Source organism: Saccopteryx bilineata, chromosome 4 (assembly GCF_036850765.1).
Source record: "Saccopteryx bilineata isolate mSacBil1 chromosome 4, mSacBil1_pri_phased_curated, whole genome shotgun sequence".
NCBI classification, from domain to species: domain Eukaryota; kingdom Metazoa; phylum Chordata; class Mammalia; order Chiroptera; family Emballonuridae; genus Saccopteryx; species Saccopteryx bilineata.
The window spans coordinates 122,855,958-123,000,136 of NC_089493.1; positions in this window are offsets into that span (position 1 = coordinate 122,855,958).

The window sequence follows — 144,179 nt, forward strand, 5'->3', positions numbered from 1 at the left end:
AAGACCTAAATATAAGACCTGAAACAATAAAGTACATAGAAGAAGACATAGGTACTAAAATCATGGACCTGGGTTTTAAAGAACATTTTATGAACTTGACTCCAATGGCAAGAGAAGTGAAGGCAAAGATAAATGAATGGGACTACATCAGAATTAAAAGTTTTTGCTCAGCAAGAGAAACTGATATCAAAATAAACAGACAGCCAACTATATGGGAACTGATATTTTCAAACGACAGCTCAGATAAGGGCCTAATATCCAAAATTTACAAAGAACTCATAAAACTCAACAACAAACAAACAAACAATCCAATAAAAAAATGGGAAGAGGACATGAACAGACACTTCTCCCAGGAAGAGATACAAATGACCAACAGATATATGAAAAGATGCTCAGCTTCATTAGTTATTAGAGAAATGCAAATCAAAACTACAATGAGATACCACCTCACTCCTGTTAGATTAGCTATTATCAACAAGACGGGTAATAGCAAATGTTGGAGAGGCTGTGGAGAAAAAGGAACCCTCATTCACTGTTGGTGGGACTGTAAAGTAGTACAACCATTATGGAGGAAAGTATGGTGGTTCCTCAAAAAACTGCAAATAGAACTACGTTATGACCCAACAATCCCTCTACTGGGTATATACCCCAAAACCTCAGAAACATTGATACCTGAAGACACATGTAGCCCCATGTTCATTGCAGCACTGTTCACAGTGGCCAAGACATGGAAACAACCAAAAAGCCCTTCAATAGAAGACTGGATAAAGAAGATGTGGCACATATACACTATGGAATACTACTCAGCCATAAGAAATGATGACATCAGATCATTTACAGCAAAATGGTGGGATCTTGATAACATTATAAGGAGTGAAATAAGCAAATCAGAAAAAAACAAGAACTACATGATTCCATACATTGGTGGAACATAAAAATGAGACTAAGAGACATGGACAAGAGTGTGGTGGTTACCATGGGTGGGGGGGAGGGAGGACATGGGAGGAAGGGAGGGAGAGATTTAGGGGGAGGGGGAGGGGCACAGAGAACTAGATAGAGGGTGGCGGAGGACAATCTGACTTTGGGCGAGGGGTTTGCAACATAATTTGATGACAAAATAACCTAGACATGTTTTCTTTGAATATATGTACCCTGATTTATTAATGTCATCCCATTACCATTAATAAAAATTTATTTAAAAAATTTTTATATAAAACAACACAAACAAAAACTGTGGACAAAAATTTTTATAACTATGCTTCAGTGTAATAAAGATTACCATTTATTCATAAATTAAGGAGGTGAGCTCTAATTTTAAAATCCTTCTTTCATGTTGGCTGGTAGATATTAAGTCTTTCATCAATTTGTATTGAGTAAATGCTGAAAAAAATTACATCTCTTTTTACCATTTATTTACAAAAGAAATATTAAATGTAGAAATAATACAAAAGAAGAAACAGAGCAGCTTAGGACAAAGTGTTACAATAAGATTTTTGGCTGTGGCTGAGTTAAAAAATGTATAAAAATAATATCAAAGCATAGCATCATCATTTTAACAAGATTTTATTTGTTTAATAGTTTGATAAAATTTTGCATTAAAATTAGTGTCATAAATCTAGAAGCAAGAAGAATTATACAGAACCTTGACCCTTCCTCACACTACCTCAGGTTATAAAGCAATAAAATCATATTATACCTCACTTTTTTACACCTGTAGTCAGTGTACCTATGTTTTAGGACAAAAAAGACTTAGAAAATGTAATTAATAAAGTCATGACATGCCAAAATTTATATTACAAATGTAACAAGTTAGAGAAAGTACACATTTTTTTAAATATAAAGAAGCTGTTTAGTCAGGACACACTACATTCTTTTTTAAAAATAACCAACCTAAAATCTCAGTGAATTAAAGAAAAATGTATTGTATGTCCCATGTATGTAAAGTATAGTATGGATGGTTTTAGGTCACTGGCTTGCTTCTTAGCAGTAATTCAGTAATCAAGCATCCTTAAGTCTTTTGTTGCTAGTGTACCATATGGCTAGAGAGTCTGATACTGAATCTTTGTGTCCAGTTGGGAGATAAAACTAAAAAAGAGAAAGTAGAATTTCTGGGAGATGTAGGACTGCAAATGGTGTTCATCACTTTGGCCAATATTTCATTGGCCTTTAGTCACTATCTTTTCCTACAAATGCATAGAAGTGAAAGTAGTTATGGTGATCATATGGACAAATTTTGCCACAGAAAAATTTATAAAGTTTGGCAATAAATAAAAGGTTGCTTCAAAAAGCTAAAAAATGTTACAGTGAAAAGAAAATGCAGGGTTTGAAAAGAACACACAGTAAAAATGAACCAATAGGTATGGCTGTGAGCTAATAATTATTATTTGTATTTCAAAGTTTTCTATATGAACATTCCTTTAAAGAATAGCATTATTCCAAGATGCTATATTTAAGTCCATAAATAAAGCTTCTTATCAGAATTTGTATATCTGTATTCAAAGAGAAAAAGCAGTAGAATAACAATATGTTTTAAACATGCAGCTTACCAACAACTTTAAGTGGATTCATTTTAAGATCAAATACTTTGATCCCAAAAGGTTATATAAACATAATTGTCAACCACATTGAGACTCTGAATCCATTACATTGTTTGGATCATCTACTCATTCATACATCAAGGTCACAGCTATCACTTTCAATTTCTGTAGTAATGAAATATTTAACCATGTTGAGTTATTAGTGCTTCAAGGATTATTGAGCATTATTGATCAATGATGACATGACTGCCTTAAAATTTATCTTAAGAATTCTACAGCTGTGAAAAAATTATCTAATTAATTCAACACATTTGTATTTCTAGGAAGTATTTTTTCTAGACTTTGTGGGTAAATTAAAAAAAATAATTTACTTTTAATCTAAAAGAAGCTTTTAAAATATATTTTAAAATATATTTGACAATTAGAGATATAGAAGTTATAGTGAAATATAATTCCATGCTGCTATTTAAGAAAAATAAAAAAATAGATAAAAAAATAATACAGCATGAACTTAAAAGCTTATATGACAGCAGAAGTTAAGATGTGATCAAACTATAGCCAAATCATCTCATAATAATAATAATCTGATTTGTATCCTATTATTCTAAAAGTTTTTGATTATTGTATAGATTTTTCAAAAGAATAGGAAAAAATGATAACTTAGAGAAGTTAGAAATTTATTACAGCAGGTTATATTTGAAAATATATCACTTATTTTTTCTAATTAAATATTATAAAAAGTAAAGTTCATCAACCAGAGACAGAAAAGTCTATCCTTGGAGCATCCAAGAGTTCCACACCCTGAAGGCAAAGGTAGATCAAGCAAAAAATTGACTAAATATATAATCAACCCTGAGAAAAATAAGTCAGACAAAGAAAATCTCTGCCTTCCTCACTAGCCTGAGCAAAGGCTGCTTTCACTTGGAACTGAAAGTCAGGAGGAGCTAGGGGTGTGGAGGTAGTTAGGCTGCAGTGCGGATGTTTGTTCAAGCCGAGGAAACAGTGTGCCGGTGGTGAATCAGCCCATGCAAGCAAACACTAGTGCACCATGCCCCGAGCATCCCAGCCGTGGGCCCGAACTGTGAGTGACCGTCCAATGCCCCACGCCATGGGCAGCCCAGCCTCCCACGCACTGCACCCGGAGCAACCCAGCCTCTCGTAACCCAGGCCATGAGCAGCCAAGCCTCCTGCACCCCGAGCAGTCCAACAGCCTGCACATGACGAGAGCAACCAGCTGCGTGCGAGTAATCGCCTGCTCCATGAGCAGCAGCTGCCAGCGGCGCACAGGGAGTGTGCCAAAGTGAACTTCCCTACACCCGAGCCTTTCTAGGTGAGCATGCGGGCGCCTCACCCAGCCATTGAAGCTAACAATCAAGCATTGGGGGAGGGGCATGCGCGCAGCTTGCAGTTCATTTTGGAGAAATTCCGAGGATCCAATCACTGAAATTAGTTTAACCCACAGGCTGCTCACCTCCCAACTGACCTACATGGCTATAATTGACAAGATCTCTCTCAGTCCAGCTATCCAAGACAAGAGGCATGATATTTTTTTAGTACCTCTTGCTAAAGGGGTGGGGGCAACTTCTGATTTGCAGAGCTTTCATAATCAGGGATATATGCTAAAAAGAGGGACTTGGCAGTGTTAAGACCTCCTGTACTGCAGGCAATGACTAGTGCATCTTCTTCCGAGCCAAAACAGGCTAAAAAGTGCAAAAAGCCTTGGGACAGTGGTCCCACAGAGTGCTAGGTGTGCCAAACAGGCCTGGAAGCTGAGAGAAAGTTACCTTGAGAGCAATTGGCTCCCAGCTCCACTTGATTACACTGGCTACTCTGACTGCCAGAGCCTTACCCAGAGCCCTGCATTAAGTGGGGATAGTGTGGGAATTTACCAGCTCTCTAAGCCTCTTACTCTTCAGGCAGAGGCAGTGGCAGCCTCATAGCTAGATCATCAGGCTGCTAATCCAGGAAGGAGAGATTAGGAGAGATGCTCCGGGAAAATGGACTCTCTCATTGTTGGAGCCTGCAAATGCTAACAAGCCTTGACTACCAACAAGATTGAAGCCAAATATATGACATTGCCGTAGTCTCATCAACTGTAAATCCATACCTAAGCATGCCACAGGGAACGAGCCTGGGGTACAGAGTCACTGACCAGGAAGAGGGAGAGGAAAGAAAAGGGAAGAAGAACTTAACCTCTCAAATTCAAGAAAAATCCACAGACTTTATAATTTGTTCCACCATTTTTTTTGTTTCTTTCTTTCTTTCATCTTCTTGCCTTTATTAGTATTATTTCTATTTCCTCCACCTTGGTCCTTTTATTCTCTGCCTGTCTTACTCTCCTTTTCTTGAACTACACTACCCATAAGTGTTTCATTTTATTCTTCCTTACTCTCCATGAGGGTTACACTCCAAAACCCTTAACTCTCTCTCTTTTTTGTTTTTTTCTTCCTTTCCTTTTCCCCTTTTCCTTGTTTCTCCCTTTATATTAGTTTCTTCTTTTCTCTTTTTAATTTTCCTGTCATTCAACCCTCAATCATGAATAAATTATTTAATTTGGGACTCAAGTTTTTTTGTAGCATTTTGGGTGCTTTTTACTTCTCTTTTTAACTCATTAGCATTGCTCTCAACCCAGGATCTCCATTCTATTCAGTCTTTGCTAAACTTAATACAATAGTTTGGTTTTTTCCCCCTTTTTCTGGTTTCTCTTTTATTCCTCTCATTATATCTATTAGTCAGCCATCACTTACAAGCAAATTATTTTATACTTGGCCCAAATTTTTTTTCCGTTTTTGCATTTTGTGGGTCCCTACTTCCTTTTTTGCACCTTGAACAGTTCCCCCCAATGTAAGCCCTTTGTTATAGGCAGTATTCATTCCATTTAGCATAATATAATTCACAGTTTATCATGATATTTTCCTAAGGAGGAGAGAAGAGGACAGAAGAGAAGAAAGAAAAGGGGAGGAAAATAATAAATTATTATTGGGGGATTTTTTCCAAATTATTTTTTATTTTTTTTTCCTGTACTTTCTATTCTTTATTAATTCTCATTAGTGCTATCAACAAGACCACCCTCAAATGCCATTAAGAGAAAAAAAATCGAATATCATGGATACAAAAGAAAGAGAGGTAACACAGATAGATGTGGAAAAATGTATGGAGAAAAAATTTAATATATTGGAAACCTTGGAACTAAATGACAGAGAATTTAAAATAGAAATCTTAAAAATACTCAGAGAGATACAAAAAAAAAACACAGAAAGGCAATTTAGAAGCTCAGAAAACAACTCAACGAACACAAAAAAATATATTACCAAAGAAATTGAAACTACAAAAACAAATCAAACAGAGATGAAAAACTCAATTCATGAACTGAAAAATGAGCTAAAAGCTTAGCTAATAGAACAGGCCAGATAGAAGGTAGGATTAGTGACATAGAAGACAAGCAACTTGAGGCACAATAGAGAGAAGAAGAGATTCAAAAATTAAAATAAATGAGAAAGCCCTACAGGAATTGTCTGACTCCATCAAAAAGAATAACATAAGAATAACAGGTATATCAGAGGGAGAAGAGAGAGAAAATGGAATGGAGAATTTATTCAAACAAATAATAGACGAGAACTTCCCAAGCCTGTGGAAAGAACTAAAGCCTCAAATTCAAGAAGCAAACAGAACACTGAGTTTTCTTAACAATAACAAACCTACTCCAAGGCACATCATAATAAAAATGGCACAAAACAGCAACAAAGAAAAAATTCTCAAGGCAGACAGGGAAAAGAAGAATAAAACATATAAAGGAAGGCCTATTAGATTATCATCAGATGTATCAGCAGAAACTCTACAAGCTAGAAGAGAGTGTACCCTAATATTTAAAGTCCTGAAAGAGAGGAACTTTCAGCCAAGAATACTGTACTCATCAAAGTTATCTTTCAAGTACGAAGGAGAAATAAAAACATTCACAAATACAGAAAAGATGAGGGAATTTATCATCAGAAAATCCCCACTCCAGGAAATACTAAAGGGCGTTTTCCAACCAGATCCAAAGAACAAAACAAAACAAAACCACAAGTTAAAGCTCCACCAAAAACACAATAAAACCAAATTTAAACTGTGACAACAAAAGCAAAAAAAACGGGGGAGAAAACAGAGATTAACAGTAGCAAAATACGAAATGCAGAAACACTCACAAGATAGGGTACTACAATGAATATGGTAGGTACCCTTTTCATTACTTAATAGTAACCACCCTTAAAAAAACCACCACAAAAGCACATGACTTAAAAAAGGTAGCAACAGGAAAAAAGTATGGAATACCAACAAACAAAAACAAATAATAGAAAAACAAAAGAGAGGAATCAAAAAAGATACAAAACTAACAGAAAGCAATTTATAAAATGGCAATAAGGAATCCACCAGTGTCAATAATTACACTAAATGTAAATGGATTAAACTCACCAATAAAAAGACACAGAGTAGCAGAATGGATTAAAAAAGAAAATCCAACTGTATGCTGCCTACAAGAAACACATCTATGCAACAAGGATAAAAACATATTCAAAGTGAAAGGCTGGAAAAAAATACTCCAAGCAAATAACATCCAAAAAAAAGCAGGTGTAGCAATACTTATATCTAATAATGCTGACTACAAGACAGCAAAAGTACTCAGAGACAAAAATGGTCATTTCATAATGATTAAGGGGAAGTTGAATCAAGAAGACATAACAATCCTTAATATATATGCACCAAACCAAGGAGCACCAAAATAGATAAGACAGGTACTTATTGACCTTAAAACAAAAACTGACAAAAAAAAAAAAAACCTGACAAAAATACAATCACACTTGGAGACCTCAATACACCACTGATGGCTCTCGATCGGTCAGTCAAACAGAAAATCAATACAGATAGAGTGGCCTTAAATGAAACACTAGAGCACCTGGATATGATAGACATCTACAGGACACTTCATCCCAAAGCGACAGAGTATACATTTTTCTCTAGTGTACATGAATCATTCTCAAGAACTGACCATATGTTGGGCCATAAAAATAACATCAGCAAATTCAAAAAAATTGAAATTGTACCAAGCATATTTTCTGATCATAAAGCCTTGAAACTAGAATTCAACTGCAAAAAAGCAAAAAAAAAAAACCCCAAAAATGTGGAAACTAAACAACATACTTTTAAAAAATAAATGGGTCAAAGAAGAAATAAGCGCAGTGATCAAAATATATATACAGACAAATGAAAATGACAATATGACATATCAGAGTCTCTGGGATGCAGTAAAAGCAGTGATAAGAGGAAAGTTCATATCACTTCAGGCTTATATGAACAAACAAGAGAAAGCCCAAGTGAACCACTTAACCTCACACCTTAAGGAACTGGAAAAAGAAGAACAAAAACAACCCAAAACCAGCCAAAGAAAGGAGATAATAAAAATCAGAGCAGAAATAAATGAAATAGAGAACAGAAAAACTATAAAAAAAATTAATAGAACAAGGAGCTGGTTCTTTAAAAAGATCAACAGATTTGATAAACAAGACTTACTAAGAAAAAAAGAAGAAGAACTTATATAAAGAAAATCCAAAATGAAAGAGGAGATATCACCACGGACATCATAGATATACAAAGAATTATTATAGAATACTATGAAAAACTTTATGCCACTAAATTCAACAACCTAGAAGAAATGGATTAATTCCTAAAACAATACAACCTTCCTAGACTGAGTCAAGAAGAAGCAGAAAACCTAGAAAGACCTATTAGTAGAGAAGAAATAGAAAAAAACCATTATAAACCTCCCCAAAAATAAAAGTCCAGGCCTAGATGGCTATACTAGTGAATTCTATCAAACATTCAAAGAAAATTTGGTCCCTTTCTACTGAAAGTCTTCCAAAAAATTGAAGAAGAGCAATACCTCCAAACACATTTTATGCGGCCCACATAACCCTCATACTGAAACCGGTCAAGGACGGCACAAAAAAAGAAAATTACAGACCAATATCTCTAATGAATACAGATGCTAAAATACTAAACAAAATACTGGGAAATCAAATACAACAACATATTAAAAAAATAATACATCGTGATTAAGTGGGATTCATCCTAGAATCTCAAGGATGGTTCAACATACGTAAAATGGTTAACATAATACACCATATCAACAAAACAAAAAACAAAAACTACATGATCTTATCAATAGATGCAGAAAAGGCATTCAATAAAATACAACCCAACTTTATGTTTAAGACACTCATCAAAACAGGTATAGAAGGAAAATATCTCAACATGATAAAGGCCATATATGATAAACCATCAGTCAACATCATACTAAAAGGCATAAAACTGGGGACTTTTCACCTTAAATCAGAAACAAGACAGGGTTGTCCACTCTTTCCATTTATTTAATGTGGTGCTAGAAGTTCTGGCCAGAGCAATCAGACAAGAGAAAGAAATAAAAGGCATCCATATCAAAAAAGAAGAAGTAAAGGTATCACTTTTTGCAGATGATATAATCCTATACATCAAAAACCCCAAAGACTCCACAAAAAGATTACTAGAAAGAATAAACCAATACAGTAAGGTCTCAGGATACAAAATTAATATACAAAAGTCCATAGCCTTTCTATATGCCACCAATGAAACATTTGAGAACAAACTCAAAAAAATAATTCCCTTCACGAATGCAACAAAAAAAATAAAATACCTAGGAATAAACATAACAAAGAATGTAAAGGACCTATATAATGAAAATTACAAAGCATTGTTAAGGGAAATCGAAAAAGATACAATGAGATGGAAAAATATTCCTTGTTCGTGGATTGGAAGAATAAATATAATCAAAATGGCCATATTACCCAAAGCAATATATAAATGTAATGCAATTCCCATTAAAATTCATATGACATTCTTTAAAAAAATGGAACAAAAAATCATCAGATTTATATGGAACTATAAAAAACCCTGATTAGCCAAAGCAATCCTAAGGAAAAAGAATGAAGCTGGGGGCATTACAATACCTGACTTCAAACTATATTATAGGGCCACGACAATCAAAACAGCATGGTATTGGCAGAAAAAATAGATACTCAGACCAATGGAACAGAATAGAAAGTCTAGATATAAAACCACATATGTATGGTCAAATAATTTTTGATAAAGAGGCCAACAACACACAATGTTGAAAAGAAAGCCTCTTCAACAAATGGTGCTGGGAAAACTGGAAAGCCACATGCAAAAGAAGGAAACTCACCTACAGCTTGTACCCTTGTACGAAAATTAATTCAAAATGAATCAAAGACCTAAATATAAGACCTGAAACAATAAAGTACATAGAAGAAGACATAGGTACTAAACTCACGGACCTGGGTTTTAAAGAGCATTTTATGAATTTGACTCCAAAGGCAAGAGAAGTGAAGGCAAAGATAAATGAATGGATCTACTTCAGACTAAGAAGATTTTGTTCAGCAAGAGAAACTGACAACAAAATAAACAGACAGCCAACTAAATGGGAAATGATATTTTGAAACAACAGCTCAGATAAGGGCCTAATATGCAAATATACAAAAAACTTATAAAACTCAACAACAAACAAACAATCCAATAAAAAAAATGGAAAGAGGACATGAACAGACACTTCTCCCAGGAAGAATGGCCAACAGATATATGAAGAGACGCTCATCTTCATTAGTTATTAGAGAAATGCAAATCAAAATACAATGAAATACCACCTCATACCTGTTAGATTAGCTATTATCAACAAGACAGGTAATAGCAAATGCTGGAGAGGCTGTGGAGAAAAAGGAACCCTCATTCACTGTTGGTCGGACTGTAAAGTAGTGCAACCATTATGGAAGAAAGTATGGTGGATCCTCAAAAACCTGAAAATAGAACTACCTTATGACCCAGCAATCCCTCTACTGGGTATATACCCCAAAAACTCAGAAACATTAATACGTAAAGACCCATGTAGCCCCATGTTCATTGCAGTATTGTTCACAGTGGCCAAGACATGGAAACAACCAAAAAGCCCTTCAATAGAAGACTGGATAAAGAAGATGTGGCACATATACACTATGGAATACTACTCAGCCATAAGAAATGATGACATCGGATCATTTACAACAAAATGTTGGGATCTTGATAACATTATAGGGAGTGAAATAAGTAAATCAGAAAAAACCAAGAACTACATGATTCCATATATAGGTGGGACATAAAAATGAGACTAAGAGACATGGACAAGAGTGTGGTGGTTACCGGGGGTGGTGGGGAGGGGGGGCAAGGGAGGGATAGAGGAAGGGGGGCACAAAGAAAACTACATAAACGGTAATGGAGGACAATCTGACTTTGGGTGATGGGTATGCAACATAATTGAATGACAAGATAATCTGGACATGTTTTCTTTGAATATATGTACCCTGATTTATTGATGTCACCCCCATTAACATTAATAAAAATTTATAAAAATATTATAAAAAGTGAAATAATTTTAAAGTAAAACTGAAAATAAATTATAACTTAATTCTTCAAGGAAAACGTAAACACTATCAATTACACAAATATCATAAGAAGAATTTACAAGATTCTAGAATATATGTACACATTAAGTCTTTAGTAAAGGTAAAAGATGTAGCACACCAACAGAAAAGTAGCATATGCAAGACAGGGGAGCCCAAGGAACTTCCAGGCTCAGTTCCCTAGTGTCCATTCATATAAGCACAAAATGTCCATTTTATGATTATGAACTGACATGATTGAAGAAGCTTGATTTCAGGAAAGCTTGAGCACATTTCCTGAAGATTCTTTCAGCAAAGCCATGGTATTTCAGCTTTAAACCTTGTATAAGCCATTATTTAATACATCCTTTAAAAAAAAATGTATACAAACTTGCCTTGAGAATCTCCAGGAGACTTTCAGAATTCAAATATCACACTATAAATCACTAGCTCCCCTACTTTATTCTCATCTTGGCCAAGGATAAGTGTCAGTTATCCAAACATCCCTGGACATGAGCATGAAGCTGCCAGACTAAGCTGAGCTATCAGATAATACTCTCTTGCACAAATGTAAAGTAGATGCTCATATAACACACTGGCTTCTTAAAACTCCACATTTAGGATGTGAATAAATTTGTAGAAACATGTAAAAGTTTAAACCAAGATTATTAATGCTTGAAAATATAGTAAATCTTTCTCAACAATAAGGAGGTTTATAAATAATAGATCTTTAGAATATTAACTTATAAGAGATAATCTAAATCTTCATACGTATCAAATTACAAATTATCTACATTTGTTAGCAAATAATGAGGTGACTGCTTTTGTTCATTCAAATTTTATAAGCCTTTACTTATTTCAGTGAACTTCATAGACAAAGATACTAGAGTACTTCTGTATGTGAGAGTGGGAACTTTTAGTTCTTCTGATTCTTTTTTTTAGTTATTCATTCATTTAGCAAATGCTTATTACATGTGCCTAATCAGGTTCTTGGAATATATCAGTGAAAAAATTGTAAATATTTCTATCTTTATGGCACACTTATTTCAGTAGAAAAGACAGAAAATAAAATAATAAGTCAACTCCACAGTGTATTACAGCATTTAAGTGCTATAAAAAACATGAGACAGCCTGACCAGTGGTGGTGCTGTGGATAGAGGGTTGACCTGGGATGCAGAGCTCTCAGATTTGAAACCCCAAGGTCACTAGCTTAAGCATGGGCTCTTCTGGCTTGAGCATAGTCTCACCGGCTTGAACCTGGAGTCACCAGCTTGAGCGTGGGATCATCAATGTGACATTATGGTCACTGGCTTGGGCCTAAAGGTCGTGGTTTGAAACCCAAGGTTACTGGCTTGAGCCCAAAATCTCTGGCTTGAACAAGGGGTTACTACTATCTTGGCTGGAGCCCCCAGTCAAGGCACATATGAGAAGCACTTTAGAACTAAAGTGACACAACTACAAGTTGTTGCTTCTCATCTTTCTTCCTTTACCTTTCTCTCTTGCATATATATAGATATATGTATATAACAGAGAATAACATATATGAATGAGGAGGGGGTTCTGTAATTAAGCTGACAAATCCATTAATAGAAAGTAATCTCACAGGGTTATCTGATCACAAATTTTAAGTGGGTAGGTCATGGTGGTAGTCACTTCCAAGGTATATAACTTTTTTAGAGTTTATCAATTATTTTTGTACATATAATTTAACACATCTTTGAAATGCTAAAGTAATCCTCTTTTCCAGACTCCTTGGAAGTGTAACTACCCTCAAAAAAACATGTTATCTTGTTAACTATTCTGAATCAAATCATTGCCTTACTTTTTCTCACCTTTATGTAATCTTTCTTACATTTGTTAATTACAAATTTATTTTTAAAAATTTGCTGTTTTGCATTTACTAGCATTGCATTTGTCTAAACAGTTCATAGGGCCAATTCCAATATTAATAGAGCAGGAAAGTGTATAATCAATCTATAGTAGGATAAGTAAATGTTTGCTTGAAAAAAACCCCAACTTACTCCCATGTCCATAGCCACATTACTCACATAGCAGAATGGTTAAAATGACTCAAATGCACACCAACATATATATTAGGTAAACAAAATATATATACATATAATGGGAAAAAGAAAATTCTGACATGTGCTTAAAACATGCATGAACTTTAAGGACATTATACTAGTGAAATAAACTGGTCATAAAAATACAATACTGTATGATCTCACTTAAACAAAGTAGCTAGAGTTTCTTCTTCTACATAAGTAGATCAAATTTATAGAGACAAAGTAGAATCCAGGGACCTGAGGGCAAGAGGCAATGGGGAGTTATTGTTTAATGGGTACAAATTTTTAGTTTTGTAAAATGAAGAATCCTGGAGATTGATGGTGGTAATTGTTATACAACAATTTAAATATACTTAGTACTCCTGAACAAGACACTTTAAAAATGGTTAGGATGGTGGATTTTATGATATACATATTTTATTACAATTAAAAAAAAAACAGCAATCACAAGTCATCTGATCTGTACTTCTCTGCGATATTGTACTATAGAACTACAGGTCTTTGCCAAGGCAAATAAAAACAGACTAAAGCCAAACAGATAGGTAAGAAAGAAACAAAGAAGTTACTATTGTTAGATCATATGAATTGTTTACCTAGAAAGTTCAAAAGAATAAACAGATAAGCATTAGAACTAGAATGGATTTTGCATTATTGTTATCAAAGGTCATAATAAAAAAATGAAACAGATTTCTATATACTGACTACAAAATAAGATGAAATGTTAAATTATACATGAAAAAGCATCAATAAATATAAAATACCTAGGACTATATCTAATGAAAGATATATAAGGTTTCTACAAATAAAATTATTAAGAGAAAGATATAAAAGTTCTAAATAAATAATGTAACAGCCTCATTTTTATAGTTGGCAATTCTCCCCAAAATAATTTATAAACTCAGTATGTTTCCCTTCAAAATGCCCTTTATGCATACATATTTATATGCACATATGTGTGTGAAAATGGACAATTCATTCTAAAATTCATATGGAAATGCAAAGAACCACAAGGAGAAAAATACTCATATAAAAACAAGGTTAGGAGATCTACAATATTATGCATTAAAACTTTTTTTACTTTAATTTATTGTGTTTACATAAATTCTAGTGTTGCCCAAATGCATCCCCCCTCTCCCATATTCCCCTCAACCTCTCCTTTGCCCCCCTCTCCATCACACCCTCCCACTTTCCCTTCAGGTTTATCCCATCCTATCATCCCCTTTCCCTCTATTCTCTTTTCCTCTGGTCCCTTTGATCCCTCCTCTGTCTCAATTCCGTTCCTCAGTTTACATTGTTCATTGGATTCCTCAAATGAGTGAGGTCATATGATATTTTTCTTTTTTTAATACAATAAAATTACAATAATTAAGACTATGGTATAACCAAGGTTATAAATGAATGAATAGAACAGAAAAAAGCATTCAAAAACAGACCCAAATCTAAATATACTCTTCATCTATGATAATAGGGGCACTATAGAGAAGAGGGAGAAGTGCAACTTTTTTTTTTTTTTTGGATTTTTCCAAAGCTGGAAATGGGGAGAGACAGTCAGACAGACACCCGCATGCACCCCACCGGGATCCACCCAGCACGCCCACCAGGGGGCGATGCTCTGACCCTCCAGGGCGATGCTTTGCCCCTCCAGGGCATCGCTCTGCTGTGACCAGAGCCACTCTAGCGCCTGGGGCAGAGGCCAAGGAGCCATCCCCAGGACCTGGGCCATCTTTGCTCCAATGGAGCCTTGGCTGCAGGAGGGGAAGAAAGAGACAGAGAGGAAGGAGAGGGGGAGGGGTGGAGAAGCAGATGGGCGCTTCTCCTGTGTGCCCTGGCTGAGAATCGAACCCAGGACCCCTTGCACACCAGGCCGATGCTCTACCACTGAGCCAACCGGCCAGGGCCAGTGCAACTTTTTTAATAACTGCCCTCTAATCAATTTGTGATCCACATATGAAAAATAAAAATTTACTTCATATTACACAAAAATCAATTCCATGTACTACAGATATAAATGTAAAAGGTAAAACACAGGCTTTATAAATTAACACTAGAGAATATCTTTATGTCTTAAAGTAGTAAAAGGTTTTTAAGTCAGGATACAAAAAGCATAAACCTAATAAAATATTAATAAATAAAATATATTAAAACAATTTTTTGTGACTAAATTCTTAAGAGGTTTTTTTTTCTTAGAATATAAATAACTGGCAACAGTATTATATAAAAAATGTACACTATAGCAATTTTTTTAAAATTAATATAAAAAAGGAAGAAAACCCAATTGAAAAATTAATGAGAAAAGTAAATATACAACTTCTAAAATAATTTAAACAAGTAGCAACAAATTATATAAAAAGTTCCTCAACTCATAATTTACAAAGCCCAATCTAATCAAACAACAGCAATATAGTCATGGATAGATAATCACATTCATGAGGCATGAGACATGGGGCTGAGCTCCACTCAGCTCCAAAACTTCAAGACAATATAGGACAGCAACACAACATGTGCAGTAAGCATAAGATGAGGTTTATAATTCTTAGGTGCAAATTTTGAGGTCCTACTTCTCACTTGTTTGCATGTAGTCAAAGGTAAAAACAATTGGGCTTGGACTGCCTGTGAAATTATACATTGCTATCCCTTTATCCTCAACAGGAGGCTATGATTAGCTGCTGTTTTCCAGTGTATCTCTATGTCACCAATTACATATCACTTGTCAGCAATAATAATTGTTTCATAAACAATCTTAATAATGTAATACAGGTGATTGAATAAATATATAATATTTATATTGGATAATAAACACTCCCATAAACTCATTGAATTCACATTGCAAGGAAGACTCAATGAAAAGTCAAATCCTCAGTTTATCTTTGAGGCTAGAGGAAAGGCTGTTAACATCTGTTTCATTAGTCATTAGGAAATGAATGTAAAACTACAATGAGATACTGTTACACACACCTTAAAAGAAGCAATTTAAAAGTGTTAAAGAAGATATGAAATGAGAACTCTCAAACTACCAGCGCGGATTGAAATTTGTACAAGCATCCTGGAAAACTGTTTGGCAGTGTTCACTAAAGGTGAGCACAAACATTGCTTATGACAATTCGTATCCACTTCTAAAATATATTATCCAACCAAAATAAGAGTGTATGTGAAATGGTATTGATTTGGCAAAATTAAAACCAAAAGACTGAAAAAAAATTAGCAGTTAGACTTCAGAAGCATCCTGTTATTTCTGTGTCCATGGTTAAAACCAAGCTGTTCTGAGATTAAACAACTAAAATTGTGGGATTTTTTTGTTTGTTTTATTGTGATCATTTCAGTGTCCAAAGTAAAAAATCATTGACTGATATCTTTTCTTACTACTTGTCAAAGAAAAGAAAAGTGCACAATTTAATAATAGTTTTTTTTGTTTCCCTTCTGTGTTGTATACAAATTATTTTTTTGCACCTCTTGGAAGAAACCAGTATGTCATTGTGTTTTTTCTTGTATACAATTAACATGTAAATAATCATGTATTTTTTAGTTATTTGCTGACCTAAACCAATAGATCTAAATAGAAGACAAAATGAACTATGGTGTTAGAAGTCAGGAGAGGATTTTTATGGAGAGGGATTAGCATTTATAATTGTGAAGTGTTGGTCAAATAAGTTTGTAAATATGATATATATGTTTGCTCGCTTGTGACTTATATTGGGTGTGGGGGACAGGCTATAAGCAGGCCAGGTCGTTGTAGCCTAAGGTTTGGTTTTGGGACTAAGCTTTTCCCCACACCCTTGACTGATTGTATGATCTGGGTGGTGCACTCTCATAAGGAATCCAATTATGCCTTGGATAAGTGACTTTGTATCAGAGACTTCCTTGTTTGTATATTGGATTAAGGGATTTTGGTTTTCTACACTATAAAGTGGGGACAGACCAGGAGCTTGGACACACAGTTCCTGCTATCACAATTACAGGGGCTTCCCTGATCCCTTGCCCTTCATGGGAAGAGCTGGTTTTCTGCTTTTCCCTTATCTTCTTTTGTGGTTTGCCTGTCTTGGTGAGACACCAATAAATAGGATGGCCCCCCATCCTCTGACTCCACCATTTCTTTATCATCTGCCTGAATCCAATGGGAACCTGCATGTGAATGGCCACGATGGCGGCTCCTGGCCTTACATGAAGGAACACATAGAAGGCCTATGTGTGGTGGTAATATTTAAATTTTTTATCTGAGTACAGACTACAAGTGTGTCTATGTAGTGTTAACTTATTGAATTGTACATGCTTTTCTATATGTACATTACACTACAACTTGAAAAATTATTAAGAAAAAGAGTATTTTAAAACACCAAGGAACTTTGTGGATATAGTTATCCAGGCACCTTAGAATGTTTAATAATTTAAAAAGTTTCTATCTTAGAAATGTGTACTTTACATATTTCTAGTCTTGCTAAAAAAAATTGCCTTATTAACTAAGTAAATTTTGGCATACATAATTTTAATATTAAAGAGCAACATTGTCTATCAAAAGGATGCTTTTAAAAGACGTTTTTAAAACAATCAGGGGGAAATACACATTCTAAATAAAAACAATAATGCTTTGAGATGAGTGTCAAACAATTGGATTTACAGACATAGAAATAAAGAAAAAAAGTACTTTTCTAAACTTAAAGATTATAAAAATGCCAAAAATGTAATCTATGAAATACTAATAATGATCTATTCACTCTATTTTATATTTTAGCCACACATTCATTGATACAGAGGAAATATCCCTGTTCTGCATGCCCAGTTTGTTCTCCATTATAAGTCTTTTACTTGTACAGAAAATTGATTCTACAGTAAGATGTCTAAATGGTGTAATAAAACTGTTACAATACTACAAGGGTTATATTACAATTTCATAGGTTATGCTGCAACTGAAAAAAATTTATAATGATGTACTTAGTGGCCATAGTGTATGATATAAATTACTTTTAGTGATTGTCAGTTAATGCCTTATTTGCTAACTTAACACATATATATCCATACTTTATATCAGATAATATTCTTTAAGGTTTTTACAATACTACTTCACAACTAATCATGTATTCAATAAATACTCAACATAATTTTATACTAAGAAATAACACATTAAAAATATTGACTTCTTTACTATCCTGAAATATAATAATTAAACATTCCATGTATAAATGTATGCATGAAACACCTATGGGTATAGATGTCTTCCAGAAAACTATGCATGGAAGTAATAAATAAATAAATATTTTTCATATCATAATTTCCAGAAGACTTAGTACAAAATGATTTTCCCAATTTAATGTGCATAAGAATTATTTGATGCTGCTTGTTACAATACAGTCTTCTGCTTGATATGCAGAGATTCTCATTCAGCTAATCAGCAATAATTGGATCTAAAAATTTAACCTTTAAAAAGAAGCTTAGGCCTGACCTGTAGTGGCACAGTGGATAAAGCATTGACCTGGAACACTGAGGTCACCGGTTCAAAACCCTGGGCTTGCCTGGTGAAGGCATATATGGGAGTTGATGCTTCCTGCTCCTCTCTCCTTTCTATCTCTCTCTCTTTCTCTCTCATTCTAACTCTCTCTCCTCTCTAAAATGAATAAATAAATTAAAAAAAAGAAGCTTAGGTGACTATGAACCATATTTTGAGAAACACTCTTCAAAGGATTCACCCTGTATTTATAAATAATATTGTCCCTTCAAAGTATAATTCTATTACAATAAAAAGAAGCACAAAACTTGAATTCCCATTAGTATTTAGAAGAATTGCAATAGTATTATTCTAAAAAGGAGCTTATTGTTAATTGGTCAGATTCTCAATCTGTGAAACTCAATTAGAATTTGTTCATAATCACACATCTCTAATGAAACTGGAAAAATAACTGGCAGGTCAGGCTGTCTGTTGCCACCAATAGCTCAACTTATGACACAGGTGCTGATGAGAAGGAAAGAGATTTATTCGAGTGCCCACCACCCTAGAAACTGGGGTACTCGGGTCCATAAAAACCTATCTTACACTTTTGATGGAGGCAGGTCTTTTTACAAGGAGGGAGAAAAGGGGGTAATAAACAAAAAAAATAGAACAAAGGAATAGAAATGAAGCGGTTGAGAGTTCTTTGCTGTGTGTGTGTGGGGGGGGGGCGGGTTACATGCAAGCTAGCCCAGTGTGTTCAGGTAACTGATTGAAGATCACCAAATCTCCTAAAGCTGGCATATCTAAAGGTCAGAGCCTGCTTTTTTGTTTGTTACAGGAACTGAAACTAGCAAGTGTAAAGTAAGGTCATTGTTCTTTGCAAAAGATTCCCACAGATTGTCATAATCAACTTGTCCCCTTTGCTTTGAGCAAGAATCAGAACTGCAAGTCTCAGCATTGGGCAAATGAGTTTGTAAAGTTTGTGTTTTTTTGTTTGCTCACTTTTGTTGTTAAAAATGATGTGGGGCAGCCAAGTGTGTGCTTGCCCTCAGAGTAGGACAGTTGATTGCAAATTTCGGATTACCTTCCTCTTTAGGAAGGGCCATTGTTATGCTAATGTTTACCTGAGGAGGAATTTTGTGCCAAAATGTTTTTTAAAAAAAGAGAGAAGAAGGAAGAGAAGGAAGCTAAGATGGCAGGGTGCTGAAGGAGAAGCCACTTTGTACAGAGAGGAGAAAGGAGAAGGTGTGCAGATGGGGAACAAGTGGTGATTGAGACTGGTGGGGGCTTTTGATTCTATAAAAAAATGGAGAATGTGTCAGAGTTTTCAAGCCCTGTGTGTGTTTACTCGCTGACTGGTGTGAGGCTAGAATAAAGGAATAGCCCACCAGTTTTTGGCTCCATTGTTTCTTTACCATCTGCCCAAATATAATGGGAAACTGCATGTGTATGGCCATGATGATGGCCACGGCTACTGGCCATACAATCAGCATGGTGGGAATGAGGAGAAAGTAGGTGGTGCTGAAGATGGAGTCATATAGCTCCCATTTATGTTTATCTTTTTTGCTCAGATATTAATTCTTAATGTGAAACAGACACAGGGAAACAGGCCATTTGTTGAGCAGATAAAATATATTATGCTCACTTTGTTAAAGATGGTGCTGCCCACAAGGAAGCCTGTCGCCCAGTTGATGTTAATGTGTGTTGGGGGCGGGCTGTCAGCAGGCAGGATCCTTGTACCCTGGAGCTTGGTTTTAGGACTAAGCCTTTCCCACCCTTTTTGATGTGGGGTGGTACAATCCAATTATGCCTCAGATAAGTGACTTTGTATTACAGACTTCCCTATTTTGTATATTGGATTAAAGGTTTTGATTTCTACACTATATAATGGGGGCAGAACAGGAGCTTGCTCTTTTGGTTCCTGAGATTAATATCAGAGAGGAGAGCAGAGAAAGGCCACGTGGAGGAGGCCAGGTGAAACAGCCAAGATGGCAGAGTGTTGAGTGAGAAGCCAGTTTGTGCAGAGTTTGTGCAGGGAGAAGGAAGGAGATGGGAAACAGAGGTGAATAAGTTTGGTGAGCTAGAAACCTTTGATTCTAGGAAACTCGGATAAGTCATAAGTCAGTAGCTTTGTGGGCACTGAATATGAGTGGGTTTTGGAGCCCAGTGTGTGTTTTTACTTGCCCGCTGGATGCAAGCTAGGATTAAAGTTGGTGGCCCACCAGTTTTTGGCTCCGTTGTTTCTTTACTGACTGTCCAAATCCAATGCAAACCTGCATGGGCCAGGCTGCTGTGATGGTGGCCTTAGATACTGGCTTTACACCATTAAACTGTAATGAGAAATTGGTCAGAGGTAAAAGCAAATGATTGATTATATAGTACTTTAAAAAAATTATTAAGTTTATAGGGGTAACATTGGTTAATAAAATTCAGGTATACAATTATATAATATATCATCTATATAATGCATTATGAATTCCACCCCAAGTCAAGTCTCCCACCATCACCATCTATGCCTCCTCAAACCTCCTCCACCTTCTCCCATCCCTCTTTCCCCTCCATGCCATTGGCACTGTTGTCTGTGTCTATAAGTTTTTTTCTTTATTTAATGCCTTTACTGTTTTCACTCAGATCTCCATCCCCAACCTTTTTTGATAGCTGTCAGTCTGTTCTCTGTATTTGTGGTCTGTTTCTATTTTTTTAGCTAGTTTATTTTGTTCATTTTATTTCTTATATAAGTGAAATCATATTGCACATGTCTTTCTCTGACTGATTTACTAACTTAACATAATAATCTCCAGGTCCATTCATGTCAATAGAAAAAGAAAGGTTTTCTTACTTTTGATTTGTCACAGAATACATAACTTTGATCACTAACCTGGTGGTATTGAATAGTGGTTATAAGAGCAATAAATGAGATTTGTATTTCACATTTTACAAAATTTCTTCTATAATTTTACTTTGTTAATACATTCTTATTTAGCTCTATTTTATGACTAGTCAGACCTAGAGCAGTAATATAACATACTTATTGTAAGTTTCAATGTAAGAAACTTCCAAATTGTAAGAATCTCTGGGAATGGGTAAAAAGGTAAAATGTATATAATGAAACTTCTGTTACATAGGCAGGAATAAGATAGTTAAGAGTTAATTAACATGATAATAATAACAATCAGGGAATTGTTGGTTCCTGCTCTGGTGGGATGCTAGCCCTGAGAGGGGCAGAAAAAGCAGATTATCCTTACATTTTAAACACCTGTTTGTTATCAGGTATGTTGTTATAGATGCAAAAGACAACAGACATGCTCAATTAAGGTAAGCATTGACCTCCCTAGGACATGACTACCTACCATGAACTGCTTTAGTTAGAAAGTTTTAATTTCAGACCATCCTGTGTGGTTACTTTAGGTCTCTGAGTCTACAAGACTGCCTCACCAGCAGGTTTTCCCTGAGCTTATCAGCTCCAGCATGTGGCTCCTTTTTTCTTCTCCACACAAGTTACACTAAGAAAATAGTGTAACTAATTTAAATAATTATATATATATATGTGTAAAAATTCAGTTTCTAAAAAAGTAAAGATTTTTTAAAAGTAAAATTTATTTATTATTATTTTATTTAGAAAAGTAAATTTAATGGGATGACATTTTTCAATAGGAGTACATGTGAAAGGGGGCAGCAAGATGGGGATGGAGTAGGCAGATGTACCAACTTCCACCTCCCAGAACCAAAGTGGATTACATTTTAATTTTAAGAACAATCATCTGGAAAAACCAACATTGGACTAAAATAAGAGGACTCTTTAACCAAGGAACACTGAAGAAGCCACACTGAGACTGGGAGAAAAAGTAAAAATGCAGATATGGTTGCCCAGCTCCTGGGAGCGAACAGCAGCCTGGAGGAACTCATGCAGCAGGAAGAGAGTTTAGCGGAGAGGGGAGGGTCCTGGGCCCCAGGAACAAAGCCCCAGCCTGCAACCCTAGAGCCTAGAAGAGGCATATGGACAGTATTTAGCTGAAAAACAAGTCAGGATACTGTTTATGAGAAAGACAGATTTCTCAGACCCAGGATTCTTCTTAGAGGGACTGTGCAGAAAACCTCTCTCACAACCACTCACCAGGGGCTCCGGGAGATGGGAAAGAGGAGAGAACCAGAGCAGCGGGAACAGAGAGTAATCTAGGAGGCACAGGAAAAAACACTTTGAAGGACAGCCGCACTAACCCCTGGGTTGAGTCACTCCTCAAATCTAAAGTGAATATTTTTCCTGGAACCAGTAATACCAGCAAAGGAAAGCAGGTCACCAGCCAAACAGAAGCTCTCCTGCTGCACTCAGAGTAGAGTCACTTAGAAGCAGGGAGTCATAAGAGATACAGTATTGTGTGCTAAGGTCTGAGATACTCCCCCCCCCAACACTGCTGAGTGCTTGCCGAAGGGCAGGTGGCAGCAGGATGCGAGCGTGTGGTTCTGTTGGCAGGGGTGGAAGCCAGAAGATGGCCATGGCTGCAGCAAGGGCATGAGTGCAGTCCTGACAGGTGGGTGCAGAGGCTTAAGGCAGGCATGGCAGCGGAAGGTACACACAAAAGCTGACTGACCTGTGACTGAGGGCCGGGCGAGCAAGAGTGGTTCCACCTGCAGTCCTGCCTGAAGAGGCAAGGCAAAAGCTGGGGAACTGGCTGAGACTTGTGGCTGGGTGTAGGAGTGCAGCCCCACCCATGGGGCCAAGGCTTGCATCCCCAGCATGTGAGTGCAGTACCACTCATGGAGGAAAGGGAAAGACTGAGGATGGCTGATGTTTGTAGCCTGGAACATGATGCAGTCAAGCCCATGGGGGTGGGAAGAAGGCAGGAGGCCAGCCAGGGCTTGCAGCCCAAACACAGGAATTCAGTCCCACCCATAAGACAGGGTGAAGACCAAGGCCAGCCAACGTATGCTCCACAGGCACACAAATGCAGTTCCACCATCAGGGAAGGTGCCAAGGCTGGGCTAACCAAGGCTTAAAGCCCAAGCATGTAAACACAGTCCCACCCTCGGAGGCAAGGCAGAAACCATGGCAACTGCCACAGCGAGCCAGCGCCAGCAACACCCATGCCTGAACACCTGAGGTGGCAGCAGAGGGGGTGGCAGGCCTGCAGACAGACCATACATAGAGAGCACAGAGGCCACACCCATCAGACTCCTGTTGCCTCAACCCTCTTATACACAGACAAAATGGGAAGGCAGAGAAATGTAACACAAATGAATCAAGAGAAATCCCCAGAAAAAAATTTAAATGAGTTGCAAATACCCAAATTACCAGATACAGAGTTTAAAATAATGATTGCTAGGATGCTCAAAGATCTTAGAGCAACAATGGCTGGACATAACAAGCACCTAAATAAAAAAGATAGCAAGTATAAAAAATGACATTAAAATAATGAAAAAGAATTATACAGAAATGACAAATACAATAACAGAAATTAAGACCATACTGGAAGGAATTAAAAGCAGGATGGATGGAGCTGAGGATCAAATCAGTGAGTTAGAGGACAAGAAAAACGAAAGCACAGAAGCAGAGCAGCAAAAAGAAAAGAGGCTCAAAATGTATGAGGAAACTTTAAGAGAGCTCTGTGACAACATGAAGAGAAATAACATCTGCATCATAGGGGTTCCTGAAGGAGAAGAGAAAGAACAAGGGATAGAGAATCTGATTTAAGAAATCATAGCTGAAAACTTCCTTAAATTTTTGAAGAAAAAAGTCACATAAGTTCAAGAAGCACAGAGTTCCATTAAGGATGAACCCAAAAAGGTTAACACCAAGACACATCAAAGTTAAAATACAAATATTAAGAGATAAAAAAACATACTAAAAGCTGTAAGAAAAAAGCAGTCTATTATCTACAAAGGAGCCCCCATAAGGAAGACATCTGACTTCTCAACAGAAATATTAAAGGCCAGAAGGGAATGGCAAGAAATATTCAAAGTAATGCAAAACAAGAGCCTACAACCAAGACATCTCTATTCAGCAAGGCAATCATTTAAAATTAAAAGAGAAATTAAAAGCTTCCCAAACAAATAAAAAAAATCAAGGAATTTGTTACAACCAAACCAATGCTACAAGAAATGTTAAGAGGCCTACTGTAAACAGAACAAAGGGGGGGGATCTAGTAAAAGAGGAATCTAGATTTAAAGAATAAAATGGCAATAAACAACTACATATCAATAATAACCTTAAATGTAAATGCATTAAATGCTCCAATCAAAAGACATAGGGTAGCTGCATGAACAAGAAAACAGGACCATACAATAGACACACCTTAAAACAAAAGATACACATAGACTGAAAGTAAAGGGATAGAAAAAAAATATTTAATAAAAATGGAAATTAAAAGAGCTGGGGTAGCAATACTTATATCAGACAAAATAGATGATAAAAAAAGGTTATACTTAGGGAAAAAGAAGGTCACTACATAATAATAAAGGGAAGAATGTAACAGGAAGATAAAACCATTATAAATACGTATGCACCCATATAGGAGCACCTAAATACATAAAGCAGACATTGTTGGACATAAAGGGTGAAGATCAACAGCATTACTATAATAGTAGGGAATTTTAATACCCCACTAACATCACTGGATAAATCCTCAGAAAAGAAACAGCAGACTTAAAGGACACACTAGATCAACTGGATTTAATAGATATCTTCAGAACCTTTCATGCTAAAGCAGCAAATTATACATTCTTTTGAATTGCTCATGGTACATTCTCTAGGATAGATCACATGCTAGGACACAAAACAAGTCTCAAAAAATTTAAGAAGATTGAAATCATGTCAAGCATCTTCTCAGATCACAATGGCATGAAAATAGAAATCAACTACAATAGAAAAACTGATAAACACTTGAAAACTAAAGAGCATTTTATTAAATAACAAACAGTATGACAATGAGATCAACAAGGAAATAAAAAATTTTCTTGAATCAAATGAAAACGAACAAACAACACCTCAAATTTTATGGGACACAGCAAAAGCAGTTCTGAGAGGGAAGTTTATAGCACTACAGGCATACTTTAAGAAGCTAGAAAAAGTTCAAATAAACAATTCATCCCTGCATCTAAAAGAACTAAAAAAAGAACAGCATGTAAAACCCAGAATAAGTAGAAGGAAGGAAATAATAAAGATCAGAATGGAAATAAATGACATAAAAAAAATTAAAGAGAATCAATGAAACCAAAAGCTGGTTCTCTGAAAAGGTAAACAAGATCGATGAACCTTTAACCAGACTCACCAAAAAAAAAGAGGACTCAAATAAATAAAATCAGAAATGACAGAGGAGAAGTAAAAACTAACACAGCACAAATACAGAGGATTGTAAGAAAATACTATAAAGAACTGTATGCCATAAAATTAGACAACCTAGGCAAAATGAACAAATTTCTTAAAACATATAATCTTTCAAAAATCAATATAGAAGAATCAGACAACCTAAACAGACCAATATCATCAAATGAGATTGAAACAATTATCAAAAGACGCCCAACAAACAAAGTCTTGGAGCAGATGACTTCACTGCCAAAATTTACCAAATATTCAAAGAAGAACTAACTCCTATCATTCTCAATCTACTTCAAAAAATTCAAGAGAAGGAAAAACTTCCAAACTCCTTTTATGTGGCAAGCATAATACTGATCCCAAAACCAAGCAAAGACACTAAAAATAAAGAGAACTATAGATCAATATTCCTGATGAATTCTGCTGCTAAAATTCCAAACAAAATATTAGCAAACCAGATCCAGCAAAACATAAAAAATATCATATATCATGATCATGTGAGATTTATTCTTGGGAGACAAGGCTGGTACAATATCCACAAATGACTTAATGTGATTCAACATCTAAATGAAAGAAAGCATAAAAATTACATGATAATATTAATAGATGCTGAAAAAGCATTTGATAAAATCCAACACCCACTTATGATCAAAATTCTCAGCAAAGTGGGGACACAGGGAACATACCTCAGCATGTTAAAGGCCATCTATGACAAACCCAAAGCTAACATCATAATCAGTGGGCAAAAATTAAAAGAAATCCCCTTAAGATCAGTAACAAGGAAGGGGTGACCTCTTTCACCACTCTTATTCAACATAGCTCTTAAAGTCCTAGCTACAGCAATAAGACAAGAAGAAAAAATAAAAAGCACCCAAATTGAAAAAGAGAAAGTAAAACTATCATTATTTGCTGATGATAAGATACTGTACATAGAAAACCCTAAAGTCTCAGTCAAAACACTATTGGACTTGACAAATGAATTCAGCAAGGTGTCAGGATATAAAATAAATATTCAGAAATCAGTGGCATTTTTATACATCAACAATAAACTGTCTGAAAGAGAAGTTAAGAAAACAATTCCCTTCATTATAGCAACAACAAAAAAAAGTATGTAGGAGTAAATTTAACCAAAGAGGTTAAAGACTTGTACTAGGAAAAACTATAAAACATTGATAAAGGAAATCACGAAAGATATAAACAAATGGAAGCATATACTGTGTGTATGGCTAGGAAGAATAAGCATCATTAAAATGTCTATATTACCCAAAACGATCTATAAATTCAATGCAGTTCCTATCAAAATACCAATGACATAGTTCAAAGATATAAAACATATATTCCAGAAATTTATATGAAATGAAAAAAAGAACATGAATAGCCTCAACAATCATGAAAAAAAAGAATAAAGTGGGGGGTATCACACTTCCTGATATCAAGTTATACCACAAGGCCATCGTACTCAAAATAGCTTGGTACTGGCATGAGAATAGGCATATGGATAAATGGAACAGAACTAAGAAAAAAATAAATAAACCCACACCTATATGGACAATTAATATTTGACAGAGGAGGTAAGAGCATATAATGGAGTAAAGACAGTCTCTTTAACAAATGGTGTTGGGAAAATTGGACAGGTACTTACAAAAAATTGAAACTGGATCACCAACTTACACCATTCACAAAAGTAAACTCAAAATGAATAAAAGACTTAAATGTAAGTCGTGAAACCATAAACCTCTTGGATGAAAACATAGGCAGTAAACTCTCCAATATCGCTCATAGCAATATATTTGTTGATTTATTTCCACAAGCAAGTGAAATAAAGGACAGGATGAACAAATGTGGCTATATCAAACTAAAAAGCTTTTGCACAGCTAAAGACAACATTAACAAAATGAAAAGACAATTCACACAATGGGGGAATATATTTGCCAATATATCTGATAAGGGGTAAATAACCAAAATTTATAAAGAAGTTGTAAAACTCAACACCAGGAAGATAAAAAAATCCAATCAAAAAATGGGCAAAAGAAATGAATGGATACTTCTCCAAAGAGGACATACAGATGGTCAATAGGCATATGAAAAAATGTTCAACATCACTAATCTTTAGAGAAATGCAAATTAAAACCACAATGAGATACTACCTTATACCTGTCAGAATGGCATTATTAACAAAACAACACACAATAAATGCTGATGAGAGTGTGGAGAAAAGGAAAACTTCCTGCATTGCTGGTGGGAGTGCAGACTGGTGCAGCCACTGTGGAAAAAAGTATGGGGATTCCTCAAAAAATTAAAAATGAAACTGCCTTTTGACCCAGCTATCCCACTTTTAGGAATATATCCTATGAATACCAAATCACTGGTTCAAAAAAAATGCTCCCCCATGTTTATTTCAGCATTGTTTATAATATCCAAGATCTGGAAATAGCCCAAGTGGACAATTGAATTAAAAAGCAGTGGTACACATACACAATGGAATACTATGCAGTCGTGAGGAAGAAGGAAATCTTACCTTTCACAACAACATGGATGGACCTGGAAAATATTATGCTAAGTGAAATAAGCCAGGCAGAGAAAGAAAAATACCATATGAACTCACTCATTTGAGGAATCCAATGAACAATGTGACCTGAGCAACGGAACAGAGGCAGAGGCAGAATCAAAGGGACCAGAGGGAAAGTGGTCAGACAAAAAGTAGAGAGAAGGCCTGACCTGTGGTGGCACAGTGGATAAAGCATCGACCTGGAAATGCTGAGGTTGCCGGTTAGAAACCCTGGGCTTGCCTGGTCAAGGCACATATGGGAGTTGATGCTTCCTGCTCCTCCCCACCTTCTCTCTCTGTTTCTCCTCTCTCTCTCCCTCTCTGTCTCTCTCTTCCCCTTTCTCTCTCCTCTATAAAATGAATAAATAAAAATAAAATAAAATAAATTAAAAAAAAAGTAGAGAGAAGATGGGATCAGAGAAGAAAAATAGATTAATAAAAATATATACACATTATACAGCATTATAGAGAACAGGACAGCAAATTCTGGAGGAAAAGGGGAAGGTATTGGGGGTATGGAGCATAGGGGAGGAAGAAGGGGGAATAAAAGGGTGGGCCAGATATATTAGGTGGGACACTTAAATCTATGTAAACACAAATTAAAATAATAAAAAAAAGTACATGCCATATTTGACTGTTTACTCAAGAACATTGACCTCTTTTCCATTAGATTTCTGTAAAGCCAGTTGCCATGGCCACCATCACAGCCGCCTGGCCCATGCAGGTTTGCATTAGATTCGGAAGATGGTAATGAAACAATGAAGCCAAGAACTGGTGCACAATCATCTTTAATCCTAGCTTCCACCTGGCAGGCAAGTAAAAACACACACTGGGCTCCAAAACCCACTCATTCAGTGCTTACAAAGCTACTGACTTATCTGAGTTCCCTAGAATCAAAGGTTTCTAGCTGAACAGACTTATTCACCTCTGTTCTCCATCTCCTTCATTCTCCCTGCACAAACCCTGCACAAACTGGCTTCTCTCTCAGCACTCCACTATCTTGGCTGCTTCTCCTGGCCTCCTCCATGTGGCCTTTCTCTGCTCTGCTCTCTAATGCTAACCTCAGGAAACAAGAGAGAGCAAGCTCCTGGTCTGCCCCACTTTATAGTGTAGAAACCAGAACCTTTAATCCAATATACAAACAAAGAAGTCTCTGATACAAAGTCACTTATCTGAGGCATAAATGGGATTCCTCATGAGAGTGCACCACCCCACAATATGCAATCAGTCAAGCATGTGGGAAAAAGATTAGTCTTAAAACTAAGCCTTAGACTAAAACCATCCCACCTGCTTACAGCCTGTCCTCACACCTAATGCTAAATATAAGTGAGCAAACATGTATTATTGTAAAGCCAGGAGCCACGGCCAGGGCCACCATCAGAGCAGCCCAGCCCTTGCAGGTTCGCATTGGATTCGGACAGTCGGTAAAGAAACCATGGAGCCAAAAACTGGTGGGCCATAGCCTTTAATCCTAGCTTGCACCCAGAGGGCAAGTAAAAATATACACACACTGGGCTCCAAAACCCAGTCACACTCAGTGCTCACAAAGCCACTGACTTATCCGAGTTTCCTAGAATCAAAGGTTTCTAGCTCACCAGCCTTATTCTCCTCAGTTCCCCATCTCCTTCCTTATCCCAGATACAACTCTACACAAACTGGCATCTCACTCAGCACTCCACCATCTTGGCTGCTTCTCCTGGCCTACTCCACGTGGCCTCCTTCTGCTGCTGGCTCTACTCTCTCCTCTAATCATCCCAGGAACCAAGCCCCAGGCTACAAGGAGTCTCAACACACATTAATATCACCTGGGCAACGGTCTCACGTGGGCAGCGCATATTTTTAACAAAGTGAGCACAATACATTTTATCTGCCCAACAATTATCATATTTACAAACTTATTTGACCAACACTGTCAAATTAAAAAATGACAACAGCCAACACAATAGCCATCTGATGTGAATAAATCAAAATTATACCTTTTTTTTGTCAGATTGGCAAAAAATATATTTTTTGGTGTAAGGCAGAATTTTATTAGTTATATGTGCCATGAGATAAAAAATGTTGAAAATCACTGTTCTAGCATAGTACAGATCAACCTAGGTGTTGGTCAAATAAGTTTGTAAATATGATTTTTATGTTCACTTGCTTATAGTTTGCAATAGGGGCTAGGCAGCACCAAGTATATGTGGTCTGTGAAACTCCAAATTACCTTCCTGCTTGGGAAGAGCCATTGTCTTGTTAATGTTTACTGGAAGAGAGATTCTGCCCCCACCACTGAGAGGTGATGTACAATTTCTTTTTCTCCTCCCTGATCCCTTACCCTCCACTGGAAAAGCAGGTTTCTGCTTTTCTCTTGGCTTTTCTTGTGACTTGCTTGTCTTGGTGAGCACCAATAAACAGAATGGCCCACCATCTTCTGAGTGGTTTCACCATTTCTTTACTGTCTGCCTGATTCAATGAGAACCTGCATGTGAATGACACGATGGTGGTGGCTCCTGGCCTTACACCAGGCAAAAGCATAATACTTACTTTAATGACTTTAGTTGATTTTATTATAAACCTTCCTATTGAACTTCCAGGTTTCTTTTTATTGCTATTCTAATCCAACTGTAAGAGATATTTTCTTGAAACTAAAATTTTTATGACTTATTCCCATGCATTAACATTTTTTATATCAGACAGTTCATGATCTTATTCTCATTCTCTATATCTTTGGAAATATAAAATATTTCATACATTTTAATGTGTATTTATTGACTGTATGGGCAGTGGCCACCACTGTCATTGCCATGCAGATTCTCATTCAATTTGGGCAGATGGTAAAGAAACAGTGGAGCCAAAAAATGGTGGGCCATTCTGTTTATTAAAGTCTCGCACTGGCCGATGAGCAAACACACAGAGAAAACATCTCCCTTTCATTCAGGGCTCTCAAAGCTATGAGACATTCTTCAGTTCTACTACCAGGAGAACCTTCTCTGGTTCCTCCTACAGTCAAAGGGCCCCACAAGCCTCAGTAGGGTCCCAAAGCCCCTCAGCTCTGGTTTTTCATCTGCACACCTTCTCTCTCTGTAACACTACCTTCTTCTTCAGCACTCTGAATTCTCTCTGCTCTCTCTGCAAAACTGCCTGGGCCCACAAAGACCTCTCCTCCAGCAAACATTAGCAAAACAATGCCCCTCCCAAGCAGGAATGCAATCCACAATTTGCAATCAACTGCCTTGCTCTAAAGCAGCGGTTCTCAACTTGTGGGTCGTGACCCCGGCGGGGGTCGAATGACCAAAACACAGAGGTCCCCTAAAGCCATCAGAAAATACATATTTTATTTAAAAATGTATTGTATAATAAATATGTATTGTTCAATGGCTTTAGGCAACTCCTGTGTTTTGGTCGTTCGACCCCCGCCAGGGTCGTGACCCACAGGTTGAGAACCACTGCTCTAAAGGGAGGCACACATGTGGTTGCCCAGAACCATTTTTTAACAATAAAAGTGAGCAAACTCAAAAAATACAAATTTTACAAACTCATTTACTCAATACTGACCCTTCTCCAGTAATATTTGAGGTAATTATTTATGTGTTTCTAATTTAAGAAAACATTTGGGTTAGTGTTAAGCAATTGGCCAGGGCCACCATCACAGCAGCCCGGCCCATGCAGGTTCACATTAGATTCAGACAGACAGTAATGAAACAATGGAGCCATGAACTGGTGACCATTAGCTTTAATCCTAGCTTGCACCCAGCGGGCAAGTAAAAACACATACTGGGCTCCAAAACCCACTCATTCAGTGCTCACAAAGCTACTGACTTGTCTGAGTTTTCTAGAATCAAAGGTTTCTAGCTCACTAGCCTCATTCTCCTTTGTTCCCCATCTCCTTCTCTACACAAACTCTGCACTAACTGGCTTCGCTTTCAGCACTCTGCCATCTTGGCTGCTTCTCCTCTCCTCCACATGGCCTTACTCTGCTCTCTGCTCTCTGCTCTCTAATGCTAATCTCAGTCTGCCCCCATTTTATAGTGTAGAAATCAAAACCTTTAATCCAATATACAAATAAGGAAGTCTCTGATACAAAGTCACTTATCTGAGGCATAATTGGATTGTACCACCCCACATCAAAAAAGTGGGCAAGGCTTAGCCCTAAAACCAAGCCCCAGGCTACAAGGATCCTTCCTGCCCACAGCCCATCCCAAACACATTAATATAATTATGCCCATCCCAAGAAGAAGGGCAACTAATATCACCTGGGTGACGGGCTTTCCCTTGGGCAGTGCCATCTTTAACAAAGTGAGCATAATATATTTTATCTTCCCAACAGTTATAAATTTTATATCTCATTACCTGTGACTCTTTTAAAGGTAGTGTTCTAGAAATCATAAATAAACCAAGTAAAGAGAGGAGAAACAGGACATACAAATGATGCTGAAAGAATAACAAGTTTTCATTGGAAGAATAAAGACAAGAATACAAATAGACCCATTATGGGGATATATGTAAACATCAAATGCAACAGGGAAAAATGATACAGCACTATAAACATCCCTTCCAGAAGAGTCTCATTTTACATAGGTAAATGTTCTAAAATCAGTTTTTAATTTCTAAGTTATATAATCAAATGAGCACGAGTAATCCTTTTGACCACCCCATAAAATTCTGTAATATAAAGATCATTATATTTCAATAATAAAACCAAAGCTAGCTTTTCCTCCAACAATGGATCAGGCAGATGTTTTGTCAGCTGGCAACAGATGGAAGTTTTGACTGGCACTTAAAGCCATTAGCATCTCAATCATGAATCCTAAAACACTAAAATTACACTCAGGCTTCAAGATGCTTACATTATGAGGCACCCTTTGTAACTGACACTTTCCTCCACCAACCAGCCCTACTCCTTCCCCTACCCACAACAGTAAAAATCCCACTTTCCATTTTAGGTTCACCTTGGGGCATAAGTGCCTTGAATACAATAGCAGACAGAATTTCTTTCATTTTAACTGTATTCTCCCCCCACTTTCCTTTTTTTTCTTCCAAGAACACATTGCTCATTATTAAATCCAAAGAACATAAATAAATTCAGGATGTAATTTCATACCACACTGTGATCAGTTAGAGTGAGGCATGCAAAATACGAGTTTTCAAGGATAATTTGGAATGAAAACTATAGAAAAAATAAAATACAAGATAGTGTTCAATGATTATGCCATATTGGGCATTATGCTAATATTTTGGGGATGTGTAAATAAACCTATATTCTTTAAATGTCTAAACAGCACACTATATTTTTTAAATGTCTAAATGGCATTTTCCTTTTTTCTTTAATAGGTAAAGTTATTAATGCTATAATCTTTGCAATAATGCCACAGACCTGATTTTTCTCAGTCACTTTTCCCCTCCACTGTACTTTAGTAAATACAGCTATTTATTCGTATACTACATATAATCAGGACATCAAATTTGTATATTCAAAGTTCAAGCATGATACCCCAGTATCTAAAAAACAAAAAACAATAGTTTAAAATGTTAACTTAGTAAAAAAATTAGACTACATTTTATGTAATTTTAGGAATTCAGGGTGAATCATAACTATACTGACCAGTAATTTTGTATACCTAGTGTCACTAGAAAAATTCAAATAGATTTTTTTAAAAAAATTATTTATCTATCTATTTATTTGTTTGTTTATTTTAGGGAGAGAGAGAGGTGGAGTGAGAGGAACAGACACTAAGGGAAAGAGATAAGAAGCATCAACTCAATTGTGGCACCTTAGTTATTCTTTGATTGCTTCTCATATGTGCCTGGAGGGTAGAGTGGTGGAGATTAGCAACCTTGGGCTTCAAGCCAGCAAACTTTGGGCTCAAGCCAATGACCATGTAGTCTTGTCTATGACCCCACACTTAAGACTGCAACCCCACATTCAAGCTGGTGATAATGGGGTTTCAAACCTGGGTTTTTAGCATTCCCGGTTTTGCTCTGTTTCCCCCACCACCACCTGATCAGGCAGTTTATTTTATTTATTTTAAGAGATACAAAGGATGAGAGGGAGAGAAAGACAGGACCATCTACCTGTTCTGTATATGCCCTGACTGGGAATGAAACCAGCAACCTCTGTGCTTTGGGACAATGCTATAACCAACTGAGCTATTCTACCAGAGATAAATAGATTTCTAAGGGAAAATAATTAGCATATTTGTATCACAAAATAAGGGTGACATTTATTGTTCTTTTGCTGTTTTATTTGAGGTGCAAATATTTTTACTGTTTTTCTGTATGAATAAAAACAAAAATATTGTATATTTTTGTGATTTTCTTCTGCTCAGGTATATAACTTGTCTTTTATGTCTGAAGGAGTAGGGAGCAAGATAAGAGAATACAGATAAAACAAAAAACATTTTAATATTTTCTCCATTATGTACAAGAAACTCCTTACATACCATCTCTATTTACTGTAAATGTTAAATGCTAACTATCCTGTACCCACCAATATAAAACAAGTATACATCTCGTCAGTTTGCTTTTTATCTAATATTAGAGATTTTTTTGTTTTATTTTCTCTTGATTCTTTTTTTTTTCTTTTCTGAAGCTGGAAATGGGGAGGCAGTCAGACAGACTCCCGCATGCACCTGACCGGGATCCACCCGGCACGCCCACCAGGGGGCGATGCTCTGCCCATCCAAGGCATCACTTTGTTGCGACCAGAGCTACTCTAGCACCTGAGGCAGAGGCCACAGAGCCATCCCCAGCGCCCAGGCCATCTTTGCTCCAATGGAGCCTTGGCTGCAGGAGGGGAAGAGAGAGACAGAGAGGAAGGAGAGGGGGAGGGGTGGAGAAGCAGATAGGAGCTTCTCCTGTGTGCCCTGGCTGGGAATCAAACCCGGGACTTCCACACACCAGGCCAATGCTCTACCACTGAGCCAACCAGCCAGGGATTCTCTTGATTCTTTTAATTTACCACCAATGGATTTCTTGTACCTTTTTTATATTTTCTCCTTTGATTCTTGCCCCAAACCAGCATGGCTCCTAAAATGGTATGGAATTAAGAAAACAGACTTATTAAAAAAGATGGGACCAGGAAGACTCTTCAAATGCTAATGGCAATAACCGAGTGGCCCATAGTCCCAGTTTGCTGAATTATATAGCCATATGAAAATCAAGGAAGTCCTTGATACAAAGTTACACATCCAAGGCTAAAACAGGAACTCTCCCAAAGCACAAATAGGAATCCGCCTACCATGCATAAGTGAAATCAACCAACATCTGAAAAAAAAAAAGAGTAAGAGGAAGGGCATGTAAATCGCTTTCAGAAACTTAAGGAAGCAAGTGAAGTGGATGCAAATACTCAGTATCACAGCCAATATGGAGGTGAAGGGGGGAGAACTTAGCCTTTTGCTAAGCCTTGAATCTACAAAGGCTTTTTGCCACTTACGGTCCACAACATATTCTCCTTTTTAAAATTTTTAATTTGTGTGTTGAAATTTGCACTCATCTGATTTCCTAGTTTTCCAGATTCTAATTTGGAGGCAGACGGAAAAAATACAGAACAAACACAAAATTAGTATAGCCAATGCTAACAGATACCCAAACAAGTATTCCAATACATTACAGTGATTAAAGCCTTTAAGCAAATTCTTAGTCAATATAAAAGGATCTATAATAGTCTTTGCTGTTTTGAATGTCCTTAACATGTTCACCAAGTCTATGCTGACACATCATCATTTCACATTTCTGTAAATGCAGCTCAACCTTAGTTCAGTCCATTAGGAGCTGTCACAAGGAGCAGGAGTCCAGGAAAAGTTTGCATGACACTAAAATTGTTGTCATATTTCTATGCTTTCCAGCTTGCATCAAAGTCCCAATGACCGCTGCTTTTAGCTGGTAATGATTCAGATAGACTGGAAAAGCCATATGCAGCATGTGTGAAGATGGATCTTCTGTTATCCTCAGCCTGGAGAGATAAGACCAGGGTGCTTTCCCCTGGAGCTCTGCAACCATGGTATGGTAAAGAGAACCTTGGGATACACTATGCTGGGTGGCAAATGTAAATTTGTAATAGAAACTGGCAAAAGGGAGAAAGAGAGCTCTAAATTATGACTAGGTCCCAGCCTAAAATATGAATGGGGCATTGAGGCAGGAGAAATAAAGGAAACACTATATATTAAACAAAGCAGCAGAAATAGGACTATCAACACCCACAACAGAGATCTTCGAGGGAAGAATAAAAAACCCAAACATTCAGGCAGGACATAGTTAAGTGGCCATTGTGTAAATGAGATCAATTTACCGGCTACTTGGAAGAAAGACCCTAGGCTCGTCCACAGTGTCGTAGATGGGGCCGATGGCCCTGGGCACTTTTAGCCTTCAGTGGCAAGTCCCAGCATTCTGGGCAAGGTTATGTCACAGGTGGCTTGGGTAGGACTGGAAGAGACTGAACCCTCCATTAGAAGAGCAAAGGGGAAGCCTACCTTCTGGTGTTCCTTTTTCCTCACAGCAAAGGCATGTAAGCCTGGCAGGCTTTAGCTTTCTTTCCACTATTGAAGCAGGGCCCTGATGGAGTCCTATGAAACCCTCTTGGGGCATTGGAGCCTTTAGGGGTGTATTCCAAGAGCTGGTATTTTACCTGATCTCTATTGGGTTTTTTCTGCCTCTTGGTACCTTAAAAGCCATGCTCAGAAGATCTCGCTGAGGGGTTTGAGGATCCCCATCCACCTACATAAAACTTTTCCATATATCTGAAGCTATTTGGAAAAAGACAAAACAGTGTTATTATCTGGATCAAATAAAAAAGGGTAGAAGTTTGCAGGAGAAAAAGATTTGGCATCTTCTGTTCATCAGCATTTAAAAAAATTTTTTTTAAAAGATAGGGTAGATTTGCAGGAGTTTCAGTATATAACTCCCCCTTTTATATTTTTTAAAATTGACCTTAATTATTTGCTGGGTACACTTTAATAATTTCTTGACTTTAAAGATTTTAAGAAATATCCATAATTCAAAAGGTTTGACAAAATATAGTAAGTGCTTTTCCTACATATGTAGGAGTATTCAGTTTTAATCAGTTTAGGAAATCCAATAATAGAAAATGCATACAAGCAATGAGCTATAACATGCTTAGCAGCCTCTACTGTTCTGGCAAAGGCTACTATAAATCCAGAATAAGTATCCACTATAATGTGATCAAGGAAGTGTTTGCCAAATTAAGGTATATGAGTAACATCCATTTGCCAAAGTTGTCCCAGTAGGAGTCCTCAAGGGTTAATTCCAAATGAAGGGACAGATTGTAGTATAGGACACCTTGGACAGGACTTACCAATCTGCTGTGCTGCTTCCCAAGAAAGTTGAAACTGTTTACGCAGGGCTGCAACATTCTGGTGATAAACAGTATGAGACTGAATTGCTTGATTTGTCATGGTTGCTCCAATATTCGTTTGAGTAGCTTGATCAACAAGGAAATTCCTTTGTGCTAAAACTCCAGGGAGCATGGAGTGAGCTCAAATATGACCTATAAAACATGAAGTTCTATGTTGACATACAAGTCTTTGAAGAAGGAGAAGTTGCTGCAATAGTTCTTCATCAGTAGTTGTCCCTAAGACAGTGGTTTCTATAGTGGAAACAACCATAAGTAAATATTTGCTCTCTGTATACAGACTAAAGGAGGAACATGGAAAATGCTGAAAAGCCATGATGATGGCATGTAATACTAGTCTTTGAGCTGATTTTAAAGTGACTGTTTTAGTAAAAATTTGTCCATCGATTATGGAGCCTGCTATTCCTAAGCTGGACCTATTAGTAAAGACTGTAGGTGCTTCAGGAATGGGCTCATTAACAATTGTTTTAGGAAATATAAATGTAGTAATTAATGAAAATTGAACTATTTTATCAGCTGGGTAGTGAGAATCAATTTGGCCTGTAAAATTTGCAAAAGTGATTTGCCATTTAGTGGAAGTTTCCTAGAGCCATTGTTGTTGATCCTTTGAAAAAGGAACAACAATAATTTGAGGCTCAAAACCTATAAGCTGTAAAGGTCGCCTATACACCTTGATAATCAGAGAAGTGACAAGATCAAAATACAAAAATAAAACTTTTTTAGAAGTAACAGCCAAATAAATCCATTCAATAGGATCTGAAGCTTGCCACAATAGTCCTGTTGGATTGTAACTCGAGGGACAAATTAGTAAGGCAATTGATTTTTCAGGATTTATGCATTTTAATTGTGCTTGTTGCCAGGCTTTTTCTACAAGCTTTAAAGCTGGTTGTCCTGCAGCTGTAAGTAGCCGAGGAGAAGCTGGTTTAGCCAAGCCTATCAAAAAATAGCTTCAGTTTTCTGGTAGTTAATTTCAAGGAAGGTCTAAGCCAATTAATATATTTTAATAATTTCTGGAAATTGTTTAAAGTTTGCAAATTATCTGTCCTGATTTCTATTTTCTGTGGACAAATTTGTTGCCCCTCAATAATTTGTCCTAAATAAGAGAAAGACAAATATTGCTGTACCTTTTCAGGAGCTATATAAAGTCCTGATTCTTTCAGAGAATATTCTAGTTGTTGCAAAATGGCCAACACAATGTCTTTATCTGGATGAGCAATAAGATTATCATCCATATAATGAATTATGTACATCTTAGGATGCTGCCTTCATACTGGAGAGATAGCTTGAGCAACATATTTTTGGCACAAGGTAGGACTATTAGCCATACCTTGAGGCAAAACTCTCCACTAGTATTGCTTCATTGAAGCCTGGAAATTAAGTGAAGAAACACTGAATGCAAAATGCTTATAATCATGAGGGCTTAAAGGAATAGTAAAAAAGCAATTTTTCAAGTCAATAATTACAAGGTGATAATCCCATGGAATGGCAGTAGGAGAAGGGAGTCCTAGCTGGAGAGGACCCATAATTTCCATAGTCTTATTTATTGCTCTCAAATCTTGTAATAGCCTCCAGTTTCCTGATTTCTTTTTAATGACAAATATAGGTGTATTCCATGGACTATTAGATGGTTCAATGTGCCCAAGCTGTAGCTGCTCTTGTACTAATCAAGCAGCTGCCTTAAGTTTCTCCTGAGAAAGGGGTCATTGGTCTACCCATACAAAATTATCTGATTTCCAAGTAATTGGGTCTGCACAATGCATTATTGGGGTAGCAGGAGCTACCAAGGCCCCTATGCTAAATTTTGATATCTTAATCCATGCCTTCTGGTATTGGGTGCCACTTCTATGGGGGTGAGAATTCCCCACTGTTCTTTTCCTCATCCCTTAGTGGGCAAAAATTCTGAATTAAGCACTTGAATATTGACTAAATTATACGATATTAGGACTGACAAGCAATGCTCCCATATTTTTCAAAACATCTCTACCCCACAAATTAACTAGCAATCCAGGGAGCACATAAGGCTTAAAAAATTCAGAATAACCTTCTTTATGTTCCCATTGTAAAAAACTAGAGCTTTTTGGGGGGGATTTCCTCTGTCCTTGTAATTCTGGGCTGCTGCATGAGTGGGTCAGGAAGGAGACCAATGTAGCTTAGCAATAACAGATACATCAGCTCCAGTATCTAAAAGTCTTTTAAATTTATGCCCTTGTATTGTTAGTTCCATTTCAGGGCATTCCTGACCTATCTTTTGAATCCAATAGGCAAAATAAAAGGAGCCAAATCACTGATTTCCTTGGGGCCCCTTTTGCAGGATGTGGCCTGAGAAGCAGAATTATCATCCTTTTACTATTTTTCTAATTGCCTGCCTGAAGGAACTTGAGACAAATTCTTGAAATGACTTATTAGGGACCTGCTTAATTTTGCTCAATTCCTTTGTTTTGCCTACCTGAGAGTATAACCTTACACAGACAATTTACACACAAAAAACACAAGTATAACATATAACTTTGATTAATCCTAATACTTGAATTGCTATTTGGCTCCTAACTCTGAATACAAAAAAACACAAGTATAACATATAACTTTGATTAATCCTAATACTCAAATTGCTATTTGGCTCCTAACTCTGAATAGACATCACAATGCACTAACCAAATTAGTAAGTCTTAAGTATCTACATTCTATTCTACTTAAATTTAAATGAGCGCTCCTTACAAGTTCTAAAATCATTTCATTTTTTTCTAAATATTAGAGCAAGCATTTCCAATTTTTGCATGCAAAAAAAGAACTTAATTCAGTCCTTAAAAACAGACACATTTTAGACAACATTAAACAAAGACTAAACAGAAACAAGAATTAGATTAACCAGACAAACCAGAGAGAAACCCGGGATTTCAGAGCACAACCAGATTAGAGAGATGCCTGCCTGATCTTAGTCAGGGCATTTTCTGACAGAGGGGGCTGAAGGATGGGACTAAACAAAATCTCCCTGAGAAAATTTGTTCTCGGCAGCTGCTGGGATATCTTCTATAGTCAGATCCAACACAGGTCCCCTGCCTCAACCTCCAGGCAAAGAATAAGAAAGAAACAAAATGACCATTCAGAAGATTGTAGTTAAAACATTAAAGAAAATCAGACCATAACAGGAAAAGCTGGAACTTTCCTAATACCTGGGTCTCCTATCCATTCTCAAATTCTATAGTCACTGTAACTGGTGGCTCAGGTTAACTATGTTGAGATTTTTCTTCTACCTCAATAGCTCCTTCATGAAAGTTCAACTTCCACGGCAAATAATCACCCCTGGAGAGACAAGAACGAGCAATCACCTTCCAGTCATTTGGGGGAAGACATTTTGCACTAATAGTATCTAATAAACCAAGTGAAAAAGGGGCAGTAGGCCCATACTGAACACAAGCAAGTTTAAGCTCTTTCAGAGTTCTAAAAGGTACAGGTTCATGTTCTCGCACTAGTCTCCCTATATCGTCCTGTCTTTCTACAACAGGAAAATGAGTAAATTTATTATTTCCCCTATTTTTTGAGCCTGGTCTATAGATTACTGGAGAGGGGATTTCCCAGAGTTTGAACTATAGACTCCGGAATTAGCCCGATAAAAGAACAGAGGAGCAGAGGATTGAACATAGGAAGGAGCCGAGGACAGTGGAGGCCCCGGGGCAAAGGCAGCCATAGCCAGGGATAAAAAATCTATTTTTTATATAATAAAGCCTCAGTTTGCTTTATTATCTAGTCATATGCAAATTAAGGAAGTCCTTGATACAAAGTTATACATCCGAGGCTAAAGCAGGAACTCTCCCAAGGCATAAACAGGAATCCTCCTACCATGCATAAGTGAAATCAACCAACATCTGAACAAATAAAGAGTAAGAGGAAGGGCACGTAAATTGCTTTCAGCAACTTAAAGAAGCAAGTGAAGTGGGTGTAAATACTCAGCACCATAGCAAATATGGAGGTGGTGGGGGGAGAACTTAGCCTTTTGCTAAGCCTTGAATCTACAAAGGCTTTTTGCCATTTATGTTCCACAACAGATTCTAAATGGATAAAATGAACTGAAAAATTACCATTCTCTGAAGCATTTTCTTAATTCATTGAGATCTTGCTTCTAGGTATGTCCTTAGTTTTATGGTCCAAATAAACTGTTAAGATTTTTTTTTAAATGGGTCTTCAGAACATATTTATCTCACAACTGAAAGTTTATACCTTTTGATTTATATCTTTCCATTTCTCCCATCTGCCAGCTCCTGGCACCTCCATTGTATTTGCTGTTTCTATGAAAGTAGATTTTAAAAAATATCCTAAGCATAGGTAATACCATTCAATATCTCTTTTTCTCTTCCTGGCTTATTTCACTTAGTATAATGCCTTCATGTTGTTGCAAATGACAGGATTTCCTTCTCTTTTATGGCTGAATTATATTCTATTGTACATATATATTTACCACGTTTTCTTTATCCATTTGTCCTTTGAAGTTGTTTGCATATATTGGCTGTTGTGAATAATGCTTCAATAATCAGGGGAGTGTAGGTATCTCTTTGAGATACTGATTTTATTTCTTTCAGATATATACTCAAGAGTGGGGTTGTTGGATCATATATTAGCATTATTTTTAATTTTTTGAGGAACTACCATTCTGTTTCCATAATGAATGTACCAATTTACATTCTCACCAACAGTGTAAGAGGTTTTCCTTTTCTTCACTGCTTTGCTCACAACATTTTTCTCTTCTCTTGTTGATATAAGTCATTCTACCAAATATGAGGTGATATCTCATTGTGGTTTAAATATGCATTTTCCTGATGATTAGTGAAATTCAGCAAGTTTTCACATTCATACTTGTCATTTGTATATCTTCTCTGGGAAAATGTCTATTCAGGTCCTTCATGATTTTTTAAATTGGATTATTTGCTTTTTGTCATTGAATTGTATTAGTTTATATATAGACATTAACCTTTAAGAGATATATGGTGTATAAATATTTCTCCCATTCTGTAAGTTGTTTTTAAGCTGATTACAACTTAATTCAATTTCATAGCAATGTTCTATACCTTTACTTGCCACCCCCACATTTTATGTTGTTGAAGTTACAATTTACATATTGTTATATTGTGAATCCATTAACAAAATATTGTAGCAATAGCTATTTTTAATTGTTTTGCCAAAATTCAAACACATTTATTCAATTACCTAAAAGGTCATCCCCACTTAGATGTTCCATGAACACCTTAAATTCAAACTATTCATTTTAGAAAGACAGAAATCAGAAATAAGTAGTATTCTGACCTATTAATGTTCTCACTGTTCTAGAGTAGTATAGAGCAATGTTATAGTTTCTAAATCATCTTATTTTCTTTATCTATTAGCCTAATCAAGTCAGTGACAATTATACTCTCCTATAGCCATATTTGTTTTAAATACTTGACATTTCTCTCCAGTTGCCATGTAACCTGCTTAGCTATTATTGCTGTTGTGGTAGAAAAACCCTGATACCAATATTTCTAGCACAGTTAGCACTTTTTTTCACTTTTTAGAGTTTAGTGATATATACTGAAGATCATAAGATGATGATAATTGCCAAAAAAATTGAGAATGCAATTCAAGGTCAAAAGCCTTTTTTCTCTAATTAATATTTCTATCCAGGATCTTAATTATAGGAGAAGAAAATATGGTGAGAGTCAGAGTAAGGTTCAAAGATCACTGAAAGTAAAACCTGTTTTGGGAGGGGTGGAGTATATAGCATTTAAAAATAAACATTATTTATAGTGTAAAAAACCTAGAATATGAAAGGATAAATTCAGCCACTTTGTATGTGCAAACTCTTCACTAAATCCAATGTTACTCAGTTAAGAAAAATCTATCCATAAAATCTCTTTCCCACTGTCTACAGTACAATTAATTATACTTTATACTGGTAGTAGAAATCTTGATACCCTATTTAATCCTGATCTATTTTTAATCTTATTGAGTCTTTAAGACATTTTATATGCATGATATTTTATTACACATTTCAAATAATAAAGAGGTTTTAGCTACTAAAATGAAAGAAATTAAATCTTGTGGTGTATGAGAGAAGCAATTTATGTAACTATAAAAGTACCTACATGATGTCCCCTGATGTCTTTTGCATCTATTTTAACAGATTGTGGGGAACTGCTCCTTTATCATACTCCCCTATTCCACTCACCTCTTGCTTGCCAAATTAAACAAGCTGTAATTGGGTAATTCAGTGTCTTGTAGTGATACTGTTCATTTGGGGAAAGTAAAAACCAATTTTAATTTTATTATTTAGTAGTTAGTAAATAAATCATTTGGAGTTTCTATTATAGAATTTTAAGCATTTCATTTATTTTTATTTTTATTTATTCATATCAGCAAGAGAGGAAGGGGAACAAAGAGAGACAAAAACATTGATCTGCTCTTTTATGTGCCCTGACTGAGAATTGAACGGGTAGCCTCCGAGCTTCAGGGCAATGTTCTTTCCAACTGAGCTATCAAGCCAGGGCAGATTTTAAGCATTTTATATATTCTACTTTAATTTATCTCTATTATATGTCTTAATTTAAATGTAACTTTACTGATATACATGCTAACATTATTGTTAAATCTCCTAATGTTATGTCTACTTAGTAACAACTACTTGTCAATATAACATATTGATTCTTCCAATGCCAAGAACAAATACAGTTGTATATTTTACATTTAATGAAAATCTCCCTCCATTTAGTGTTCACCTTGTGAATATCTGTGAAGAAATTATCACTATATAAATAAATTGCTTAAACTTGTTTTATTCAGGGCTGATAAATTACATCTTGTAGTTCCCAAAATCTATGCATGGTGCCAGGTGGGTACTGGAAATATCAGGGGGACACTTCGTGAAGTACATGACTGTCTAACCACTATGGTGTACATCCAAAACTAATACAAAATAATAGCAAATGTAAACTATACTTAAAAAAATTTAAAAATTTAAAATCTTTTCTGCAAGCAACATTTTAGTTTTACTAGGTTTTGTGTAAAGTTATATAACTTGTAAGAGACAAAGCATAATGACAAGGCACTTTCAAGTTAAAAGAAAAGACGAAACTGGAAATTTACAAATCAGTTTTAAATACATTCTTGAGAAGGGTAAGTGGATATATGTCTAAGGCCCTGAGCCTGGGAGATAAAAATCAGATGGATTTATGAGGTACTGAGTGGTTTTTTTGTGGAGTCTTTGCTTTCAATGTATAGCAGTGGTAATCAGCCTGGTCCCTACCGCTCACTAGTGGGCGTTCCAGCTTTCATGGTGGGCAGTAGCAGAACAACCAAAGTATAAATAAAAAGATAGATTTAACTATAGTAAGTGGTTTTATAAAGATTTATTCTGCCAAACAGCAAAAATATGACATAAATTACTTGGTAAATAATTATTATTATATGCTTTAACTTGCTGTAACTATGCTTTATAAATTTTATAAAGTAAAGTTACTTCCTTACTTTATAAATCACCATTACTGTGGAACTGGTGAGCAGTTAGAAAATTTTACTGCTAACAGAGATACAAAAGTGGGCAGTAAGTATAAAAAGGTTGACTAACCCTGATGTATAGGATCATATCATCTGCAAAAATTGAAACCTTTACTTCTTCTTTCACAATATGAATGCCTTTTATTTCTTTCTCTTGTCTGATTGCTCTGGCTAGAACTTCCAGCACTACGTTGAATAAGAGTGGAAAGGGTGGACAACCTTGTCTTGTTCCTGATTTTAGGGGGGAATGTAAAACAGTACAACCATTATGAAAGAAAGTATGGTAGTTCCTCAAAAAATTAAAAATAGATCTACCATATGACCCAGCAATTCCTCTATTGGGTATATACCCCCAAAACTCAAACACATTGGTATGTAAAGACACATGCAGCCCCATGTTCACTGCAGCATTGTTCACAGTGGCTAAGACATGGAAATAACCAAAAAGCCCTTCAATAGCTGATTGGATAAAGAAGATGTGGTACATATATACTATGGAATACTACTCAGCTATAAGAAATGATGACATCATCAGATTATTTACAACAACATGGATGGACCTTGATAACATTATACTGAGTGAAATAAATAAATAAATAAAAACTAAGAACTATATGATTCCATACATAGGTGGGTCATAAAATAAGACTTGGGGACATGGACAAGAGTGTGGTGGTTACATTGGCAGGGTAAAGAGGGAGACGGTGGGGGTAGGTGAGTGGCACAAAGAAAACCAGATAGAAGGTGATGAAAGACAATTTGACTTTGGGTGATGGTTATATAACATAATCAAATGTCAAAATAACCTGGAGATGTTTTCTCTAAACCTATGTACCCTGATTAATCAATGTCACCCCATTAAAATAAAAAAGTGCCCTTTCTGTAACATTAGTATCTAGCTTTTCAATTTTAGCATGTTTACAGTACTTAAAGCCTATGTTTAGGCTCCAGATATGTTGAAAATATTTCTCAGATCTAAAATATGCTATTGCACAACTTTTTTAGCAGTACTTTTCTTGGTCCTCTGAATGGGTCTTCCCATGTTAACTTGAAAAACAATAGAAAGTTATTGAACAAATAGAGAAGATGTGCCCATCTGAGCAAGTAACTAGTGCCAGAAATGGATACATTTTGAAGTAGGCATGTACTTCTTAATATATGTTTTAAGAAATGCCTCCTTGAATGATTTGTCATTATGTGAATATCATAGACTGTACTTAAACAAACATAATTGTATAGCTAACTACACACCTAGGCTATATGTTATAGCCTAGTGCTCCTAGGTTACAAGCCTGTGCAGCATGTTACTGTACTGAACAACACAAGATTAAATCAAGCACCAGAGAAAATGATGCAATCAAGAAGATGACACAAGAGACATGGCATATGTTTTACAGCAAAAATTGTATATAAGTAAAAATAGGATACTCTAAAATAACAATAAACAGTATAGTAAATACATAAACTAGTAACACAGTCACAAATTACCGTGGTCAGGTATTATGTATTATATATAATTATATATACATACTATATTTTTATATGATTGTCAGTATGGTAGGTTTGTTTACACCATCATCACAAATACATGAGTAATCTGTTGTACTATGAATTTAGATGGCTGTGATGTCCTTAGTGATAAAAATATTTTAGTTCTATTATAATCTTATGCTGTATGTGTTCTGTTGCAGACCAAAACACTGCTATACATTGCATGACTGTTGTTTTCTCTTTTAGACAATAGGGTGGCAATAGCCAGAAGGAAAGGGGATGAGTGGAGGTAGAAGCTAAGGGCAAAGGGAGGGAAAATGGAGGCAGAAAAAAACTTTGCTTCGGTTTGGGGGAGTGCACCATGCAGTGTGTAAATGGTGTTATATTGGCTTGTACATTTGAAATTTGTATGGTTTGGCAAACTGTCATCCTAATTAATAAATATTTTTTTAAGAATCTGAAAGAAAATAATAGTGACACACCCAAGACATTCAATGTACCACTAATAAGAATTGAGTAAATGTGGAATATAACTTTATTCTTAATTTTTAAGGCACCACTAGTCCGGACCAGAGTTTTATTTGATGATATTCTACCTTCTAATAGCCCCTCATTGTCTCACAAAAGCCATTGTGCTCTCTTCAATTAGGCTGTAAATTCCAAAATGTCAGGAACTGTACTTTGTATTTTGCATGTGTCCCTCTGCATAACAAAAATGTGAGTGATAAATACCTAATTGATAAAAAAAGAGGAAGTCTTCTTTTTTAATATCAGATACTTATAAAGTCTTCTATTGAAAATTACAAGAAAAGTTTTATGTTGGTTTTCTTTTCTGCTAGGTTTGATCCAGATTCCAGGCACCAAAATGTATTCATATTCCTTTAGGTTTTAACTTTATCTGAAGTGAAAGTAATACATAAAATAAAATTTGTTTTACTTGCCAAAGAAATCGTGGGACAAGACTTTGAAATTGAAAACAATTTTGAAATTGTTTTTCTTCACTTTAGTTTGGCACAGTGGAACTAGACAGAATTTTATTTTTATTAAACCAATAATTACTATAGCTCAGGTGTAGGAAACCTATGGCTCATGAGCCAGATGTGGTTCTTTTGATGGCTGCATCTGGCTCACAGACAAATCTTTAATAATAATAATAATATCATTAAAAATATAAAACATATTCATGTATTACAATCCATTCATTTCCTACCACTCATGTTCATGGCTGTGGGTGGGTAGAGCCAATCACAGCTGTCCTCCAGGACAACTCCAAATTTTTATTAGATAATGCATAACGTACATGGATTATTGTATGGCTCTCATGAAATTATATTTTAAAATATGTGGCATTTATGGCTTTCTCAGCCAAAAAGGTTCTCGACCCTTGCTCTAGCTGTATAATTTTGGAACAACTGTTTAAATTTTCTGAGTCATTTTCCTCAACTTTAAAAACACAGTAATAGCTATTATTCAGACTTATTGTGACAATCAAACAATATATTGGAATGCACCTGTTTCTAAATCTAACCTGTGGAGAAATAAAGATTTCTCAGCACTCTTGGGAAAAGCCTTAAGCTCCTGAAACATGGAAATAGGGATTGAATGTATTTAATTCCTCTAGAAGCACTTTACTCTTCACATGTCATAGGAATTAGATCAGCAGCCATTTATCTAGTAATTGTTCTGCCCAAGAGCACCAAGTGCTCTGGACTAGATCCCTAGTTTAAGCCTCAAGGTTCCGGAAAGATAGGAATATTATCACTCTATCTGTTTACATTTCAAAAGGTATAAACCTAGAAGTTGAGGATATCTCTAAGTCATAAAAATAGAAGATACCCCTGGTTTATGACTCTTAGAAAGACACATTTATTTTTCAAAAGATAGGAATAAAAACTAAGATTCTTTTCATCCTATCTCAGAATAGAGGAAGGGTCAGCCGTGTTCTCTGTTCCTCACCTATGATAAATTTTGAAATTTGTATGCATAGAAACTTGACCTGGCTTTCTTCATAGAGTCACTCCTGGGGTAAGAATCATTGTGTGGGAGAATAACATAATTGTTATTTGCTTTTTAAGTAGATAATAGTAGTTGATAATTTAGAATACCTTGTGTGAACATTCAAGATAAAGTTAATAAAAATTATTTTAGGAATCCAACAGTCATTATATCAGTGTTTCAGAATATTTTACTTTAAAAATACAAAATAAAACAGTCTTGGATTGAATCACTAGGTTAAGAGTAGGTCTCACCTTAGGCTTGCAGAGGTGTGTTTCTAAAGGAGAGGGACCATATTTCTACTTATTTTAAACATCAATATTGTCAAGCTGGTGGAGTGGAGACCACAAGTCTCAACATCATTACCACAGACACACATGCTCACACACACACACTCAAAAATTTAATGATATCACCTGAGTAAAGACAACACCACTAAACTGGATGCAAAACCAATTAATCAATATAAATTTATTTGAATTATAAAGTGCCCAATAAATAAAAGTCACAGGTCTGTATTCATAGGTTTCTGTTGCTTTGATATAATTTTCAATCTGTCAATATTATACAAGGATGCTTCATGTCTTTGGCATTAATATGTCATTTGTCTATGTCTCAGGACATGAGTCAGGGAAGAGCTATCATTTCCTAAGGTCACAAAGTCTCACTGCTTTAAAAACTTAATCAGTCTAGAAGATGGCATCATGATGTAAATCATATTCTCAAAATCAAATTTTGAGGTATTGTAGTGACCTTTCATCTACAGCTGTAACTTCCATCATACTTACTAGGAAGCAGGCAAGCAGCATGGTTGGCCTGTTTCTGACCTTGAGCTGCTTACTCATTCTCCAAAGTTCTCTTTGAATTAAACATTTGCATTCATCTTGACTTAGAATAGGAATAGGAACATTGCATACATATATAAATGATTAATTTCAAGATTCAGTTTAACTGATAAACATTGTACTTTTAGGTGTTTTTCTGTCTCTGGTTTTATAATTAAGTTCTCATTTCATAATCTTTACTAAAATTGCTCAAATCTCTTTCTAAAACAGTTTTTTTTAATAGTATCTGTTTATCCCAGTTTACAGCAAACTTCTTTTTATTCATTCAAAAATACATATTGACTACATTCAATGTTTATAACATGCTAGACACTGGTGGGGACAAGAGGTATAGAAACTATTGAGAGTTTTATAATCTCATTAGGAAAGCAAGTTGGTACCAAAAGGGCATGGTGCTGAGTATAAATTCTACCAAGTTCAGAAAAGGTGAGATTATTGTGGACCTCCATAGTCAGGGAAATCTTTATAGCATAGGAAGAAATGTTCCAGAAATGTGGAAGTGGACTCAAAAAAAAGAAAGAAAGAAAGAAAAAATAAATTGCCAAAGGCAGGGGTTGGGGGAGGATGGGTGAAAGGATATCAAAGCTACAAACTTTTATTTATAAAATAAATGATATGAAGAAGTAATATGCAGTATAATGATTATAGCTAATAATACAGTATTGTATTTTTTGTAGTTGCAAAGAGAATAGACCTTAAAAGTTTTCACTTAAAAAAATAATAATAAATTATAACTATGGATGGTGATAAATGTTAACTAGACTTTTTGTAGTGATTATTTCACTATATATAAAAATATCAAATCACTATGTTGTATACCTGCAACTAATAGAATGTTTTGTGTCAATTATGTATTAATTTAAAAAAACATACAAGCATTTCTTTGTAAAGAAAAAAAAGTGAAAAGGCAAGAAAGAAAAAGGTTAATATCTGTGGAAACTGAGACAATGATCTTTGCTGGATGAGATTGTAGATAAACTAGAAAATAAATTCTAAAAACACATAAAGGCCAAATTATAGAGTCTCATTAAAAAGAACAGAAGAATATTTATTTCAATAATTTGGGCAACTGAGAGTCAGTGTACTTAAAACTAAACTGTTATCTCCAGAGCAATTTCTTATATTCAAAATGAATGATTCTTTGCATAGTTAGCACAGATTCACCATATTCTTCAGGAAATAGAAAAGGAACCCTAGCCCAACAGAATTGTGTTGCTCACTGTTACAGTTTTTGCCAACAAGGAAGGCTAGAGGAAGAGAGTGAGACTTGCAGTCTACAAGTGACCAGGATCCTGGTTGACCCCGCAGAGGAGAAACAACTCTTCCAGAGGGTCTCAGCAGGTATGACAACAGCAACAGAACAGAGCAGGTACTGCTGCCTCACATGGCTCTGAGAGAAGGCCATAGACCCCCTAAATTCACATATCACTTTTATTAAGAGTAGGCTAACTTATGGGGTCAGGCTGTATAAACAAAAGCAATATACTTGCCTGACCAAGCAGTGGTGCAGTGGATAGGGCATCAGACTGGAACATGGAGAACCCAGGTTTGAAACCTCAAGGTCACCTTGAATGCAGGCTCATCTGGTTTGAGCAAGGCTCACCAGCTTAAGCCCAAGATCTCTCTAGCTTGGGCAAGGGTCACTTGGTCTGCTGTAACCCCCCGGTCAAGGCACATATGAGAAAGCAATCAAATGAGAAACTAAGGTGCTGCAACAAAGAATTGATGCTTCTCATCTCTCTTGCTTTTTGTCTCTCTCTCTGTCCCTCACTCTGTCACAAAAAGAAAAAAATATATACACATCTTTTCAAAACACATTGAAAAATATATTCTAACATCTAAAACATGGTATTGTTTCCTCAAGTAAGCCACAGCACTAGTAGTCAAATAATAAAAACAAATAAATAATATAAAATAACAAAATAAAAAATGTACCATTCAGCTGTATATTAAGCCTCTAGTTTACAAAATTTCTTGTTTCTAGAATATGAGTTATACTTTTTGTTTGTTTCTCTCTTCATTTTTGAAGCTGGGTTAATTAAATTAATGAAGTAACCTTTTAAAATTAGAGAATATTTAAAAATATATAATCACATCTGAATATCTGTTTCTACAAAAATTTTCAAGTACCTGTGATATACTAAATACTATGATAGGTAATGCAAAATTTTCAATTTCTTGTGGGACAAGCATTATTAATGTCATCTCCCCCAGTTTACAGATGAGAAACTTGAGGCAAAATACAAAAACAAAACAAAATAAACAAAGAAGCCCTGAAGTAACCAATCCATAATACAACAGAAAGGTAAATAAAATCAGAATTTGGACTCAGACCCTATGATATTAAGTCTTGTATTGTTTGAATCACACAGGTGTTTTAACCCAGCAAAAGTTCAATAAGTATATGCTAAATAGAAAGTGATATTTTGAGAATAAGAATTTAGAGAGTTCATAGCTTTGGAATAGAAAGACACTTGGAAGCAGGCCTGAGGAACTGGGAGCCTGGACAAATGTTATAAGAGGGAAAAGAAGATAAAGAGATTCTCCAGTCACTGAATCATTCATTCATTCAAAACCCATATAGTGAACATTTATATGCTAGGCACTAAATAGCTAGAGTTATAGCAAGTAGGAGGTTTGGGGGAGAATAACAGTGTCTGTGATGCCATGTGAATTGATAAAAGTAAGAAATGAAGAAAAGAAACTAGTTGAAAATTAAAGCCAACAATTCTACTTTAAGTATGTTAAATTGAGGTAAAAATGACTTATGTACAACATTTGTCAATTCAGTACTGGAGTCAAGAAGAGGATTTACATCTAAAAATAAATGATTGAGAAATTTACATGATGATATAGTTTAGAATCATGACTAAAAAGTCAGTCACAAATGATCACATATTCTGTGATCCCACTTATAAAATAATGTCCAGAATAAGCAAATGTACAGAAACAGAAAGTAGATTTGTAGTTATCTAGGGTTGCGAAAAAGAGGTAGGAGAGATTGCAGGGTGATGGCTAAGGGGTACAGGGTTTTTAAAATGAGAAATAAAAAATTTATAAAAATAATTGTAGTCATGGATACACAATCTGTGAATATACTAAAAGCCTCTGAATTACACACTTTAAATGGGTATGTTGTATGGTATGTGAATTATATCTTAATAAAGCTGCTAAAAAAATTTATAACTATAGATGAGTTATCAAAGGGATGACAAGATACAAATATTCAAAGGACCAAAGACACTAAGCAAGAGGAAGAAGGTAAATAAGGAGGCATCAATACATTCAAAAAGTTTATTAAGCAAATGTCCTAATTTGAAAACTCAAATATTATTGAGATATTTGATAGTGTCCATAAGATCACTTATAATGTCAGAAGTTTAAAGTTTCAGGAAGATAAGGTTTGAATAAATAAACAAACAGGAGTAAACTAAGTAAAGGAAATGCATTCAAGATTTTCCTAAGGACAAAAATTGGAGAATGGTAGCTCTCAGGAGCAAAAAGATTTGGATCAAATTCTGAATTGCAGTATATTGAATTATTTAACCAGTCTACAAATTCTCAGAATAGATTGGCACTGTGAAAATTTAAACCAAGTCCTTAGAAGAATGCTCAGCATCAAGAACCAGAGAGAACAGAAGCAAACAGCAGAACCAAAGGTCGAAAGCAGAACTACAAAAGTGAAATGGAATCCAGAGTTATGAATTCTCCTGAAAGCGGGAAACCAATACAAGGAAGCATGTCTTAAATCAAACCATGAATTATTTCTTGAACACTAATTATACAATGATAAAAAAGGAAAATCTTCCTGTCTTTCCTGATGGAGCTTATAGTTGACTAGCAAAAGAGGATATTTAATAATCACTGATAAAATGCAAAGTTCTAACTGGAGGAAGTGCTAAAAACAAGAGTCATCAGGATCCTAAAAGACTATCATGGGGTGATTGATTAATCATAGAGATAGAAAAGGTTACATCGAGGAAAAAAAATGCTTGAATTGCAATTTGAGATTATATCAAGAATTAAAGAGGTATCCCATACTGGGTATCCTATAAACAACAAAAATTTATTTCTCACAGTTCTGGAGCCTGGGAAAGTCTGAGATTATGGTCAGGTAAGGACCCTCTTCCAGGTTGTAGACTTCTCACTGTACTTTCACCATAGCAGAATTGATAAACTAATTCCATCCATGAGATTAATTTACCAATTTATTTATTTACCTCCCAAAGGCTCTACCTCCTAATACTATCTCATTAGCATTAAAGTTTCAACATATGAATTTTGAGGGATATAAACAAGATTATAACACATTATAACATATGCTTTACCTATACCAGTTCAAATATAAAAGTCAGCTTTATTTATGCCAAATAAATTTGAATATACTGAACTATAGTATTTGCAGAAAATCAGCAAAGCTGATGGAGCATTTAATATGCTAATTAACTGGCAGACCTTCTCTTATTTAATGATGTATCTTTCCCCATTTAAAGTCACCATGACAGATAAGAACAAATCACATCTGTGAAATGTTTAGACTGTCATAATATGCTGGCTAAAAATGCCTTTGCAAATATTATATTCCGTGGACAGGTTAGAAAGCTATAGTTGGGATATTTTCTTATCTAGTAGTTTTAAGTGATTTTGTATCTGACTATACAATAAAGTGAAAAAATGCATGAGACAATCTATACATACTGCATGGCTGCTATAATTGGTCAAATGGAAAGCAACTTTAAATGCAATAAATTCCTTCATTTTGCCTGACCAGGCAGTGGCACAGTGGATAGAGCATTGGACTGGGATGTGGAGGGCCCAAGTTCGAGACCCTGATGTCGCCAGCTTGAGTGCAGGCTTATCGGGTTTGAGGAAGGCTCACCAACTTGAGCCCAAGGTTACTGGCTCAAGCAAGGGGTCACACATCTGCTGTAGCCCCCCCGGTCAAGGCATATATAAGAAATCAATCAATGAAGAATTGATGTTTCTCATCTCTCTCCTTTCCTGCCTGTCTGTCCCTATCTGACTCTCTCTGTCTCTGTCACAAAAAAAAAAAGGAAAGAAAAAAATTCTTTATTTCTTCCTAGAATGAGTACAGCCAATTACTCCAGAAAGTTTTCTCAACTAGGTTTGATACCCTCCATAAGTTGTAAGTTTCTTTAGTCCAACCTTCTGGAAATCATATAAACTAAAATAACTTTGAAAATCACATATAATTTTTATTGTAATTTCTAGAAGTAAGCATTTGTATAATATATATATATATATATATATATATATATATATATATATATATATTTTTTTTTTTTTTTTTTTCTGAAGCTGGAAACGGGGAGAGACAGACAGACTCCCGCATGCGCCCAACCGGGATCCACCCAGCATGCCCACCAGGGGCGTCGCTCTGCTGTGACCAGAGCCACTCTAGCGCCTGGGGCAGAGGCCAAGGAGCCATCCCCAGCGCCCGGGCCATCTTTGCTCCCATGGAGCCTTGGCTGTGGGAGGGGAAGAGAGAGACAGAGAGGAAGGAGGGGGGGGTGGAGAAGCAAATGGGCGCTTCTCCTGTGTGCCCTGGCCGGGAATCGAACCTGGGACCCCCACACGCCAGGCCGACGCTCTACCGCTGAGCCAATCGGCCAGGGCCTGTATAATATTTTTTGAAAATTCAACCATATAAAAATATTAGGCCCTGGCCATTTGGCTCATCGGCCTGGCGTGTGAAAGTCCCTGGTTGATTCCAGTAACGGCACACAGGAGAAGCACCCATCTGCTTCTCCACCCCTCCTCCTCTTGCTTCTCTCTCTCTCTCTCTCTTCCTCTCTCTCTCTCCTCCTCCTCCCCTCCTGCATCGAGGGCTCAATTGGAGCAAGTTATCCCTGCCGCTGAGGATGGCTCCATGGTCTCTTCCTCAGGTGCTAAAAAATGGCTCCAGTTGCATCAGAGCAATGAAACAATGCCCCAGATGGGCAGAGCATCGCCACTTAGTGGGCTTGCCAGATGCATCCTGCTTGGGGTGCATGCGAGAGTCTGTCTAGCCTCCCCTCCTCTTACTTAAATAAATACAATATGTTACTAAAAATTTATAAGATGTTCATGGAAGGCAATGATGACTTGCCCTGAGTTACACATCTTAAATTTCCCCTTAGACAGCATGTGGAGATGAAAAAATATAGGAAGAATGAGACATGAATTTAACCACAATTCAATCCATAACCTATTTGAAGAATTAGCTTAGTGGATAGTGTACTTCAATGATTAGAGCAATCTTTAAATATTTGACAGGCTGTCTTATGACATAATGACATTTTTAATAGCCACAGAACATTACACTAGGGTTCATGTGACTTGGAGACATAAATCAAGAGGGCAGTGTCCTAGATGACCTGTGTGCATTCCAAATAGGAGCTTATGTGAGGTTCTCTGAACCTCGGGAAAAGGTATAATAATTAAGAAATAAATCAGTCAAATTTGAAATTGAGATAAGGGAATAAAGAGACAAAAAAAGTAAATAAAGAGAGAGAGAGAGAGAGAGAGAGAGAGCAATGTTCTATAAGCCCCAATAAGAGCCTCCACTATAAAACCTTAAACTTGAAGCTTAACTATTGCTAACTCATGCTTTTCTTACGAGTGCCTGGTTACACAAGTGCCTGCAGTCATCTTCATCTGTGCAGCACTGTTAATTAGAGGGGAAAAAAGCACAATAATAACTTGTTACTTTTGGATTAGTATCTCAGTATTGTTGTATGTCCAGAATTTGTTAAACTTTTTGTCATTGAACATTTTTTGCTTTCTCCCTACTCATTTCACATTAAAATGATGTAAAATGAAATAAAAAATAGAAGTGCTTCAAACTTCTTCTTTAATCTGAAATGGCTTTCTCATGCATTATGATTAAATAATGCATTCATTTATTATTGATATATGAGATGTTCAAGTATAGAATAATTTTATTATGGGTTATAATATGTTTATATAGAGTAGTTTAATATTTATGCTGACATTTTAAATATAAAACATTTCATATGCCCTAAATCTCATAATTTCTTAGAAATTTTTAATTGGGACAGTCATATATATCTATATAAAACACAACTAATTAAAGTTATATAAATATTATTGGTATAAAGGGTGTTGTCATAGCTGAGTGAATGTTTATTCCATCTAGTTCTAATTTTTTTACCTGTCCCAGGTTAACACTTTAGATTATATTAGCCAATAGGAAATTCCAGAAACACAGGGATTTATTTTTATCTTTCCCAATGCTTCTCTTCTGAAAGATATTCACATTTTAAAAGAAATTATATTTATTCATAAACTCAAACAAATATTATATCCTCTAAAATAACATTCCTAGCAGTAAACATCAGTGTGTATTAAGATCACTTTAATGTTTCTTTTTCATAATCACAAGCATATAATATTTACTCGGGGACAACTAGTGCTGTTCATTTTGGAATGTCCTTTTCTCCTTTGTCAGCCTCGCCAGCTGTTACTCATCCTTCAGATCTAGTTCAAACATGATGCAGCTTGCTTCAAAACCTTCAGGGATAAGTAATTGCTTCATCATCTGTAGTTCCAAAGAATGTTGTATTTATCTCCAGGAGCATTTCTGTCTCACTTTAGAAACATTTAGCATTTAAATAATTTGTAACTAATTTATGTTAAAGTATATTTTTTAAACCTTACCGAAATTTAACATTTTTTAATCATTATCCCATAGGAAACTGCTGCATAACAAAATACAAACCAAATATATTACTTTTCTATTAATGTGTAACAAATTACCACCAATTTAGTGACTTATAACAATACCTATTTACTATTTCACATATTTACAATACCTATTTATTATTTGTATGTCTGGCTCTCTGTTTAAGGTCTCACTAATCTGAAACCATACAGCCTTTATAGGCAGTTTACAACATGACTGCTTCTTCAAGGTGAACAGGATAGCATCTCTAACTACATATAACTTCCAGACCTGTGTTTAGAAACTCATCTGATTAGACCAGGTCCACCCAAGATAGTAATTAGTTCTTTGACTAATTTGACTGAGTAGAGACCATATTTACATCTTCAAAATCCTTTTTCTCATATAACAATCATGGGAGTGATAATCTGTGGGTGGAGTGCAAAGCATATTTTTTGAAGCTGTGGCTGATGCAATGAAAAGGATCTTTGTACTTACTGGGAGATCCTCTCTGGTTTCAATCCTTGGCTCCAGGACACACCTCTCTGGGACACCAATACTTGGGCCTAAACTTTCTGGCACATCTGTTCGGCCAAAGTACATGGGGGACAAATCTTTCCTCTCGGCCTCATTCCTGCCCTGCTAGCGATATATGCCTGCCTGACCAGTGCTCCTACTGGGGACCCTCCACCAGTGCCAAAGATATTGCAGGCTGCCTCTCTCTCTGGGGAGCCCCTATCTTCCTATTCCCCCCCCCCCTTCCACTGAGTAGAAAAGTAGTTTAGCCTCCGAGTTCGACAAAATCATGGCTGAGCGTGCAGAAACAAAACCAACCTAATTGCTAACTGCACTATCAGCTCTACCACCAGAAAAAGCAGAAGTCGCTACTTCTGCATTCCCTGGCAGGGCTCAATGCCCCACCCAAGCCTCTCAGATGCCATTTTCTACCTCAGCTTTAACTCTAACATATATTCCTGTTGCAGACCCATGGGTCAGCCTATACGCCCCCATGTTTCTTTTTTCTTTCTGTCTGTCTTGTCTTATCTATTTTTCTGCATCTCACTCTCTCTCTCTGTCCCGCCCCTCTATCTGAAATGACACTGGAAGGACCCAGCCACGGCACAGTGGCGAGAATCACACCCTCTTCTAATGCAAGGGAGAGGTTATGCTTGTGTTTTTCAGCCAATTTGGATCCCAGGAACCCCCCAACCTGCTTGACAGGGTTTCTTGGGCACCCACTAAGTGGTTCAGTATTCACTCATCCAAAGCCACAGCCCTGGCCTTCTCCACACCAACTACACCTGAAGGGAAGAGGTCCTCAGTACTCCAGAAGGCCTCGTGGCAGGCATGCGTGCCCCATCACCTGGGGGGATGTGAAGGCTTTGGTGGGGTGGGCCCAGAGAATTGTCCCTGATGGGCCTCCAGGCTCTGATGCTGTTCTTGCTTATGTGTGCTATAGTAACTGCTGACTCCCAGATGCAGGAGGCGGCAGCCTGGGGCTCAACCCTGGCAGCACGAGCTGGTGTTTTCAGTTCATTTTTGGAGGATGAGGAGAATTGGGCCACAGTTATGATGCGCAGACTCAAGAAGGTAAACTGCAGCAGCTGCGGTGGGAGGATGAATGGAAGCCAGGCTTGCATCACCGAGTGGCTGTGGGAATGGCAGGGAGTGCCTGCAGAGCCACTGGTGGGTTCGCTGACATTTTGGGACATAGGGGTGAATATTATCATGCTCTCCAGAGAAGAGATGAAAATGCTGACTGCCATTGCCACGTGCTCCTCCTTGGGACAGTGTAAGACCTGCCAGGATGGTGGGGATGAGGGAGCTGACTGAAGCCTCATGTGTATAGATGCTTTCCGGAACTACAACGCAAGTGAGCACTGGTTCCTATGTTGGATGGACTTACAAATTTTGAACATTGTGAAATACCCTGATGGGGGTGGGGGATGACTTTGCTGGAGGCCCTTCCCCTTCCCTGGGAAGCTTTTCCCATGGCTAGAAAGAAGGCTGAGGACATTATGCGCTTTTGGCAAAGTGCTCAGAGATTGGTGAAATGTACCTTTGTAATTGCTGAAATTGTATGACTTGTCATGTTGTTGTAATTTGTGTAATGTGCCTTGCAACCATATTCAGTACGCAGCCCACGGCAAGCCATACATTCTGGTTTTGGATGCTGGGACCTTTGTGGGAAAGGGGCATGCATGGACCTATGTCCATTTTTTACAATCAAAATGGAACTGTGTTTAACGGCACCTAGAAGGTCTCTGTAACACAATGGGAGGAAAATAACATCCCAAACCCTAGGAGGAATCCCCTGTTTAAGGCCCCCATTCTATTTCCTAACTAGTCAAACATTACAGAAGCTTGCCTCATTGTTTAATCCAGCTAATCTATTAACATATAGTATAATAGGTATTATAGTTATTTTAGTGCTACTACGGTTCCATTGCATAATGTGTAGCATTCAGAAACTACAACAACAGCAGCTGTCATTCAAGTCCAATTGGCCTTAATTAACAAAGAAGGGGACTTGTGGGTGGAGTGCAGAGTGCATTCCTAACAGCTGTGACTGATGCAATGCTGTGAGAATACTCCATCTCCCAGAAGCCTCCTGGGCATACCCAGGAAGGAAGATCACCTGCTATAAGAAAGTGACTTAGTGCCAACCATGCAGCTCCCTGATCTTTTCAGCCATTGGCTTTGAGGGACACGCTGTAACACCCTATAGGCTGAACCCACATATGTAAGCTAGCTTACTTCCTGAATAAAGTGGATCTGCATCACTAAACCTGGTCCCTGGAGTCAGGTCTTTGTGTCTCTGTTGTCCTCATACCCAGCAGGACTTGTCTACAACAATCCAACATAAACACAAGAGAGAGTAGTGAAGTGCTCTGCCCCAGAGGAGAGGAGTATTTCCTCAGAGCTATTGCTTAGAATTGCTGCTAAGTGATAGTAATATAAAGAATGACTTTTAGTTCTTTTCAGTATTATATTTAAATTCTCTACAGAGAGTGCACTCCCTCATTGTATGCCCTCTGGGTAGACTGCTCTGACCATTTTTCCCCTGGGTGCATTACTCCAGGGGAAAAATTTTGTGGTATCAAAAATTTACCTAATGTGATATTTGATATACCCCAGGAGATTTTTTTCTGGTAGAATATCAGAGTCTTAGCTGCATATGAAATATTATATATAGAAAAAATAGAGCTACATAAGATAATGTTAAATTTTTTTATCAGGATTTAAAGAAACTATAAAGAACAAGTATATACTTGCTATAATACAAAATAGTTTTTTATACTTAGTTTTCCAGATGGCAAAAGTTTCTCAAAGTTAGAAATGGCATTTGGGCAAAGATCAAATTCAGGTCTTTTTATAAAATGTGGCCTCAGGATAAATTTCACACTGAGAGAGTATTTGTAAGACCCTTTGTTAAGGCTTCAGAAAGATTTAAGGCAATTCCTCATAGACTTTCTCAGCTAGAAAAAGAAATGACTTCTAAGAATAATAAGGGCAAACTTTCAAGACCCTCTCAGCTAGATAAAATGTTTTCCAAGATCTTAAGGGTATGCTTCTTAGATTTTCTTCCCTAAAGAAAAAGGCCTGCTATGAATCTGAGGGACTTGCCCTTTAGATCCTCTTTACTAGACAAGGACTCATAAAAATCACAAAAGTGATCCTAGCCAGGAAAAGGACTGAGAAAAAAAAATGTGGATGTGGGCCTAGTCCAAATGGGGCAGACTTTTAATTTGATATATAAACACAAACAAAAAATTTAAATAATTGTACCAACTTGTTTTGAAAGGGACAGTTAAAAGAAAAAGATATCTTGGGACTTCAAAGTTCTATGAGCAAGATGCAGTCTATAAAATTTACTTATCTGAGATCATGGGGGACTTTTTACAGAAAAATAAAAATGTTTCAGTTTGGAGCCAAGAGTCAAGATGGAGCCAAATTAAAAAAATAAATAAATAATTAATAAATAAATAAATCCCGGGAGGCACAACTGGGCCTTAATTGAACATTTTTTTGCCCCCAAAACAGGGTGAATTATCACCTGAGCCCAGATGAATTTCAGATTGCTGTAAAACAATGACTTCTATGTGCCTTCTTTCTCATCTTAAATGAACATACCTTTGGCATTAATCATGTCATCAGCCCCCATACCCCTGCGAATGTATGCAAGGGAGGTAAACAGTCTCTTTGATTTACAGGTCTTCACAATAGGAAGCATCTTATTTAAGGAATCCTGATTTAGAGAATGAAATTCTAGACTCCAAACCTGATACTGATAGTATAATAAGATAAAACTTTGAGAGTCTTGGGAGAGGCTGAGTATATTTTGTACATGGGAAGGAAAAGAGTCATTGGGATCCAGAGAGGAGATTGTTGAACTTAGTCTCCAAAAAGCCCCCAAACCATGCCAGTGAGCCACACTTTCTAATATCCACTTTGCAATTTGATGGACACTTCCCACACAATCTCAGCTAATGCTGTTTATTCAATAGATTGCTCAGAAATTTCACTCCATGACTTCAAAAACAAAACAGAATAAATACTTGCATCATCTGCACAGATCTCTTAGAATGTTTACCATTGGAATGCTCCATTTCAACATCCAGATGCCATGCAGTGAGAATATAAATTATAAGCCACATAGAAAGGCCAAGAGTAGGTTTCTGGAAAACATTCCCAGCTGAGTTCCTAAGCAACAGCAAGCATCACCTTTTATGTGAATGAACAATTGTTGCACCCAAGTCAAGAGCTGGCTGGCACCACCTGAAAGACTCAGAGTAAGAACCACCCATCTGACCTGAGTCAACCCACAAAACATTCAGAAGTAATAATGACTGTTTGTTAAACCAAGTGACAAAACTTTCTGTTTTTCTGTAAAGAACACCATATAATAAATATTTTAGTCTTTGCAAGCTACATACAGCATAGTCTTTGCTTTTTTAAATAAAAAAATATTTCAAAATATAAAGATAATTCTAATCTCACAGGTCACACAAAAAATAGGCCGTAGACCAGGTTTAGCCTGTGGACTACAATGTGTGAATCTGCTTTAATCTACAAATATTCAAGTGTTTTCTTATGCTGGAAGGGATATATATGAAGTGGTCTGCAAAAGAATTAGCATATGCATTTTCCCAGAGAGTCAGATTCCAAGAATTAATATCATGTCAAATATCTACGTAATCCCCTCGGCTATAGTAGAACATGAGTGCCATAAGTATTGTTACGTAAAATTCCTTTTAATTATTAAACATGACTCAGTTCTATCTCAAAATTTTCTTAAAATATTTTCAAAGCTTTTCTCTAAAATAGTTCCTATTCATAAAAATTAATCCTTATATAATGCACATTTAATGTTTTGAAAATAAAGTGACAAAAATATTCTGCTATTGGCAATTATTACCTTTAGTATGTATCCTAAAGCAAAAGAGAGCAAACTATCAATCAGGCTACCATATGGATGAGCATCACAAATACTGTACTGATGCAAGAATACAAATGCAGATCAGTACATATTTATGGGTCTATCCTTGTAAAATTTCTGCAAAAGGCAAATCTAGAGAAAATGAGCAGATTAGAAGTCACCTGTGGTTAGAATGGGAGCAGAGTTAACTGCAAACTGGCATGAGAGAATTTGGGGGTGAATAAAAGTGTTCTGAAATTGGAATATATTGATGCTTGCATAACTCTATAAAGTTACCAAAATGATTAAATTTTATAGTTAAAATGCATAAATTTTATGGCATGTAAATTAAATTATGCCTAAATAAATGTATATTAAATATACTGAACATTCATATTTTAATTGTAGCAATATAGTAAAAAGTCCAAATGTCTTTGTGTAAATTTGAGAGAAAAATAAACATTTTTTTAATAAATTTTTATTAATGGTAATGGGATGACATTAATAAATCAGGGTACATATATTCAAAGAAAACATGTCTAGGTTATTTTGTCATCAAATTATGTTGCAAACCCCTCGCCCAAAGTCAGATTGTCCTCCGTCACCCTCTATCTAGTTCTCTGTGCCCCTCCCCCTAACTCTCTCCCTCCCTCCCTCCCATGTCCTCCCTCCCCCCCCCACCCTTGGTAACCACCACACTCTTGTCCATGTCTCTTAGTCTCATTTTTATGTTCCACCAATGTATGGAATCATGTAGTTCTTGTTTTTTTCTGATTTACTTATTTCACTCCTTATAATGTTATCAAGATCCCACCATTTTGCTGTAAATGATCTGATGTCATCATTTCTTATGGCTGAGTAGTATTCCATAGTGTATATGTGCCACATCTTCTTTATCCAGTCTTCTATTGAAGGGCTTTTTGGTTGTTTCCATGTCTTGGCCACTGTGAACAGTGCTGCAATGAACATGGGGCTACATGTGTCTTCACGTATCAATGTTTCTGAGGTTTTGGGGTATATACCCAGTAGAGGGATTGCTGGGTCATAAGGTAGTTCTATTTGCAGTTTTTTGAGGAACCACCATACTTTCCTCCATAATGGTTGTACTACTTTACATTCCCACCAACAGTGAATGAGGGTTCTTTTTTCTCCACAGCCTCTCCAACATTTGCTATTACCCGTCTTGTTGATAATAGCTAATCTAACAGAAGTGAGGTGGTATCTCATTGTAGTTTTGATTTGCATTTCTCTAATAACTAATGAAGCTGAGCATCTTTTCATATATCTGTTGGCCATTTGTATCTCTTCCTGAGAGAAGTGTCTGTTCATGTCCTCTTCCCATTTTTTTATTGGATTGTTTGTTTGTTTGTTGTTGAGTTTTATGAGTTCTTTGTAAATTTTGGATATTAGGCCCTTATCTGAGCTGTCGTTTGAAAATATCAGTTCCCATATAGTTGGCTGTCTGTTTATTTTGATATCAGTTTCTCTTGCTGAGCAAAAACTTTTAATTCTGATGTAGTCCCATTCATTTATCTTTGCCTTCACTTCTCTTGCCATTGGAGTCAAGTTCATAAAATGTTCTTTAAAACCCAGGTCCATGATTTTAGTACCTATGTCTTCTTCTATGTACTTTATTGTGTCAGGTCTTATATTTAGGTCTTTGATCCATTTTGAATTAATTTTAGTACACGGGGACAGGCTGTAGTCGAGTTTCATTCTTTTGCATGTGGCTTTCCAGTTTTCCCAGCACCATTTGTTGAAGAGGCTTTCTTTTCTCCATTGTGTGTTGTTGGCCCCAAAAATAAACATTTTAAAACTATTTTTAGTATCTGAAAGATAGTTTCAGAGTAGGTGGAAGTTGCATTCATCTCCTCTCAGCCCTGAACTGGATTTACAACTAAATTGTAGGACAATTGACCTGAAACTCCAATCAAAGATTAGCTGAACATAAGTCTTACAACTAAAGATTTCCACAGGGAGACTGGTAGGAAGGGCAAAGACAGTAGAAGGGCTGGCCCCATGCTCAAATGCAGCTGCTGATAATCCAGAGGGATATCTCAGATGCAAAAGACTCCATGAGGAGCTGGACAGGGTACCCAGCCCTGAGCAACAGAGCCAAGAAGAGGAGACTGCATAACATCTGGAACCCTATTAGAGGACCAGCACACAAAATCTCCTTTGCAGACACATCCTGGGGATCTGGCAGAGGGAGGGTAGATGGGTGTGGACCCATCTTTGTGAAAACAGACTGGGCTGTGTGGATCTGAGAAGAGAGCTGAAAGGATGCCCACTGGGGTGCCATGCTGAGTTCCTTTCTCACACTGCCCACAGTCACCATCTTTCCTGAGGTGAACACTCCCTCCAGTCTGCATCAACCTAGGAGGAGCACACAAGCCACACCCCAGTGGCTCCCTATTTCTCCCCCCAATCCCAAATAACTAACACATGCAGAAGTGTCTGCTACCTGATCCTGTAGTATAGACACTCTTAAAAGATCTTGAGAATTCACTCAAAGAGAAACAGAGACAACTGTGTGGCTTTTGGGCTGAGACCATTTCTCCCTCTAGCTGAGGGCCTGTGGAACTCATCCATATCTACAGAAAGGAACCTCAATCATGCCCTACTCAATGCAGAATGAATCACCTGCCCCAGCAGCCACAGCAGCAGAACCACCAGCTAGCCAGAGTAGGGAAGCCACAGCCCTCACAAGAAACCTACTAACTCCTTCAGAAGAGAATCAATGTGTTTTTTTTGTTTTGTTTTGTTTTTGTTTTTGTATTTTTCTGAAGCTGGAAACAGGGAGAGACAGTCAGACAGACTCCCGCATGCGCCTGACCGGGATCCACCCGGCACGCCCACCAGGGGCGATGCTCTGCCCACCAGGGGGCGATGTTCTGACCCTCCAGGGCGTCGCTCTGCCACGACCAGAGCCACTCTAGCGCCTGGGGCAGAGGCCAAGGAGCCATTCCCAGCACCCGGGTCGTCCTTGCTCCAATGAAGCCTTGGCTGCGGGAGGGGAAGAGAGAGACAGAGAGGAAGGAGGGGGGGGTGGAGAAGCAAATGGGCGCTTCTCCTATGTGCCCTGGCCGGGAATCAAACCCGGGTCCCCCACACGCCAGGCCGACGCTCTACCACTGAGCCAACCGGCCAGGGCCAGAAGAGAATCTTTAGCTTCACTCTCCAGACTCCTAAGCCCCACTGTGTTGAGCCAGTGCTCCTCAGTATTGTCAGCCAGCTATAGACAGCCTGTTTCTTCAGTGCAGAACACTCTCCAGGAGGTCTCGGTGGACCCTAAGAAAAAATGGGTTGTGTGGCACCTAGATGAGGCTATTTTTTTCTGTGCACACCAAATGAGCACCAGTGTCCCTGTGCAGACAGTCCTCCCTCTATGCAAATAAATATTGGTCTATGTGGGCCTGATGAACACCACTGGTCTCACCCTGAAGAATCCCTGAGATCCAGCCCTACCACAAAGTTCCACAGGTGCAGAGGTGTGGTGGCTGACATAGCTGTACCCCGAGACTATTACTGAGTGACAATAAATCTAGCACTAGTACTGAGTTCATTGTTTCAGTCTGGTGAACACCACTCACTCGTAACCAGTGACCCACTGAGAGCTTCCTGCAAGAAACTCATGTACTTCTGAGGGTTCTTTTAGTAACTGAGCCTAACAGGAAGCTAACAAGTGAGGGCAGAGCTCAGGGAAACTTGGGATGTTTTTTGATCTGAGCCCAGGCTCTGTGCTGGTAGAAATTGACCTTGGTACAGAGCAGGTCCCCTTCCACAGACACTTGGGCCCAGCAGAGGCAGCCACAAATTGCAGTTCATTTTGTAACTCCAAACAGGTAGCCCAGGGTCCATCACTGGCAGCACTTTACATTAACTGGCACTGGATGCACTCCCAGTGGGACCCAGAACCAACACAACCAGTGGTTCAAAATACACTGGTACCTTGAGGTACTAATTTAATTTTTGTTCTGTAATCGAGTTCGTAAGTCAGTCAACTAGTATATCAAAATGCCGATACTGGACCGATGTGCCAGCATGCCAACTAGCGGCAGGTTCCCAAATCACGACTCATATCTCAGAATCTTGCTCAGATCTCAAACAAAAATACAGACTGAGTCACAGCTCATATCTTAAAAAAATTCTTATGTTGGTTGCTTGGATCTCAAGGTACCACTGTACATCAAAGCATGACCCAAGTAGCTCCATAAGTGTCACACAAATGAAGATTTCAGCAGATACCAGACTCTGTTGGGAGCTCCAATAAGACTGTCAACAAAAACATTTCAGGCCAGAAGGGAGGGTTATAAAATATTCAAAATGATAAAAAGCAAGGACCTACAATCAAGACTACTTTTCCCAGCAAAGTTATTTAAAATTGAAGGAAAAACAAAGACTATCCTAAACAAACCAGCAAACAACAACAAAAAGCTAAAGGAGTTTGTAACCACCAAATCAGAATTACAAGAAATGTAAAAGGGCTTCTTACAAAGAAGAAGAGAGGGGGATAAAAAGGAACATAGTTATAAAGAATAAAATGGCGAGAGGAGACAAGATGGCGCTGGAGTAGGCGGACGTACCAACACCTACCTCCCAGAACCAAAGTGGATTACAAACTAATTTTATGAACTATCATCTGGAAAAACCAACTTTGGACTAAACTAAGAGGACTCTTCAACCAAGGAACACTGAAGAAGCCACACAGAGACTGGTAGGAAAAGCGGAAACGGGGAAACGCGGAGAGGGCTGCCCAGCTCCCCGGAGCAAACGGCAGCAGGGATAGACTCGCGTGGTGGGAAGTGAGTTTAGCAGAGAGGGAAGGGTCCTGAGCCCCAGGAACAAAGCCCCAGCCTGCAGCCCCAGAGCCCAGAAGAGGCATAAGGATAGTATTTAGCTGGAAACAAGTCAGGATACTGTTTTTGAGAAAGAGTCTGATTTCTCAGACCCAGGATCCTTCTTAAAGGGACCGCGCAGAACATCTCTCTCATAACCACCCACCCGGGGCTCCTGGGGATGGGGGGAAAGAGGAGAGATCCAGAGTAACAGGAAGAGAGTGTAATCTAGGAGGCACAGGGAGAAGCATTTTGGGAGATAGCCACCCTAACCCCTGGGACAAGTCACCCCTCAAAGCTGAAGTGAATTTCCTCCGGAAACAGCAATACCAGCAAAGGGAAGCAGGAGAGCAGCCAAACAAGCTCCCCCGCAGCATTCAGAGCACAGTCTCATAGAAGGGGGGAGCTTTTGGGTCTACAGTAGTGAGTCTTAGGGTCCGAGCTGTAACACCCCCACCCACGCGGCTGAGGGCGCGCCGGAGGGCGGGCGGCAGCAGGAGACAAAAGTACGGTTCTACTGGCAGGGGCAGAAGCCAGCTGGCCACCACTGGGCTCAGGTGTGAGCTCAATCTTGCCCATCTGGGGAGAAGGGGGCATGCAAAAGCGGTCAAGCTCAGCTGCCTGCAGCCTGTAATCCAGCCTGTGGGGGGAAAAGGGTGGGAACCTCGGAAAGGGTGGAGACCAGCCCCTGAGCAAGGACAGAGGAGCACAGCCTTACCCCGCCCGTGCAACCCAGGCTTGGGGTCTGACTTGGTAGCCGGCTCCCCCATGGGGGTGGAGCCAAAAGCCCAGTAGAGGCAGAGTTCTGCTACTGAGCTGAGCTTGGAAACGCAGTCCTGCCTGGCGGTAGAGCCAAGGCTAGCAGTCGTTACTCGAGTGGGCCCCTCCTGCAAGGGCAGGGCGAAAGCCCGGAAACAGGTGGAGACCCGCAGCTGAGCAAAGGTGCTTGCCAGTGCCCTCAGGACCGAGCATAATGTCACACACGGGGGGCAGGGCAAAGGCCAAGGCCACCAACGCTTGTGCACCCAAGCACGTGATCAAAGCCACTCCTGTGAAGAGAAAATGTGGAGGCAGAGAAATACAACACAAATAACCCAAGAGAAATCCCCAGAAAAAGATCTAAGTGAATCAGATATAACCAAATTACCAGATGCAGAGTTTAAAATAACAATTGTTAGGATGCTCAAAGATATCAGAAAAACCATAGATGGCCATTACAAAAACCTAAATGAAGAGATAACAAATATAAAATAGGACATTGAAATAATAAAAAAGAATCAGTCAGAAATGACAAATACAATATCTGAAATAAAAAATACAATGGAAGGAATTAAAAGCAGGATGGATGAAGCAGAGAATTGAATCTTTGCGTTAGAGGACATGATAAATAAAGGCACTGAAGCAGAGCAGAAAAAAGAAAAGAGACTAAAACAGTCTGAGGAAACTCTAAGAGAGATCTGTGACAACATGAAGAGAAATAACATCCGCATCATAGGGGTTCCTGAAGAAGAAGAGAAAGAACAAGGGATAGAGACTTTGTTCAAATATATTATAGCAGAAAACTTCCCCCAATTCAGGCAGGAAAACATTACACATGTTCAGGAAGCACAGAGAACTTCATTAAGGAGAAACCCAAAGAAACCAACACCAAGACACATCATAATTAAAATACCAAAGCTAAATGATAAAGAGAAAATATTAAAAGCTGCTAGAGAAAAAAAGACTATCACCTACAAAGGAGCCCCCGTAAGGATGACATCTGACTTCTCATCAGAAACACGTGAGGCCAGAAGGGAATGGCAAGAAATATTCAAAGTAATGCAGAACAAGAACCTACAACCAAGACTACTTTATCCAGCAAGGCTATCATTTAAAATTGAAGGAGAAATAAAAAGCTTTACAGACAAAAAAAAAACAAAGCTCAAGAAATTCACTGCAAGCAAACCAAGGCTGCAAGAAATGCTAAGGGACCTGTTGTAAACAGATCAAAGGAAAAAAAGAATATAGCAAAAGAGGAGTACAGTTTCAAAGAAAAAAATGGCAATAAACAATTACATATCAGTAATAACCTTAAATGTTAATGGATTAAATGATCCGATCAAGAGACATAGGGTAGCTGTGTGGATAAGAAAACAGGATCCATACATATGCTGTCTACAAGAGACACACCTTAAATCAAAAGATGCACACAGACGGAAGATAAAAGGATGGAAAAAAATATTTCACGCAAATGGAAATGAAAAAAAAGCTGGGGTAGCAATACTTATATCAGACAAAATGAACTCTAAAACAAAAACTATAGTTAGAGATAAAGAAGGTCACTACATAATGATAAAGGGAGCAATCCAAAAGGAAGATATAACCATTATAAATATCTACGCACCTAATATAGGAGCACCTAAATATATAAAGCAGACTTTCATGGACTTAAAGGGTGAGATCAACAGCAATACTATAATAGTAAAGGATTTCAATACCCCATTAACATCAATAGATAGAGCCTCAAGAAAGAAAATCAACAAAGAAACAGCAGACTTAAAGGACATATTAGATCAACTCGATTTAATAGATATCTTCAGAACCTTTCACCCTAAAACAGCAGAATATACATTCTTTTCAAGCGCTCATGGTACATTCTCTAGAATAGACCACATGTTAGGACACAAAAGCAGTCTCAATAAATTTAAGAAGATTGAAATTATATCGAGCACTTTCTCTGATCACAATGGCATTAAACTAGAAATCAACCACAATAGAAAAATTGAAAAACATTCAAACACTTGGAAACTAAATAGCATGTTATTAAATAACAAATGGGTTAACATTGAGATCAAAAAAGAAATTAAAAAATTCCTAGAAACAAACAGTAATGAGCATACATCAATTCAAAATTTATGGGACATAGCAAAAGCAGTCCTGAGAGAGAAGTTTATAGCATTACAGGCATACTTCAAGAAGCTAGAAAAAGATCAAATAAACAACTTAACCCTAAATCTAAAAGAACTAGAAAAAGAACAGCAAGTAAGGCCCAGAGCTAGTAGAAGGAAGGAAATAATAAAGATCAGAGCAGAAATAAATGACACAGAGGCTAAAGAAACAATACAGAGGATCAATGAAACCAGGAGCTGGTTCTTTGAAAAGGTAAACAAGATCGATTACCCTTTAATGAGACTCACCAAGAAGAAAAGAGAGAAGACTCAGATAAATAAAATTAGAAATGAGAGTGGAGAAATAACAACTGACACAACAAAAATACAAAATATTGTAAGAAAATACTATGAAGAACTGTATGCCAAAAAACTAGACAACCTAGATGAAATGGAAAAATTCCTTGAATCATATAATCTTCCAAAACTCAATCTGGAAGAATCAGAAAACCTAAACAGACCAATTACAACAAATGAGATTCAAACAGCTTTCAAAAAACTCCCAGAAAAGAAAAGTCCTGGGCCTGATGGCTTGACAAGTGAGTTCTAACAAATAATCAAAAAAGAACTAACTCCTTCCTTCTCAAGCTATTTCAAAAAATTCAAGAGGAAGGAAGACTTCCAAACTCCTCTTATGAGGCGAGCATAATTCTGATTCCAAAACCAGGCAAAGACAACACAAAAAAAGAAAATAATAGGACAATATTCTTGATGAACTTAGATGCAAAAATCCTCAACAAAATATTAGCAAACCGGATCCAGCAATATATGGAAAAAATCATACACCATGATCAAGTAGGATTTATTCTTGGGAAGCAAGGCTGGTACAATATTCGCAAATCAATCAATGTGATTCATCACATAAACAAAAGGAAGGAGAAAAACCACATGATAATTTCTATAGATGCAGAAAAAGCATTTGATAAAGTCCAGCACCCATTCATGATCAAAACTCTCAGCAATGTGGGAATACAGGGAACATACCTCAACATGATAAAGGCCATCTATGACAAACCCACAGCCAACATCATACTCAATGGGCAAAAATTAAAAGCAATCCCCTTAAAATCAGGAACAAGGCAGGGGTGCCCCCTTTCACCACTCTTATTCAACATAGTTCTGGAAGTCCTAGCCACAGCAATCAGACAAGAAAAAGAAATAAAAGGCATCCAAATTGGAAAAGAAGTAAAACTATCATTATTTGCAGATGATATGATATTGTATATAGAAAACCCTAAAGTCTCAGTCAAAATACTACTAGACTTGATAAATGAATTTGGCAATGTGGCAGGATATAAAATCAATACTCAGAAATCAGAGTCATTTTTGTACACTAATAATGAACTGTCAGAAAGAGAAATCAAGGAATCAATCCCCTTTACCATTGCAACCAAAAAAATAAAGTACCTAGGAATAAATCTAACCAAGGAGATTAAAGACTTGTACTCGGAAAATTATAAAACATTGATAAAAGAAATCAGAGAAGATATGAATAAGTGGAGGCATATACCATGCTCTTGGTTAGGAAGAATAAACATCATTAAAATTATATTACCCAAAGCAATTTATAATTCAATGCAATACTGATTAAAATACCGATGACTTACTTCAAAGATTTAGAACACATATTCCAAAAATTTTTATGGAACCAAAAGAGGACACGAATAGCCTCAGCAATCTTGAAAAAGAAGAATAAAGCAGGAGGTATCACAATTCCAGATATCAAGTTATATTATAAGGCCATTGTACTCAAAACAGCCTGGTACTGGCATAAGAACAGGCACATAGATCAATGGAACAGAAGAGAGAACCCAGAAATAAACCCACAGTTCTATGGACAACTGATATTTGACAAAGGAGGTAAGGAAATACAATGGAGTAAAGACAGCCTCTTCAACAAATGGTGTTGGGAAAATTGGACAGCTACCTGAAAAAAAATGAAACTAGACCACCAACTTACACCACTCACAAAAATAAACTCAAAATGGATAAAAGACTTAAATGTAGGCCGTGAAACCATAAGCATCTTAGAAGAAAACATAGGCAGTAAGCTCTCGGACATCTCTCACAGCAATATATTTGCTGATTTGTCTCCACAGGCAAGTGAAATAAAAGACAGGATAAACAAATGGGACTTGATCAAACTGAAAAGATTCTACACAGCTAAAGACAATAAGAACAGAATAAAAAGACAAACTACACAGTGGGAGAATATAATTGACATTGCATCTGATAAGGGGTTAATAACCAAAATTTATAAAGAACTTGTAAAACTTAATACCAGGAAGACAAACAATCCAATCCAAAAATGGGCAAAAGAAACGAATAGGCACTTCTCAAAAGAAGACACATAGATGGCCAATAGGCATATGAAAAAATGTTCAACATCACTAATGATTAGAGAAATGCAAATTAAAACCACAATGAGATATCACCTCACACCTGTCAGAATGGCGCTCATCAACAAAACAACACAGAATAAGTGCTGGCGAGGATGTGGAGAAAAGGGAACCCTTCTGCACTGCTGGTGGGAATGCAGACTGGTGCAGCCACTGTGGAAAACAGTATGGAGATTCCTTAAGAAATTAAAAATCGAACTGCCTTTTGACCCAGCTATACCATTGTTAGGAATATACCCCAAGAACACCATAGCACTGTTTGAAAAGAAGAAATGCACCCCCATGTTTATGGCAGCATTGTTCACAATAGCAAAGATCTGGAAACAGCCCAAGTGTCCATCAGAGGATGAGTGGATTAAAAAGCTTTGGTATATATATATATATATATATATATATATATATATATATATATATATATACACACACACACACACACACACACACACACACTATGGAATACTACTCAGCCATAAGAAAAGATGACATAGGATCTTTTACAACAACATGGATGGGCCTTGATAACATTATACTGAGTGAAAGAAGTAAATCAGAAAAAACTAAGAACTATATGATTCCATACATAGGTGGGACATAAAGATGAGACTCAGAGACATGGACAACAGTGTTGGGGGTACAGAGTGGGGAGAGGAGAGGGAGGGGTTTGGGGGAGGGGAGGGGCACAAAGAGCATGGCTTTTCAGCATTTGCCATATTCCCCCTTTAATCTATAGACAGACAGCAAATATTTACTTACGGTGTTTCCACTATAAAAACTGCTGTTTTAGGGACAAATGCTGATGAACTATTTCAGCAGTTCCTCCTTCTTCAAAGACTTATATGTCAACATAGAGCTCCATGTTTCATAGGACATACTCAAGTTCACTCCTTGCTCCCTGGAGCTTTAACACAAGGGAATGCCCTTTTTTTTTTCTTTTTTCCTATTTTCTTTTCTTTTTTTGTTGTTGTTGTATACTTTCTTTTATTTATTTATTTTTTGTATTTTTCTGAGGATGGAAATGACAGGGCAGTCACACAGACTCTCGCATGTGCCTGACCGGGATCCACCTGGCATGCCTACCAGGGGGGGATGCTATGCCCATCTGGGGTGTAGCTCTGTTACAACCAGAGCCATTCTAGCGACTGGGGCAGAGGCCATGGGGCCATCCTTAGTGCCTGGGGTGGCTTTGCTCCAGTGGTGCCTTGGCTGCGGGAGGGAAATGAGAGGGAGAGGAGGGAGGGGAGGGAGAGGGGGAGGGTGAAGAGGTCGATGGGCGCTTCTCCTGTGTGCTCTGGCTGGGAATCGAACCCAGGAATCCTGCACACCAGGCCAATGACTCCTATGGGTCTACCATATCATGCTTTTTACTTAAAAAAAAAATTTACATTTCTTTTGAAGGCTGATGAAAAGGAGACACCAAATCTTTTTAGCCTGCAAACTACTACCTTCTTTATTAGATCCAGCTAATAACACTGTTTTTTCTTTTTCCAAATAGCTCCAGATATATGGAAAAGATTTATATAGACGAATGGGGATCCTCAAACCCCTCAGCAAGATCTTCTGAGCATGGCTTTTAAGATACCTAGAGGCAGAAAAAGCCCAATAGAGATCAGGGGAACTACCAGCTTTTAGGATACACCCTTTAAGGCTCCAACGCCCGAAAGGGGTCTCATAGGATGCCATCTGGGTCCTGCTTCAATAGTGGAAAGGAAGGTCATTGAGCTAAAGCCTGCCAGGCTTACATGCCTCTGCTGTGAGGAAACAGGGACACTGGAAGGTAGGCTTTCCCCTCGCTCCTCTAAGGGAGGGTTCAATCTCTTCCAGCCCTGCTCCAGCCACCTATGACCTAACCTTGCCCCAAAAGCTGGGGTTTGCCACTGAAGGCTGAAGGTGCCCAAGGCCGTGGGCCCCTTCTATGACACTGTGGATGAGCCTAAGGTATTTGTTCCAAGAAGCAGGTAAACTGATCTTATTTGCACAAGGGCCACTTAACTATGTTTTGCCTGAATAGTCAGGTTTTTTATTCTTCCCTCAAAGATTTCTGTTGTTGGTGTTGATAGTCCTATTTTCTGCTGCTTTGCTTAGTATATAGTGTTTCCTTTATCCCTCCTACCTCAATGCCCCACTCATATTTCAGGCTGGGACCTACTCCTAATGTAGAGCTCTCCTTCCCCCTTTTGCCAACTTGTATTATGAATTTACCTTTGCCATCCAGCTTAGTGTATCCCAAGGTTCTCTTTACCATGCCAAAGTCGCAGATCTCCAGGGAAAAGCAACCTGGTCTCAACTCTCCAGGCAGAGCAAAACAGAAGCTCCATATCCATGCATGCTGCAAATGGCTTTTCCAGTCTACCTGAATCATTACCAGCTAGAAGCAGCTGTCATTGGGACTTGGACATGAGCTGCAAAATATAGAATGGTGACAACAATTTCAGCGCCATGCGGACTTTTCCTGTGTGGACTTTTCCTGGACTCCTGCTCCCTGTGACAGTTTCTAACAGACTGAACTGTGGTTGGGTTGCATTTTTCAGGGATTTGGCATGGTGATGGGGCCAACTTGGACTTGGTGAACATGTTAAGAACACTACTCTTTTATGGATTCTTGCTGTATTGGCCAAGAGTTTGCTTAAAGGCTTTTAATAACTGTAAAAAAAAAAATAGAAGACTGGATAAAGAAGAATGTGCACATATACACCATGGTATACTATTCAGCTAGAAGAAATGATGACATCGGATCACTTACAGTAGAATGGTGGAATCTTGATAACATTATGCGGAGTGAAATAAGCGAATCAGAAAAAAACAAGAACTGCAAGATTCCATACATTGGTGGGACATAAAAGCGAGACTAAGAGACATGGACAGGAGTGTGGTGGTTACGGGGGCTGGGGGGAGGGAAGGAGGGGGAGGGGGAAGGGGAGGGGGAGGGGTACAAAAAAAACTGGATAGAGGGTGATGGAGGACGATCTCTCTTTTGGTGATGGGTATGCAGCAGAACTGAATGACAAGATAACCTGGAAATGTTTCTTTGAATATATGTACCCTGATTCATTGATGTCACCCCATTAAAATAAAAATTTATTTATAAAAAAAAGAATAAAATGGCAATAAATATATACCTATCAATAATAACATTAAATGTAAGTAGATTAAATGCTCAAATAAAAAAACAAAGGGTAACTGAATAGATAAGAAAACAATACTCATATACATGCTGTTTATAAGAGACCCACCTGCAAACTAAAGACACACAGAGAATGAAAGTGAAGTAATGTAAAAAGATGTACCATGCAAATGGAAAAAAAATACCTACTGTAGCAGCATAAATTGCAAACAAAATAGACTTTAAAACAAAAACTATAAGAGATATAGAAGCCTGACCAGGTGGTGGCACAGTGGGTAGAGTGTTGGACTGGGACACAGAGAACCCAGATTGAAAACCCCAAGGTCACCAGCTTGAGCATGGGCTCAACTCAGCTTGAGCACGGGATCATAGACATCACCCCATGGTTGCAGGCTTGAGCCCAAAGGTTACTGGCTTGAAGCCCAAAGTCACTGGCTTGAGCCCAAGATCACTGGTTTGAGCCCAAGGTCACTCACTCTGCTATAGTCCCTGGTCAAGGGACATATGAGAAAGTAATCAGTGAACAACTAAGGAGCTGCAACAAAGAATTGATGCTTCTCATCTCTCTCCCTTCCTGTCTGTTTGTCCTTCTGACTCCTTCTCTCTCTGTCTCTGTCACACAAAAATAAATAAATAAATAAACAAACAAACAAACACCTAACTTTCAGGAGAGAAACACTTCCTTAGCTTCCATGTATTACACCGTTTCTTGAAGAAAAGAAGCTGTTGAATGAATTATGTAATATATACTGAAACTACATAAAGAACACAAACCTTGTGATCTTAATATGATAGTTTCAGGGAAAGCATTTGATAAGATACAACATCCCTTTATTTTTAAAACACTCAATAATATTAGAAAAGAAAGATAGTACCTCAACACAATAAAGGCCATATAAGACAAGCCATCAAATAATATCACACTACTTTTTCTCTGAAATCAAGAATAAGACAAGGTTACCAACTCTCTCCACTCTTATTCAACATAGTTCTGGAAGTGTTAGGCAAAGCAACCAAGCAAGAGAAAGAAATAAAAGGCATCCATAATTGGAAAACAAGAAGTAAAGGTATCTCTTTTTGCAGATGACATAATCCTGTATATAGAAAACCCCAAAGACTCCACCAAAAAACTATTAGAAACAATAAACCAATACAGTAAAGTCATCAGATACATAATCTATGGGTGGAAGGCAGAGCGCATTTTTAGCAACTGTGGCTGATGCATGCTGTGAGAATACTCAAGCTCCCAGAAGCCTCCTGAGCATACCCAGGAAGGAAGCTCACCTGCTATAAGAAAGTGACTTAGCACCAACCACGCAGCTCCCTGATCTTTTCAGCCATTGACTATGAAAGACACACTGTAATACCATATAGGCTGAACCCATGTATATAAGCTAGCTTACTTCCTGAATAAAGTGGATCTGCGTCACTGAACTTGGTCTCCGGAGTCGGTTCTTTGTGTCTCCATCGTCCTCACCCCCAGCAGGACTTGTCCACAACTGGTGCCCAATGTAGGGCAGGGACCTAACCGGCATCCAGGGGATGGCTGAGTGACCCTCTGCAATGGAAAACCTTCTCCCCTACTCTCAAACCCCGCAGGCTTGAGCCCTGCACGTCCAATTGCAGAGTAGGCAAGTTAAAGTTTGTGAAAAGGATCCCTGTACTTACTGGGAGATCCTCTCTGGTTTCAATCCCTGGATTAGAGACGCATGTCTTTGGGACCTGGATACTTGGACCTGAGCTCTCTGATGCATTTGTTTGGCCAAGGTACATGGGGGGCAAACCTTCTAATTCAGCCTCACTCCTGCCTTATTGGCAATACATGCCTGCTTGAACAGTGCTCCTGCTGGGGACCCTCCCCCAATCCCTAAGATCCTACAGGCTACTCCTCTTTCAGAGGAAACCCTACCTCCCTATTTGCTCCCCTCCACTGAGAAAGAAAGTAGTTTAGTCTCTGAGTTTGACAAAATCTGAGCACACAGAAACAAAACCAACCTAATTGCTAACTGTGCCATCAGCTCTGCCACAGGAAAAAGTGGAAGTCACTACTTCCGCATTCCCTGCTGGGGCTAATGCCACACCCAAGCCTCTCAGAAATCATTTTGTCCAACATGTGTTTCTGCTGCAGACCCATGGGCCAGCCTATATGCCCCCATGTGTCTTTTTTCTTTCTGTCTGTCTGTCTTGTCTATTTTTCTGTATCTCTCACTCTCTCTCTCTCTCCTCTGCCCCTCTCTCTGAAATGACACTGGTAGGACCCAGACATGGCACAGTGGCGGGGATCACACCCTCTTCTAATGCAAGAGAGAGGTTATGCTTGTGTTCTTCAGCCAATTTGAATCCCAGGAACCCCCCAACCTGCTTGACAGGGTTTCTTGGGTACCCACTAAGTGGTTCAGTCTTTACCCATCCAAAGCCACAGCCCTGGCCTTCTCCATATTGACTACACCTGAGGGGAAGAGGTCCTCAGTGATCCAGAAGAAGACCTCTCAGCCAGCATGCACACCCCATCACTTGTGGGGATGTGGAGGCTTTGGTGGTGCGTGCCCAGAGAGTGGCCCCTGACAGTCCCCCAGGCTGCAGTGCTGTTCTTGCTTATGTGTGCTATAGTAACTGCTGACTCCCAGATGCAGGCGGCGGCAGCCTGGGGCTCAACCCTGGCAGCACGAGCTGGTGTTTTCAGTTCATTTTTGGAGGATGAGGAGAATTGGGCCACAGTTATGATGCACAGACTCAAGAAGGTAAACAGCAGCAGCTGCGGTGGGAGGATGAATGGAAGCCAGGCTTGCATCACTGAGTGGCTGTGGGAATGGCAGGGAGTGCCTGCAGAGCCACTGGTGGGTTCGCTGACATTTTGGGACATAGGGGTGAATATTATCATGCTCTCCAGAGAAGAGATGAAAATGCTGATTGCCATTGCCACGTGTTCCTCCTTGGGACAGTGTAAGACCTGCCAGGATGGTGGGGATGAGGGAGCTGACTGAAGCCTCATGTGTATAGATGCTTTCCTGAACTACAACGCAAGTGAGCACTGGCTCCTATGTTGGATGGACTTACAAATTTTGAACATTGTGAAATACCCTGATGGGGGTGGGGGATGACTTTGCTGGAGGCCCTTCCCCTTCCCTGGGAAGCTTTTCCCATGGCTAGAAAGAAGGCTGAGGACATTATGCGCTTTTGGCAAAGTGCTCAGAGATTGGTGAAATGTACCTTTGTAATTGCTGAAATTGTATGATTTGTCATGTTGTTGTAATTTGTGTAATATGCCTTGCAACCATATGCAGTACGCAGCCCATGGCAAGCCATGCATTCTGTTTTTGGATGCTGGGACCTTTGTGGGAAGGGGGCGTGCATGGACCTATGTCCATATTTTACAATCAAAATGGAACTGTGTTTAACGGCACCTAGAAGGTCTCTGTAACACAATGGGAGGAAAATAACATCCCAAACTCTAGGAGGAATCCCCTGTTTAAGGCCCCCATTCTATTTCCTAACTAGTCAAACATTACAGAAGCTGGCTTCATTTTTTAATCCAGCTAATCTATTAACATATAGTATAATAGGTATTATAATTGTTTTAGTTCTACTAGGGTTCTGTTGCATAATGTGTAACATTCAGAAGCTACAACAACAGCAAGCTGTCATTCATCAAGTCCAATTTGCCTTAATTAAAAGAGAAGGGGGAGATGTGGGTGGAGCACAGAGCTCATTTTTAGCAGCTGTGGCTTATGTATGCTGAGAATACTGCAGCTCCCAGAAGCCTCCTGGGCATACCCAGGAAGGAAGCTCACCCGCCATAAAGAAGTGACTTACCGCCAACCATGCAGCACCCTGATCCTTTCAGCCATTGACTATGATGAAGGACATGCTGTAACATCCTATTGGCTGAACCCATGTATATAACTAGCTTACTTCCTGAATAAAGTGGATCTGAGTCACTGAACCTGGTCCCTGGAGTTGGGTCTTTGCATCTTCGTCATCCTCACCTCCAGCAGGACTTGTCCACAATAATCAATATACTAAAGTCTATTGCTTCCCTGTAAGCCAATGATAAAATTTCAGAAAATAAACTCAAACGGCTGCAAAAAAAATGTAAAATGCCTAGGAATAAACTTAATAAAGAATATGAAGGACCTATATACTGTAAACACAGAGCATTATTGAAAGAAATTGAAAAGGGCACAATAAAATAAAAAAAATGTTTCATTTTCATGGATTGGAAGAATGAGCAAAGCTAAAATAGCCATACTACCCAAAGCAATATACAAATTTAATGCAATTTCTATTAAAATCTCAATGTCATTTTTTAAAGAAATAGAACAAAAAAAATACCATGTTTCTATGGAACCCCAAAAATAGAACCAAATAGCCAAAACAATCCTGATGGGGGAAAAAAATGAAGCCAGTTGTATCACACTACCTGACTTAAAATTATACTGCAGAGCCATGATACTCAAAACAGCATGGCACTGGCAAAAAAAAAACAAAAAAAACAAAAAAACTAACAGACTTACAGACCAATTGAACAGAATTGAGAGCCCAGAAACAAAGCTACATATATATGGACAAATTATTATCAACCAAGGAACCAAAAACACACAATGGAGAAAAGAAAGCCTCTTCAATAAATAATACTGGAAATGTTGGAAAGTCACATGCAAAAGAATGAACTTGACTACAGTTTGTCCCCCTGCACAAAAATTAATTCAAAATGGATCAAAGACTTAAATACAAGATCCAAAACAATAGATTACATAGAAGAATACATCAGTACTTAATTTTCTGACCTTGGTTGTAGAGAACAATTTATACATTTGACCCCAAAGGCAAGGGAAGTAAAGACAACAATAAATGAATGGAACTATATTAAACTAAAAAGCTTCTGCACAGCAAAAGAAACGGACCACAAACAGGCAGTCAACCAAACAGAAGATGATATTTGCAAACATCATGCTGTTCGATAAGGGGTTAATATCCAAGATGTAGAAAGAACTCACAAAGCTCAGCAACAAACAAGCAAACAATCCAGTTAAAAAATGGGAGAGGACCTGAACAGTCACTTCTCCCAAGAAGACTTACAAATTGCCAACAGATATTTGAAAAAATGCTCATCTTTACTAGCTGTTAGAGAAATGCAAATCAAAACTAAAAGATACCACCTCATACCTGTTAGATTAGCTATTATCAACCAGACAGGTAATAGCAAGTGATGGAGAGGCTGTGGAGAAAAAGAAACCCTCATTAACTGCTGTTGGGAATGTAAACTAGTACAGTCATTATGGAAGAAAGTATGGTGGTTCTTCAAAAACTTAAAAGTATAATTACCATCTGACTGCAATCCCTCTACTGCAGCGGTTCTCAACTTGTGGGTCGCGACCCCGGCGGGGGTCGAACGACCAAACCACAGGGGTCACCTAAAGCTATCGGAAATACATATTTTATTTAGAAATGTATTGTATAATAAATATGTATTTTCCGATGGCTTTAGGTGACCCCTGTGGTTTGGTCATTGGACTCCCGCTGGAGTCGCCACCCACAGGTTGAGAACCTCTGCTCTACTGGTTATCTACCCAAAAAACTCAAAAACATTGGCACATAGAGACAAATGCATCCCCATGTTCATCACAGCATTATTCACAGTGGCCAAGACATAGAAAAAACCAGTGTCCTTTGATAGAGGATTGGATAAAGATGTGGTCCATATGTACAATAGAATATTACTTAGCCATGAGAAATGATGACATTGGATCATTTACAACAACATGGATGGACCTTAAGAACATTATACTGAGTGAAATAAGTAAGTAAAAAAAAAAAAAGCTAAGAATTATATGATTTCACACATAGGTGGAATAAAAAACTGAAACTCATAGTCCTAGATAAAAGTGAAATAGTTACTGTGGGGAGGGGTAATAGGGGAGGAGATGGGGAAAGGAAGTAAAGAGGGACAAATATAAGGTGACAGAAAATGACTTGACTTTGGATAGTGGGCACACAACACAATCAATCATTCAAATGCTATAGAAATGTTTATCAGAAACCTATTACTTTTATGATCAATGTCACTTCATTAAATTTAATTTTCTAAATAAAATTATAAAAGAAAAGAAACAACACAGAGGTATTTCACAAGAAATGGTCAGCATGACAGAAGCATTTTACCTGAAAGGAAGTAGAATGTCTAAAAGCACTTAACGAGTAATTTCAAGGGGCTTATGTTGCTTGTGATTACCTAGAGCCATAAAGCTCAGAGTTAAAGAAAAACCATTTAACCTATAACATTACACTTTTAATATTTTATAGAAACATAAAGAAATACATTCCTTGAACAAGGTTTATCAAATAATGAAATTACTACTGAGAAAGATCACCAAATTTTCATCCTATAGATCTTGAGGGAAAAACAATCATCTGTTTTGGAAACTGAAGGTAAAATTCTTATCTACATAAGGGTGAATTGAATGACATTCCATGTTAGAGTGATCTCTCTTTTGCACAAGAGACATGAGGTATATAAAAATTAAAGAATTCACCAAAGCTTACCAAAAATGCTATTTCATGTGAAGAGATACATGGGAATGGTGTAGTAATAAAACATTTTTATTTCAATTTAAGTTGATACTGTCAAATAGGAGACACTGCAGATCTTATATATAATAAATATGAAAATGGTTGTTATTTATACACATGTTTATTAAATGTGTGACAATTTCTTTTACTTTAATAATTTGGAAGAACTCTAATTGGTTATTTATTTATGTTTTTTCTCACCAAACGTATAGCCTCCTAAGAAAACCAATGAGTTTTAATTTTTATTCATTTTTTAAAAAATCTTGCTTATGAAAATCGATTATGTGATTTCACTTCATTGTGTGTATAATTTTTTTTTATTTCAGCTGAAATTGTTTCTTGTCATAATTCCATTGAACATCACCATAATTTGAAAGGCAGAAATTTCCCTGTCAGACTAACCTACTAATTGTACAGAAAATGCTTATGCTCAGTGAATTCCTCCAAGTCCTGTCATTCAGAGAACTACATGCTTTAAGTGGTTATCATGAAAAGACTTTTTTCAACAAAATTATGGATAGATTGCTCTAGTGTCTTTTAGTGAGTAGACATCCTTCAACTTATTTACTAGAATTCTGTTTGCTTGTCCATTTGTCAAATTATATATGTGTAAGGTCAGTGGATAATGAGAAAAGGTCAGATCCGCAAACTTTGTCTAGGACCGCCCACAACCAAGCGCACCAAAAGAAATGTCCCAGGAGCCCTTTGGAAAAAAGCAACCGTCTGCCAGCCAGTAAGATTTTGCCACATCATATTAGCTCAACCACCCTAGGGACCCTTTAAATATCTCCCATGCAGGTCACCACTTGTGACTTTCCTGGCCTCCATCTTTCCTTGGGGCCAGGGTACCTCATCTGGCGGGATGCGCTCTGTACTCAATAAAGCCTTTTGTTATTCCACACTTTGCAGCTCTGGCCCCCTTCCTTCCTTCTCGGCAGGGAAAAATACCTTACAATATGCATCTAAAATATATATATATCTTGACTTGACTAAGTGTTAAGTCTAATCTGGGACTAATTACATACTAAGAATTTCCAGAAAATAGTAAATAAAATAATGAATTCCTAATATTAGAAAATTTACACTGTTTTCAAATTATCTACTGAGTTTAAGTACTCTTAACAGTAAACACATTTCAAAGAACTTGCACCAAAAATCTTCTGCTAAAATGCTTCAAATATCAATCTAAAGATGACTTTTATTTAGAGCTACAAGAATGTTAAGTCTCTCTTCTTTCCATCGTAAAGTTGCCAATTTAACAATTGGTAACTTTTGAGTGTCATGTTGAGTCTCAATTTGTGTCTACCTTTAATTGGGGTACCACAGGGTTGCCTGGTAAAAGTTCTTTTGTGGCTTATATTCTTTCCTCCCCTTAACCCTTATTACATCATTTGCTACTAATAGTCTTGGTTTCCTAGTCTGTTTTTCTCTGAATTATGCTTTACTGTATCTCATTAAGAAGCAGCGGGATGCCTATGACTAACAAAATGGACTATAATAGCTGCAGAACAAAGTTATCGCTCTGAAAAATGCTTTCTTTGACTCTAGAATATGGCAAATAAGTGCTATAGAAATTCAGACCTTATATAAATTTTTAATATAGACTGAATGGCTTTTAAAACATGAACTGTTAGAGTGACGTCACGGAAATGGTGCCGTGAGCAGCGCGTCCGACAGATCTCCCCTAAATCACAACAAATTTATCAACTAGAAACAGAAAAATTTATCCTTGGAGCATTCCGGAGTTCCACACAAACTGAAAGCGAAAGGACTGTTATCACTTGAATCTGAGAGACGAGGGTGTGGAGGAAGCTACCGCAGCGACGTTCATTCAAGCCGCGAGGGAGTGCGCCTGTGGTGAGTCAGCCCACACTCGGGAGCCGCGAGCAGCCGCAGGCGCGCGCCCGGTACGGTTGCAGAGCGAGCACCGCCCACACTCCGGAGCGGCGAGCAGCCGCTGGCGAGCACCTGGTACAGTTGTAGAGCGAGCACCACCCACACTCGGGAGCAGCGAGCAGCCGCTGGCGCGTGCCCGGTCCAGTTTCAGAGCGAGCACCGCTAACGTTCCCAGCGGCCCGCGCACTGTGAGTGAGAGTCGCCAGCCACCGGTGCCCAGAGCACCCCATTCGTGCACGTGCCCTGGGCATTCCACACGCCCAGAGCGCCTTACTGGCCCACACACCCAGGGTGCCCCATTATCCTGCACCTGGTGCGATTCAGCCGCCAGTGGCAGGGTGAGAGAGGCACCAGGGTGGTCTTCTACTTGGGAGATTCTCTCCGTGGGCGGGGTACCTCACCCAGCCATTCAAGCTAGCAATCAAGCGTTGGGGGAGGGGCGCGCGCAGGCAGCCTAAAATACCTTCGGGAGCACAGCTGCGACCCAATCACTGAAATTAGCTTAACCCATGAAATCTGCGCACCCTCGGTTCTAATTGATAAGATCTCTCTCAGTTCAGCGACCCAAGACAAGAGGCGTGATATTTTTTAGTGCCTCTTGCTAAAGGGGCAGGGGCAACTTCTGATTGATAGAGCCTCCATATTCAGGGATAAACGCTAACAAGAGGGACTTGGCAGATAATAAGATCTATACTACACTAGTCGCAAGCAGAGACTAGTGCCTCTTCTTCCCAGCCAAAACAGGCTACAAAGTGTGGAAAGCCTGGGTTGAGAGGTCCAACTGAATGCTAGGCGCTGAACAGTCACCTTGACAACAATTGACTCCCACCCCCGCCTGATTACACTGGAGGCCCTGACTGCCAGAGTCTTTCCCAAAGCCTTGCACTGAGTGGGGATAGAGTGGGGATTTCCCAGCTCTTTGAGCCTCTTACTCCCCAGGCAGAAGCAGTTGCAGCCTTATAGCTGGATCACCAGGCTGCTAATCACCAGGAAGGGGGGACTAGGAGAGAGAATCCAGGAAAGCAAACTCTCTCATCGTTGGACCCTGCAAACGCCAACAAGCCTTGACTACCAGCAAGACTAAAGCCAATTATATGACATTGCCATAGAATCCCATCAACTGCAAATCCCTACCTAAGTGTGACACAGGGGCAGAGCCTGGGGTACAGAGTCACCGACCAGGAAGAGGGAGAGAAAAGGAAAAGGAAGAAGTTAACCTCTCAAAATCAAGAAAAATCCACAGACTTTACAACTTGTTCCACTAATTTTTTTTTTGTTGTTGTTTGTTTCTTCTATCTTATTGCCTTTATTTCCTCCACCTCGGTCCTTCTATTCTCTGCCCATCTTATGCTTCCCTTTTCTTGAACTACACTACCCATAACTGTTACATTTTATTTCTCTTCTTCATTCTCACCCTCCTTTAAGGTTATACTCCAAAACACTTAACTCTCACTCTCTCCTCTTTTGTTTTTGTTTTTTTGATTTGCTTTATTTTGTTTTTTTCTCTTCCTTTTTTATTTCTTCCTTCGTTTTTCTCTTTTTCTTATTTTTTCCTTTCTATTCGTTTTTTCTTTTCTCGTTTTACTTTCCTGCCATTTAATCCTCAATCACGAACAAATTAGTTAATTTGGGACTCAAGGCTTCTTTTGGCTTTATTTTTCTTTTTTGCTTTTGTTTTTGTTTTTTTCTTGTTTGTTTATTTTTGTGGCATTTTGGGTCCTCCCAACCCAAGGTCTCCATTGTATTTAGTCTTCGCTCCACTTAATACAACAGATTTTTACTTATTATTTTTATTTTTTTCTTCTTTATTATTCTTTTTTTGGTCCTTTTTTCTGGTTCCCTCTTATCCCTCTCATTATATCTCTTAGCTGATCATCACTTACAAGCAAATCATCTTATGCTTGTCTAAAATTTTCTTCCTTTTTTTTTTTTTTTTTTGCATTTAGTAGGTCCCTACTCCCATTTTTTGCCCCTTGAAATGTTCACCCCAAATCAGGCCCTCTATTATAGGCACGATATTTCCCTGAGAAGGGAAGAGGAGGGAAAAAAAAGAAAGAAAAAAAGGGGGAAATAATAAATTATTACTGTTTTTTTTTGTGGAGTGTTTTACCTTTTTTTTTTTTTACTTTTTACTCTTTATTAATTCTAATTAGTGCTATCAACAAGACCACCCTCAGATGCCAATAAGAAAGAGGAAATAGAATATTATGGATACAAAAGAAAGAGAGGTAACACAAATAGATGTGGAAAAATCTATGGAGAAAAGACTTAACATATTGGAAGCCTTGGAGCTAAATGACAGAGAATTTAAAATAGAAATCTTAAAAATACTCAGAGATATACAAGAAACACAGAAAGGCAATATAGGGAGATCAGAAAACAACTCAATGAACACAAAGAATATATTACCAAGGAAATTGAAACTATTAAAACAAATCAAACAGAAATGAAAAACTCAATTCACGAGCTGAAAAACGAGGTAACAAGCTTAGCTAACAGAACAGCCCAGATTGAGGATAGGATTAGTGAAATAGAAGACAAACAACTTGAGGCACAACAGAGAGAAGAAGAAAGAGACTCAAAAATAATAAAAAACGAGAAAGCCCTACAGGAATTGTCTGACTCCATCAGAAAGAATAACATAAGAATAATAGGTATATCAGAGGGAGAAGAGAAAGAAAATGGAATGGAGAATATACTCAAACAAATAATAGACGAGAACTTCCCAAACCTGTGGAAAGAACTAAAGCCTCAAATTCAAGAAGCAAACAAAACACCGAGTTTTCTTAACCCCAACAAACCCACTCCAAGGCACATCATAATAAAGATGACACAAACCAATGACAAAGAAAAAATTCTCAAGGCAGCCAGGGAAAAGAAGAGTACAACATATAAAGGAAGGCCTATTAGATTATCATCAGATTTCTCAGCAGAAACTCTACAAGCTAGAAGAGAGTGGACCCCAATATTTAAAACCCTGAAAGAGAGGAACTTTCAGCCAAGAATACTATACCCATCAAAGCTATCCTTCAAGTACGAAGGAGATATAAAAACATTCACAAATACAGAAAAGATGAGAGAATTTATCAACAGAAAGCCCCCACTCCAGGAAATACTAAAGGGGGTTTTCCAACCAGATTCAAAGAACAAAAGAAAACAACACCACAAGTAACAGCTCCACCAAGAACACAATAAAACAAAACTTAAACTGTGACAACAAAGGAAAAAAAGGGGGAGACGATGGAGATTAACAGTAGCAAAGGACGATGAAGTGCAGAAATACTTATAAGATAGGGTACTACAATGAATATGGTAGGTACCCTTTTCATTACTTAATGGTAACCACCCTTGAAAAAACCACCACAAAAACACTTGACTTAAAAAAGGTAGCAACAGAGGAAAGAAGTATGGAACACAAACAAACAAAAACAAATGATAGATAAACAAAAGAGAAGAATCAAACTAGATACAAAACTAACAGAAAGCAATTTATAAAATGGCAGTAGGGAACCCACAAGTGTCAATAATTACACTAAATGTAAATGGATTAAACTTACCAATAAAAAGACAGAGAGTAGCAGAATGGATTAAAAAAGAAAATCCAACTATATGCTGCCTACAAGAAACACATCTAAGCAACAAGGATAAAAACAAATTCAAAGTGAAAGGCTGGAAAACAATACTCCAAGCAAACAACACCCAAAAAAAAAGCAGGCGTAGCAATACTCATATCTAATAATGCTGACTACAAGACAGAAAAGTACTCAGAGACAAAAATGGTCATTTCATAATGATTAAGGGGAAGTTGAATCAAGAAGACATAAGAATTCTTAATATATATGCACCAAACCAAGGAGCACCAAAATATATAAGACAGCTACTTATTGACCTTAAAACAAAATCTAACAAAAATACAATCATACTTGGAGACCTCAATACACCGCTGACGGCTCTAGATCGGTCATCCAAACAGAGAATCAATAAAGATATAGTGGCCTTAAACGAAATACTAGAACACCTGGATATGATAGACATCTACAGGACACTTCATCCCAAAGCGACAGAGTATACATTTTTCTCTAGTGTACATGGAACATTCTCAAGAATTGACCATATGTTGGGCCACAAAGACAATATCAGCAAATTTAGAAAAATTGAAATTGTACCAAGCATATTTTCTGATCATAAAGCCTTGAAACTAGAATTCAACTGCAAAAAAGAGGGGGAAAAACCCACAAAAATGTGGAAACTAAACAACATACTTCTAAAAAATGAATGGGTCAAAGAAGAAATAAGCACAGAGATCAAAAGATATATACAGACAAATGAAAATGAAAATACGACATATCAGAATCTCTGGGATGCAGCAAAAGCAGTAATAAGAGGAAAGATCATATCACTTCAGGCCTATATGAACAAACAAGAGAGAGCCCAAGTAAACCACTTAACTTCACACCTTAAGGAACTAGAAAAAAAAGAACAAAGACAACCCAAAACCAACCGAAGAAAGGAGATAATAAAAATCAGAGCAGAAATAAATGAAATAGAGAACAGAAAAACTATAGAAAAAATCAATAAAACAAGGAGCTGGTTCTTTGAAAAGATCAACAAAATTGACAAACCCTTGGCAAGACTCACCAAGGAAAAAAGGCACAGGACTCAAATAAATAAAATCCAAAATGAAAGAGGAGAGATCACCACAGACATCATAGATATACAAAGAATTATTGTAGAATACTATGAAAAATTATATGCCACCAAATACAACAATCTAGAAGAAATGGATAAATTCCTAGAACAATACAACCTTCCTAGACTGAGTCATGAAGAAGCAGAAAGCCTAAACAGACCAATCAGCAGGGAGGAAATAGAAAAAACTATTAAAAACCTCCCCAAAAATAAAAGTCCAGGCCCAGATGGTTATACTAGTGAATTCTATCAAACATTCAAAGAAGACTTGGTTCCTATTCTACTCAAAGTCTTCCAAAAAATTGAAGAAGAAGCAATACTTCCAAACACATTTTATGAGGCCAACATAACCCTCATACCAAAACCTGGCAAGGATGGCACAAAGAAAGAAAACTACAGACCAATATCTCTAATGAATACAGATGCTAAAATACTAAACAAAATACTGGCAAACCAAATACAACAACATATTAAAAAAATAATACATCACGATCAAGTGGGATTCATCCCAGAATCTCAAGGATGGTTCAACATACGCAAAACGGTTAACGTAATACACCATATCAACAAAACAAAGAATAAAAACCACATGATCTTATCAATAGATGCAGAAAAGGCTTTTGATAAAATACAACACAATTTTATGTTTAAGACTCTCAACAAAATGGGTATAGAAGGAAAATATCTCAACATGATAAAGGCCATATATGATAAACCATCAGCCAACATCATATTAAACGGCCTAAAACTGAGGACTTTCTACCTTAAATCAGGAACAAGACAGGGTTGTCCACTCTCTCCACTCTTATTTAACGTGGTTCTAGAAGTTCTGGCCAGAGCAATCAGACAAGACAAAGAAATAAAAGGCATCCATATCGGAAAAGAAGAAGTAAAGGTATCACTTTTTGCTGATGATATGATCCTATACATCGAAAACCCGAAGGACTCCACAAAAAGATTATTAGAAACAATAAACCAATACAGTAAGGTCGCAGGATACAAAATTAACATACAAAAGTCCATAGCCTTTCTATATGCCAACAATGAAATATTAGAAAACGAACTCAAAAAAATAATCCCCTTCACGATTGCAACAAAAAAAATAAAATACCTAGGAATAAACATAACAAAGAATGTAAAGGACCTATATAATGAAAATTACAAAGCATTGTTAAGGGAAATCGAAAAAGATACAATGAGATGGAAAAATATTCCTTGTTCTTGGATAGGAAGAATAAATATAATCAAAATGGCCATATTACCCAAAGCAATATACAAATTTAATGCAATTCCCATCAAAATCCCTATGAGATTTTTTAAAGAAATGGAACAAAAAATCATCAGATTTATATGGAACTATAAAAAACCCCGAATAGCCAAAACAATCCTAAGGAAAAAGAATGAAGCTGGGGGCATTACAATACCTGACTTTAAACTATATTATAGGGCCACGATAATCAAAACAGCATGGTATTGGCAGAAAAATAGACACTCAGACCAATGGAACAGAATAGAAAGCCCAGAAATAAAACCACATATATATGGTCAAATAATCTTTGATAAAGGGGCCAACAACACACAATGGAGAAAAGAAAGCCTCTTCAACAAATGGTGTTGGGAAAACTGGAAAGCCACATGCAAAAGAATGAAACTCGACTACAGCCTGTCCCCGTGTACTAAAATTAATTCAAAATGGATCAAAGACCTAAATATAAGACCTGACACAATAAAGTACATAGAAGAAGACATAGGTACTAAAATCATGGACCTGGGTTTTAAAGAACATTTTATGAACTTGACTCCAATGGCAAGAGAAGTGAAGGCAAAGATAAATGAATGGGACTACATCAGAATAAAATGTTTTTGCTCAGCAAGAGAAACTGATATCAAAATAAACAGACAGCCAACTAAATGGGAAATGATATTTTCAAACAACAGCTCAGATAAGGGCCTAATATCCAAAATTTACAAAGAACTCATAAAACTCAACAACAAACAAACAAACAATCCCATAAAAAAATGGGAAGAGGACATGAACAGACACTTCTCCCAGGAAGAGATACAAATGGCCAACAGATATATGAAAAGATGCTCAGCTTCATTAGTTATTAGAGAAATGCAAATCAAAACTACAATGAGATACCACCTCACCCCTGTTAGATTAGCTATTATCAACAAGACGGGTAATAGCAAATGTTGGAGAGGCTGTGGAGAAAAAGGAACCCTCATTCACTGTTGGTGGGACTGTAAAGTAGTACAACCATTATGGAGGAAAGTATGGTGGTTCCTCAAAAAACTGCAAATAGAACTACCTTATGACCCAGCAATCCCTCTACTGGGTATATACCCCAAAACCTCAGAAACATTGATACGTGAAGACACATGTAGCCCCATGTTCATTGCAGCACTGTTCACAGTGGCCAAGACATGGAAACAACCAAAAAGCCCTTCAATAGAAGACTGGATAAAGAAGATGTGGCACATATACACTATGGAATACTACTCAGCCATAAGAAATGATGACATCAGATCATTTACAGCAAAATGGTGGGATCTTGATAACATTATAAGGAGTGAAATAAGTAAATCAGAAAAAAACAAGAACTACATGATTCCATACATTGGTGGAACATAAAAATGAGACTAAGAGACATGGACAAGAGTGTGGTGGTTACCAGGGGTGGGGGGAGGGAGGACATGGGAGGGAGGGAGGGAGAGAGTTAAGGGGAGGGGGAGGGGCACAGAGAACTAGATAGAGGTTGGCGGAGGACAATCTGACTTTGGGCAAGTGGTACGCAACATAATTTAATGACAAAATAACCTAGACATATTTTCTTTGAATATATGTACCCTGATTATTAATGTCATCCCATTACCATTAATAAAAATTTATTTAAAAAAATAAAAATAAAAAAAAATAAAACAGTAAAAAAAAACAAAAACATGACCTGTTATCTTTAATGTAGTATATCACTAAATTCAAACACAAAACTCACTGTAAACTTTGCTTACTGCCCTTTTAGCTTCTCAGCAAATATTTTCTTCTTACAAAGTACAGACCTAAATCTAAGCCAACAGAAACAAGCAAAAAGATATATGTAAAATAAAGAGGATTAAGAAAATATATTATAAATCAACAACAAAAATACATTTATTAGAGATGTTAAACAGGAGAGACTTATACTATTATAGCAACATTAGAAGTTCTTATCATTCTCTTTCTATGAACAGTTAATTAGAAAACAAGATTATGGCAATTAAGTCATCAACATGGTGTAAGGCTAAATCCCTCCTTCTAATTAGAAAATACTTAAAAGTTACTCAAAGGATGGTGGAAATAAAGGGAGAAAATTATCATTGTTTCAATCAAGAACTTATGCAAAAATGAGAAAAAAAAGACTATTAATTGCATGTAAAATAAATGTATTTTTATGTATGTGGACTGCACATCCTGCTACCATAGTTTTATGATTTTTTATTGCTTTGTTTTATTAATATGAATATGTCTTGTCCTCACAACTAGGCTATAAGCGTTTTGAGATATGGCAGAACCAATTATAAAGTTCAACTTAATTTCATTTCTCCCAATATGCAGTAAAAGAAATGCTTACATTATATTTTAATGAAAAAAAAAATTCTGCACATTAAGTAGTAAATCTTGCTAAAATATCAGTTGGCTCTTTTGTGTACACTGTACAGGACAAGTAACAGCTTGCAGGTGTGTCAACATCTAAAATTCCTTGAATGGGAGGAGTTAGCTTACATTAACTTCAATAGTACATTCTGCCATGCTTTTCTTTTCAAACTAGTTTCCTTAAAATATCTGTATTGTCAAAAATCACATTTAAAACACAGATGTCAAGTTATTTGCTGCAAATTCAATAAAGATTGAGCAAATTCAGCACTTATAACTGATAAAATGTGTCCAGAACAGAATGGCATATCTTTCCGATCACTGCAAGCACAGCCTTTGTATTCCCTATAACCTTTTATTGTTCTAAACAAAGTTCGGAGATGCTCAAACAAATGGCTGCATTGTGATAGCACCCACATTTTTCATAAGAGGTGCTATAGTTTCTAGACTGCCAACCTATTACCAAAAATAGTAGCCTACATGGTATATAAAATGTTTCTAAATAATCAGTTGTCTTATATATTACTTATTTTATGGAAATTCATTCTGCTGAACATTTATAATCTTCTTGATCTAAAAGATTACAATTTACAAAATTAGCCACCTTCCTATTTTTTCATTATATTGAAATTAATAAAATTATTTGTAAAAGAAAATAAAATCAGGAATTTCAATATTCATCTTTAGCAAGATTATTTAAGACATATGTTTCTTAATTTTGCTATTTCTCTTGAAAGACACTCATGGTATCAGATATGAGAAGCATTGCTTTCCTACTTTACTAATTCTTACAAAATAGCATTCATATTTTTCTGTATTTCCCATCACCTACACATATAGGCTATATTAGAATTAATTTTCTGTAGTTCTGTGCTCTAGGAAGTATATGACCCTGGTGGTACATGCAGTAATTCAACATGTTAATCGAGAGGGCAGAACCCAGGGCATTGCAATTTGGCAACTCAAAAAGGTTCAGATGCAGCTGCAGTGCGGGGACATACTCTACTCTCCCCTTAGTATTCTATCATCATAGCTTGTGAATAATAAACAGTGTTATTTTCTAGAATTTACCTTATAAAAGAGCCAAATTTTCTCAGACACAGCAATTAAGCGAGACTACATTTGGACATAAACCTAATGCACTAATTGGCATGTTTATTTGCATCTCCAAATAGAATCACCACCTGTTTCTCAGTGTGTGAAACAAGTAATTACCTTTACCTCCAAATCATTTTAGTGAATTTTGTGAGAAGAAGGCTCACAAAGTATTTTTTTTTTAATTTCAGTTTATCAAGGCACTGACTTTCATGGAATACATCAGATGTGTTTGACTTTTTTAAAAAGTCTTTAATGTCACTGAAATCTTACTGTCTTCTAGACCAGGGAGGAGGAAGTGGAGAAAGAGGAGCAACAGGGAGAGGAAAATAATTTTTACATCAAGGCAGGACTTCCAAAGCTATGTCAAAAAGCTTTCTGAGAAAACGGATGTGAATTTACTGCCTGTATGAGTCTGACCCCATCCATTACCTTCCAATGAATGATAGATTGTTCAATACAAGATGTTTGCTTTTTCTATGTTCCTATATTTGACACTTAAAGGAGACAGAAAAATATAGAAATGCTTCAAAGACTAACCTTTTACTACAGGAATTGCTTCTGAAATATGATATATGTGAGTGATAGAAAGTTTAGAAAACTATTTTCTGAAAAAAATGTGCAGCGTTTTATAAGGAAACTAGATCATGAGGTATTTCACTTACCTCAGATAAATTCTAAATCATTGGTGTCATGTCTGTAACACATGAAATTAAATAACACAAATTACATTTTAAAAATCAATTACTAGAGGATAAGTTTTAAATGGCTAAAGAAAGTTATTTTTATAATATCAGTGAGATGATCAAATAAATATTAATGCAATTATACAAACTCAATGGGATTGGCACAAATAATTTTTCCAGTTACAATAGTGACTTCATAAATATATGTACTGTTAATTTAATTTGGCCTTTGATATTTTTAATTCTGCAATTTAGTTTCTATAAAAGATGATTTCAATGATACTTTTCCAAGGAATTGAATTTCCTTGAGACTTCATGCTATGTCTTATGCATGTTTTGCTCTTGTTTTCTTTTTTTTTTTTTTTTTGGTAAGTTTCTGAAGACTCCCATATGTTAGTAAAATGCCATTAAAATATCATAATGTATCACTTTTTGCTAAAGATCTAACAGATTACAACAATAATGCATTGTAAATTGTTACTAAAAGTTCAATGTATAAAAATCGCCTTAGTTCAAATTCACCTCATAGAAACACAAGATAAGAACTGGGATAAAGGTGATTTGGAAAATTATCTCAGAATGAAAGAGTGGGGAACAATAAAATTGAATTGTGCCTTCTTGAGCTGGTTATCTCAATGGACAGCTGGGTCTCAATCCCGCAGGAGCCCTTCTGAAGAACCACATATATATAAGGTGCCTCAGAATTGTCCCTCCAAAGGAGAGAAGATCGAGCCTTCATCCACCAGACTACCCTCCTCCATTGAGTCACTTTAGAGGGTATTATGACCTCCATAGACTGTCTAGGATTAACATATCCTATTGTTTGAGGGAAAGACCTGAGGCAGAAAAATATAGTATGGTATGAGTATGTGAAGTGCAGTATTGGGCTACACTGGCACTGAGCACCCACCTGCAGCTAAAATCAGGTATGACCACTGATGTCGGGCTCAAGAGGTATCTGCTACATCCACTAAACTCCTAACAACTTCTTACATGTATATCCTTACATATATATTTAAATGGCCATGAGGCATTAGTAAAGAAATTTGGGATAAAAGATATTCTGAGTTTTGAACTCAAACCTGCATTCAGGAAAGGATTATTTAACTCCCTAGACTAGGTTAAGCACTTTAAAAGTGCCAACTGAATCTCTCAATAAGCCTTTTTTTTGTAACATTTATGGTACTTGTTACTAATTATATGTACCTACACTAAACTGTAAGCTCTATGGCAGAGGAAAATGTCCATCTTGTTTTCCAGAGCTATTAACTAATATTTCTTGAATTGAATTAATATATATTGTTCATATACTAAGTATATTCAATAATTTTTATTTCTCAGCTTTATCTAAATGCAGAGATCTGTGAAATCTTGGCTACTAGAAACACTTACACTGTTATATGTGTGGATAATAATGCAAGTTTTGCTGCCAAAAATGGATATAATTTTTATTTTGACTTTAGAATACACAGTTGAAATTAAGTCTGAGATTATCTTATTCTTCACAAGCATCTGCCTACCTTACCACAGAGCCACTGCCCTCTTTACTATGGTAGATAAATGGAGAAAAAAGTGGTCAAGAGCCAACATGAGGACAAGAACTAGAATTTAGATAAGAAAGAGATGCTGAGTGGAAATTTCTGCCCTCAATTCTCTAGAATAAAATTATTTTCTACACCCACAGATAAACTGGAGAAGATGAAACAACCCTCCCATTCTCCCCCACAGATGCTAGTTCTTTTCTACTCAGATGATGGAATCAGTACAACAACAAAGATTGCTTTTCTCAGGGGTCCACTTTCAGAAAGAAAAAAAAAAGAAATCATATGTATCAGTCTTGAATCTAAATTTTCTGAGGAGTCCCAAACCTAACATTTTTTTACATTAATCTCTAAATGAAACAAAAACATAAACTCTAATGTTTTCTCCTCTATGGTTCCTGCTTCTCTGTCATGCAAAGAAGCACATTAACTTTTGCCCATGTTATTCTCTTCCCTAATCTTTTTTCTGGATTTTCTGATTTGGTTTTCATTACAAACTTGGGTTCTTTTATTTACTAACTTGGTGTTATCAAATAACAAGTATGATATGATTGAGGTTTCAGCCCCAGGTCCTTCCTGAATTGCATCATGATATTAGACAGACACTGTTCTAGCTCCTTCCACACCTGGATTCATTTGAACCCTCAGATTTCTATCATTGAATTTCTCTTTTATGTTCTCTCCTGGCTCTTGGAAAGAATAACATTGTTTAGATAAACTCTTGATTCCTGTTTGGTTTTAGTCAGTTTCTAATTCATTAGAAATTAATCAATACTTGGTGAAATTAGGGCATATTTCTCTGTTAGAATTCAAGTCTGTCAAAACCATATAACTGACTTGACTTATGTAGATCCATAAGAAGGAAACTGATGTGGAATTAGAGTGGGTGGGCTGCCAGCATTGTTGATCCTCTCCCAGTTTGACTCACCAGTTATCTTCACTTATTGCTCAGATGGCTTGGATGTTCATTATATAGAATTATAGTGCTACTGAAGGGAACCATTTTCTGGGTTTCCAATAAATCTTTGCTAATTAATCTTTTTTTTTTTAATAAATTTTTATTAATGGTAATGGGATGACATTAATAAATCAGGGTACATATATTCAAAGAAAACATGTCTAGGTTATTTTGTCATCAAATTATGTTGCAAACCCCTCGCCCAAAGTCAGATTGTCCTCCGTCACCCTCTATCTAGTTCTCTGTGCCCCTCCCCCTCCCCCTAACTCTCTCCCTCCCTCCCTCCCATGACCTCCCTCCCCCCCCCCCACCCTTGGTAACCACCACACTCTTGTCCATGTCTCTTAGTCTCATTTTTATGTTCCACCAATGTATGGAATCATGTAGTTCTTGTTTTTTTCTGATTTACTTATTTCACTCCTTATAATGTTATCAAGATCCCACCATTTTGCTGTAAATGATCTGATGTCATCATTTCTTATGGCTGAGTAGTATTCCATAGTGTATATGTGCCACATCTTCTTTATCCAGTCTTCTATTGAAGGGCTTTTTGGTTGTTTCCATGTCTTGGCCACTGTGAACAGTGCTGCAATGAACATGGGGCTACATGTGTCTTCACGTATCAATGTTTCTGAGGTTTTGGGGTATATACCCAGTAGAGGGATTGCTGGGTCATAAGGTAGTTCTATTTGCAGTTTTTTGAGGAACCACCATACTTTCCTCCATAATGGTTGTACTACTTTACAGTCCCACCAACAGTGAATGAGGGTTCCTTTTTCTCCACAGCCTCTCCAACATTTGCTATTACCCGTCTTGTTGATAATAGCTAATCTAACAGGAGTGAGGTGGTATCTCATTGTAGTTTTGATTTGCATTTCTCTAATAACTAATGAAGCTGAGCATCTTTTCATATATCTGTTGGCCATTTGTATCTCTTCCTGGGAGAAGTGTCTGTTCATGTCCTCTTCCCATTTTTTTATTGGATTGTTTGTTTGTTTGTTGTTGAGTTTTATGAGTTCTTTGTAAATTTTGGATATTAGGCCCTTATCTGAGCTGTCGTTTGAAAATATCAGTTCCCATATAGTTGGCTGTCTGTTTATTTTGATATCAGTTTCTCTTGCTGAGCAAAAACTTTTAATTCTGATGTAGTCCCATTCATTTATCTTTGCCTTCACTTCTCTTGCCATTGGAGTCAAGTTCATAAAATGTTCTTTAAAACCCAGGTCCATGATTTTAGTACCTATGTCTTCTTCTATGTACTTTATTGTTTCAGGTCTTATATTTAGGTCTTTGATCCATTTTGAATTAATTTTAGTACACGGTGCTAATTAATCTTGAACTGTTACTTTGCTCCAGGGATAAGCATGAAACAAACTCATTTACATATAATAAGAATCCAATAAATATTAGTTGAATTAAATAACGTGTTTTTTAAATGTTCAGTTTTGGACAAGCCTAAAGTACAATATATGGTGGCACTATTTGATATTTGGAGTCAGTCTTTCTGTAACCTATAACCTTTTATGTAGGCTATAATCACATTGATTTGATTTTGGAACTAACATAATCACAAAGCTGGAGATCACTTTGAAATTAATCAGATTCTTACCCAGCTGCTGTACTGTGTTGTATAATATTTCAGTAATGAAAAATATTCAGTTGGAAAAGCAGTATCTTCTAAATAATGTATTGTGTAGGCAGATAGCCCCAAACAGGGTTAGCATAAAAATGTTTCATATTTTTAAAGTATTTTGATCACACTACAACCCTGAAAATACCTACAGTGTTAAACAAATTATTAGAGTAGTCTCAGACCATCAGAATCCATAGGGGAACTATCTTGCTATAAACAAAGTAGTTTCTCAGAATAACTCACCCTAAGTTATCATGTGAAGTTCCTATGAACCATCAGCTGATATATCTTCCTAAATAAAAAAGAATGTTGACTATACCAATGAAATGTGTATCTCCATACTAGGACTGAACGACTATTAAATCCTTGAATGATACGAAAATGGTTCTTATTGATAAATTGATAGAGCACATACTACCAACCAATGAAGAATGCTACTAAAGCCAAGGTATCTGTGATTGACACCTTTTGTTTTGAACCATATGTCACATCCAGATTTGCTGTGCATGGAGATAGCTGAAAACTATGAAGTCAATACTTTGAGAAGTCAAGGTGCCAAAGAAAAGAAGAAAGAAAGAAAGAAAGAAAGAAAGAAAGAAAGAAAGAAAGAAAGAAAGAGAAAGAAAAAAAGAGAAAGAATAAAGAAAAGAAAGAAAGAAAGAGATTCTGTAAATAAAAACTTGGAGAACTCAGGCTTCTGAATCTATTCCTTGGTGAGTACAAACACATTTTAAAGCAGGGGTCGGAAACCTATAGCTTATGAACCAGATGTGGCTCTTTTTTTTTTTTAACAGGGACAGAGAGAGAGTCAGAGAAAGGGATAGATAGGGACAGACAGACAGGAACAGAGAGAGATGAGAAGCATCAATCATCAGTTTTTCATTGCAACACCTTAGTTAGGTGGTTCTCAACCTGTGGGTCGCGACCACTGCGGGGGTCGAAAGACCAAAACACAGGGGTCACCTAAAGCCATCGGAAAATACATATTTATTATTCAATACATTTTTAAATAAAATATGTATTTCCGATGGCTTTAGGTGACCCCTGTGTTTTGCTCATTGGACCCCTACTGGGGTCATGACCCACAGGTTGAGAACCACTGCCTTAGTTGTTCATTGATTGCTTTCTTATATGTGCCTTAACCACAGGCCTTCAGCAGACCGACTAACCCCTTGCTCAAACCAGCGACCTTGGGTCCAAGCTGGTGAGCTTTGCTCAAACCAGATGAGGCAGCACTCAAGTTGGCAACCTCGGGGTCTCAAACCTGGGTCCTCCACATCCCAGTCTGATGCGCTATCCACTGTGCCATCGCCTGTTCAGGCCAGATGTGGCTCTTTTGATGGCTTCATCTGGCTCACAGACAAATCTTTAATAAAAAAAAATAATAACGTTAAAAATATAAAACATTCTCATGTATTACAATCCATTTATTTCCTACTGCACATGTTCATGGTTGCGGGTGGCTGGAGCCAATCAGAGCTGTCCTCCTAGACAACACCAAATTTTTATTGGATAATGCCTAATGTACATGGGTCGTTGTGAGGTAAGGAAGAAAACTTTCCTCCTTTTAATCAAGTAGTCAGCTAGCTAATTGCAGAAACCCTTTTGACAAAGAAGATGGCTAAAAGAAGAAAAGATGAGGAGTATTGTAATTTTCAGCAGGAATGGACATAGGAATTTGCCTTTGTGGAGAGAGCAGGTTCTGCAGTGTGTCTAATATGCAATGATAAAATTGCATCGATGAAACGGTCAAATATAACGGCACTTCGACAGATGCCATATTACATTTGCATCGAAATATTCAGTGAGGGACAGCAGGAAGAAAACATGTCAAGAGCTACTGTGCAGAGTGCAAGCTAATCAGCAGCAACTCTGTGTTTGGACCCAAGAAGCTGACTGAAATTCAACTAGCTTTGCTGGTGCTTTAGCAATTGTGAGAAATGGAAAGCCATTTGCAGAGGAGGAGTATGCCAAAACATTCATGCTTGAAGTTACCAATGAACTTTTTGATGACTTTTTGGATAAAGACAAGAGAGTCAAATGAATAAAAGACATACCTCTGTCAGCAAGGACTGTTCATCATTGTACCATCATGATGGCAAATCAAATTGAGGCAACACAAGTGAAGGACATAAATGCAGCACCATTCTTTTCTCTCACTTTGGATGAGTCAAGAGAAGTAAGCCATTTATCCCAGTTCAGCATGATTGCAAGGTATGCTGTTGGTGACACATTATGTGAGGAAAGTCTTGCTGTTTTGCCTATGAAAGAGACAACAAGAGGGGAGGACTTATTCAAGTTTTTCACTGAGTTTGCTAAAGAAAAAAATTTACCAATGGATAAACTTATTTCAGTGTGTACTGATGGTGCTCCGTGTATGGTGGGGAAAAACAGAGAATTCGTAGCACTTCTTTTTTAATATGAAAAGAGATCCATCCTAAGTTTTTACTGCATCCTACATCAGGAGATGCTTTGTGCTCAGATGTGTGGCAAGCAGCTTGGTGAGGTGATATCACTGGTCATTCAGGTGGTCAACTTTATTGTTGCTCGAGTTTTAAATGATCACCAGTTTAAACACTGCTGGATGAAGTTGGAAATAATTATCCTGGTCTGCTTCTGCACAGCAATGTTTGTTAGTTGTCAAGAGGGAAGGTTCTCAGCCATTTCGTGGCTTGTCTGAGCAAAATCTGGACTTTTCTTGAAATGAAAAACATCGAGCATCCTGGGATAGCTAACAGTGAGTGGCTCCTGAAGTTCTGCTATCTCCTGGACATAAGTAAACATCTGAATCAGCTCAGTGTGAAAATGCAAGGCATTGGAAATACAGTCTTATCCCTTCAACAAGCACTGTTTGCACTTAAAAACAAGCCAGAACTCTTCAACACTGACATTAAAACAGGTCATTTACTACACTTTGAAAAACTGGGAGAGTTTAAAGATGCATGCACAACAAGTCACCCTGCTCAACGTCTTGATCTCCAGCAGCTAGTGGGCTTCACATCTAATCTCCTGCAGTCATTCAAAGCGCGCTTTGGAGAATTTCGTGAGCGCACTCATCTTTTTAAGTTCATCACCCATCTACACAAGTGTGCAGTGTACAGCGCCGACCTGAGTTACATCCCCGGTGTCTCCATCAGAGATTTTGAGCTACAAGCTGCTGACCTGAAGGCCTCAGACATTTGGGTGTATAAGTTCAAGTCACTGAATGAAAATTTGGAAAGACTTGCACAACAGCAAGCAGAGTTGGTGAGCAAACACAAGTGGGGAGAAGTGAAAAAACTTCAGCCTGCAGACCAGCTGATTGTCAAAACTAGGAACATGCTTCCCATCACATACGACACACTGCAGCATGTGAGTACTGCTGTACTGACAATGTTTGGATCTACATATGCATGTGAGCAGTCTTTCTCACATCTAAAGAATGATAAAATCAATTTACAATCACGTTTAATGGATGGAAGTCTCAACACCTGCATGAAGCTTAACGCCACCACATTTCAACCAGACTACAGAGCCATCAACAAAATCATGCAGCACCGAAGTCGCATTAAGGGTAAGAAGTACTTTATTCATCATTGGTTAGCACAGCATAACAACATTATTAAAGAGAATTCAGAGACTTATTGTACTTTAAAAGTGTTGGCCTTACATAAAATACACATATTTACTTGTATTTAGTGCTAAACATATTGTATGGCTCTCACGGAATTACATTTTAAAATATGTGGCATTTATAGCTCTCTCAGCCAACAAGGTTCCCGACCTCTGTATTAAAGGCTGTGAGAAATCCTGCAGTAAAGAAATTATTTTTATTTTATTTCATATAGTAATTTATTCTTGTTTCTTTTTATTTAATTCTACCAATATCCCAGGAACATAATTTTCTTTACACACTTTGGGAGATGTTTTTCTGGAATATAATCCACAAATAAACATTTAAGTTATTCTTCTGTTTTCATTGCCATGAGAAATACTTGAAAGTTTTTGGGCCCTAGAGTGCCTTTATATATGCCTCTGGATTTGCAAACAGGTGGTTTAATTGAGTAATTTATTATGGATATTCTTCTGTGATTGTGACATCTATAGCTATTAAAATGCTCCTTTCTTGCTGAACACAGAACTCCAAGGACACTCTGCCTTGAGACTTCCAATTAAGGATTTTGGCCTGTCAACTCTTTTTTATGTCAAATTCTCTTCTAAGAAGAAACTAACTTTACTTATATATGTCAGAATAAAATGTATTATTACCATTTAACAAATATATTCTTAACCCTGGCCGGTTGGCTCAGTGGTAGAGCGTCGGCCTGGCATGCAGAAGTCCCGGGTTCGATTCCCGGCCAGGGCACACAGGAGAAGCGCCCATCTGCTTCTCCACCCCTCCCCCTCTCCTTCCTCTCTGTCTCTCTCTTCCCCTCCCGCAGCCAAGGCTCCATTGGAGCAAAGATGACCCGGGCACTGGGGATGGCTCTGTGGCCTCTGCCTCAGGCGCTAGAGTGGCTCTGGTCGCAACATAGCGACGCCCAGGATGGGCAGAGCATCGCCCCCTGGTGGGCAGAGTGTGGCCCCTGGTGGGCGTGCCGGGTGGATCCCTGTCGGGCGCATGCGGGAGTCTGTCTGACTGTCTCTCCCCGTTTCCAGCTTCCAATTCAGAATATATATATATTCTTAGAATTATTTCAATGAATATTCCTCAAATACCTATTTGTTATAGTCAATATACTATACAAACAGAACACAAAAATATAATGACAATGACCCTGATCTAGGAGAATTCATAATGTAAAGAGTAAAGAAGAAAGTTAAACAGCTAAGTACAATACCATTGGAATTATCATACTTCATAGGTCATTAGAAAACACTGTGGTAATGCATTAATGTTATTAATTCTGCTTTGAAAGACTTGAGAACAATATAACAGGTTGGGAAAAATTTAACAAGTTAAACAAAAGAAGGTATTATACTAACTGAAATACACCAATCAGAGAAAGACAAATATCATATGATTCTACTTATATGTGGAATCTAAAGAATAAAATTAATGAACAAACAAAACAGAAACATACGCATAGATTCAGAGAACAAATAATGAGACTAGGAAATTGTGAGGCTTGGTGAAAAAAGTGAAGGGATTAAAAAGTACAAGTTGGTAGTTACAATGTAGTCTAGGAATATAAAGTTCAGCATATGAAATATAATCAATAATATAGTAATAACTATGTATGGCACCAAATTGGTACTTGATTTATCAGGAGGATCATTTAATAAATTATATAATTGTCTAACCACTATGTTGTATACTTGAAACTAATACAAAATAATATTGAATGCCAACTCTAATTTAAAAATAAAATTTAAATAAATAAATAAAATGCCACTAGCCCTTAAACATATTAAGAGTTGATCAACTTTGCTCAATGTAAGACAAATAAATAAACAGCCCTGAGATCTAAAGTCTTACTCTTACCTATCAAATAATCAAACATTTAAAATTGACAACATCTTCTATTGGTATTCTTAGGAGAAGTAGACAATCTCAAAGATTGCTGATAAGAATCTAAAATTGTATAACCTTTTATGAAGAGAAACACATCAATATATAACACTGCATATGCCATTACCCTTTCCAGAATTTGCAGTTTTAGAATTCTTCCTCAAGAGTTCCAAAATAACAAAGACCTACATATGCATAGGTCTAGTCATTATGTCCTTTAATTCTTTTAATTAGTTGCATTTTATGCATCTCACATTAATTGAGACACCATAATGCTTAGTAGTTTTAGGTATTTGTAGTAATTTTAAGTATTAGCTTACTGACTTTTCCAGTAAGCCACCCCTTTCTTTCACCCACTTTGCTTTCATCCCACTTCAAATTGGTTTGTTTCTCAAGTAAGAAATATGTGATGTGTATGTTCAGTTATTTTTCAGTCTTTATTTATTCCCCAATTGTTTTCTTACTCTTAAGTGTTGTCTCTACTATTTTGTTCTGGTCACATCATTTGCCTTTCTGTATTGTCATTTCCATTTTTAAACATTCTTCCATAATCATACCAGGATCAATATCTGCTTCTTCTAGAGATCAAAAGGGGTAAGTTGATATTTTTGACCTAATGTTTTTTGGAAGAGAATTACTTCCAAGTTACATATGCAAATAAACACTTTCCTCTCACTCAACCAGTTGGAGGCACAGTGGCAGAGCATTGAACTAGGACACAGAGGACCTAGGTTGAAAACACTGAGGTTGCCAGCTAGAGCACAGGCTCATCTGGCTTGAGTGTAGGCTCAACAGCTTGAGCGCAGGGTCGTTGGCTTGAGTGTGGGATCATAGACATGACCTCATGGTTGCTGGCTTAAGCCCAAAGGTCACTGGCTTGATCCCAAGGCTTGAGCAAGGGGTCACTAGATCTGCTGTAGGCCCCCACCTCCATCAAGGCACATAGAGAAAGCAATCAATAAACGAAGGTTCCACAACAAAAAACTGATGTTTTTTATCTCTGTCCTTCCTGTCTGACTGTCCCTATCTGTCCATCTCTCTGTTTCTCTCTGTCTCTGTCACACACACACAAAAAGACTTTCCTCTCTTTGAGCACACAGGATACTTTCTTATTAGAAATCATTTACTATCAACTTTCAACCAACTTTTTTGATACTCTTACAAGCCTTTATTGTCATTATTAAAATATTCTCTCATTTTTCTATATCAAGTAGAAAAAAAAGGCAAATACAATCTTTAATAACTCCTCCAGCATGGGTGGTATCAAAATTTAATTTTGAAATATTTAATTTTTAATTGTCTCATACTGATAATTTAGAAATGATTCAGTTTTATAGTTTATTAATGATAATATTTAATTATTTATGATTGTTGTCAAATTTGGACAATACTCTCTCAATTTGAACAACTTCACAGATTTCAAGTTCTCTTGTGCAGTGGCTAATCTTAAATATTCTTTGAATTGAATTGACAACACTCATTAGCAAGTGTGCCAATAATTAAAAATGTTCCCATAAATTAGCTGTGCTGCCATACAACTCAAACATATTTTTACTCCCACTGCCTCTGAGCAATATACTTCTATTGCTCAGGACCATAAAATATGCTCACATTGCACTAAGACCTCTGAACCTGAACCAGTTTCACAAAATCAGCTGAATCAGCACAGTGAGTTTTGGAGTAATTCTGTACATCTCTTCTACACCAGAATAGCAAACAATAATGTATCTATGTATAAAATGACTGTAAAACATAACTATACCTCACTGAACTAATTTTTCCCTTAGCTATAACCCAAACATGCCATTCCAACACCACCTGAGTTAGAGGAAAGTATAATAAACAGGAAGACAGTGTGCTAAAAAAATCAGTGGATTATAACTAATAGCAGTTATGGTTTATTTTTTAAAAACTATAAAAATACTTAACCACATGGATATGTTACCTAGGACCTTTCCAATAAATCCACCTGTAAATAGAATATATAGTTTTAGAAATAGGAATCAAAACTTCTATTTATCAACTTTGTGCTCATGAAAGTCCTCCAGAAGACAATGGAATATTATGCAATGAAAGAATTCAATGTGATGCCCAACTTAAGAATTTATAAAGCTAATGTATAGGTTGGAAGCAGGGTCAGGGTAAGATGCAGTATTGATGAGAAGATATACAGCTAATAGAGAAGACAACTCCAGCCTCATGATTCTAATAATCAAAAAGGTACAACGGTCCATACCTAGTAATTTATTCCAAGTTAACCCTAAAGCAGGCCACTTTACCTTCTTATACTAAAAAAAAAAAAAAAATGGGGAGAGGCAACAATCTCAAAATTTACATATAAACTCAAAATATTCATTAGTTTACTACACTATGAATTGTGACAGTATTAATTATGTGTTTTAGGACTTAATACTTTTTTTAAAAGTCCATTTCAATAGTTCTTTCTTAAAACATATTTTCTAATGCTATAAAGAAATTATATATACAATATCTTAAATGTCTGTGAAATTTGTTTAACTTACCATTCTTTTTTTGCTTAGTGTAACAAAGTGAGCTAGCAAGTTTGAAATCACTTTCTAGCCTGACCAGGTGGTGGCGCAGTGGGTAGAGCGTCGGACTGGGATGCAGAAGGATCCCGGTTTGAGACCCCGAGGTCGCCAGCTTGAGCATGGGCTCATCTGGTTTGAGCAAAAAAAAAAAAAAAAAAAAAGCTCACCAGCTTCGCTGGCTCAAGTAAAGGGTTACTCAGTCTGCTGAAAACCAGCAGTCAAGGCATATATGAGAAAGCAATCAATGAACAACTAAGGTGTCGAATGAAATCACTTTCTATTTTTAAATGTGATAACTATAAATTGTCCTCAAGTAAACTACTCAATAAATAACTTAAGCTTATAATATTATACTTTCTTAAATAAAACACTTGGGCATAAAACAATAAAATATTATAAAATTCAATTAATATATATAAGCTAAAAGCATTTCTATATCAAAAGAGGTAGAGGTTTCATTTTATTTTCAAGAACAAAATATAATTGCAGAACTCACCACTAACTTCAAGACTAAAGCTTTAACAACATGGTCATTTGAGGCACATTCTAAGTTAAAAAACAATCCAATAGATCAGAACCACTAACATAACAACCTAATTTTAGAGTTTTCTACCATTTAAGTAGTGAAAATATGTAATTGCACTCATACAGGCTTTTTTATAGATGTAATCATTCCCAAGCATACTTGGTTTGATTTTGTTCGGGATACCAATAACAAGATGATTTTTACTTTCAGAAACATCTCCATGCTTAATCCAAACATAGAGGTCATGTTCCCAAGTATTTAGAACAACATTTCATCTGAAATTTTTCACCAGCCAGACTTACTACATATACATTTTGCCACGTGCACACTCTCCCACACTCCTGTCAGTACCTTTCTTTGTTTATTTATTTATTTATCATTTTAATTTATTGTGTTTACATAGATTCAAGTGTCCCACCAAAAATATCTCCCCCCACCCCAGTGTTCCCCTTGGCCCTCCCCTTTGCCCCCTCCCCCAATGCCTTTCCCCATTCCCTCCAGGATTTACTGTCCTGTTCTTTATAATGCTGTGTTATATATATATGATTTCACTCTCTTTCCCTTCTCTGATTTCATTTTCTCTTTCACTTTCTTACTGACCATTTTCCCTCTGGTCCCTTTGATCCTGCTTCTACCTCTGTTCCATTCCTCAGTTCACATTGTTCATTAAATTCCTTAAATGAGTGAGGTCATATGATATTTTTCTTTCTCTGCCTGGCTTATTTCACTTAGCATGATAGATTACGAGTCCATCCATGTTGTTGCAAAAGGTAAAATTTCCTTCTTCCTTACGGCTGTGTAGTATTGCATTGTGTATATATATCACTGCTTTTTATTCCACTTATCCACTGAAGGACAATTGGGCTGTTTCCAGATCTTGGCTATTATAAACATGCTGTAATAAACATGGGAGTACATTTCTTTTGAATTAGTGATTTAGTATTTATAGGATACATTCCTAAAAGTGGGATTGATGGGTCAAACGGCAGCTCCATTTTTAATTTTTTAAGGAATCTTCATACTGTTTTCAACAGTGGCTGCATCTCTTTGCATTCCCACCAGCTGTGCAAGAGGGTTCCCTTTTCTCCACATCCTCTCCAGCACTTATTATGTACTGTTTTGTTAACACGTGCCATTCTGACAGGTGTGAGGTGATATCTCTGTGGTTTAATTTGCATTTCTCTAATGATTAGTGATGTTGAACATTTTTTCACCTGCCTATTGGCTATCTGTATTTCCTCTTTAGAGAAGTGTCTATTCATTTCTTTTGCCCATTTTTTGTTTGGATTGTTTACTTTCCTGGTGTTGAGTTTTACAAGTTCTTTATAAATTTTGGTTATTAACCCCTTATCAGATGTATTGGTGAATATATTCTCCCATTGTGTGGGTTGTCTTTTTATTTTGTTAAAGGTGTCTTTTGCTGTGCAAAAGCTTTTTAGTTTTACATAGTCCCATTTGTTCATCCTGTCCTTTATTTCATTTGCATGTAGAGATGTCAGCAAAAATGTGGCTGTAAGGGATATCGGAGAGTTTACTGCCTATGTTTTCTTCCAAGATATTTATGGTTTTACGACTTACATTTAAGTCTTTTATTCATTTTGAGTTTATTTTTATGAATGGTGTAAGTTGGTGATCCAGTTTCATTTTTTAGCAAGTACCTGTCCAATTTTCCCAACACTATTTGTTAAAGAGATTGTCTTTACTCCATTGTATGCTCTTACCTCCTTTTTCAAATATCAATTGTCCATAAAGGTGTGGGTTTATTTCTGGGTTCTCTGTTCTGTTCCATTTATCTGTATGCCTGTTCTTATGCCAGTACCAAGCTGTTTTGAGTATGATGGTGTTGTTGTATAATTTGATATTTTGTAGTATAATTTGATATAATCTGATAATTTGATATCAGAAAGTGTGATACTCCCCACTTTATTCTTCTTTTTCAGGTTTGCTAAGTCTATTCATGTTCTTTTTTGGTTCCGTATAAATTTTTGTGGGTTTTTTTGTTTTCTTTTTTTTTTTGTATTTTTCCAAAGCTGGAAACAGGGAGTGACAGTCAGACAGACTCCCGCATGTGCCTGACCGGGATCCACCCAGCACGCCCACCAGGGGCAACGCTCTGCCCACCAGGAGGCGATGCTCTGCCCCTCCGGGGTGTTGCTCTGTCGTGACCAGAGCCACTCTAACGCCTGGGACAGAGGCCAAGGAGCCATCCTCAGCACCCATGCCATCTTTGCTCCAATGGAGCCTCGCTGTGGGAGGGGAAGAGAGAGAAAGAGAGGAAGGAGAGGGGGAGGGGTGGAGAAGCAGATGGGCGCCTCTCCTGTGTGCCCTGGCTGGGAATCGAACCCGGGACCCCTGCACGCCAGGCTGACGCTCTACCACTGAGCCAACCGGCCAGGGCCGTATAAATTTTTGGAATATTTGTTCTATATATTTGAAGTTTGTCATTGGTATTTTAATCAGAACTGCATTGAATTTATACATTGCTTTGGGTAATATAGACATATTAATGATGTTTATTCTTCCTATCCATGAACACAGTATATGCTTTCACTTGTTTGTATCTTTCTTGATTTTCTTTATCAATGTTTTATAATTTTCCAAGTACAAGTCTTCAACCTCTTTGGTTAAATTTATGCCTAGGTACTTTATTTTTTTGTTGTTATTGTTGCAATAGTGAAGGATATTGTTTTCTTAATTTCTCTTTCAGACAGTTCATTGTTGGTAAATAAAAATGCCACTGATTTCTGAATATTGATTTTATATCCTGCCATCTTGCTGAATTCATTTATCACTTCCATTTGTTTTTTGACTGAGACTTTAGAGGTTTCTATGTACAGTATCATATCATCAGCAAACAATGATAGTTTTACTTCTTCTTTTCCAATTTGTATGCCCTTTATCTCTTCTTCTTGTCTGATTGCTGTGGCTAGAACTTCCAGAACTATTTAAAATAAGAGTGGTGAAAGGGGATACTGATGCCTTTTTTTTTATCTTAAGGGGATAGCTGTTCATTTTTGTCCATTGATTATGATGTTGGCTGTGGGTTTGTCATAGATGGCCTTTATCATGTTGAGGTATGATCCCTGTATTCCCACTTTGCTGACAGTCTTGATCATAAATGGATGTTGTATTTTATCATATGCTTTTTCTGCATCTATTCATATTATGATGCAATTTTTATCCATTCTTTTGTTTATGTGTTAAATCACTTTGATTGATTAGGGAATATTTTACCAGCCTTGTCTCCCCAGAATAAATCCCACCTGATCATAATATATGATTTTTTTATGTACTGCTGAGTTTAATTTGCTAATATTTTTTGAGAGTTTTAGCATCTAAGTTCATCAGAGATATATGTCTATAGTTTTCTTTCTTTGTGTTGTCTTTGCCTGGTTTTGGAATCAGAATTATGCTTGCCTAATAAAAAGAGTTTGGAAGTCTTCCCTCCTCTTGAATTTTTAAAATAGCTTGAGAAGGATAGAACTTAGTTCTTCTTTGAATATTTGGTAAAATTCACCTGTGAAGCCATCTGGCCCAGGACTTTTGTTGAAAGTTTTTTGATAACTGTTTCAATTTCATTTGATAAAATCAGTTTGTTTAAGTTTTCTGATTCTTCTATATTGATTTTTGAAAGATCATTTGTTTCAATGAATTTGTCCATTTCACTTAGGTTGTCTAATTTTATGGCATACAGTTCTTCATAGTATTTTCTTACAGTCCTTTGTATTTTTGCCATATCAGTTGTTTCTTCTCCTCTCTCATTTCTAATTTTATTTATTTCAATTCTCTATCTTTTTTTCTTGGTGAGTCTGGTTAAAAGTTCATCAATTTTGCTTACCTTTTTAAGGAACCAGCTGTTGGTTTCATTGACCCTCTGAATTGTTTTTTTAGCTTCTATGTTATTTATTTCTGCTCTGATCTTTATTATTTTCTTCCTTCTACTTCCTCTGGGCTTTACCTGCTGTTATTTTTCTAGTTCTTTTAGATGCAGGGATAAATTGTTTATTTGAGCTTTTTCTAGCTTCCTATGCCTGTAATGCTATGAACTTCCCTCTCAGAACTGCTTTTGTTTGTGTGACTTTCTTTCATTGCTTTGTTGAACTTGTGTGACTTTTTCATCAAGTTAGGGATGTTTTCAGCTGTGATTTCTTTAATCAGGTTCTTTATCCCTTGTTCTTTCTCTTCTCCTTCAGGAGCCCCTATAATGTGGATGTTGTTTCTCTTCATGTTGTCACAGAACTCTCTTAGATTTTTCTTGGTCATTTTGAGCCTCTTTTCTTTTTGCTGCTCTGCTTCTATGCTTTTGTTTATCTTGTCCTCTAAATCTCTGATTTGGTCCTCAGCTTCATCCATCCTGCTTTTAATTCCTTCCAGTGTGGTCTTCATTTCTGATATTGTATTTGTCATTTCTGTCCAATTCTTTTTTATTATTTCAATGTCCTTTTTTATACTTGCTATCTCTTTATTTAGGTGGTTGTTATGTCCAGCCATTGTTGCTCTAAGATCTTTGAGCATCCTAGCAATCATTATTTTAAACTCTGCATCTGGTAATTTGGTTATTTCCATCTCATTCAGATCTTTTTCTGGGGATTTCTCTTGTTGATTCATTTGGGTTTCATTTCTCTGCCTTCCCATTTTGTCTCTGTATAGACTCCTCCTTTGGATAAGTTGTTTGTGCAGCTCCCTCAGTCTAGGGTTGGTATTGTCTGCCTCCAGTTTCCAGTTGTGTTGTTTCTAGAATTTCTTGGGTTGCCATTAACTGCTCTTTGTAAACTGCTGTGGGTTATTTGTCTGGTCACTATTCTTTTTGCTATTTGTATCAGCATCTTCTCTATACCTTAACTGGGTCTGGTGTAAGGAGCTCTTCCTTAAGATGTCCCTCTAACAAGATTTGTTAGGTTTTGAACTAATGCTCTTCATATCTGGCCTCTAGATGTGCCCTCCCTGGACCTTCTTGGCCAGAGCTTGGTACAGACCAGTGGGGGTTGCCACCTATGACTGGCCCTTATCTATCTTTTTGGAGCAACAGGTGATACAGATCCTATGGCTTCCTCTGCTGAGCCAGGTGCTATTGTTAATATCAACTTAGGCTGGCTTTTATCTACTTTTGGCCTGGAGGATATTCATTTAAATGTTCAGTTCTCCTGAGATCCACTTTCTGCCACCTCTTATTGGTGGCTACTTGTTGGGCTCAGTACTATAAATCAGGCATTAAGTAACATATTGGATGTGGCTTGCCCCTTAGCCTCAGGTGTCATTCTATCCAGCCTTCATTTTTTTTATTTTATATTTTTCTTTTTTATTAGCCTCAGAAGGGTATGTCCACAGGAGTCAAATGAGTGTGGCTTCTGTGTTTCTGAGGTGTGGTCTGTCCACAGGATCACCACCATTGCTGCCCAGTACCTCTCTTTTTATCTATACAGCTCACCAATAAAAAGAAATTTCCTAATTCAAATATAGCAATTATAATTACTGTCACAATTATTATTTCCTCATGGCAACTCACATTGTTTCAGTTTCATTATCTTATTAGAAATGTGTCAAACACTCACAACTTCATCATAAATAAACACTATTAAATTTGCAGCATCCTAATGTTGTGTGTGGCTTTAGTGAGATAAGGTTTCTTAGGGCTACTCTGGTCATAGGCAGAGTTTGCCCTTAGCTCACCCAACACTTAGTCTATGCCAGGGGTCGGGAACCTTTTTGACTGAGAGAGCCATGAACACCACATATTTTAAAATGTAATTCCATAAGAGCCATACAACAATCCGTGTATGTAACACATTATCCAATAAAAATTTGCTGTTGTCCTGGAGGACAGTAGTGATTGGCTCCAGCCACCCACAACCATGAACACAAACAGTAGGAAATGAATGGATTTTAATACATGAGAATGTTTTATATATATATAGGTTCCTGACCTCTGGTCTATGCCCTTGTCTCTGTCTTGTAATTCTAGCTCATAAAATACAATTAGCGGTAAAATCTCTCATGAGAAAAGTTTTTCATTATCTTTCCAAAATACATTTTCTCCATGCATTAAATCATATTCCAGAACATTCCACAACACTAGCTATAGCTTGAATGTTTTTTCCTCTACATCAAAGTGGCCAATTTATATTTTCATTCTATTGTTTCTGAGTATTGGTAATTCTCCAAACACTATATTTATAGTTGCAATCACCTTTTTAAAAACAGTTATTAATATGTCAATAGGTAAACTATAAACATAATTAGAGTAAAAATTTGAGTAAAATAAATTTGAAAACTAAATAAAATTGTATTCTATTTTGTAAAAATTTTCAACAATAAAAAAATACTTTCTTCATCCTGCACCCTTTTGTCCCTTCAGTTGCTCCCACATCTACCAGCGTTCTGCTCTGCCATGTAGTGCTCTGAAGAGAACCTGCCATCTCCCCTATCAAGTGTTCCCAGACACTAGGGGTGGGCAGCAAGCCATTCCACCATATCTGGCTGGTGGGGGATGCCACTGCACAGACCAAGGGCTTTGAGCAGGAGGCACGCTATAACCTGTATCATGGCTATGACTACACAGTACCACCAACAGAGAAAACTGACATTCAGATAGCTTTGACTTCTGGGTATTATGGAAGAGTAGTTTGGCTGAGAAATACTTCATGGACAAGGGGCTGGTGTTGTAGATGAAAATTATGGAGGAAATGATGCTGTTGTACCATTTAGTTTTAGCAAATAAAATTTTGAAATAAAAAAAAAGGGGACTGAACTGCACAGCTTAATTATAAACAGACTGTTTTTTTAATCCAGAAATAGAATAAATTCAAGTTTTGGATGACACTGGAAGTGGTTCAGGAGGGTTTAGTTACACTGGTGAGAATTAAAATCTATGCCAAAAACAGAAAATGAGAAAACATATTTTTTTCTTAAAAATAGTTTTTGTTTAATGTTTGGTGTTTTCCACTTCTGTAAACTTAATAGCTTTCACTTCCAAAAATATTTGGATCATGGGAAAGGTGTTCTGTTGGGATCATACAAAACTTTATTTTCTGTGTTTTATTGAATTGTTGTGTAAATCTGCATGGTAATCTAATACAAAGTTTCTTTTTTCAATCAAATATACATCAATTACAGATCACCCCCCCACCTCAGAACTGTATTATTTAAATGCTGCCCCTTCAACAATTTGGTTTTCATTTGCTTTATAAATCATAAGCAAAGCCTTTTATTCAAAAAATTAAATCCTCTATAGATACAAATTATTATACCATCTGAAAAAATATAATAAATTTATTCCTTGTTTTTCTCTCTTCAGTAAAAAATATATTTTTTTCCTATTGCTGCTATCAATACTGTCGCTTTTGGCTATAATGTTGACTTTCATTTAACTGCTATAATAATTATTTAACTTTTTTTATTATAAGCCATCTGGCCTTTGAATTTTTAGTTACCACTCTATATTATGAGCCTTGCTCAATATGCGCAGATGACATTTCACTTTGTTTTTAGTGTATTTGTTTTTCCCTCAGTAAAATAATTGTTTTAACAGGAACAAGTGGATAAAAACTGTTTTTATTTTTTGTATTAAAATTATATTTAAATATCCTGCAGGGAAAAAACTTATGTTACAACTTTTTAAAAATCTGTTTAGCTTTACCCTTGCCAGACAGCTTGGTTGTGGGTTTGAATCCAGTCAAGGCACATACAGGCACAGATCCATGTTTCTGTCTGTTTTTCTTTCTCTAAAATCAATAAATAAACTTTTAAAAATCTGTTTAGTTTTAATTTTCATATGTTCTCACATTTAAAAAAGCTTTTTGAGTCTTTCCTTCTTCATTTTTCTCTTTCCTTCTTCCTGTCCTTCATCTTTTCTTTTCTCCCTTCACATTTACTGAAGACTTACTTATTTTGTGCCAATAACACACTAGATACTGATACTAGAGCTGGAATTAAGACAAGCACCCTCATCGGCCTTGCAAAATATTGTGACATATTGATGTATTTTTAAATATTAGGGTCTACTTTTAGATATTTATTTATCATAAATCCAATATATTTTTAAACTAAAGATAAATGTATAATAATAAATTAAAATCCCAATCAGATTATGTGGAATCCTTTCTTATATATACCAGATATTTAAGATCTATGTAATTTAAGGGGAAAACCACATATTGATGGGCTTTTTCCTTCTGATATTTAAGAGTAGATGTCTGAATAATCATGGCAAGAACAGATCTAGGTGAATAAGTTAAAAAGACCCAAAGGCATAATTTTCAGCCCCATCTTTTCTATGAAAGAAATTCAGCTGGGCCCTAAAAGCCTAGGTTTACCACATGTAGTGGTCATAAAAATGAGTATGGTATGCAAGACTATGTCTCTCTGGGATGAGACACATCTTTTTTCCACACAAAAATATCTGTTGGCCTACCCTTGCTCCTAAGAGCCCATATTTTCCAAGAAGAGGGGCTCCTTTTACTTAATTGTTCACAGATGACCTCCAGGCTAATGGTATCCATGATTACATCACTGAAAGGTAATTTCCCTTCCTCTAAGCTGCATATCATCCCTAACTGGCATCTTCTGATTTTCTAACATCAGTGCAAATGGAATGACTATTTGTTTTCTGTTTCTCAGAAAAGCCTGGAAACCAGAAAAAAGTCGGGAGCTCAAAATATTGTGGATTGTTTTGGCAACCCAAGCAGTCAGCTGTTGACCAGAGTTCCAAGGACTAGCCAGGGGTGTCCGTAGCTGATTCTATCATCTGTGCTATGAATGACATCTTGGGATAAATTAATTCCTCTAGTTTCTCAGCATCTTAAGAACCTCAGGCGGAGATGAAATCATGGCTCTCAAAGTCTTGATGAGTTGCCGGAATATTTTGGACCTGCCTGAGCCAGTATGATATTTGTGTACATCTCTGATTTTTAGTTCAGTGTTGAATTGATACTCAACACTCAAGAATGAAGACCGACAATGAAAAGCACCTGAAGTTCCATTATCACATCTGAAGAAAGAATATTTGTAGAGATATTACTTTTGTGCTCATCATTACTTTCCCTAATCAAAAGTAATAAGGTAAAATCTTTCTTTATTACTGTTTGAAATTTCATACTCATTGTTGGAAGCAAGCAGAAAGAAATGCTTCTTTTTATCAGAAATAGCTGTTTAAATTTCAAATATTATACAAAAAGACATGTGCTTTTTCTGTTCACAGCATTTTAATCTCAGTAATAGCCTGGATCTTATCACTGTTAAATACAATCAAACAAACAGATAGTCAGAATATCACCCCATAATGGACTTGCCAGGTGGAGCTCAGTCAGGGTTTAGGTGGGAGTCTGTATCCCTGCTTCCCCTCCTCTTCATAAATTGAAAAAAAATTATTTCAGGAAAAGCAAATTACTTCACAGTTACTTTTCAAAATTCCTTCTTACATCAAAGCCATGTAGAAAACCTCACACAATCATATACACATATGTATATGTATATGATTACTAATAAATACAAACATACTTTATTGCTAAAGTGCAAGTTTCTCAGCAGGAATAAGCAATATGTTTTAAAAATCCATGGTAAAATAAAGAATACTTTCTGTAATATTTAACATTTGTAGTTGAAATTGTACATCTTAAAGAAAACATGATTAGAGATTTTTTTTTTGGTCTGGCTGTACAACAATGTTGATCTCTTAAATAACACTTTTACAAGAGAAACAATGTTTAAAGATTTTAAATTATTTGTGATTTCACTCTATTGGATTCTATGGAAATAATTACTTAGCCATACAGTGATGTTTTAAGTAATTAGGTTTGTCTATGAAGTCTGAGATTCTATTTTTACTCTGTTTGTTCAACTTCAATTATCACATTTTATAAATATTTAAATAACATTTATTGAATATTTACTGTGCTGAACATTGTCTAAGGTAGGAATTTATGTTGCCTACTTCATTTTCTTAGCAATCCTGCCATATACTATGAATTCTTCAGTTGACAGATGGCAAATTAACCTTTACAAAAATATATGAAACCGGTCCAAAGCCATACAGCTAGTTGCCCCACACATTTTACCTTCTAATTCCATGCTATTAAAAATTACTATATATGTATTCCTCATAATTTTTATTCATTCTTAAATTCTCTGTTAAAAAGTGGAAAAAAATACCAAAGTTTTATTAACATGGGAGACAATTTGATCCATTCTAAGGCCTGTTCTCAGGACTGATGACTTCTGTTTGAAAGACAATGAAAATGATTTTTCATGGCTTGTTTGTTTATTTAGTGTTGAGAAGTAAAGGACTTACATATGTTTGTCAATCCTTAGAGAATTGAGAGCAAACATCCCAGTAATATATTTGTCTAATAATCAATACTGCCTACTAATAATCTGGGCAGTCAGGGCTGTGGGGCTACAGTGACTAGTGATGAGAAAAAAAAGATGGAAATGGAAGAATCTATTTTTAAGTCATGTCTTTTCAACTTGTCAATATCATCAACCTAACTCTCCTCCCCTGGATTACCCTCTATCCAACGTTGATTCAGTGCAATCCAGATACCCTCTGACCAGCTATTCTTTACTTATAGTAGAATTGATAGAAAATTCATAACCCCAGCAAATACTGACTTAAGAGGCAGCCTGATTAATAAAATAAAAATTAAATAATCTAAAATACTAACTTAAAATATCAAATAATAAAATTTTGTTATATGAGACTTGTATTATAATAATAGTATATAAATTTATTTTCAATGATTTTAGAAGTAGTGTTGAAACATCTCCAATCAGTCAAGAAAGATATTCAAAGATTTATTAGACATTGTTGTATATGAGTAATGTTCATGTCTGTTTCAAAATGAGCTAATTGTATTTACAGTTTGGAAAAGAAGCCCTAACCTTTGGTGACAAACAGAAAATTATTCATTTTCTTTAGCAATTTTATGTATAGTCAATGTTTAGATGAGTTACTTTTTATATATTATATTCTCTCCAAGATTAAAGATCTATCATATGACTGGTTTCATTAATCTCCCTCAAATTTTACTATGACTTACATAATTTTAATAAAATATACATATTTAATTGCCTTTGCTAATAACCTAACAAAAAGTCATTTTATTTTTAAATATAAAACAAGGAAAAGTTACCTTAATAATCATAAAATATCTTGACCCAGAGATTCAATGTTCTCAAGTACATAAGACAAGAAATATAGTAAAATGTTGGCTATAGGACTATTTAGTTAAATGACAATAAGGTATCATTAGAATAGGTAAGTATCATCAATTTTCTAGACAAACTCTCAAAAAAACTTTTCCACTATCTCAATATAGAAAAGAATTTCATACAAATGCATACTGTTTAACTAAATAATGAGTTTCCATATCCATTTTAAAAATATTTAATTCACCCAGTTTTCCATTAATTGTTATTGTCATCCTCACCACAATTGAATTTAGACATGCTGCTTTTTATTTCTTCTTCTTGTATGATTGCTGTGTCTAGGACTTCCAGTTCTATGTTGAATTAAGAGTGGTAAAAGTAGGCATCCTTGTTTTGTTCTCAATGTTAAGGGATACCTCTTAAGTATGCTGGTTTTAGCCTGACCTGTGGTGATGCGGTGGAAAAAGCGTCGACCTGGAACGCTGAGGTCGCCGGTTCAAAACCCTGGGCTTGCTCAGTCAAGGCACATATGGGAGTTGAAGCTTCCTGCTCCTCCTCTCCCTCTCTCCCCCCTTCTCTAAAATAAATAATAAATAAAATCTTTAAAAAAAAAGTATGCTGGTTTGGTTTATTATATATTGTCCAATTTGTTAGTATATAGTAGTTTCATAATATTTTTACAATCCTATGCATTTCTTTGGTATTAGGTGTTACTTCTCCCCTTTCATTTCTGATTTTAATTATTTGGCTCCACTCTCTTTTTCTTAATGAGTCTAGTTTAAGGTTTATCAATCTTGTTTATCTTTACAAAGAACAAGCTCTTGGTTTCATTGATCTTTTGTGTTGTTTTTTAGACTTTGTTTTGTTTACTTTGCTTTGATCTTTATTCTTTTCTTCCTTTTTTTACTTTGATCTTTGTTATTGTTTACTTCTAAGTTCCTTTAAGTATAAAGTTAGACTATATATTTGAGATTTTTCAAGTTTCTTGAGATAAGCCTGTAATGCTATGAATTTACCTCTTAGAACTACTTTTGCTGTGTTCCATAAATTTTGAATTGTTGTATTCTTATTTTCTTGTTTTAAGGTATCTTTTGATTTTTTCCTTGATCTCATTAACAATTCATTGTTTAGAAACATGTTATTTAGATTTCTTTTTTTGTCTGTTTTTCAGTGTTTTCCCTGTGCTTGATTTCTAGTTTCATACCATTATGGTCAGAGATAATGCTTGATATGATTTCAATATTCTTAAGTTTATTAAGACTTGGTTTGTGTTTTAACATGCAGTCCATACTAGAAAATGTTCAATCTGCACTTGAAAAGAATGTATATTCTGCTACTTTGGGGTGAAATGCTCTAAAGATACCAATTAAATCCAGCTTATCTAATGTGCCATTTTAAGTTACCATTCTTTTGTTGATTTTCTGTTTGTAAGATATATCCATTGTGTCAATGAGGTGTTAAAGTTCCCTACTATGGCTGCATTGTTGTTAATCTCTCACTTTATGTCTACCAAGATTTGCTTATATATTCAGTTGTTCCTACATCACAAAGATATCTTTATTGTCAATTTCTCTTGTTCTTTTTCATAATTTTATGTGGTTTCAATAAACATATCAACAGTTATGTTGTGGGAGGCTGTATTATGGTAGGATGTTTAGCAGCATCCATGGCCTCTACTCAATGGATTTTAGTAGTACCCTAAGTAGTAATGACCAAATACTTCTCTAGTCATTCTTCTAAAAAATGTACCTAACTTGACTTTAATATTACAAATAGAAATGAAAGAAGAGAAATGGCATTAGTGTTCAGAGAGAACATGATCTACCTATAAATGGATGAAGATTGAAAAGTGTGTGAGACTCCACATTAAATCAACACTGTAGGTGCTAAAACATAAAATCCTGAATGAATTTCACCACTTCCTTAAGAGCAAACTTGCAAAAACATAAAAAAAAATTACATTAGCAAATATTCCAGAAGAATGAAACACAAATTCCCTTTAGTAGTAAAAGTAAATCTATTGTTTTTCTTTTTATTTTGTGATAAAGACAGAGAGAGAGAGACAGAGAGATGGACAGATAGACAGAAAGGAAAAGAGATGAGAAGCATCAACTTATTGTTGCAGCTCCTTAGTTCTTTATAAATTGCTTTCTCATATGTGCTTTGACTGGGGGCTACAGCAGAGTGAGTGACCCCTTGCTCAAGCCAGTGACTTTGGGCTTCAAGCCAGTGACCTTTGGGCTCAAGCCAGCAACCATGTGGTCATGTGTATGATCCAATGCTCAAGATGGATGAGCTCATGCTTATGCTGGTGACTTTGGGGTTTCAAACCTGGGTCCTCTGTGTCCCAGTTAGATGCTCTATCCACTGCTCCACCACCTGGTCAGGCCATTGTTTTTCATTAAAATAACATTCAAGTGTATTATGTTCATTTTTACAATAGTGAAAGAGTATCCTGTTTTCAATTTTCTGTACTTTACAGAACCTGGTAGAAATTATTATATTTTATACCTTTAAATGTTAAATACAAAAGTCAAGGCTTCCTAGGCCCTTCTTCCCAGAACCAAGCACCTAGGATCAGCTTTGGAAAATTGGAGGTTCCTCTGGTCTCAGAGAGCAGGGGCATTTAGTGAATTCCTGGTGTTGCAGGCTACTGGCCTGGCATGTGCTGGACTGATGGCACAGAGGATCCCCATGTGCTTATACTCCACAGGCTGTCCTTGCACCCAGATTCCAACCAAGTACCTAGCCAGACATTCCAAACAGCAGAAAAATCTGGGAGCCAAACTGTACCTGGATGACTCAGACCCTGTGGTTCTGAGATCATGACCAGCTACCTGAGCAGCTGGGCCAGCTAAGGCCACACTGTGGCCCCCTGCCAAGAAATGATGGTTTCCAGAGTCCAGGCCCACCCTTGGCCATCTGGGCAGGAGATAGCACTGAGTCTTTATACCTGCCAGAACTCCTGGGTCTGGTCTGAAACTCTGCCCACCATATGGCCCAGCTGGAACTAGCCAGATCTGGAGGGCCATGAGGCCCAATGTTTGGAGGTGCTTTCTCAGCCAGCCACCCAGTCAGACCCTCATGGGGCTGGATGTTTCCTGCAATTAGAAGAGTAGTGTAAAGCCAAGGATTTGGAAAGCCTGCTACCCCCAATGCATTTGGAATTTGATAACCATCAAAAATGTTCTTCCTGGGAACAGGGGGAGCCTCTATATGTGTCTGCACACCCCAGAGCACCCTGGCCCCTGTGTCAGAAAAACTGTGCTGCAGGCTCTTAGCCAATGCAGGAAAGGGAAAAGTAAATTCGATAGACCACTCTGGTTTGAGACCCCAGACACCAAGAGGAGGAGGCAGAGCTCAGAATGCAGGTTGTCTGCCTTCAAGGCTGTACAAAGAAAGGGAGTGGTCCTTTCCTTTGTGCCCAGGCCTGGGCCTCTGCTCCTGGTGCAATGGTGAGATTCAGAAAATTTGTGTCAGTTCAGCAAAACTGAAACTTAATTTTTTTTATTGATTTCAGCAAACTGGTTGTTAAAATGGCACTTGTAATCAGAATTCTTTCTAAGTTGAGTGCCTGGGCAGCCGCCCAATATGAAAATTACAAATTTACATTCCCTACTCTTTTTAAACATTCATCTGCACAATAGCATATTCTAAGTGCCTGTAATAATCTTCATTCCTTCTATAGGTGAAAAAAATTGCAAGTGAAGATGCCAATAAAGAAGCAATATAGAAATATTTTGAATAACAGTTTCATTGTTTTTTATCAGGTATTATTTAATATTTTTCATTAATATTTTAAAACTCTTTCTTACAACATAATCTAGTTTTATGTACCTGTTTTTTTGTGACAGAGACAGAGAGAGGGACTGAAAGACAGAAAGGGAGAGAGATGAGAAGCATCAATTCTTTGTTGCGGCACCTTAGTTGTTCATTGATTGCTTTCTTATATGTGCCTTGACTGGGGAGCTACAGCAGACCGAGTGACCCCTTGCTAAAGCCAGTGACCTTGGGCTCAAGCTGGTGAGCCTTGCTTATACTAGGTGAGCTCACACTCAAGCTGGCAATCTCAGGGTTCAAACCTGGGTGCTCTGTGTCCCAGTCCGACACTCTATCCACTGCACCACTGCCTGGTCAGGCTCTTTTGTTTTTATTTAAATATTAATTGCATGAAATAATAAACTACCTTTTGTATATCATTTTTTTATTCTTAAAACAGTCATTTAGGACAGAGAACCGATTGTTAAATTATTTGAATCCCACTGTTATCTTGGTGCAAAACATGGAGAGGAGAACATTGCTGCCACTCTCCCTGGGCCTTCTCTTTCTGTTTCCCACCCTCTTGCAAAGATATCACCACCCAAGGCTACAGATACAGCCTCAGTGGAAAATTGGGAGCCTAACGTCACCCTTGTGTCCTACTAGTCAAGTCTGTGCCACCACCACCACCTATTGAAACTCAAATCCCACAGTTTCTTTACCCTGGTGAGCCCTGCTCTTCCCCCCGAAAGAGCAGATGACCACCAGGTCACCTCCCACCACCCCAGCTAGCAGGCCTGCCAAGGCCCAGACCCTCCTCTCCTTAGCTACAGCACCCACATACTGAATTGCTACTATATCAAACCATGGTCTTCCACCCACCACTCCTCCCACATTTCCCCAGGCATTTCTCTCCCATTTACCTAGCTTGTATACTTAAAAGTTTATTCTTATTTTAAATAATAATTGTAGCCATCATTATTATCATGGAGATTGTCATAGTCTTTCTTTCAATGATTCATATGTTAGGATTTCTTCCACACCTTAAATGACACAGTGGACCAAATCGACATAATAGATATTTACTGGACATTTTATTCCAGAAAATCAGGTTATATATTTTTTTCAATGTGCATGAAACATTTACAAAGATGAACCATATGTTTGGCCACAAAACTAACATCAACATTTCAGAGAGATTAAAATTATACTAAGCATATTTTCTGACCATAAAGCTTTGAAATTAGAATTCAGTTGCAAAAAGAAAATAAAGAAACTAAAAAAAAATGTGTAAATTAAACAACATACTTCTAAAAGTTGACTGGTCATAAAGAAATAAAAGCAGAAATTTAAAGATATATATAGGGGGTCCTCTGGTTATGACATAGTTCCATTCCTACAATGGTGACATAACCTGAAATTTTGTTTTGTTTTGTTTTGTTTTTGTATTTTTCTGAAGTTGGAAATGGGGAGGCAGTCAGACAGATTCCTGCGCTCAACTGGGATCCTCCCGGCACGCCCACCAGGAGGCGATGCTTTGCCCATCTGGGGCGTTGCTTTGTTGCAACCAGAGCCATTCTAGCACCTGAGGCAAAGGCCATAGAGCTATCCTCAGCGCTCGGGCCAACTTTGCTCCAATGGAGCCTTTGCTGCAGGAGGGGAAAAGAGAGACAGAGAGGAAGGAGAGGGGGAGGGGTGAAGAAGCAGATGGGCACTTCTCCTGTGTGCCCTGGCTGGGAATCAAACCCGGGACTCCTGCACACTAGGCCGATGCTCTACCACTGAGCCAACTGGCCAGGGTGTAACCTGAATTTTGGTGTAAATCAAAACACACTCCAGCCTAAGTCACTCCCCTATTCAAATATACTTGTAAAATTTTAATCTAAAATGTTTGTAAAATTATAATCTAGAAGAATTCTAAAATCATAATCTAGAACATAAAAACAACTAAGCCACAGAAAAAAGAAAAGGACATAAATATACTGTACTATACAGTGTACTGTAGTAAAATAAAAATGAGTATAAAAAATGCTTTATCTTTATTCCTGTGGTTGGCTTGAACACTGGAAGAGGCATTGAAGGCGAGAGTGACCTATTGGGAGTAGAAAGCTGGAGATGCAGGAAAACCTGAAGAAGGTGCTAGAGATACTGGGTCAGGTGAATCAGAATTGCCTAGGGTATAAGCTGAAACACATCTCAATTATTTTAAGTTTTTTGGATGTGAGCATTGTAAATTCAAAACCCCTGTATAGACAAAAGAGAATGATAACACAACATGAAAATCTCTGATATGCAGCAAAAGCAATAATAAGAGGAAAGTTTATATCATTACAGGTTTATATCAAGCAATAAGACATGGGGAAGGGACATGTAGGAGGGGGCTGGGGGAAAAGGGTGTAAAGAGGAACAAATATAAGGTGACAGAAAATGATTTTACTTTGAGTGATGGGTATACAACATAACAGTTCAAATGCTATAGAAATGCTTACCTGAAACCTATGTACTCTTATTAATCAATGTCATTCTCTTAAAATTAATTCTCTAAATAAAATTAAGAAAAATACACACAAAAAAATAAGAGATATCCCAAGTAACTCAACCTAACATCACATTTGAAAGAACTAGAAAAAAACAAAGGCAATCCAAATTCAGCAGAAGAATAGAAATGGTAAGGATTGCAGCAGAATTAAATTAATAGAGAACAAAAACAAAAAAAAACTATAGAAGGAATTAATACAACAAAGAACTGGGTTTTTTTTTGAAAAGATCAATAAAGTTGACAAACCCCTGGCTAGATTCACTAAAGAAAAATGAGGAATGATTCATATAAACAAAATCCAAAATGTAAGAACTAAAATTAGCACAGCCATCATAAATATACAAAGGATCATATAAGAATACAATGAAAGATTATATGTCAGGAAATTAAAACAATCTAGAAAAAATGGGTAATTCTGAAAACTATACTATCTTCCTAGACTAAGTCATGAAGTGGAAAACCTAAATAGACACATAAACAGGGAGGAAATATTAAAAACCTCTCCCAAGATTCCTCAAAAAACTGAAAATCAAACTGCCTTTTGACCCAGCTATCCCACTTTTAGGAATATACCCCAAGGACACCATAGAACGGCTCCAAAAGGAGAAATATACCCCCATGTTTATGGCAACATTGTTCACAATAGCGAAGATCTGGAAACAGCCCCAAGTGTCTGTCAGAGGACGAGTGGATTAAAAAGCTTTGGTACATATATACTGTGGAATACTACTCAGCCATAAGAAATGATGACATCGGATCATTTACAATAACATGGATGGACCTTGATAACATTATATGGAGTGAAATAAGTAAATCAGAAAAAAAACTAAGAACTATATGAATCCATACATAGAAGGAACATAAAAATGAGGCTCAGAGACATGAACAAGAATGTGATGGCAACAAGGGTGGGGGGTGGGGGGAGGGAGGATGGGGCGAAGAAGGAGAGAGGGGTTGGGGGAGGGGAGGGGCACAAAGAAAACCAGATAGAAGGTGAGAGAAGACAATTTAACTTTGGGGGAGGGGTATACAGCACAATCAAATGTCAAAATAATCTAGAGATGTTTTCTCTCAACATATGTACCCTGATTTATCAATGTCACTGCATTAAATTTAATAAATAAATTTAAAAAGAAAAAAAATCCTCTCCCAAAATAAAAGTTCAGAACCAGATGGCTACAACAGTGAAATTTACCAAACATTCAATGAAGATTTGGTACCTATCCTTCTCAAAGTTTTACAAAAAATAGAATAAGAAGCAATATTCCCTAACACATTTCATGAGACATCAACATAACCCTGATACCAAAATCTGGCAAGGAAAACACAACACAACATACACAAAAGCTACAGACCAATATCTCTAATAAATACAGATGCAAAAACCCTAAACAAAATACTAGCAAATCAAATACAATACATTAGAAAAATAATACACCATGACCAATTGGGATTTATTTCAGGAGCACAAGGATGGTTCAACATATGGAAATTGATCAAGGTAATACACCACATCAACAAAACAGAGGACAAAAATCATATGATCTTATCAATAGATCCAGAAAAGACACTTGGTAAGACACAACATCCATTTATGTTTCAAAAAGTCAATAAAATGGGTATAGAAGGAAAATACCTCAACATAATAAAGGTCATACATGACAAACCATCAGCTAATATTATACTAAATGGTAAAAAAATGAAGGCTTTTCTTCTAAAACCAGGAATGAGACAAGGTTACCCACTCTCTTCCATCTTATTCAACATAGTTCTGGAAGTTTTAGCCAGAGTAGTCAGGCAAGGGAAACAATGAAAACGTATCCATACAAGGAATGAAGAAGTAAAGGTATCACTTTTTGCAGATGACGTTATCTTGTATATAGAAAACCTGGAAGACTCCATCAAAAAACTATTAGAGCTTGAACAGGCGGTGGCGCAGTGGATAGAGCATCAGACTGAAATGCCGAGGACCCAGGTTTGAGACCCTGAGGTCACCAGCTTGAGCGCAGGCTCATCTGGTTTGAGCAAAGCTCACCAGCTTGGACCCAAGGTCGCTGGCTCAATCAACGGGTTACTCGGTCTGCTGAAGGCCTGCGGTCAAGGCACATATGAGAAAGCAATCAATGAACAACTAAGGTGTCACTACAAAAAACTAATGATTGATGCCTCTCATCTCTCTGTTCCTGTCTATTCCTCTCTCTGATTCTCTCTCTGTCTCTGTAAAAATAAATAAATAAATAAAAACTATTAGAAAAAATAAACCAATACAATAATAGGGTTTTCTAAGTACAGTATCATGTCATGTGCAAATAATGACAGCTTTATTTCTTCCTTTTCAGTATGAATGCCTTTTATTTCTTTTTATCTGATTGTTGTGGATAGGGCTTCCAGTACTATGTTAAATAAGAGTGGAACAAGCAAATATTTCCCATCTTGTTCTCAATCTTAAGAAAAACCTTTGCAGTTTTTGCCCACTGAGTATTATGTTGACTGTAAATTTGTCATATATGACCTTTATTATATTGAGGTGTGCTTACTCTATTCTCACTTATTTGAGAGTTTTAAATGGGTCCTGGATTGCATAAATGCAATCTATTTTTTCTGCATCTATTGATATAATCATTGTGGATTTTTCTCTTTGTTTTGTATTTTGTTTATCTGTGTATCAAATTTATTAATTTGTAGATATTGTACCAACCTTGCTTCCCCAAAATAAATCCCACTTGGTTATGATCTATAATCTTTTTAACATATAGCTGGAGGAGATACAATTTGTAAATATTTTCTTGAGGATTTTAGCATTTAGTATATGTTCACTGGGATATTATCCTATCATTTTTTTTTCTTTCTGGTGGTTTTATTTATTCTTGGTGTTAGAATAATGCTGACCTCATAAAATGAGCTTGGGAGTCTTCCCTCCTCTTGAATTTTTTGGACTAGCTTGAGAAGGATAGGTGTTCTTCTTTGAATGTGTGATAAAATTCACTGGCAAAGCCATCTGGTCCCAAACTTTGTTTGTAGTTTTTTTTATTACTGCTTCAATTTTATTAGTTGTAATCTCTTTATTCAGATTTTCTAAATCTTTCTAATTCAGTTTTGGAAGACTGTATGTTGTTAAGATTTTAACTATTTTGTCTCAATTGTTCAATTTGTTAGCATATAGTTGTAATGTTTTCTTACAATGCTTTGTATTTCTTTGGTGTCATTTGTTATATCTCTTCTTTTATTTCTAATTCTATTTATTTTAGTGTTCTCTCTTTTTGTCTTGATGGGTTTGGTTAACAGTTTTTCAATCTTTTTTATGTTTCCATAGAACCAGCTCTTGGTTTCATTTATTTTTTTATTTTTTATTTTTTTTATTAATTGGTTGATCTTAGTGAGACAGAGAGAAGAAAGATGCGGTAGGGAGAAAGAGGGAGAGAGAGAGAGAAAAGCATTCATCTGTTGTTTCCATTTTATTTTTATTCATTGGTCACTTCCTGTATGTGCCCTGATTGGGGATCAGATGCACAATCTTGGTATTTTTGGAAGTGTTCTAATCAACTGAGCTAACCAGCCAGGGCTGAAATTTTTAGAGCCCATTTTGTTTATTTTTGCTCTGATATTTATTATTTCCCTCCTACTCACTTTGGGTTTCATTGTTGCTTTTTTCCAAGCTCCTTTAATTGTAAAGTTAGACGGTTTAGTTGAGATTTTACTTGTTTCTTAAGATAACCCTGGAAGGAAAATGGTAACTGTCATTATTTACAGATGACATAGTACTGTATACAGAGAACCCTAAAAGTTCAATCAAAGAAATATTAAAACTGATGAATAAATTCAGTAAAGTGGCCACATAAAAACCAGCTACAAAATAATTATCCAGAAAACAGTTGCATTTTTATATACCAATAATGAGCATCCAGAAAGGGAATCTAAGAAAACAACACCATTCACAATTGCTTCACAAACAATAGAAACCTAGGAATAAATTTAACCAAGGATACAAGACTTATACTCAGGAAAGTATGAGACATTAAATAAAGAAATTTAAAAGGATATCAATAAGTGGAAACACATACCATGCTCATGGAAAAATTAGCATCCTTAAACTGTTCATATTGCCCAAAGCAACCTATAAATTTAACACAATTCTTATCAAGATACCAATGGTGTATTTCAAAGAACTACAACAAATATTCCAGAAATTTATGTAAAACCATGTTACCTGGTATTAAATTATACTACAAGGCCACAGTAATCAAAACAGCATGGCACTGGCATAAAAATAGACATATAGATCAATAGAACAGAATAGAAAGTTGAAAATATATCCACAACTTCTGTGTCAATTAATATATGACAAAGGAGGCAAAATATACAATTGGGTAATGAAGGTTTATTCCATAAATGGTGTTGGTACTATTAGATAGATACAGGCAAAATAATGAAACTAGACCACCTTTTACTCCATACATAAGAATAAACTCAAAATGGAGTAAAGACTTAAATGTGAGACTCACAATCATAAAATCCTAGAAGAAAACATAAGCAATAAAATTTTATTAATTTCTTATAGCAGTTTTTTTCTGATATATTCCTTGGGCAAGGGAAACAAAAGAAAAAATAAACAAATGGGACTTAATTAAACTAAACAGCTTTTGCAAAACAAAGGAAACCATTAAGAAAATGAAGACAACCCACTGAATGGGAGAATGTAATCACTGATACAACTAAGAGGTTAACATACCAAATTTATAAAAATTTTATACATCTCAACACTAAAAAAATATATATATATATTCCAATTAAGAAATGAGTAGAGGACCTATAATAGAGACTTTGCCAAAGAGGACATACAGCTGGTCAGTAGACATATAAAGATGCTCAATGTCACTAATAATTAGAGAAATCAAATAAAGCCACAATGAGAGTCTGACTGATGGTGGCACAGTAAATTAGAATGTTAACCTGGGACACTGAGTTCTTAGGTTCAAAACCCCAAGGTCACTGACTTGAACACAGATTCACTAGCTTGAGTGCAGGATCATCAACATGATCCCAAGGTCACTGGCTTGAGTCCAAAGGCTGTTGGTTTGAGCAAGGGGTCACTGGTTCAGCTTGAGCCTCCTAGTCAAGAAACTTATAAGAAACAATCAATGAACAACTAAAAGTGAGGCAAGCATAAGTTGATGCTTCTCGTGTTTCTTCTCCCTTCCTCTTTTTCTCCCTCTCTCTCTCTCTTAAAACATACACAATGAGATATCACCTCACTTTCAGGATAGCCATCATCAATAAATTAACAAACAACAAATGCTGGAGAGGATGGGAAGAGAAGGGAAACCTCGTGCATTGTTTTTGGGAATGCAGATTGTTGCATCCACTGTAGAAGCACTATGGAGTTTCATCAAAAAATTAAAAATAAAATTGCCTCATGACATCAATTTCATTTCTGGGAATTTATCCAAAGAAACCTGAAACACTAAGTCAAAAGAATATATGTACCTCTATGTTCATTGCAGTGTTATTCACAGTAGCCAAGATTTGGAAGCATCCCAAATGTCCATCAGTAAATGAGTGGATAAAAATGCAGTGGTACATTTACATATTAGCATACTACTGGGCTATAAGAAAGAAGCCTATCTCAACCTTTGCAACAGCATGGATAGATCTGGAGAACATTGTGCTGAATGAAATAAACCAGTTAGAGAAAGGCAAATATCATATGATTTCACTCACTAATGAAAATGAACTATCAAACAAAATAGAGACAGACTCATATCAGGCTAACAGCTGTCAAAAGGGAAACTGAGGTGGAGAAGTTGTGGAGAGATTAAGCAAAAAAGAAAAAAGAGAAAGAAAAAACTTACAGACATTGACAACACTGTGGTGATTGCCAGAACAGCAGGTATAGAGTGAGGTGCAGAAAGGTATAGTGTGGCTAAATGGTTATGGATGGAGAGTTGACTTGGAATGGTAAACACCCTATTCAGTATACAGCTGAAGTGTTATAAAATTGTGCACCTGAAACTTGTATAATTTTATTAACCAATGACACCCAAATAAATTAAATTTTTAAAAAATTTAAAAACACAGGAGTGAAATATATAAAACTAGATTTATACTAACAGCAGAGAATACATGATTCATTTATTTTTCAGATAATGGAAGAGTTACTTTCCTTATATTCACTATGAAAAAAAGACCATTCTGCAAAAACATCCCTGCAAATGTAGTACCTTAAATGCTGAACTCTAATCACCCATTTCTCCAGTCTGTCAGCCTTAAAATATTGCAGAGCTAACTAACTTCCCAGATGCCAACTGGCAGCCTAATTTAAAGAAGCAGCAGCCTAGAGAACTCTACAAAAGAGCTTATAAATTATCTCCATGTTACATGTCATGAAGTCTGCTGCCATCTCATGAGCAACCACAAAGGACAAAATATAGTGAAAGAGTTAATTAGAAATCTAGGCAAGACTTCTGGTATTGTGGTGCTAACTTCTTTTTTAATCCTATTTGTAATAATTTTTGTAATATGCTGTTTGTGCTTTTTGACTGCATAAGAAATTCATTTGAGGATTTTTAGAATATATTCATATCCTTCAATTAGATGGACAATTGAAAAGTTATTTTTCTAAGAATGTATCTGACAGAATTTTACTTGGTCTTTCATCAAAAACACCATTGTATTTTGAAAGCAATTGCTTGAAGCAGTCAGTTAAATATCTGGGTTTTATATAGGCTTCTCATTTTTGAGTTGGGTTACTCAAGGAAAGTCTGACTACAGTATCCTACTGCTTGGAAATGAACAGAAACAAGGGAATATAAAGGTAATTTAACTTTAAGTAAACCAACTCTCAGCTCTTCAGACTTAAATGAATACATTTGTTAGAAGCTGTGAATACTCTAATACAACCATTGATCTTTTTAATATATTTCAGAGTCAATGAAGGTACTATAATTTAAAATGGTTTCAACTTAAAGTTCTCACTAGTTATAGTTTGTACTTAAACTAAAAGCAATGCCTGACCAGGCAGTGGAGCAATGGATGGAATGGAGGACCCAGGTTCAAAACCTCAAGGTCACCAGCTTGAGCACGGGTTCATCTGGTTTGAGTAAGGCTCCCCAGCTTGAGCCCAAGGTTGCTGCCTTGAGCAAAGAGTCACTTGATCTGTAGCCCCCAGTCAAGGTATATACGAAAAATTAGTGAATGAACAACTAAAGTGCCTTAACAAAAATTGATGCTTCTCATCTCTCTCCTGTCTGTCCCTATCTATCCCTCTCTCTGACCCTCTCTCTGTCTTTGTCAAAAAAACAAATAAACAAAAAACCCTAAAAGCCTTTAAAAAGGGTAAGATGAGCATGATCAATCATCACTACACCAAACCACAGACTTATAAAGGCCCAGGATGTGCAGTTTCTATGCATGCAAATGGCACACATGCTAAAAAATTGTAGGATTAGATAACCAGAAAAGTTTAAATATTTAGGGTTAAGTATTAATTTTATTGAATAACCAGGTTTCTTTTTAAATTCCCCTTCCTTCTGGTTCTCTAGCTGTCCAACTTTGGGATATTTAATTATACATCAGCTTACCCAACAAAGCCAAAGATAAAAAAAGAGACATATCAATATTAATAAGTCTATAGAGAATTATTAACATAATAACAGGTCTATACTTTTAAATTGGAGCTAATAGTCAAAATTGTATTGTTGATGAATTTTAGGATTCAAATCAAAGTTAATCAGGAAACACCATTCATTAGTTCCAGCTGAGCAAGAGTGTAGAACAGTGGTTAGGATGAGAGCATTTAGTTGTTCAAATCCCATCTCAACCATTTATTTCCTAGATGTCCTTTCATAAAGTGATTAACTTTCATCTCTAAGATTCAGGTATTGTCAGTAAAAGGGGGACAATTACATAATTTCTCATTAAGGTTTATAAGCCAATTAAATGAGACTTCCATATAGGTAAAGTATAATGTAACAGTATAAATAGTATATTTACATATAATAATGCATGATATGGCTATAAACTCAATAAATACAATTTAGTTGAGAAAAGAGAAACAAATAATCACAATGGAATAAAATATATGTAATAAAAATATATGGAAAATTTGTCTTGAATAATTGCTAATACTTCCCTTTGTTATAACCCCAAAGAGATCTTAGTAATAGCCTTTCTTAGGCTTAAAACTACTAAATCCTATAAACTTGTTACAGTAAGAATTCTACAAAAAGTGACTCAATACAACTTTCTGATAAAGCTAAAGGGGAAAAATCCCTTTGGAAAGACATAACACAACAGTTCAAATACTATAGAAATGTGTGCCTGAAACCGATGTACTCTTATTGATCAATGTCACCCCACTAAATTTAATTTTTTAAATAAAATTAAAAGAAAAACATGGACAAGTTAACTATCAGGAAAGGACAAACAGAGAGAAGTAGAAATTATACAAAATTTGTTCACCATGTTTTATCAAGTACTCCTAGAATTTTGGGGGGTTAATACTTAGGAAGTAATTTATCAAACCACTGTGGTAAAGGAGAAAAGAACACAGTATATGAATGGTGACTACAACATGCTTTATCTTAGCCTTTGGTTCAGCACAAAACTTAGTCTTTTAACAAAAAGTTTGACCTGCTGAGTTACATTTACACAATCTTTTATGGATAGAAAAAGATTTGCCAGAGCTCAGTCAAAACCTGAAAACGATAATATTACAGTTTCTAAGACTGTATCTATTTTCTTTACAGAACACAGTAAACCCTAGGATGACATACACTTTTGATTTTTCAAACAGCTCTTTCAAAATATATTTAAACTATGCAACTTTAGAGATTCTATGATTTATTTCTTACTAGTCAAGTATATAGAGTGATGAAGGAAGGCAAAAATAAATATCAAGCTGAATTTCATAAGACTTTAAAATCTATTAGGGAAAAGGGTAAGAGAATCAGGTATATATATGTGACAAGAAAGACCTAAAAGAAACAGCTTTAAGAAAAGCTTTTTGAGCATAAATTTTATTTTTATGGAGAATAATATAAGAATCAGCAACATCCAGCATTCTAGTTCATTCTTTCCACTGAAGGACTAAAAGAAAATTCTATTGTAGCACATATGCTCTTAAAAATAGTTTGAATTAACATTACTTAGGTTCTTAGAAGCTTTTAAAAATAATGTTTTTAAGTGAGAACCAAAATATACTGTTTCTTAAAAAAGGGTTGGAGGAGGATAGAGGCTTGGCAAATATAGAATAAAGATTAAAATTTTGAAAAACTGTGAAAGAAAAACACTAAAATAAATGTAATTAATTTTTATTATAAAAAATAGAATAGCCATATTTATAGTGGTGATAGGCATTGGCTTTGGGGGAAAATATATATGGCCAGTAGTTAGCTAAATTATGAGAATAAGCTATTCCGTCAATTGGTAAAGAAATAAAAAAAAAAAGGATGGCTAAAATTTGGAAAAGCCATGAGTATAGAACACAATATATAGAAAGGCCAGAATCAGCAGTTTCTCTTTCAATTTTAAATGCCAGGGACCCTTATTTAAGAAAGAAATGTGCTATCTGAGTAAGTCAGAGCCTCAAGATGCTTCTGTACGTGAACTCACCACTGTGCAGACCCTTGGTTCTCAGAAAACTAGTTTTCTCAGCACTAAGAGGAGACTGTGCACAAATTAATCAAGTTTACCAAAAATGATTTATAAAAATAGAATGCCTGAGGAAAGAACAGAATTAGGTAATTCACAAGGAAGGATTTAAAAAGACAAATGCAAATATCAACAAATTATTATTAAAACTAAGGAAAATCACTGTTAATTTGACCATTTAGAAACATAACTTATGACAATACCAAATTGTTGTCAAGTATGTTAGGAAATGAGATTTCCTACTTATTTCTTTTGGGAACATAAACTAATACAAGTATTCTGTAGGGCAATTTAATGAAATACACCAAAGTCTTCATATGAATAATTGTTGGATTTCCAAAATCTATAAAATTATGTTGTTAAAATTAGCTGAAAAGTTTATAAAGCTATATATACACAAGAATACTCTTCAAAATGTTGTTAAAAATAAAAATAAAAAATGGAAGCAACTCAAACTTGAAAATACTGATCTGGAGAGTAACCTGAGGGAAGTAGAACTGGGAGAACTGTAATGTTTTAATAGGAAGCTCAATTTATTTTAAGTTCTCTGTTTGAAAAGAGATTTACATTGTGAACCAAAGGCAGATGGTCTGTCATGGAAACATGTAGAAAACAGATCCACTATCCAAGAGCCTTGGCTAGAGAAGGCAAAGTTGAACATTGCAACTACATTTAAAATATCTGTTGAGGGAAGACAGTTAGGAAAACTTATTTCAGACACTTTGCTTAATATCATCTTATACTTTTTCTGCTGATTGCATGTCCAGCAGATAGATTCCTGATAATATAGCTGTCTATTTTTATTATTATTATTCAGTAAGAAAAAAGGAGGCAAAGAGACAGACTGCTGCATGTGCTCCAACCAGAATCTACCTAGAAAGCCCACTAGGGGGTAATGCTCTGCCCATCTGGGGCATTGCTCCATTGCTCAGCAGCTAAGCTCTTCTTAGAGCCTGAGGCAAAGGCCATGGAGCCATCCTCAGTGTCCTGGCCAATTCACTCCAATCAAGCCATAGCTGCAGGAGGGGAAGAGAGAGAGAGAGGGGGGGGGAGAGAGAGAAAGAGAGAGAGAGAGAGGGAAAAAGAGAGAGAGAGAGAAGGAGAGAGAAAGAGATGCGAGAGGGGGAGGGGGAGGGGTGAAGAAACAAATGGGTGCAGACACTCTACTACTGAGTTAACTGGCCAGGGCTCTGTTTTTTTTAAATAGAAAAATTGTTGTGATCTGCTCCCTGAGAATTGGGTCTATTTGCTAACTAGATTTATCCTCAAAAAATTAAGATAAACTTTTAATTTTACAACAATTTTAGATTAACAGAAAAGTTGCCAAGACAGTATATATCCCTGTTATGTCCTTCACACAGTTTTTCCACTATTGTTAATATCTTACATTTACACTTGTCACAATTAAGTAATCAATATTAGTACACTATTAACTAAACTATATACTTTATTTATGCTTTAAGCTTTTCATTTTTATTAAATTTATTTAAGAAAAAAATAAGAGTTTAATTTCTTTATGTTATTCTTTGGTCAATGTGCCTAAATATAAAATTTTTGTAAATAATTATTCGATCTTCTTGTTCAAAGAAAAATCTCAAAATCTTTTCCTTTTTAAATAATGTACATAAATCTATATACAAAGTTACTCCATTTTGTGATCTTTAAAAGCTTGCCAAATCCCTGTAATGAGAAGGATAATTCTGCTCTGCAAACCAAGCAGTGATTTAAATTAAATAAAATATTTTTTGTACAATAAAATAAATTTATTTTAAGGAATAAGTCACACAATTATGGGAGCTGACAAGTGTAAAACCCATAGAGTATGCTGTCAGCACTCAGGCAAATGCTGATTCCCAAGAGATTCTCATGTAGAAGTCCTTTTTCTTAAAGTACTGAGTTTTTGTTCCTAAAGTCCTTCAGTTTATTGGATAGATCTATCCACATTATTTTTTTTAACTTTTTGTGTTTACATAAATTCTAGTGTCCCCCCGAATGCATCCCCCCCTGTTCCCCACAACATCTCCTTTGCCCCTCTCTCCACAACACCCTCCCCCTTCCCTCCATGATTTGCTTTTCTGCTCTCTATAACATTGTGTTATGTGTATAACGTCCCATCCTATCATCCCCTTTCTCCTTTGTGTAACCTCCAGTTACATGCTGCATACTGAACATATGTTTGCCCCAAGTGGATGCTCCCTTGAGTCTCAGTGACTGGGTAAATAAGACCATCTTGCTCTTGACAAGGGTTTCACTCCTTGCATACACACTAAGCCTTCATTCTTCCCCTTAAATGTTCTGTATGAAAGCCTTTTACGGCAGGATTTTCCCAAGAGCAATTTAGCAAGTCAGTGGTCACCCTGGATATAAATATAATAATTCACTGTGTCATACCTTAGAATCAAATTGCTCAACTAATTCAAATATTTCATTGTCAGCATTTTTAAAAATTTGTATGAAAAGGCTTTTAAAAGAGAAAATATTTCTTCCCTTAAAGAGACTGACCAGGTGATGGTGCAGCGGATAGAATATCACACTGTGACACAGAGGACCCAGGTTCAAAACTCCGAGGTTCCCAGTTTGAGCATGGGCTCATCTGGCTTGAGTGCAGGTTCATCACTTGATCATGGGGTCGCTGGCTTGAGCATGGGATCATAGACATGACCTCAAGGTTATTGGCTTGAGCCCAAAGGTCACTAATTTGAAGCCCAAGGTCGCTGGCTTGAGCAAGGAGTCACTCACTCTGCTGTAGTCCTCCGGTCAAGGCACATATGAGAAAGCAGTTAATGAACAACTAAGGTGCCGTAGCAAAGAAAAGAAAAGAGAAGAAAAAGAGTCCTTAAAGAAGGGTAATAAGAACATCAAGGATTTACAATCCAAGCTTAAATTTTCCTCTCCTGACCCAACTCAGTACTGTCTTGCCTTCTGGCCCTTTAAATGGTGATTATCTCAGAAAATAGAATATTAATAGACAAAAAACAAATTTATCTAACAGTATAACATCTTAATAGCATCTCTGTTCTGTCTAAAGGACATGGTATTTCTGTTCTGCCCAAGTTTGCCGTTACCATAAAAAGGGGACATTTCCATACAATTGGCAAAACACTGTATATATATCTAGTTGACCTGAAAACCTTTTATTATTTCTTCTTTGAAATAACAAAAATATTTCAGAGATAAGAATCTCAAATACCCCTTAAACTTCTGCTTTCATCTCAAATATTTCCTATCTCAACTACTATGTGTCTGGGACATCAAGCTATAATCAACATGCTCTTTTGCTTAGAGATTTCTCTCCAATAAATCTGTGGGAGTAAACCTACTGTAGACATGGGATACCCTCATTAAATTTGTATTGGATAGCCACTTTTGCCTAGATTCTTAATTAACTCTTTCATTGCATTTTATCTTTTGTGATTTCATGAGATGGTAGTAGATTTCATGACATGCAGCAGACATAGCATAGATTACTTTATAGAGTTCTCTATTCACTTTCTGGACAAAAATTCTTTGTCTATAGTTTCATGATAGCATGGGCTTTATTACCTAAAACTTTCTCTATTGATACCTCAATCTTTGAATCTGTTTCCAGGAGATGCTGGGCTAGAAACAGTTCAGCTGTGAGACATATAAATGAAGTTGAACCCTTAATGACCTCAATCATGTTGGCTGAATCCTTCACAAAATTAACCTAATAACTACTAAAAGAGATACTGAAAGATCTGTGATTCATTATATCCGTGTACTTACTAAAACAACTAATTAATCTTTGTCTTAGCTCTCTTCACTGTTTCACTCATATAGAAGACAAAAACCAGCAGCTACTGCTTTATTAAAAAATTGTGCTTCTCCGCTTTGTGTTACCCAACCCTAATATCCTTGTTCACTGACATGGCTATTTACTTTATGGTGTTAGAGCTGTGCTCAGCATTCTTTAGTATGCACTTATACTCAGACTTATGGTCTTTATTTGCTTTCACTTGGAAAAATCAACAATACTCTTGAATAGTAAAGCCCAAAGGTTTACAGAAGTATCTGCTTATTCTTTGTAAATTCTTAATCATAAATTTAGAGACATTCTATTCTAGGGAATCTACTCATAAGCAATATGTTGATGATCTTCTATTAAACTGAGAGTCTTAAAGATTTCATTCTCTTCACTTGAGGAAGCATTATCATAAAAGAAACACAAAGTGTCTATCAACTCAAATTTTGTCAAACCTAAGTGCATTGTCTATTATAACATCAGACAAAATGGAAAGTATTTTTCCTGAAAGGCTAGAGGCCAATTATGACTTTATCTGGCTAATTACTAAAAGTTTTACTTGGTTCTACACAACATAGTAGATATTGGATTCTTAATTTTTCTAATCTGATGAACTTTGACACACCTAAGCTTTTTCTTTGTATAAATATTACATTGCCTTTTATAATTTAAAGAACTTCCCAGTTTTAGATTCTCTAATTATTTTGTATCTGGAAGGTCAGCTCAAGTCGGGGTGCCAACACCACACAGTGTAAATCAGAAACCTTCTGCTTATCATTGTCTCATTGATTCCAGAGTGAAAACTGTCCATGTGCAATGGTGGCAGCAGCAAAGCTAATGGGGGCCTCTGCTGACTTCATTTTAAAATGTCTATTTTATCTCATTATTCCTCAGGTTATTCACATCTTACTCTTGATTGAAAATACCCATTTTTATTCTAGATTGATTTCCTATTTAAGAATCAAGCAAGGAAGCTATTAAGTTGGATATAAATTAGTATACTCAGTCCTGCTAAAATCTTACCCTCTATCAGAAGCCAAATCTGTACAAGGTGCTGAAACTATAGCCTTTACATAGATCTTCCAGTCAGTGGAAACAAGAGAACAAATATGTCTACAGAGGTGATTCATAATTTTTGGATATTTTGGAAGCAATGCAATTTCCTAATTGCAGGTGGTACTTTGATAAATATGACAATCATACAAACCCCTCTTAGATGCCTTATTTTTTCTACAGGAATTGAAGTTGTTTTGTTGGTTACCAGACACCCTATACATTCACAGATCTCACCCTTTCTTTGACTTTACCCTTTCATAGACTAATAGGCCTAATACCAGAAAGGTTTAATGTGTATACTCAAGATTATCATCAATAAGTACAAGTGACTTTTCAGAATTATAAATCACAGAAAACCCTGAATATCCCAATACCTAGAAATCTGGTTTTCTGGAAATGACACACTGTAACAGTGATCTTAAAGTTTATTAAAGGGGATCTTATTAGGTAGTATTAACCAAAAATGTTGCAGTAAACTCTAGACATAACCTTGAATTTATATTTCTCAATTAGAGAGAGAGAAAAATATTTTCTTAAATGTGTATTTTTTTGTTGTGTACCAATTGTTGGGGTGTGTATGTAAGAAACACACATATATACACATACATACAAATATACTTTGTATTTATACATAAAATTTGCATATACAAATTTTAACCATGTATGAGGCGGCAAAACAAATTGAATAAATTTAAAAGGACTGAAATCAAATATGGTATGTTCTCTAGCTTTAATGCAACTAACATTAATTAATAACAGAGAACTAGAAAAAACTGCATATTTTTTAAATTAAGACAAATAATTCAAAAATCAAAAAGTCATAAGCAAAAAATTAAAAAAATATTTTAAGTAATAACACAATTTTGTAATACCATAATTTTTTAGATGCAGCTAAACCTCTAATTGAAAGAAAATTTATAAACACACTTACAAGCACTGGAAAATAAGCAATGTTTTCTCTGAACATATATACCCTGATTTATCAATGTCACCCCATTAAAATTAATAATAAGAAAAAAGTTAAAAAAAAAAAGAATTTAGGAGAAAAGCAAACTAAATCTCCCAAAGTAGAAGAAAATAAATGTTCAAGATCAAAACAAAAATTAATAAAACAGATAGAAATAAATACATACCTTTTGAGTTTGATATAGTCCCATTCATTTATTTTTGCCTTTACTTCCCTTGCCTTTGGGGTCAAATTCATAAATTATTCTCTATGGCCAAGGTCCATGAGCTTAGAACCTATGTTTTCTTCTATGCAATTTATAGTTTCAGTCTTATATTTAGATTTTTGATCCATTTTGAATTATTTTTTATACAGGGGAACAAACTCTAGTTTTGTTTTTTTTGTTTATGGCTTTGCAATTTCCCCAACACCATTTATTAAAGAGGCTTTCTTTTCTCCATTGTGTGTTTTTGGCTCCTTTGAAGAAGATGATTTGTTCATATATACGTGGTTTTATTTCTGGGCTCTCAGTTCTGTTCCATTGGTCTATATGTCTATTTTTCTGCCAATATCATGCTGTTTAGATTATTGTGGCTCTATAGTATAATTTAAAGTCAGCTAGTATGATACTTTGGCTTTGTTCTTTTTCCTCAGGATTGCTTTGGTTATTCGGTGATTTTATGGTTCTATAAAAACCTGCTGATTTTTTGTTCTATTTCTTTAAAAAATAAGAGAATCACATCAAATTTGTATATTGCTTTGGGTAAAATGGCTGTTTTAACTATGTTGATTCTTCCAATCCATGAACATGCAATATTTTTCCATTTCATTCTGTCTTTTTAAATTTCTTTCACTAATGTTTTGTAGTGTTTAGCATATAGGTCCTTCACATTCTTTGTTAAGTTTATTTCTAGATACCTTATTTTATTGTTGTTGCAATTGTAAAAGGAATAGTTTTTTTTTTAGTTCACTTTCTGAAGTTTCATGATTGGCATATAGAAAAGCAGTAGACTTTTGTATATTGATTTTGTATTCTGTGACATTACTGTATTGGTTTATTGTTTCTAATAGATTTTTGGTGGAATCTTTGAGGTTTACAGGATCATGTCATATGCAAAAGGTGATACTTTTACATCTTCTTTCCAGATATGGATGCCTTTTATTTTTTTCTATTGCCTGATTTCTCTGGCTAATATGGTATTTCCAGAACCATGTGGAAGAAGAATAGATGGAGTGGGAAGCCATGTCTCATTCCTAATTTTAGAGGAAAAGCTTTAATTTTTTCACTATGTAGTATGATATTAGCTGATGGTTTGTCTTATGTGGCCTTTATTATGTTCGGGTACATTTCTTCTATTCTGATTTTATTGAGTGTTTTAAACATAAAGGAATATTGAATTTTATCGAACACCTTTTCTGCAGCTATTGATAAGATTATATGATTTTTGTTCTTTGTTTTGTTGGTGTGGTGTATTACATTGGTTGATTTCAGTATGTTGAACCATCTTTGTGTTCCTGAAATAAATCCCACTTGATTGTGGTGTATTATTGTTTTAAGGTGGTGTTGTATTCGATTTGCTAGTATTTTGTTTAGGATTTTTGCACCTGTATTCATATCGCTTTGTAGTTTTCTTATTTTGTGTTGTCCGTGCCAGGTTTTAGTATGAGGGTTATGTTGGCCTCATAAAATATGTTGGGTAGTGTTGCTTATTCTTCTATTTTTTTGGAAAACTTTCAGAAGGATAGGTACCAAGTCTTCCTTGAATGTTTGCTAAAATTCACTAGCGTAACCATCTGGTCCTGGACATTTGTTTTGGGGGAGGTGTTTGATAGTTGTTTATATTTCCTCCCTGTTTATAGGTCTATTTATGTTTTCTGTTTTTTCATGGCTTAGTCTAGGATGATAGTATAGTTCTGGGAATTTATTCATTTCCTCTAGGTTGTTTAATTTGGTGACACATAATCTTTCACAATATTCTATTATGATATGTTGTATATATATGACATCTGTGGTAATTTCTCCTGTTTTATTTTGTATTTTGTTAATATGAGTCTATCCTTTTTTTTTCCTTAGTGAGTCTAACCAATAGTTTGTCAATTTTATCAATATTTTCAAAGAACCAGCTCTTTGTTATATTAATTTTTCTATAGTTTTTTTTGTTGTTGTTCTCTGTTTCTTTTAGTTCTTCTCTAATTTTTACTATTTTCTTTATTCTGCTGACTTTAGACTGCCTTTGTTCTTCTTTTTGTAGTTCCTTAAAGCATGATGTTAGATTTCTTAGGATCACTCTTCTTTCTTGACATAATCCTGTAATGATACAGATGTCCCTCTTATTACTTTTTCTGCATCCCAGAAATTTTGATATGTTGTGTTGTCATTCTCATTTTTCTGTATATAGTTTTTGATCTATGCTTTTATTTCTTCTTTGACCCTGTCATTTTTTAGAAGTATGTTTTTTAATTTCCACATGGTTTGGGGTTTTACTTTCTTATTTCAGTTGAATTCTAATTTCAAAGCCTTATGATCAGAAAATATATTTAGTATAATTTCAATCTTCCTTAATTTGTTGATGTTAGTTTTAATACTTCTGTACAACCAAAGAAATTGACAACAAAACAAATAGGCAGCCAACTAAATGGGAGATAATATTTGCAAACAACAGCTCTGATAAGGGGTTAATATACAAAATATACAAAGAACTTACATAGCTCAGCTTCAAACAAGCAAACAATCCAATTAAAAATGGAGAGAGGCCTGACCTGTGGTGGTGCAGTGGATAAAGCGTCAACCTGGAAACGCTGAGGTTGCTGGTTCAAAACCCTGGCTTGCCTGGTCAAGGCACATATGGGAGTTGATGCTTCCTGCTCCTCCCCTTCTTTCTCTCTCTCTCTCTCCCCCCCCCCAAATGAATAAATAAAAATTATTAAAAAAAAAACTTAAAAAAAAAATGGAGAGAGGCTGGACCAGGTGGTGGCACAGTGGATAGAGCATCAGACTGAAACACAGAGGACCCAGGTTTAAAACCCTGAAGTCACTCGCTTGAATGTGGGCTCATTTGGCTTTAGTGCAGGGTCACCAACTTGTGCACAGAATTACGGGCTTGAATTTGGGATTATAGACATGAACTCATGGTCACCGGCTTAATCCCAAAGGTCATTGGCTTGACTTCAAGGTAACTGGCTTGAGTAAGGGGTCACTTAGTCTGCTGTAGCTTTCCATATGAGAAAACAATCAAAGAACAACAAAGGAGAGTAAGGAGCTGCAACAAAGAATTGATGCTTCTCATATCTCTCCCTTTCTGTCTGTCTGTCCCTATCTGTCCCTCTCTCTATCTCTATTTCTCTCTATTTCTATCACACAAAAAAGTAAATGGGGAGAGGACCTGAAAAGACACATTTTCCAAGAGGACATATAAATGGCCAATAGATATATGAAAAGATGTTCATCTTCACTAGCTATTAGAGAAGTGCAAATCAAAACTCACACCTGTTAGATTGGTTATTATTTACAAGACAGATAATAACAAGTGTTGGAGAGACTGTGGAAAAAAAGGAACCTCCATTCACTGCTGAAAATTAGTAGATCCCTTATGGAAGAAAGTATGGTGATTCCTCAAAAATTAAGAATAGAAGCGTGCGGAGGACCCGGGTTCGATTCCCGGCCAGGGCACACAGGAGAAGCGCACATTTGCTTCTCCACCCCTCCGCCGCGCTTTCCTCTCTGTCTCTCTCTTCCCCTCCCGCAGCCAAGGCTCCATTGGAGCAAAGATGGCCCGGGCGCTGGGGATGGCTCTGTGGCCTCTGCCCCAGGTGCTAGAGTGGCTCTGGTCGCAACATGGTGACGCCCAGGATGGGCAGAGCATCGCCCCCTGGTGGGCAGAGCGTCGCCCCTGGTGGGCGTGCCGGGTGGATCCCGGTCGGGCGCATGCGAGAGTCTGTCTGACTGTCTCTCCCTGTTTCCAGCTTCAGAAAAAAAATGAAAAAAAAAAAAAATTAAGAATAGAGTTACCATATGATCCAGCAATCTCCTTACTGGGTATCTACCCCCAAAACTTGAAAACATTGTTACATAAAGACACGTGCAACCCT